The following is a 121896-nucleotide window of genomic DNA, read 5'->3' as shown; positions in this document are numbered from 1 at the left end:
TACATACACGGGTCTAAAATGACCCGTATTCATTTCCTATGTTATTTCAATCATGGCTGAGTGTTTCTTTGCTGAATCTTTAAAATATATGTATTTTATCATTTGTTATTCCAGGTATTCATTAAATATCTTTGTTTTTGATTTCCACAAATCAATATGTTTATGTTTTCTTTCTTACTTTATAAACAAACACAGTTTTTGTATTTCTACATCAATTTTACATACACGGGTCTAAAATGACCCGTATTCATTTCCTATGTTATTTCAGGTGGCTTTGACAGTTACAGATTTTAAAATCAAAAGGCGGGGAAAAAAGGACCCTAAACTCTTAACACATTGAACCATTTCAGCATAATGGCTTATTCAAGACTATACGGTTCTTAATAGAACTTTTAGGCCTATTACATGTAAATAAGCTTTAAAGGGGCATTTGGCAACTATTTCAACTTAATGAAACCGTTTAGAAATCATTTGGATGGTTTAATAATTGTTCTGGTGAAAATGGTGACTTTCCCTGCTCCCCCCAACATTCCTAGGCGGAAAACCAACCTTGCAACATGGGGACTAACGTCCCAGTAAGTTGGAAACAGGAAGTCTTGTGAGAAGCGAGAACGAGCGAGAAACACAAAATGCTTTATGGCAATTCGACATAAACACACACGCCGCCCTCAATGTGTATGATGTATTACCCACCTCGGTATAGCTCCACACGATAAAGTTGGCCGGCTCCGATAATAACAAATGCACATGAGCAGCGGTAGAAAGGGGGAGGAGGGGCCGCAAGTGAGTTTTTTTACAACATTGTTGTGAAATATACGTCCCACAGCTGTATGTGTTTGCTCGTTGAGAAAACATGCGACAACAAAAGTGAAAATCAGCGAAGAAATAGCTAGAGTTGCTGAGTTCCCCTTTAAAAACCCATCTTTTTTTAGTGTAGCTAACATTAGCTAGCTAGAATAGAATATGTCGACAGCTAGCTAGCTAATAGTATTGGATATGTTTCTCTTTCTCACAAGTAATTTCTCACTAGGATTTCATGGTCAAGTAACCATAGCCTAATATTCAAATATTATGTCCAGTTATCTTTTACAAAATATCAAATATTTTCTGTGGTTAAAATAAAATAAGACTTGCATCAAATATACAAAAGCAGCAGTGTTGAGTTGTGAAATGTGTGGCAGGTGAATAGTATTATGTAATAATACCATAATAATAGTATTTATGCAGTAAATATGTTCCTACTTGCAAATATGTGCAAATATCAAAGGTTTCTATATGGGTCATTTTTGACCCATGTATGTAAAATGTATGTAGAAATACAAAAACTCTGTTTGTATATAAAGTAAGAAAGAAAACATAAATATCAATATTTAATGAATATCTGGAATAACAAATGATAAAATGCATATATTTTAAAGATTCAGCAAAGAAACACTCAGCCATGACTGAAATAACATAGGAAATGAATACGGGTCATTTTAGACCCATGTATGTAAAATTGATGTAGAAATACAAAAACTGTGTTTGTTTATAAAGTAAGAAAGGAAACATAAACATAATGATTTGTGGAAATCAAAAACAAGATATTTAATGAATACCTGGAATAACAAATGATAAAATACATATATTTTAAAGATTCAGCAAAGAAAACACTCAGCCATCACTGAAATAACATAGGAAATGAATACGGGTCTTTTTAGACCCATGTTGCGCATTAGAAGGGTTGTGATACAAAAACTATTTTTATTCATAAAGTAAGAAAGTAAAAATAAAAATAAGGATTTGTGATGATCAAAAACAAGTTAATTGAGGAATACCTGGAATACTGAATGATGAAATTAATTTCTTGCAAAGATATAGAAAATTAAAACTCAGTCGGGTCTATTTAGACCCATGTTGTGCATCAAAGGGTTAAGCACACCAATCTTAATACAACTTTAAAATTAGAAAATAAACGCCCAACAGGATTATGTGAGCACTGTGGAATAGAGGCGTATAGGCTACTGCATGTTATTTGTGTCTGTCAAAAGTAGCTATGAACAAGGAATATTGAAGAGAAAACTTAGAAAGGTGGGAGTGGAAGAACTAAAGCTTAAACACTTAGAGCAGAGAGTGTATTTCATTATTTGAAGAAAACAGCTAATTAAGAGAATTTAGATTTAATTAGTTTTTTAATGAAATGAGTAAACTGGTCCACACTTCAACACAATAGATGAAGATAATGCACCCTAACGTTGATGCCACCCGCCATAAAACCGAAGAAGAAGGATCTCCGTTAGAGAGAGAAGGCATACGTTAGTGTCACCTGTCCAGTAGAGGGCGATGTGAAACAGCATTAAGATGTGGCGTGAGTCAGCCCATGGGTGCTTCTCAATATCCCTCCTCGTCTCCTCGCTCCTCCGTCCTCCATCCTATGACCCGGAAACCGATCGAGCTCAGCCATCTTGAAGGACATCTCAATTCTCTAATTGCACCGCGAGGAGGCGAGGATCGAGGAGTGAGGAGGCTTCCAGAGGAGCTATGAGCGAGGATACACAGGTGTACCCTTTGCGGAAGAGTTTTATCGACTAAACATGACGCACGTATCAATTCTCCTCCCCCTTCACATCTGTCACAATCATTTGAATTTATACTTTACTTTTGTAGTTTACATAAACCACACAACTCACATATTTCAACAAGGTATCTTGCTTTATTATTATTTATTATGAATTTCTTAAATAAACAAACTTTAACAACATAAGGGGAGATCCTTTGAGCACTGCTGATGACGCAGTGAAGTGACGCTCGAGTGATCAAGTATTCCAATGTATAAAAAAGCTTTCATTCAATTCCTCCGTCCTAATTTATTTTCCTTGCAGCCTTCCCTCGCGTCCTACAGGGGGTGAAACTGAGACGCGAGGAAAGGAAGCGAGGAAAGGAAACGAGGATGCACAAATAAGAAATGAGAAGCACCCCCCGTGTAACAGCCCTTGTGGAGTATCAAGGAACATGTGGAAGTTGGAACAGGTAGGATGTGAAATGTGTATGTTTGTTTGTTGCTCTTTTTATTTCTTCCCCAGGGGCTTGTACCATGATGGTAGTTGAACAAACTCTGGGTTACAGGATTAGTTACGAGTTGACAAAACCAAACCGATCCAACCAGGCTTTGTTGGTACCATGATGCTAATCAACAACTTTCTCTGTCAACTCAGGCTTTGATCCTGCAGTTTAGGAGTTTAGGTGTGACATCAGAACAGCCAATCACATGCTGATAAAGAGTGAAACTGCTAATTTACACAGCAAGAAGAAAATATCTGTCTATGAAAGAGGACAACTAAGAAAAAGTCTTTCTATATCAGTGCAAGTAATAGTTGTGAAGTTAGGTTATACAGTTGATAAAGGCATAGAGAGAATTGAACAACGTGTCATTTTATAGCTTTATCTATCGATTCTAACATGTATTTATATTACCTTTATATATTTATTTGTTTAAACTGTGCGTAATAATAATTGATACACTAAAATTGTGCATGTGTGATCGAGTAAGGTTATAATAATTACATAAATAATATCAAAGACAAATAACAAAATTATTATTCGAAATAAGCATTACTAAAAGACGATTTTGTCTTTAAATATAATTTGATATGTAGTGACCTTTAATTTGGAGTAGAAACAGGTGGAGTGACTTTTTCGCATCAGACATGTGTCACTTTGCTCACAGCTGATTGGTCAAACTAAGTTCGGTTTGCAACCTCTTACCTGGAACATACCCTGTCCTGGACCAGGTTAGCCGTGGAGCGTAAGTTCCAATGGCGATAAACACTGCTAAAAGCCAAACCTCTTTCATGGTGCCTAAAACCCAGGGTTGGCGCAAACTAAACTTAAACATACCTAGCTAGCCACCTAAACCGGCTTCATGGTATAGGCCCCAGGTCTTCAATTAAGAGACTCACAAACACTGCACTTATACAAGACGTTTTTTGACACTGACATGCACGTTTTTATTTAAGCTGCTGTTTGCTAGAAAATATTATTTTGTTTGTTGCGTTTTTACGTTGTGCAATTTGTTGTTTATAATGACAATAGTGATGATGATGAAGTGTTAAAAGTTCCAGTGTGGGAATTGGATAATAGTGTATCATGGATGCAGCATTTACAGTATATGGACAAGTGCCCTTTGTGTGGCCTTATGTTGCATATCCTACTTTTGATAGGTCTTGTAAAATGTCCCACCCCCACCCCCAGGGGGATTGGTTTTCTACTCATCTATTATTGCTTTTCTTGAAAAATGGTATATAAATGGGACATATAGACTTGTCTTTTTTTATTTGAGATAGGCCTATTGCTGATTGGTTATTCACTTTAAAGGGATAGGCTCACTCAAAAAACAACATTTTTTGTCATCATTTACTCACCCTCAAATTGTTCCAAACCTGTGTGAATTTCTTTATTCTGCTGCAACGAAAGGAAGGCTTTTAGTGATTTTACTTCATGAAAGTTTTTTTTTTTTTTTTACTTTGATATTTGTATTGTGTGGTAACCGATTTATAAAAGCAAGGGGGTACTCGAGGCTAGTGCTGTATCGTGAATAAGTCATTGCTGAAGGGGTTGAGGTTCGCGTCGTGCCCAGGGTTCTAAATGAACTTTTTTTATCACCAGCCAATGTGGCTGGTAACTTTCTAAAGTTACCAGCCATTTAGAATTTCCACTAGCCAAATTTTTTCCGGTGAAAATAAGATAAATTATGAGTGCCACTGAATGCATTTGATCATTTTATTAACATTGCTGGCATGAAAAACACATATAAAGTACAATACAACACAGAAAGTGCAAACATTTCATTTCAAGTTTGGGATCTATCTATCTATCTATCTATCTATTAGGGATGTGCACGAATATTCGAATTTTCGATCTGTAATTAGAAAGACATTAGAAAGACACATTTCCACTTGTGGACAATAAAGGAACTAAACTAAACTAAACATTATTATTCAAAAAATAAAATACTATTCGAATTTTTTTTCGCAGTTATAATTAAATACACTGGGTGGAGCATTTAACAAGTGGATTGTATTTGATCACATAATGTCGTTGTCTGCCTCGCGAAGTTTGGAATTACTTCGATGAAAATTATAGCCTACAAAATGGAATTACTTTTAATCAATTATTAATTAAACTGAGTTATCATAATATCACCACCACAATGAGAAATCACATGAAATCCAAAGAAACAGCAGTCGACTGAGGAAGCAGCTGGCCATCACTGCATTAACGACTGGCAGCTGTACCCCGATATCTTCTGCTAGCAAAATGATTTTGAGACATGCTTCCTTTAAGTTTCGTTAAGGGATAACATACAGGTTTAAGAACAGAAAACGCAAAGTGCTGTTACTTCACTTTGCACACACACACACACACACACACACACACACACACACGCGTCTCTGCAACGTCTGTGTCAGCGCAGAGCGTTTTCTCACTCGAGCATGTGGATATTATTGTTTTTCTCAACATGAAGGTGAAACAATATAAACACGATAATCATTATGCTGACTCGAGTATGCTGACTCGAGTATGCTGACTACGTTCTGTACGATAACTGTGCAGTCTGCTTCTTTTTTTCTTTTTCTTGCGTTTTCCCGTTTGCGCTGCTTGAGCTTAAATGCTTTTGTTGTTTATATTTTTTGTTTACACATATTGTTTAATGTTTTCAACTAAACGAAAACCTTAAGATATATAGTAAGCTTGTTGTGTATATTGCCTAATGTATAAGCTTGTTCAGAAATAATGACAAAAACCTTAAACTTAAAAAAATAGCGTAGGCTATCTCTCGTTAAACAACATTTAAATTTAAACCCAGAAGTCTGTCCCAACCACCGCCGCATTTAGTTTAATCTTAACTTTTTACTTTAGCTACTTTACTAGCTCCCTCCTCTTTCAGTCTATGCTCCCTGCTCTGGCTCCGTTCGTTCTTTATCTTCCTTGTGTTTTCTGGTAGATGGACGCGTACCTTTCATACGTTCGTTTCCATGATAATTTCTCGCGCTGGTTTCACTGCAAACTGCGCGCAGCCAATGGGCGTATGAATCGTCATCACGTAGCATTACGGCACAGTGTTCATGGGAAATGTAGGAAGTACTGCCAGAGGGATAAATGACCGAGAACAGAGCCTGATGCATAACCGGCCAAACTGGCTAGTAAGTTTTTATTAACACCCGCCAAAATGAATTTTAACCCGCATTTGGCGGGTGTTAATTTAGAACCCTGGTCGTGCCTAACACAGCCATTCAGCCGTGATTTATTCATGATACAGCATAGCCTCTCGTACCTTAATGCTTAATATGTAAGCATTTTGTATCAAACTATCCAAAACCCTTATTAACCCAGTGTGTTCTGTTCCTTATATATTTCTTTCAATAGATAAATAGCCCGTCCCTAATATCTGCGTTATCCCTGTTTTCCGCTTGTACTGCCATAGTAACCATGGCGACAGACGTGGCTGGACAACTAGCAGCTAGTGATTAACGTCAAGCGGGGCACGCTCTTGTTGTTTCGTTCAAACATTATGGACAATGGCAAGCAGACTTTGGGCGTCGGGCCGTCGGTGAAAGAGGGAACTCTGATTGGCTGTTCAGCTTGGTGAACGAGTCAGTGCACGAGAATAATGGCAAAACAGCGAGCAAAGAAGTCAAAACGGTACAGATAGAAGGCTTATGTTACGTCATCTTACCTGAGTGTTCCTTTGTGAATATTTCAATATTAACATGAGTGGAGTGGAATAAATAATGTGTTTAGCAGGATTGATATTCAAAACGGTATAAGCACGCACTGCTTTGTTTACGGTATGTGTATCTGCAGCGTCGGTTTCCCTTTTTGAATGACGAATATAGACGAAATTATATATCAGCAGAAATAGACAGTTGCCTCATTTACACGCAGGCGCAGAACGCGCATTCTAGCTAACAGTCGCCAGTAGTTCTCTCGGTGTGTTCAAGTGCAGCTTTTTACCCCGACGCGAGGCGACCAGTGTTGCCAACTTAGCGCCTTTGTCGCTATTTTTAGCGACTTTTCAGACCCCCTTGGCGACATTTTTTCAAAAAAGCGACTAGCGACAATTTTAGCGACTTTTTGGACAAACCTCAGTAACCTCCAAATGTTGCCAGTACTGTCCTGCGAGCGCGAGGTCTTGCTTTCTCCCTGTCGTCACTCTCTCTAGCTGCGTCTCCCCTGTTCAGTGAATGGAGAGGAGTGCACGGCCGCTGACAGACGCCAATGAGCAGTGTTTTTCCACGGACTTATCACTTATCTGCTTTTCTTTTGTTTTATATTTAAAGAATTTAGTTTGACCATTTTAATTTTATTTCTTTTCTTGTGCTTATTACTTGTAAACACTATCACAGAGCTTAGTTCATCCGGTTCCCATTCAGATAATGTTCCACATAGGCCTATAAAAAATGTAATCATTCACTATATTATAGCTACTCGTTCAATTGTCTGACAACAAAAAAATAGGAAACGAGAACAGCTTTATTTGACATTCGGCTATATTATATTGAATAGAACATTAATTTAGAGAGAAAACGCACTAGGCTGACAGAACGCAAGTACGACGCGATGACGTCATTAATATGCTAATTGACGTATGACGTCATCTAGCGACTTTTAGGGAAGGCCTTAGCTACTTTCCTTTGAAAATAGTTGGCAACACTGGAGGCGACAACACAGTCGGCTTTCATCAGCGAGTTCGTCGGCTTGGTGTGTTCCAGGCTTTAGGCCTACGCCCTTTTGCATGTACTTTATTAGACAGGTGAGTAAGTGTACATAAAACAAATCAATGTTATATAGCTCAACATGATGAAATGTTAGAATAATGATCACTATGTTATTCTAATGTTGATCTAGCTTACTGCTAGTCTCATATAGCAAACAAACTAACACAGAATAATACTTTCAACACACTCAAATGCTGTTTAGTATGGTAGTGTAACGTTAGACCAAGTGAAACAGCGCTGCGTTACCTCACAGGTTTGATTAATCAAATAAACTGACCTGCGTGAGTAGCTAATATTCAGCACTTGCGGGTTCGGTATACCGGTAATTAAAATGGCCTTATTCCATATCCGCGGGACTCGCGTGTGGCGCTGATATCTGTTTCTTATTAGCAATCGTGCCCTGCTTCATACCACAGTCATGTTAAAAAACATGAATGTATTCACTCATCCATAAACATTATTAGATCCATCAGCATGACAGTTTTTTATTTTTTATTTTATTTTGTACTTTTTTGTTGTTGTTGAAATTTATTATAAATTACAAAAATAAGTCAGATACTTACACAAAAACAAAATTCAAGTAATTAACACATTCCTTATATCACAAATATATAAGTATAAAAAAAGTAAATTATATATATAAATCTACACACACAAACATATACAATACAATTATTCCATATAAGTAAGGTAAAAGGATACAAATAAAAGTATCAACCACAGAAAGCAGAAAATTCATCTTACACAAACAATACATAGAGGGTAAGTTAATCACAATAATATCAGGGAATACCAAATATACTTTTATAACACTCTGTAAATCTATTACTTTTCTTATTATCTATCAGGGTAAGAGAATTAAGAAGTAATTTAAATTCCACTAAAAATAAAGGGAATGAGGGTTGAGACCCTAAGAATTTCTGTTTATGAATGAAAAATTTCCCCAATAAAATACAAAAATTAACCACATGAGTAAGAAATTGATCCTTACTATTATCATAGTAACATATTACATCCTTGAGAGAAAATGTATAAATTATCATGGGAGGGTGGAATATGAAATGATTTAAATCAGACCAAAACTTCTTTGTAGAATCACAATGAAAAAAAAGATGAGTAAAAGTTTCATCAGCGCGTCCACAAAAGGAACAGGAGCTATCAACATCCATATATTTGGATATTATAGAATTTATAGGATACATTTTATGTAAGATTTTAAAATGAACTTCTTTTACCTTGTTGGAAATGCAAAATTTATGAGGTAAAAGCCATGTTTTTTTCCAGTTTATATCATCCAGCTGTGAATTCCAGTAAAATTTTCCTCTTGGAAGAACTTTGTTTTTACTTTGCAAAATTCGACGAATGTATTTATTGTTACATTTTTTATCAAGTAATTGAATGCCGTTCAAAGACAATGTAGGTTGAGCATATGAGGTATTTACTTTATTAAAAAGAACATGACTCCTAATTAGATGGATCAAACCAGAAGAGATGGCTTTAACGACCGCATTGTATTCCTTAAAAGGAATGGGAAAACTGTGCTTTATCATGAAGTTCTCATATGATAGTATGGAGCCATGTTCATCAACCAACGTCAAGATATTTACAATATTTCTTTGGAACCACTTTGGATAGAAGAGAGAGGAATTTCTAATAGTTATATCAATATTATTCCATAAGAAAGTTCTGTGAGGAGAAAAGTTGTGGACAAAACATAGCTTCCATGCAAGAAGTGACTGCTGATGAAACTTAGATAATGCAACAGGAAGTTTGTTTGGATGATAATTACATATCATGACAAAAGAGAGGCCACCAATTTTTTCAAAAATAAACTTCATAAAATAAACTTTTTAAAACTTCAAGACCTCCTTCCGCTCTGCTATTAGATAGCACAGCATTTTTAAGTTTGTGAGTTTTATTTCTCCAAATAAAATCAAGGAATAACTTATTAATGTCATTGGCCATGGATTCATTAACAAAAAGAGAAAGTGAAGGGTAAACAAAGCGAGACAGACCCTCAGCTTTTGATAAAAGCACTCTATCATATATCGTTAAGTCTCTTTGAAGCTAGAGGTTAAATATATTCTTAGTTTTTTTAATTCTCTCATTAAAGTTCAAATGTTGTCTGGCTGAAAGATTCCTGGATATATAAATACCTAAATATTTCACTACATTCTTTACAGGAACACTTCCCATCGAAGTATCTTCACAATCATGCACAGGCAATAATTCACATTTAGATATATTAAGCTTTAAACCTGAGGCTGCAGAAAACTGTTCGACTAGCTCAATAGCTTTTGGTAGCTGATCTTTATCTTTAAGCAAAAGCGTTGTGTCATCCGCCAGTTGCGAAATTTTAATTTCCCTATCAAATATGGAGATGTCTTTAAAATCAGGATTGCATACAATGTTCCTGGATAACAACTCAACAACTTTATTAATTCTTTATACATGTAGAATAAAAGATTTTGAATAAGGTCCCAGAAATGAATATAAAATTCAACTGAAAGGCCATCTATACCGGGTGCTTTCCCTTTTTTCATAGAAAAAAGTGCTGTTTTAATTTCATTTAACGTAATCTCTGAGTCACAAAGTGTTTTAAAGTCATCCTTAATAGCAGGCACATCCTTCATTGATTTAGAGATGAAATTTTCACATTTGCAATCATCAAATTTGGAAGCGTAAAGGGCACTGTAAAATGAAGAGACAAAGTTGGAAATCTCTGTTGTATCTGAGCAGTGAGTTCCATTAATATCAAGAACATCCAGTGATTTCCTCCTTCCATTTCTTTTTTCCAGAGCAAAAAAGTAACTGGAGTTGGTTTCTCCTTCCTCCAGCCATTTAGCTCTAGACCTTATAAATGCGCCTTTAGCTAAATCCTTATACATTTGATCTATTTTTAGTTGTATCTCCTTTAACTCCATTTCTTCCTCAGAAGATACAGCACTTTTAGTTAAAAGGATGTTAATTCTATTAAATAATTCTGATTCTTTTTGATTCCTAAGGAATTTAAGTTCTTTACTTCTCTTAATAGCAGCACATCTAGCCATATATTTAAAGTATTCCCATTTTTGCTTGAATTTGCAATTTGTATTATCATTAAATATTTCTTCAATTATTTTTTTTATACTATCATTGAAGTTGACGTCCTGGAGAAGAGAGTTATTGAATTTCCAGTAACCTCTTAAGTTTGCAGTTTCCTGTGAATCACCCAATTTCAGAATAATTTGTTTATGATCTGATAAAGGGGCAGAAGAAAGAGACACATTTTTAAGAAGATGATGAGCATTTGTTGAAATTAAAAAAAGATCAATTCTAGATTTACACGACAAACTTCTGTTAGACCAAGTAAAATTCAACATATCAGGATTCAAAAAGCGCCATGCATCAGTCAGAGACAAGTCACAACAGAGTTTTAAAATCAGATTGTTACTTTGTAAAGATTGGCCAATCTTGGGAGGATACCTGTCTTTTGCATCATCAGCACATTCATTAAAGCCACCACCTAAAATTAAGAGGGAGTTTGAATACTTCTGTAAGAGTTCATTTAATTTTGAGACTATGTGGGAGAAATGCCCTTTGTTTCGAGAGCGTGAGTTGTGACCATAAACATTGCACACAATAAGGATTGCATTATCCTGCCTAATAACAATAGTTAACCATCTGCCATCATCAGAAGATACCACCTCTAGAATATCTCCTTTAAATCTATGTAGAAAGATAGAGACACCAGCTGAGTGATTGGTGCCATGACTACAGTAAATTCCATTTCCCCATTGCCCTTTCCAAAACTTAATATCCGATTCACAGGAATGTGTTTCTTGAAGTAGAATCAAATCAGCCTCACTTCTTTTACAAAATAAAAAAATAGCTTTCCTTTTTACAGAGTCCCGTATACCCCTGGTATTCAATGACATCACAGTAAGAGAATTTAACTTAACATCCATCAAATAAATTAGAAAAACAGAAACAGAAAAACAAAAAAACTATAAGACACAAACTAAAACAAACTCTCAACTAGTAACAATAAATGTAAGAAGTGTTTAAGTAACCGTTGAAGAAGGATTGATACAACCATTAACATTATGGTGAACAAATAGCGACTAAATAAATGTATATTAAAGGTGCAGTGTGTAACATTTTTGAGTATTTATTAACAGAAATGCAGTATGACATCCATAACTATGTTCAGTGGTGTATAAAGAACTTACTTAATAAACCGTAATGTTTTTATTACCTTAGAATGAGGCATTTATATCTACATAGGTGCGGGAATCCCCCATAGACAGTAAAAGAAATGGACACAGCGACCCCATAGACTTCAACGGAGAAAAGTGAAGTCAAATAGAAGCACTCACTTCCTGATTGCCAAGCGCACTGCGCAGGCTCAAACTGAGCTTGAAGACGTAGTTGGGACGTGAGCAACCTGATTGACAGTTGTACGGCTTCTAGTAGCGGTGCCAAGAGGAATCTGAATCATTCCCTTCCGAATCTTGCAGAGCCGGAGATCGTGAGTATTAGCTGTCCATGAGCTCGCAGCAGGAGCAACTTTATGACTCTCTATGGGCTTCTCCCTTAACTTTATGCCTCCACGTCCCCCGATTGCGTGTGAGCTTCTACATCTGTCTTTACGGTCATTTCTCCACTGTGCGACAGAGAGTCGCGTGTTATGACGCAATCGTTAGCCTATTTTTACAAAAACTTCTTCTACAGGGCCACAACGTAAGATACAAGGTAATGGAGCATTTTATACATTGTCGTGTTTCTTTAGAAATAAATAATGGACAAATGGAGTCTTTAAACGTCTCATATGTAAAGTTATTCGCTGTCAAAGTGACGCAAAAATGAATGGGAGTCAATGGGATGCTAACAGCAGGTGAAGGCTTGTTAGCCAATGGCGGCGCCCGGGGAGACTTCAGTTTCCGGCTGGTGGATTACCCCCTTGGAATCCCCTTCTATGAAGGTCGCCATATTGTGACGTCATGTTTCTACAGTAGCCGAACGCGAACAAACAACACTACAGAGCGCGTTTCGTCACTACCTTGAGAGAGAAGCCGCAGGAAGCTAGAAGAAGCTAGTCATAAACACCGTGAGTAGTGACTTTTCCCTTGTCAGTGGTGTAAATATGTAGTTGGATTGTTTCATGTAACTTAATTCTTCTCCCTCGCTGTGTTATGGCTTTGCTATGTGGGGATAAATGTGCTGGTTAAGTTCGTGAGACAGCTGATTAGTAGCAGCTAGGCTACTCTTGTCATTGACCGTAAAACAGTTATAGGAATCACCAACCCGTCGATCTTGGAAGCATTTTAAGTCGATCGAGTTTCCAAAATCAGAGTTAAAAGCCTATTGTGTGTAGTAAGTGTGTCTAGGGGATGCGGAGGCGCGCGCGCTGTTACAATCACGTCATTTTTGCCGCACGCACCTTTGGGCTCATGCGGACGCGTCGAGTTTAAACAAGGCTTTACGCTTTAACCAGCTCAGCCACAGTAACAGCTCATATTAGCCAGCTAAACTTTTACTACCCTTCTGGAAAAAATATATAGTTGCATAGTTTCATGTGGTTCTTCTCCCTCGCTGTATTATGGGTTTGCTATGTGGGGAGAATGTGCTGGTTACGTTCGTGAGACAATCAGCTGATTACTATTATTATATTATGTATTAAGACCCTTGATCCTCTCCTGAAACTTTATCCATGATGTGGTTTATAATGGACTGTGGTACAGAAACTTGGTTTACGCTGGCTATTCTCTGCTGTCTCAGACGACGATGTTTGTCCCGTTTTAGCCACCGTAGCTTCTTCGAAAGGGAGGGGTGAGCGGTGGGCTGAGCCCTTAGTGTAAACTCGCAACCGAACCGCTAGATGTCGCTAAAAATCACACACTTGACCTTTAAGGCACCATATATTTGATTTGGTATAATAATAAACAGAATTACAAACTATCCTTAACATAGCCATTTATATAATACTTTTATTAACTTAGTTTAATTATATATATGAACTTAAGGTATTACTTTTAAAGATACTAACTCCTTTAGGAGAACATATTGTATAAGGTTAATTAGAAAATTTCAGAACCAAACATTAGGACCAAATAATCACAAATAACTATATTAGCCAGCCACTAGCCCATATTTGGGTGAGAACCTTTAATTCGTTTCAGGACAAAAACAAAATACTCTTTTACTTTCCTTTTGTTATTTTATATCCCTTTTTTTTATATATACATACCAACGTTAATGTTTCTTGAACCAAAGGAGGACCCATTATTAGTTCTGCCGGTCTGCAGCTCCGGTGACAGTAAGACCGTTAGATTCACTCTGGGATCACAGGGGATGAGAAATCATCATTCAACTTCCTGTCCATCAAATGTCAGTTTAGAAAGTATTAATCAATGTCTGCGTAGTTGATCTTTTTCCCATCAATTAGAGCGAGGGGGCCAAGGAAAGAAGCTTTTTTCCCCTCCTCTCTTGCTTTTTTAACTAGGGGTCAGAGCTTCTCTCTGGCAATTCTGTCCTCCGGAGACAAAGCCTCAGTAAGCCGCAGTTTTTTGTCACGTAGGAACCTGCTCCCTTTGGCGCTCTTCCAGACAGCATCACGGATGCGGCGAAGTGCAAATAGAATGACAGATCTGTGGGGACCATCCTGTTTTTTAGGGCCGACACGATGGGCAATGTCGATCCCCTCCTCCAGGTATTCCTGCCCAGGTGCAACTTTTCCAATCACAGTAATCACCACCCTTCTCACATCCTCGTTGGCCTCCTCTTTCAGCCCGTGCAGCTTTAGCGCCCATCTCCAGCTATAACGCTTACAGTCGGCGACTCCTTCCCTCAGGATTCGGTTTTCTTTTTTCAGATGTTCAATCTCTTGCTTCGTGTTTTTCAGTACTTCTTTATGTTGCTCAACGTCCACCACAAGTTGTTGAACAGTAAATGAAAGTTTCTCAATTTGCTTAGAGGTTTCAGTTGTTGTCAGTTCGATGACCGAAATTTTATGGAAAGAGTTGTCAATTTTTTGCCCTAGTTCACCACAACTTTTGGCTAAATCTTGGATAGCAGCCAAAATGTCCGCATGGCCATTCTCTTCGCCGTCACCATTACCATTACTGTGTTCGCGCTTCTTCTTCTTTGTGACAGGTTTCTTAGAGATATGAGGTGAGGTGGAAAGTATGTCACCTGTGTCAACGTCAAGTTTATTCGATACATTGTCTTTACCCGAGTCTTCCATTGGAACTTCTGTGGTGCTGACGTTAGAGTTGTCTTCCATTGCTTTCACTCTCTGGCGTGTGTTCCCGTATTGACAAAACTTTAGCCTAACGCTTACCGCCAGTTGTGACTTTTCCCTTTTGCCGGTTCTCCTTTTTTAATGAAGGCTATATGAGCATACTTTCACAACACTGCTGCCTCGTAGCACCAAAAATGGTTTCCCTTACTTTCAAGCCATCATTACACCGGTTTCAAGTCAAAGTAATTAGGTTGTGATATCAAAAACCTCCACTTTTCTGACAGAAGAGTTCAAAACAGCCTCCTCAGACAAGCTCATCAGCATGACAGTAAGTCCCATCATTCCGCTTATCACTGCGTCATCAACCTACGCCTTTGTTATTGTAAGAGGTCAGCGCCCCTAGCGGCGACTATATATTGTAGCTTTAACTATATGCTACATTTGCCAAAATAAGCACTGTGCAACACTGCAATGTACCATACTCCACAATGTAGTGTGCTTAACACAACATACAATTTTCTGTGTGATTTAACCAGACAAAATATCAACTGGGATTTTTCTTTACTCATTATTTGATCAGACTGCAAATGTTAAGACATTTTTAAACCAAATTTGATTAGAAATTGAAAAAACATCTATTGGAATTGTAAATGAATTTGTAAATGAATTTAATTCACTAAATTGAGCATGATGGCCATGTGGCAATGTAGCATGCTTACTTTAAAAACCTTATTTTGGGGTGCTTCTCAGTTTTTATTTGTGCATCCTTATTTCCTTTCCTCGCTTCCGTTCCTCACGTCTCTGCTCCACCCCTGTTAGGAGGCGAGGGAAGGATGCAAGGATAGAAAATGAGATGAAGGAATCAAATCAAATCTTTTTCGTATATTTGTATACTTATTTGTATTAGCAGTATAAAGTGCACACTATTCAGTAGCTAGCCATATTCTTAAATTCTGAACATAACCAGTGTATATTAAGTATATTTATTCTGACTTAAATGAGCAGTGTTGGGGTAACACATTACAAGTAATGCGAGTTACGTAATCAGACAACTTATTTTTTCTAGTAACTAGTAAAGTAGCGCATTACTTTTAAATTTACAACAAAATATCTGAGTTACTTTTTCAAACAGTAACTCAAGTTACTTTGTTTCTATTTATAGATTGATACCCCTTCTGTCCTTGAGGGAATTCAGGGGTAAGAGGAAGAGGCGTTGTGTGAAGTAAGAGTGGTGAACTTTCTTCTCCTGCATCCTATTTTTCTGCAATCCAGAATGGGAGTACAACTGAAAGGTTTGTTTGAGCTGCACTCTCAACTGTACAGATGTGAATTTGCATGTCCTTCCACCTGCAGGCTTGTTCATTTTGTTTTTGGTGTGAAAGGGCTTTTACATTTGCCAAAAATAAGACGAGAACAAGTTTCATCCATAAAAAGTAGCTAGTAGCCAATTAGTTACTTTTTAGGGAGTAACTCAATATTGTAACACATTAATTTTAAAAGTAACTTTCCCAAACACTGTATACGAGACTTGCTAGTCATTCATTTATATTTACGCAAATATTTTACTTTATTTGTAGTTTTCATTCATTACAGTCGCTTATAAATAATTATGCAAACATTTCTGGAAGCAGTACAATTTTAAATCTGTCCCAGTCCTGACTGACATGCTGCACAGTCTGTGGAGTCTTTGACCTTTCAAAATGATAACTGATATTTTGTGAGCTAGACAGAGCATGGCACATCTGACCTAAGGCTTTTTGTGGCATTCTCCATAGGGCAGTGAGTGAGTCAAATCAAGTTTATTGTCTTACACTTGACTGTAATGCAAAGACATGAATGAAATACTTTGGTGTCACAATGGAAGATAACTCAGTTGACAGTGACACTAGATTTCAGAGAACATATTATTGTCTGAGGAAGTATATAATGTATGTCTATGTCTAGATGAGACGGGTTTACTTCTCCCCCATCCCCTCCCCACCCCGGTGCTTAATACTTTAAATCGGGCACTGTAGTAACAAGTAATTTTTCCTGTAGCCGATTGGTTGAAAGGGTGTTAAAGCAACACCAAGTAAATTTTCCTCTGCGGTCGCCCTACAGGTTTGGAAGCGGAATTGTGCATTACCGCTGTCGTAAATAATTTAGCCTACCGCAGCCTACTGTCGCACGCACGCTCGTTGTTTATCCAGCACCGGCTTTGGAATGAACGATGTCCACAGACAAGGTAGAGTATAATGCATGATTTCATGAAAGTATGATGTATTGCGACATCAGAAACGAAGAAAAACAAAATAATGACTATTGTATTGCTTGACGTAAAGCAAGTCAGATTTGTAGTTTTCTTATGTCTCATTAGGACTACAGAAACTCGACCCGATCTGGCAATCTTACATAGCGTGGTTATAGCAGATATAGGACCGCAAAGCGGAGGCATAAGTGCCTTTCACCCTGTTACAACTTGATGAACCACAGAAACGATTTTGGAAACATTATTTGAAGGTAAAAAATCTTACTTAGTGTTGCTTTAACAGTCCTGAAGGGCTGAACTTTCAACATGTCAGACACATTTTGTTTTTCTTTTTCACCAGTTTGTCTAGTTTGAAAAGCAAAAAGCATGCAGGGTTGAAAAAAGGAACTGAAAAATGTAAAGAATCTGCTGATGACTCAAGGTAGAACATACTGGAACAACATACAAAATGTGTACAAAGAACAATTTATGAAATCTATTTAATTCAAATTCAGTTGATTTGTACAACCCAAATTGAAGTTAATTCTAAGTTATCTGAATTCTATACACCATTCAGTTATTCAGATAACTTAATTCTAAGTTATCTGAAGTTAATTGCACACTGTTTATGCACACACCAGAATATCCTCATTGTGTCTGCATCACTGGAATGGTTAATTAGCACTTAAAACGTTTTCTTGAAGTGACATACTGTAACTGTGACTTAAAGGTGGATGGTTTGGATTTATTACACAGGCCTATAATTGTGAAGTTCATTTAAAATGCCCAAATCTCAAACTTTCTGACTTGGAGCCTTTATCTGAGACAATCTTCGAAGAACTGATATCTACCTCTGGTACTTTTGGTGTCATCAATTTCTTTTCAATTTAATGCTGTGCATCTTTGTTTTATATAACGTTTTTAGCATTTTAAGTAAGATTGTGGTAATATTGTGATTGTTTTAATAACTAAATTTGAACTCTTATTGGACAGCATTTTATTGCACTTTATCTCCTGTCCAAAGATTTCTAGTGAAATATGGCATTATGTGATGTAAATATGTCAGCTCTGTACCATTTCATAGTACCTTTAACACTATTTCCATAAGGTTTAAATGTCTTGTAGTCACTCTTTCTCACATATTTACTGCCCAACCCCAGTCAGCAGACCCAACATGCTGCTTAGTATGGCTTTAGAAACCAGGACAGTCTGAACTTATGTGTAATGTCTTATGTCATTGTTGCTGAGGCAATAGTGCTCCCATCTGGCATGTTGCTGAGCCTGTTCACCACAAGAGTGACAGTTCATATGTCTTTCCTGCAGAGATTATAGCAAATATGTACCACAAAGAATATCTCACAGTCCTATCAAGGTAAAGAAGGAGAAATGGAATTAAAAAAACACAAGACACTTATTTCAGCACTCACGGCTCTTTGTTAGAATCGTCTATAGATGCTTTACATGTATACAGTGCAAATGCACAAGAGCACAATATACACCATTCAGTTATTCAGGTTTGTTACAGTGAATATAGACATTTTGTGTAAGTATGCTTGACTTCATGGTCCTTTAGACAGGGCTTGTTTGGACTCTGTATGCTGTCGGTCTTTGGAATAGATGATAATTATGACCTTAAGCCATGGGAAGAAGGCCAGGCATTTCAGAGGTCAGAACATCCACAGATTCAGAGAGGTCCGGTGATTCATACTCCACAAGAGCCTCAGGTGTTCTGATGATCATTTGGCTGAAATGTCCTCTCAAAACGGCCTTCACTGGTCTTTGTCTCCTCTCCTCTCTTCTCTCTCTCTCTTTTTAAATACTTGTGTGGTTGCTTGTGTATGGGTGATCCAATGGCATGAACATTTTAGGCCTATATGACTACCTTGACTATTTTGCCCTTTTTTTATGTCTTTTCTTTTTTTTTCTAAAATGATATGAACATCAAATGGAAAACTCTAAGTCCTGAGAGGATTTTGGTGCTGCGATGCTGAACACACTGTGGCATTTTTAGCTCAACATTGACCAGTCATCCATTGACATGGCTTTCATACAAAACTATCATACACACTCTAGTATCTAATCAATACAAAATTAAAATGCAACGGTAACACTTAATGTTGTTTAGACATAACCACACAAATATTGATTCTATCCATATAATTTTCTCAGATTTTTTTTCTCTCAAAATGTCCCAGTCCATTTAAACTTCTCCTTAATTCTGTTTGAATTTATTTTGCATCCCTTTTTAATCTATACATTTTTTTTAAATGCAGAGAATTGAATTGGGCACATAAAAATCACATAAAGACACATTTTTTTTGTTCTTTTTTGTTCAACTGATATAATCATAATAATTTCTCAGTGCGACTCAATAGAGCACCCCTAGTGTCGGGGAGATTTATCTCTATAGGTTAGTAGTACAGTATGCACAAGCTTTGATCGTAGCCTCTCATGGTCTTCTCTTCTTTCTTCTGCAAGTCCATAAGCCCCAACTGAAAAGACTCATCCATCCACTAACCATTCATTGGTCCACTTTGCTCTCCTTGATTCACTTTTCAAAATCATTTTCTTGATTTATTGGCTCTTCCTGGCTGCGTTGGATTTGGTCTTTGTGATGTAGGCTTCGAAGAAGAACTGACAGAAGAGCACAAAGTAGCTGAGGTACATGAGGGACGACCACACAATGTTCTGCACATGGGACGGGCACTCTTGGCCTTGCTGCATCCACGAATACACCAGGTAGTTGACCACGCAGCCCATCACCATTTGGGTGATCTGCGTCAGGGTGATGAACATGGCGAACTTGCGAGAGATTTTGAAGCCGGCGGCCCGAAGAGCGTAGTAAGAATACATGACGGCATGCACCAGATAGTTCATGGTCATGAACCAGCCCCCGCCGGCCACCATGTCCTTGTAGGAGTACCATGAGTAGAGCAACACTGTGATGTGATGATACCAGTGCAGGAAGATCAGCTTTTGCTTGCGTAAAACAATGAATAGTGTGTCTCCTGAAAGTATAAGAGCAAGAGACTGATTGTGAGAGAGAAACGAAAATGCTGGTTACTGTGAAACTATTGGCTGTCTCGGATATGCTATCTTGTTATTTTTGTGTTATTGATAATAGCAAGTAGAGATTAAGATATTCAATTAAACTTGCATGTTCTAGATCTTGTATATCTAATCAGGGCAAAGTGTTCCAATGCATTCACTAGACAAAACAAGTTTTATTTGGCCAATGTAGCAGTTCAAACTGTGAAAACACCACTGTGCAATGGTCAAAATGAAGCATTAAAACATTTTAAGTTGCACATTAGGTCGGTTTTTCTGCTGTTGTAGAGAAACATATTTGAAAACCCACCACCTGCATGCACCGACATAAAGACACTCACAGACATGACCTTACTTGGAAAATCCTATAGGATTTATGTATTTGAAACATTGTAATCGATAGAGTGTTGGTTATATTAAGTCTCTAAGTGCCATCTTAACTTGTTTGGCTTCATACTGTCAGAAGTTCATATTTTGAGACACACAACACACTGGTCTTTTTTCATTACCACCATTGTACTGGTGAATCCAAGGCCGAGATAGACCTAGTCATATTTTCTTGTCTTTAAAACAGTGTCTTCACCAGACATGATGGTTGTCGCGCCACACTTGATAAGCTGTCTACACTGGAAGTGTCAAAAATAAAAAAGGGTTCTATTTGCTTTTGTCGTGTCCCGCCACTCAAGTCTGGTGTAGACACTTTGTTTGGGTAGTTGTGACGTTTGAAATAGATTCGTCGTCTGCTTTACGTTTACCTGGCACTGGCAGTTCTTTCAGAAATTTGTCCATGCTTCGTGCAGAACTATTCATTGATATTTTTACACGTCTCAATTCTGACTCTTCAATCACGCCATCTAGTGGTATGTTATTCCATGAGAACTGCTACAAGTAATGAAAGACTGCTCAAGCGGGTACTGCGAGTCATCTTGTGGTAAAAAAAAAAAGTCAAATTAATATTTTGTGTTTAATTATTTACATATGTAGCAAGTAGCTACATAATAAGCAGCATCGTTTCACAGTGGGGTCCAATTTCAACCAATTAGGTCATTAAAGTTGCTGTGCAGAGAAACTATAAGTAAAGCCACATTGGCTCAACTAATGATGTGACATAAACTATTTTTTCATCCACATTTTTATGCGAATAGTGGGATTACGCTAAGATGCGCATATATAAAGCTTGTACAATTGCGCATATAAAGCTTGTACGCTCATTTGAGGCAGATTTTTTTTTTATTTGATAAGAAAATGTGCATAAACTATGATGGAAACACATTTAGCGAATATATTCCTGGATGCACAACAAAAAACTGATCTGCTTCAACTGGATAACTGGACTAACGTGCAGACCAATCACATTCCAAACCATCTAAAACATTGTTTTATTCAGTCTGAAAAGTCAAAGTCTGTCACCAAAAAAGCGCCAATGGGAGTGGAAAGTTCTGTGCGTGATCTACTAACAACGCGCAAATTAAAGGGGTCATATAATGCCATTTTTGTACAAGCTAATATGATTCTTTAGGGTCTAAATTAAAGTTTGTAATATACTTTAATTAAAAATTCTCATTAGTATTGTAAGAAAACAGTTATTTTACCTGGTCAAAAACAGCTCTGTTTTCAGCACGCCGTTTCAGTGCATATATGCCTTTAAATGATAATGAGCTTTGCTCACCCCGCCTCTCTGTTCTGTGCGTACACGTTTGTAACACAATAACCATAACGCGTTGTTCAGTATAAACGTGGGATTATGAATTATATTGAGAACGTCGTACATAGAAAACATGCCGTAATGTACCCTGAGTGTAAACCTTAGACGCATTCATCGTGAAGCGTTTAAGCGATTTGCAAAGATATAAATATTAATATAAAGGTTAATAAAACGTTCCACTCACTTCAGTTTTCTGGAGATTCAGCAGGAACACGAATAGTTGGTACTGATCCTTTATTCAGGAGCAGCTTCTTAGCAAAACCAGCTTTATACTGACCCTCCTCGTTTATAAAGCAGTCTGCTGAGAAATGATTCGCGCAAACATGAACGCATTGACGTTGCTCGTGGGGAATATTCCCTTCGAAAACAAAACTCAGCCACTGCGTCTTCAGCGGTTCGGATTTAGGAACATTAAAATGACTGCTGTGTTCGTTATTACACCCAAGAACAGAACACCACAATCGCTTAGACGCCATTCTGCTCATAGACAGTGCTCCAGCATATCAACAATGACCGTGCCGGTCCGCGCAGACTATGATTGACAGCTCGCTCACGAGCGAGGGCGGGTCTGTGTTGAGTGTGACGTCACACGGTCGAACGGCTCGATTTGAGGCAGGGGAAAACATATAAGGAGATTAAAACAAAAACACTGGATGGATTTTTATCATTATATGATGGTTGTGTACAGGCACTGCCAACACACATTTCAGTACAATCAACTTGAAAAAGTGCATGTACCATTATATGACCCCTTTAAAGAACAGACAAAGCCGGATCATTTCCATAATGACTAACGCAATCTACCAACAACAGCGCAAATTAGCATCTGGTTTAAGACATGCTTTTTTTGGGTGGTAAATAATGGCGGAAAAAAAATCAGTATATTAACTAGTGCAAACCTAAGTAAATCACCTTGCGTTTAAATACTCTCCTCCCATAAATTTTGCATCTGAAAGGGAAACTATTACAAATGCATATGCAATAAATCACGCCTTTTCAGCGGCAATTTTTCACTGCGTGTCTTTAGTAAATCCTGACAGTAGTTTTCTAACGCCAAAAAAAGAGGGTGTTTGCACCGGCGCAAGCTGTTAGTAAATTCGGGCCTTGGTTTCTAAACATTAGGTATTTGCCTCCAAACACAAGATCACATGACATCTTTTTTTTTTATTGTATTTCATCTACTCGCTCTGAGGCCCAAGCAATTTATTATGTACGAAAAGAGTGTCACAGGCTTCCCTGGTTCCAGCAACTTTTTAGTATTTTATTATTGATAGTTTATGCCAGTTTCCCAGGAAGTGAAGTTTTTTTCCTCTTGAACACATGGTATGGAAACGGTTTATACTTATATCAGAGAAGGCAAGCGCATGTTTTCAGTTGGTCAAAAGTCTATATATGTTGGTGTGTCTCCTGCTGTACATAACTGACTCATCACGGTTGGCCTGGCCCTTATTAGGGATGTTAAGGTCCTCACGTTGTCTTAGTGCTGTCTTTTTGTCTCTACAATGGGCCTGGTAGCCCACTAACCGCCAGGACATGGCAAACACAATAGGCCCAGGCAGGCGGAAAATAGAACCACTATCCCATATTTCTAGACTTGGGGTTATGCTGCAAGGTCCACGCTAACAAATTCTGTTACGCTTTCACAACCAATTATTTTCATGCAGATGAACACTAGGCTTCTCAGTAGTGCTTTGTCACTTGAGCAGGCTACATAGAAGAGGCAGAATGTATTTAACTAGAACCATTGATCTTTATTTCTCTGTTAAATGATTACAGTTGTTTAAATAGAGTTAAGGATTTGGTAATGTGGCTACAAGTGTTGCTGTGGTTATGTATTTGCATTAACTATTTTAGTATCAAATCCAACAGTGTGAGAATGAAGTCTAACTTTACAAAAGAAAAATTATGTAGCCTATTTACTATTGAATGATTTTTTTAGTCTATAGTTTTGCTTCAGATGAAGCCTTTATACAAATGGTCTAAATTCTGTTTACTATTGTCTTTTTAGGGCTACTTTACAGCAGGATTGAATCATTGAATTTTGCATCATTGAATCATTTTTCTGTTTATCCCTGTAAAGCTGCTTTGAAACAGTCTGTATTGTATAAAGCGATTGTATAAATAAAGGTGACTTGACTTTAAATATTTGAAATCGAAACACACATACACACACACACATACACCCCTACCCAAAAGAAACACACCCCTCCCTTCATCCCCCCCCAAAATAATGAACATGCTATGCAACGATAACAGTATGGATGAATCAGCTGTGATTCAACAACAACAGCAGCATATCTTGGTTCTGTGAAACATGGCAAAACCAATGTTACTTATCGAGCAGAAACAAAGCAAACTCGGTGTCTGTTTTCAGGCCTTCTCACACTCTAATATCTCTCCAGCGTTGAAAAGCTTTTTTAATATTAACGCAGGTCCTCTTGCCTTATCGTAACTCTTCTTTGCCTGATCGTAACCCTCTGTGGTAATATCTCAGCCATCTCTCTTTCAACAAATGTCCCGCTTTCTCACACTCTTTCCTTCCCCATCATGAGCGTATATGCCACTATTGCGGTGACCGGTCCGATCCACTTTTTTCCCTCCTATTTACACAGCCAGGACTAAGTGCAACATGATTTTTTCTTCAGCACACACAGACAGAACAGACATCTAGCAAATATTCACAAAATGGTTTGTTCCGTTGTTGATTTCAATTTTCAACTGCTTTTCTCAAAAATCGCTTACTGCACCTTTTAATCTTAACCTATAAAACTGAAATGAGACTTATTCATGTATAATCTCACCTAGTTCAGGTGCCTTGCTGAGGACAAAAGCATAGGCCCAGAACTTGCTGACTGGTCCGTTGTAGAAACTCTGATCGCACACTGACTGCTTTAGGCCTTTGGTCATCAAGATGTTCATCATGTAGCCTCCGGTTCTGATGGCACCAAATATACTGAAGAAGGAGGTGCAACAAACAAAAGAGACATTTAAAATCAAATACAATCGACTTTTTAAATAGTGTATATTACTTTATTTGACTGTTAGGACTCAGGGCATAGCATTACTAATAACAATGCTTTATTCAATGCTTTATGGCTGAGCAGTTACTTGGCACTCAGGTTCCAGTTTTAGGTTTCTTATAAAGCTGCCAATGGCTGGATCATGTGAAAAACCTGGAAGTGCGAGGTAGCCTGTGTCACCCCATTTCTACAGTAAATATAGTGCTGATCTTCACACATAGCAGAGTGTGTGATATGTTATATCATTGTGCCCTTTACTATATAATTTAGATATCAATACAAAATCATATATGCAGGCCTCTTATGTACCATAAATGCAGGTCTTTATGAAGTAACTTGGAACGAGGAAGTGGCTTGTTTTTCTGCCTATAATGAACACCATTAATCTGCTAAAACATGAAACAATTTATGAATACACAGTATTCACTGCAGTGTTGTATTGTAACGTGCAAAGCGACATCATTTAAAAAAAGAAAAAAAAAGAAAGAAAAAAAAGTCCATATCACATAAATGTGAATTGTCTTTCCATGTTGACTGTTTTTTTTAAACTATAATTTGTTAGCAAAATTGAGAAAATGACAAAGGAAGGAGGTCTCAAACTTTGCTTTCATCTTGTACTGCCATTGCATTATGACGTTTGATTTAATGTGCAGTGAAATCTTTGTAGTGTCTGTGGTGTAAAAATATCACTCAACTGTCTGTGATAGTAATGACCTACACATTTCTAATTTACAGCAATATGTTTGAAGTAAGAAAATATGTTTTAGCATTAACAGGTGCTGTAGGCAAATGGATAGATGCATGTAATGTATGTATGTCAAATACACACACTCAAACATTTGCATGTAAGACACATGACCCATTTACCAATAGACATATTTACCTGAAGGCTGCAAGTGTTAAAGACCATAGTACTAAAGGTTTCCTCAACTCAAACTTCTCCCTTTGTTTCATTAAATGCCGCCCACCAAGTATGCAGGCAGCGTAAAGCGCAGAGAAGAGGAAGGACTTCTTCCTGTAAGGAGGGAGATGATAATAAAATTAGTATAGTCCAAGAAAACTCAAGTATCCATCCACAACAACCTTCAGTGTGTATATCTGCTTAATCAACTAGCTTTTCAAAAACTTTTCAAAGTCAGACTATATCAGTATCTTTATTATTTTGCTGATTAATTTTTAGAACACCAGAACCAATTATAAATCCTATATGGCATATGCAAGTGCTCATTTAACAGATGCTTTTTTCCAAACTAAATATTCATATGTATGTACAAAGTTTTTATGGAAACTGTGATACATTTTTTTTCAGGATACTTTGATAAATAGAAAGTAGCATTTATTTTAAATGGTGGTCATTTATAATGACACTTTTGATCAATTTAATGCATCCTTGCTGAATAAAAGTATTAATTTCTTTAAAAAATCACCCCAAACTTTTGAACGGTAGCATATTTTTAATGGCTCATATTTTAACTGAGAAAAACATTTCATTCACAAGCACTGCATTTTCTTTCAATTTGCATTTTGACACGTTGTGTCTGGTAACACACAAGCCTCATATTACATTGTCAAATTTGTAGACTTTGCATATGGTGAAAAGGCAAACTGGTCCTGTGACTTTTCTGACTATATTATAATGCAGTTATGTAGCTGTTAAAAAAAAACAAGAGAACAGCCAGAGGTTTTTTTTTTCTAACTCGCAATTCCAGTCTTAAAACATTTGCATACCGGTCTATATTGTGTACAGGTTTTGATATTATGCTTTTTCTTTTTTTATAAATATCACATTAAATCCTGATGTAATGCATTTGGCTCAGCAACTTTGTCCAAATGCATCAAACATTACATAAATATGTAATTGTTTCTATATTCATCACTTATCTTGCCAAAATGAAATAAACTGTTGTTGGAGCTTTTTATCACAAACAGCTTATTGGGCTTATTTTGACAGCTTGTGTTGCTTTTAGGAGCTCATATTATCTGGCAGTGCTGTACTGCATTATCTGGAATCTGGAGATATCCACAGTGCCGTCTAATTCATTTTTGAGGGCATTTTGATCCCCCTAAAACGGATTTACAATAATTTTGCTTCCATAACGCCCCATCCATGCCTTTTGAATGCCGAGGAAATTGCAATTGAAAGAAATTTCAATTTCACTGTGTTCTGGTGACACGGTTAGGAAACGTCTGTATATAAAGTAACTCCATTAAAAACATAAATAACGATAAGGGTACTAACATCACTATATTAAACTTCCAATACCAACATGAGAGCAATTTCATGGTTCTGTGCTAATTTTGATACCATGCTCACAAATTAAATTGAAACAATGGCATAGTAATAACTCAATTGTTCTATTGCTTGTAATTTCTTTTTGTTAAAGTACTTTGTTTTTAACACTAGTATCAAGTAAATATCAAATGAATCAACTTAAATTGTTGGGTAAATAGTCTGATATCTCATTTGATGCTGTTAAAGCAAAAACTGGCCTTTAATTAAAACGAACTGCGTTTCTTTTCACATCCCTATTGAAACATAAGCTTTAATTAATAATGACAGTATTTATTTTCAGTTAATGGCAGAAGTCCGCCAGATGGGAGCTTTGCCAGTCCAGCATCCAGCTGGCATTATGGGCCAAAACTAGGGCACGTCTTTCCCTGCCAGTATCATCTCCTGTGTGACTCTGTTCTCTTTCCAAGAAGCCAAATAGGTAAACGGGGAACCCTAGAGGTTCTTCTGGGTTTTAATCACCCATTGGATAACGCCTCAGACAATTCTTCTATACATAAATATTCAAATGATACACTGAATTAAGTCAAAATATAATGGAATATATAGTTCTAAGTGTCTTTGTACTGTTGTAATTTCTTCTTATTTTGTTACACATGACCTCTATAGGCTTGGGTGTAGGTTGTGAAAGCACAATGGGCATCATTTTATTTTTCTGTCTAGTGGATGTGAGAAACACTGACCTCACTCTGCTTATAACAGTGAGTCCATTCAATGTATACAGCCCCCTCCAACCTTGACTTGTCATTGCTTTGTTCTTTGTGTACAAAGGGAGACTGCAGCAGTATGCACATATATTATAGGACCGATTTATCAGTTATTAGAAGATTGAACTCTTGTTACTGGCTGCTATTTAGTTAAATGCACTGGTTATTGACACATTTCTTCACAGTGCCAGCTAGCAAGAAGCTTGTACTTGAGAAAACTGCTTCTGCTAATCCATTACAAACTTCTGTTTGCATGTCATTATGCATTCATTACGTTAGACACAGCTAGGGCTGGGTGACATAGCCAAAAAAAAAGATATTCAATATTTAAAAGGTTTTTGTTTTCAGTCAGAGGGACAATCATTTTGACTTTGACCAAACAGCCATTGTAGCCAATTAGATAGCTGTTTATTGCAATAAAATCTAGTTAAAAGCTTCTTGACATAATGAATTTTTTTTAATAAGAAGAAGAATATTTAATAATTTTCATTTATATTTTTTATGTGCATCCATATAACAATAAACTGCAATATTTACCTACACTACCCTTTTAAACATTTGTGGATTAAAAAAAAAAAAGGACGTCTCTTAGGCTGACCAAGGCTCCCTTTTTTTCGATCAAAAATACTATAAAATAATAACTATAACAGTTTTATTTTATTAGAATTTTTTTTGCATATTTTAATTTATTGCTGTGCTATCATTATCAATGTTAAAAACACTTGTGCTGCTTAATACTTTTGTGGGAACCGTCATAGATTTTTTTTCAGGATTCTTTGATAAATAGAACGTTCAGTTCTAATATTTTACAGTTCAGGTCAAAAACATTTTTGGAACATTATAAATGTTCCTTTTAAAAGTACTATCACTTTTGATCAATTTAATGTGTCCTTGCTGAAATAAGTTTTTTTTTTTTTTTTTTATGTAGTGTACATGTATTTTTATTAAGTCATATGGGGACTTCTGAATGATGAACCACTGAATCAGAGTTTTGAACCGATTCACTAAAATTAAACAAACTTATGGGTAACACCCTGTTTTTACTGAAGTTTATGGTATTAAAACATCTGTGAGACAATTCAGACAATTGATGTCTAATGACGTAATATTTAGGGAACTTATTTGTCAAATAAAAGGTGCATCACATCATTGTGATCACAATATAGCTTAATTCTATGTCTAATGATGTAATATTTAGGGAACTTATTTGTCAAATAAAAGGTGCATCACATCATTGTGATCACAATATAGCTTAATTCTATATATCCAGCAAAATAATATTTCCAGTATACAATATATTGTCCAGCCCTAAGATGCAGCAAAGACATGAATAAAGGTTATTTATTTAAAACTGGATGTTCAGATGGGTTACTGAGCTGTGCTGCAGTGAATGACAAAACAACATCACTCCCTTTTTTATTAGCAACATATCAGGAGACCTGTTTTGGGGAGAACTTCAAATATCCTGCTAGAGGAGTGAGCGAGTGAGTTATATGCCATACGGCTGCAGTAAAACCCTGCCTTAGTACTGACCATCCAATGGAGATGCGATAGACTATTCCCATCAGGCCTTGTTACTGTCAAAAAAAAAAAAGAGAAGAAAAAAGCAGAGCTCTAGCAGCTTCCATATAATGCACCGAAAATGATACAGAAAAGGTTGTAGAAGAGGAACCACACATATTTTATATCAGCAGAACAGATTCAGGTCTTGCGTCATCAACGCACAGTAAGTAGGTCTATTTATTGCAAGACCATCAATTCTTTGAAAAACTTCATCTGTGTTTTTGTCTATGCTCTCATTTTTCCCGCTGAGAGCATCAGACCTGCAGTGGACAAAGACTGATGGTGAAGTTACTTGCAAGGGATCACATCTGGCCCAAGCTGTTTGCGCTAGAAGTGCTTCCCAAGTCATTTAGAGCTACTAAATAAACTGAATCTGCAGCCTAATAGCAGTTTTAGACTAATGACGATAGCAGAATCTATTCTGCTAGATGCAGTGATTTTTAACCGAACGCAGCACAACGCTGGGCAAGTGCAGGATGGTATAGAATTCAAGCACAGAATATATTTTCTGTCAGAGCAAAACCTTGACGTCATGAGGACATGCAAAAAAAATGTATTCCATGTTAAGCTGCAAAATATAGATGCATAGTGAAATACTACTTTTTTTTTTTACAGTTTTCTGTCTAACACTCTGGGTGCGATAACATGCTTAAGACTAAACAAACCAACGGCTGATGTTATAAGTTTTGACATGGTGGAAAGGGCTTTAGCCAGAGGTATTTGTTTTTCTCCACTACCCTTTCTAAAACATCAAATGCAATCCCTTCTTCTGGGTTACTTGCGGTGAAAATAGAAACAAGGTGACTGCTCTTTCAGAGGTCAAATTTTGAAATTAATTTTTTTAGTGTGTGTGTGCTCTGAGATGAGCTTTTTTAGACTTTGAAGGTTGCAGGAAAAGCAAATCTACTTTATAAAGATAATCTATCAAGGCCAGTGGCGGTGTTTTTCGGAGACGGCATCTCACAATGTGGTGTAGTAAAGTGGCTGTCTGTATTTATAAGATTGTATTAAGTAGCATTTATTGTAGGGGACATCAGTTTGATGGTGCCAGGAAACTCTCTATTATCTGTCACTATTATGTAAACCTGGCAGTCCGTGTGGAATTCAGTCCACTTTTATTTATCCACAGTGTTTCTGTGCCTCCTGTCTGCTTGTCTTTTGAGAGACTGACTCTTACAATGAGATCTCATTAAAGAAACCTTTGGGCAGTGCAGTATAGTGAGGATAGAGGATAAAAATACTCCCAGATTAGAGATGACCTGTGGCAATCTTCACAACCTAAGGCTAATTCTCTCTGGTCAACCCAGACCAACACTAAACATGGCTCAATGCACACGCTATGGCAGCTCTGTCTTATTGATCTTTGCTGAGAATTGTTTTGCCAATAATAAAAAAAAAATATATATATATAATATATTTATATATTATATAAAATAATTTTTTTTTTTATAATTGTATAAGAACAGATGCCAATTTGGCTGTCTAGTATGACTCAGCACTGTCAAATATTAATGAACTAATTTTACATGTCATGCTTTACATAACACCTACATGGCCTGTAAAACACATGCACACACTTTTACTGCAACATACAATGAATTTATGAGCACTGACGTGGCCGTTGAAATGCAGTAGTTAGTACTTGGAGTAAGTTGGAGTAAGAGAATTTGAAATATACTTCCAATAAATGGGCCTCTTGAAAATATCTAGCATTTTTCCCCCCGTGTTTTTTAAAAGGTTTTCTGTACCCTGTACTGTTGTTCATGAGGTACTCGAAATAATAAAAAAATCTCTCTAATTTTAACAGCCTTTGTTACCTATAAAAAAAACAGGATGCATTGAACATTTGAGGTGATAATTATATCCAAATCTATAATCAAATCATACTTGAAGATCTTTTCTTCACAGAACTTCAGGAAAGTCTGTGCTGAAGCAACTGTGCTTGCCTTGCATAAATAAATAATGCGAAAATTGTTTATCAGAGCTGACATTTCTGTTTCCCTGATCATCAGGAAGATGTACGAATGGATCCTGTGGTGTTGCAGTCATTAATCACAGAACGGAACGTGGGATTATTAAAGAAGAGACGTGCCTAGCAGCTTCTTTTCAAATCCAAACGGGATGGGTTCTGAAAAATGCTTTTCAAGCAAATGTTTACACTCTTTATCTATGCATTTCCCTCGAATGCAAAAGAAGCAATTATACAATGTGAATTACCAAGATGATCTATAGTCTTAAAAATGCTGAGTTACAGTACAGCTAATTAGTATTTAACCCCTTTGTTCATCCCCTCACTCGGCCGAATGACTTTTGTGCAAACAACCAAAGTCTTTGCCAAAGTATATAAGGGTTTTGGGACTAAATGCTATTTAAAGGGATAGTTCACCCAAATTTTTTAATTTTGTCCTCACTTAACCGCAAGTTGTTCCAAACCTGTATAAGTTTCTTTCTTCTGTTGAACACAAGAGTATATATTTGGTAAAGAATGTTGGTAATCAAACAGTTGATGGTAGCCATTGACTTCCATAGTATTTTTTTTCCTACTATGTAAGTCAATGGCTACCGCCAACTGTCTGGTTACCAACATTTTTTTAAATATCTTCCTTTGTGTTTAACAGAAGAAAGAAACTCATACAGGTTTGGAACAACATGAGGGTGAGTAAGTGATGACAAAATCTTTATTTTCAGGTGATCTATCCATTTAACTCAGTTCCTACATCCCTGCATCTGGCCAGATCTGGCTCATTTTGGACATGACATGAGCCTTCATTCACCTGTGTTGCAATGCAAACATCATCTGCCTTCCCTTATAGTGCAGTGAAAGATTCTAGTCCAGTTCTTCTAGTCTAGTCTGACCAGGGGTGCCCCGGTAACATTTTCCTGATAAATTATTGTTTGATGAGGTAGGTAATGTAACTCTGAGAAAGTACATTAATGTAGAAATATAGCATGTGAAATTACATTACAAAGGGATGAATGTCTTTTATATTAGTCTAAAGCCAATGATCTGGTAGTTTAGTACCCTGATAAATTGATAGGAAGCATAAATAAAAATGGCCACGGGATGTTTCACTGTTTCCTAACAGTTCTGGCCACGGGATGAATAAACCTCAAAGTTGGAACAGTAAAAAAAAAACTAGATAGGCCTAATAACGGCAAGGGCCATTATCATTATCTTACTCATAAAGTGACTACAAGTAAGTATTGTGACATGGAAATTGTGACTGTTTTAAGTTACCTAAACACCAGGAAAGAAGCATGATTTTAAAGCCTGTGTTGAATTGATATTAATGACTTGTGCTGCATGATTGAATGGGTTGTCAGATGCCTATCTATGTATGTATAGGAGTATGCATTGTTGGTGTTTATTTTTACAGTGATAGTTTACCCCAAACTTACTCTGTGGAACACAAAAGGGGATGTCAGGTAGAATGACAGTTACCATTCAGCATTACTGCATCTTTTTAGATACAATGAAAGTGAATGGTGACTCAGGTTGTCAATCTGCCTAAAATCATATTTGGTCTTCTATTGAAGACAATAAGCATAGTAAAGAGTTTTAAAAAAGGGTTTAGAATAAATAATTAAATAATTATAATGTTTAAGTGAACTATCCCTTTAAATCTGCATTTCAGCGTTGTACAGTCATAAACACCATTTCCTTCGCATTTAATTTTTAAGTACGGACAGGAAACCGACAGGCTGAAGTGATCAACAAAACAAAATTAAGCACATTACAACTAAAAACGTACTTTAAAGACAGTCGGTGTTGCTCTCCACACAGGAGGGGTACAAGATGACAGATGTGATGCAAGCATCCCCGAGAACTCGGCACAGTGACGCGGAAACATGATTGGTCAGATTTGTGTCAGCAGACATCAACATCCACATCTCATTGGTTGCTATGAATTATTAACCACCAGCACTTATCCGTCTCCAAACGCGCTACAGAATTACAAAAGCGTGACATTGATGCAGCGAGTAATCGTGTCGACGTTACCATGTGTCAGACACTATTAACAAGCAGCACAATTTCTCACGAGAGAAACGTGCCAAATGTGCAATAAACAGCGATGATTTCTGCCATTAACAATAGAATCAAGCTTACGTATGGAGCAGGGAATCTAATAACGCGTCACTTGCATGTCTGTTATTCAAATGATTACCTGTATTATGGCGTTTCCATTTGCTACAGACATTGTGGGCTAGGCTAGGCTTTGAGTTTGTGCTAGTGATGGGAAGTCATACTCGTTTTCGCGAATCGGTTCTTTTGAACAGTTCGTTTAAGAGAACCGGTTCAAAACTAGTATTTACGTCATGGCGTGATTGTCACCTCATGGTCCCTGACATAACATATTATAATGTTAGCCTACAATAAAGTCATATTCATGTATGTTTATTACGTTTCTTAATTATGTTTTAGGCTTATATGGTGCTCATTGTAATTCTTAAGTTTATTAAAACCAATTCATAAAATCAACTCGTCAACACATTTTGTTGTATTTGTAACATTTTAAAGCTTTAAAAAAAGACTATGTCGTTCCGTTAGTCAAATAATTCACTCGAAATCAGTTTTTGGCAATTACAAATCGGACATATTGAAAGGAACCGACTCACGGATTAATGAATCGTTTAGTTGTTAACCTCTCGGATGAATCCCGTCCGATTCGTGAGCATTTTCCAGACCGTTTTTGTCAACCGCTTCATTTGGAAAGATCCGAATCTAAAGAACGATTATTTCACGAATCGGACATCGCTACTTCTAGCAAGCTATTTAATATAGGGGTACGACTGATTTGAAACATACATTCAGTTTTGTTTACGGGAAGAAAAAAAATCGAATAAACGTTTGCGTGCAATCTGAACACGCGAGGCATCCTAGGATGAAAGTTCCAATTGTCACGAAAGGGCATAATCAGAGCACCACCTTGAAAAGGCTTTGCATCTGATTAGAGCAACGATGCTTCAAATATAGCATCGCTCATTACACGAAGAACATTGAGAGGTTGAATAGAACACGATGCTGAAACAATATTGATGAGTCTCGAGGGGAAATATCACACTGACTGTGCAAATACCGTGGTCTGGTTGGCAGCCCACCTGCCAGTGACTTTCAAGAGCCCCCCGTTTTAGAGCATTATGATTAATGCATGGTTGAAATATTTAATATGCTAGTCAGTCAGTGCAAAACAGGTACACGAGCTATCTGATGATACAGCTGGGTTTGTAGGCGTGATTATTATGGTCCAGAATATTTATCATGCAGCAGAGCTAGCTACTGTACCAGTTCTCTTGCATCCATCGAATGGCTTCATCTTCATTGAATTGCCTCTCGAATTCGTATTCTTGCAAAGCCAGCACCGACATGGTCTCTCGTCCTTTAAACGCTTACTGAAGAACGTTAGCCTCTTTGGCGACTAAATGAGTTGAGTTTCACGGATTTCCTAGCTATGTCTCGCAGGCTCAGCTCCAGCCTTGCCCTCGCATCGCTCTTGCCACCCCCAGCACATTGGTTGAGTTGTTCTCGAATGTCAGCCTATTTAACTCTCAGCCCGTGCCGGCATACGCCCTCCTCTCTTCTGAGGAAGAGGAGCGCAAGGTCCTAATGCCGCAGAACTGATGCATCCTCCGGAGCTGTCGTCATCTCAGACTGCGATGACCTTTGGCATATATTCATAAACGAGGCATTTTTCATCATTTTCAGTCGATGTTCAGACTCTAGGCTACACTTCTTATGTGTGAACATAGATCAACTGTCACTATATCAGCTTAACATGTATTTCTCATGTAAACAAAACCAATCCATCATTTACAGGTTCTTAAACCCGGTGACCTGGATTTTCTCTTTAAATATATATTTTTACATTCTTTAGTGATAGACAGGTAGGCCTAACTGTACCACTACTGTACCACTATTAAAAATAAAAATGTAGCTACTTGTATAAAAATAATAATATATATATTATATATATATAAATAAAGAAAATTCTATTTTATGCATGGATCTTCATTGGCCCAAGGGGTTAAAAACCAAATGACGTAGACTTGTATATTCATCTCACTTCACTTCACTTCATCTTCAATTCATCTCATCTCACTAGTTCTTTACAGTTTAAGATACATTTATCCTAGATTATAAGAAATTAAATGTTTAAAAAATATATATACACACTACCAGTCAGAGGTTTGGGCTCACTTAACAAAATATATTTGTCATGATCTTAAGCATTTAGATCAAATAGTTTTTAAGAATTAGTTTTGCTGACACAAATCAATTTGGCCTTCGTAATAAAATCCATTCTTGAATATTTAAGCAGTTTTTCTTGAATAAGTTGGTTGGACCAGATAGTGTTCAGCATGCATGGAAACTCCTAAAAACATATCGGGCACCTGATGAGATTTATACTTTATATATTTTAATAATCTAAAATATAAGAGTTTGATTTGTTTAGCATTTTTGGTCACTTCATCATTTCCATAATTCCATTTGTGGTGTTTGACTTAACTAATTCTAAAATGTTGAAAATGGTAATAATAGGCTAAAGAATAAGGCGTGTACAAATTTTCATTATTTGTTTTCCTAATTTATTAATGCATTCAGAAATATGTAAAGCATAAACCTATGACAATTATACAACACAGGCCTATATCTAAATTTCCCATTGCAAGAATGATTTCAGAAGCGTAGGAACTACTCGGTTGTGCCAGGCAAAGTTTTTATTCAACCCATGCAGGGTTATCAGACTATTATGTAATATGTACACTCCTGTACATTATGCTCACCAAGGCTGTATTTATGTGATGAGAAATACAGTAAAAACTGTAATATTGTGATTTATTTTTACAATTTAAAATAACTGTTTTCCATTTGAATATATTTAAATGTAATTTATTACTGTGACGGCAAAGCAGAATATTCAGCAGTCATTACTCCAGTCTTCAGTGTCACATGATCAGTCTTTTGAATATGCTGGTTTGATACTAATAAGAAAAGTGACTTGAGCACCACAGCTGATGAACAGGCATGCTGCTCAAATATGTTTGTTTATATTTTTGTAAACTTTGGTAAATATAAAGATAAAAAAACAGCATTTATTTGAAAAAGTATTTTTTGTTACATAAGTGTCTTTACTGTCACATTTGGTCAGTTTAATGCGTCCTTGCTGAATTAAGGTATTCATTTCTTTCAAAAAGTTGTACTGACCCCAAACTTTTGAACGGTAATGTATCATTGGTGGCATGAGGAATGCCGCTTTCTGCTGTCATGCCCTGCCTGCTATTAAGTTTGATTTCCAAATCAATAAGTATTGAGTATCATTCCTGATCACAAAACAATATTTGATGTTGACGGATGCTCATTCTTTTATTATTATTATTTTTTTTTTTGCCAAAAAGTCGAATTATTCTTCAGTTATTGGTGCCGGGAAACGGATAAGCAGGTGCAGGAGTACTCTAAAGGTAAAAGATCAGAGCCAACGCCCCTGCATGGAGGAGAAATGATTTCTTTGTCTGTTTTGGCGTGGAAGAAATCCACAGAAATGAACTAAATGGTTTCTTGGATGTATGCCTATGGGCTTGGCCTGTAACATCCACAGGTGTTAAAGTTTCTTTTTTTCATCTTAGAAATATATCCAGATTACGGCCCATGCTGTCTTTTCCTGTAGCTGAAAAATGAATTAATACTGTTTTTTTCAAGAATTGATTACTGCAATGCCTTGTTAGCAGGAGCATCAAAATCTATTTTGAATAAACTTCAGTGGGTACAAAACTCTGCCGCACGTATTCTGACTAGGACAAGACAAAGGGATCATATAACACCTATTTTAGAGACCTTGCATTGGTTACCTGTTAAATTTCGTGTTGATTTTAAAATTCTTATGTTGACGTACAAGGCATTGAATGGACTCGCTCCTCAATATCTCGCCGAGCTTTTAATGCCCTACATTCCGACACGTAATCTTCGCTCCGCCGATGCTGGTCTCTTAGTCGTTCCGGTAACGAATCGAAAAACAATGGGTGATAGGGCGTTCTCTTCAGTTGCCCCAAAGTTATGGAACTCCTTGCCTTCCGAAATAAGATTTGCACCATCTTTGAAAAGGTTTAAATCATCCCTTAAAACTCATTATTTTACGGAAGCATTTGGATAAAGGTGATATTGGTGGTTGTTAGGGGTGTAACGGTACACAAAAATCACGGTTCGGTACGTACCTCGGTTTTAAAGTCACGGTTCGGTACGTTTTCGATACAGCAAAAAGTAAGAAATGCCAGAGAAAATTCCTATTTGTTAAAAAAAAAAAAATTTTTTAAATAAGTTGAGTTTTCCTACATCTTGAAACTTTCAGGTTTATAAATGGGTGTCATCTTTGAAGGATGAACAAATAATGTTTTGGTCATCACATTAAAAATAACATTTAAATATATGAAGAGTTCAGATGCAAAAGCCATTTGAAATTTTCTTTATTTTTATCAAGCTTGTATATTTAAGTTCAGTAATTTCACTTAAATGGCAATGAAGATTACCTATTAATTGTCATTTGAGTGAAATTACTGAACTTAAATATACAAGCTTCATAAAAATGATCATTCTAGAAGAAAATTTCAAATGGCACTTAGAGGCTTTTGCATCTGAACTCTTCATATATTTATTTATATAATATTTGAGTTTTGAAGTGCTGGAAAAAGATGTGTGAAGTACTTGAAAGCATTTCACTATTCCAGCCAAACTGGTTACAGTTATGGTGCATGTTGCTGGTCTGTGGACGTAAAGTATTACTAACTTAGTTCATTCACGGCACAATATTTCTCCTGGTGTCCACGTCAGCGCTGTTTGATCTAATAGAGATCTACGGTTAATAACGGAGAAATGTGAATGCTTCTCACTAGATCTCGCAGCGATGTTATTACTTCAGTGGCGAATTCAAATGTTTTCTTTACTGGATCTTAGCGCTGTGTAGTGACAGTGTCGCTTGATCGAGATCGGCTCGCGCTGCACAGATGTTGCTGGTCCGAACTCCGAACTGATAAACGATCCGTGAAGCACATGAGTAGCGCAGTTTCGTTCCGCTTTCTTTACGCTTGCCATTTGATGTTGCGCAACGTTGTGGTGGTCGCGCGAGCGCGAATTTTGTCGGTAGGAAAAATGGTCCAAGGAATCGTTCGGTTTGTATGCGTACCGAACCGGAAGCCTCGAACCGAAACGGTTCAATACGAATACATGTACCGTTACACCCCTAGTGGTTGTTAATGAGATGTATCTTATGGTTTTGTCTATGTCTTGATATTTATTTTTAATTTGTTTTTAGGTTTGTAATTTTGTGCGAAATACTTGTTTGTATTTTGCGACCATGTCTTTTTTTTATGTGTTTTCTTATTTCCGCTCATGTAAAGCGCTCTGAGAATTAACTTTTAAAAGTGCTATACAAAATAAAGTTATTATTAGGTGTGTCCACTATATACATAGTAAGCTTAAATTACACATTTAAAGGGATAGTTCACCAAAAACGATTTACTCGCCATCAAGTTGTTCCAAACCTGTCTGAATTTATTTCTCCTGCTGAAGATTGTCAGTAACCAAACAGTTGATGGACCCCATTGACCTCCATTGATTTTTTCCCCCATACTATGGAAGTCAATGGGGCCCATCAACTGTTTGGTTACCCACATTCGTCAAAATATCTTCTTTTTTGTTCAGCAGAAGAAAGAAATTCATACAGGTTTTTTTTATATTTTTTTGTGTGAACTATCCATTGGAGCTTATATTAAAATGTTATTAAAAAAGATCATCATAGTTTACTTTAACTTCTTTTTGAAGTGACTGAATAAGCCACTTGCTTGAAAAATAAGAACAAGTGCGAATCTCTGCAGAGAAATGCACAAATAGCCAAACTACTGTGCACACAGGCTCTGTATTTCTCTGATGTCATTACTGCTGTTTTCATAAATGACATATGAATTCAAATGCATGTGTCAATGGCACTTACATGAGCTTATTTCAACTCATGGGGACAGGACTTGTATTGATTCTAGGGACCACAATTGATTCAACTTTAGGAACAGTTCACTTTAGGACTATCATGTGCTCTGTACAGGTGAAGAAGTTCAGCAAGTTCAGCTAACAGACTTGGAGGGAGACTGCAAGTGAATTAAAGTCAGAGGGTGTGGCTAAGAGAATGGATGTGAGTCACTCACAGCGGAGAGAGGAAGTTAGTCAATGACAGATATCAGATGTCCGATTTTTAATTTATCTGTCAAAATGTGTGATTACACTATTTTAAGGTGATGCAGTTACATTGTACTTACTCTAATGCGTTCTGAGTAATAATTAGCTGCATGTAGTTATTATAGAGTTACGGTTAGGGTTTTGGTTAGTTGCTTGTAATTATGCATATTTTACTGTTATTATAGTAAGTACATGTAGTAACATAGCCTAACTCCATCACCTTAAAATAAAGTGTTGCCAAATATGCCACTACTTACTTTTGACATTTATGATTTTGATCTCATGGACAATGAATATATAGGCCAAATGATTGATGTCTAATTATTAAAGCATTACAGAAAGTCCAAATTGATACATCTCAGTGATCTGGTGAAAGTATTATACTTGCATTTGATCTTTTGAAATATCAACAATGTAGTGGTTTCTATTATATAAGTTGAACGCTCATAATATGTTTAATATAAATTTGCCCAGTTCATTTTCCATGCTCTATTCTGCAGCTCATTCTCCATTTCCAATGGAGCCAAATCATATAGCATAATGACTGTGGAACTTTTTTTTTCTATTTTCTTTTTCTTTGAAACTGGTTTCACAGATGCGTCCAATCCTCATTTGTCATCCTCAGATCAAACATGACAGATCATGTTGTTAAAATAAGAACTTGTTTGATATTGAGCCAAAGCTGTTACGGTGTTGTGTGTGTAAATCAAGTTGTCCTTTAAACATGAATGGTTACTTGTCATTTAAAAGAGACATTTACAGTAAAAGCTGATATATGAAATTATAGTGCGATCATTTAAGAGATGCAATGTGCAATCTGGAGATTAATGTAAAGCATTGTAATGAGATGATTTTTTATATTTAAAATATTATTTTGTTATTGTTGCTCAATTAATTTGTACTGCACTTTTTGTCTTCTACCTCCTACTTAATACTGCACCATCTAGTGGTGACACACTGAAACAACCGTTATATGGTGAATTATCAGCTATGTCTGTTTTACATTTTTTAATTAATCATTTTATTCTGAAACGCATTAAAAAAACACACAAAAGAAACCCCGAATAAATAGCTAATGTTAATATTATGGTATAATATAATACTTACCAAGAAAATAAGTACACTGTAAGTAGGTTTAGAGCAGTGTTTCTCAACCTCTCCTGCAGGGACCCCCTGACAGGCCATGTTTTTGTTTTAACTCTGAAATGGCACACCTGATTCAAGTAATTAAAGGCTTAATGAGTAATTAGAGTAGGAATAGTTCAATTAATCAATTAGTCAACTACTCATTAAGCCTTTAATGACTTGAATCAGGTGTGCCATTTCAGGGTTAAAACAGAAACATGGCCTGTCAGGGGGTCCCTGCAGGAGAGGTTGAGAAACACTGGTTTAGAGGTTTAGGACTAGTACATATAGTTATTACCCAGTTATTGTAATTACTACAATAAGTAGGCCTATATAGTATGTGCATGCGAAACAGGACTTTAAAATAAAGTGCTACCAATTATATTTATTATACTATTCAATGCAGATGAATAGTACACTGTAAAAAAGTTGCTACCTTAAATTAAGTAAAAATCAACTTTTTCATTTCACTTTTTCAGATTAAGTTATTTTAACTTAAATCACATTAAACTGACTTTAAAAAATCAGTTGAAAAATTGCTTAACTTATTTTGATGAGTTAAAGCAATGTAAAACATATTTTGTCATAATTTATTGATCATATGATTTGTACTGTTGATACTTAAATTCATGTACAAAATTGTAGCCATATTACCAATGATTACCATTTAATTTGGCAGTGATCATCCTTTGATCTATTGCTCTTAAAACAACTCTTGTTTGCTAATCATCAAGCTGTGACAGCTTTAACAAATTGTGTAGGTACACATTCTGAGGAGCAGGGAGCAGTATAGGATGCAGAAGAGTATTATAATGTTAAAGAGAATTAGCTCTGTTAGAAATGTCCTTGTGTAACAAATAAGTATAGATGTGTGGGACTATAATGGTGGATTACTCTCAATTATGGGTCTCTACTCTTAATGTGATTAGTTGTACTGCCCCCTGTTGGACGTAAAGGTGCACAACACTTTTACAACAGTTTGAAATGGGCTCTATGCACGGCGGTATTTCCGGTGAAGGTCTAAGGATGCTGGAGTACTTCCGCCGATCGTAGAGTCCAATGCTATACCAAGAATTTATATTGGCTTTTATACTCTATTGCTATACTAAAGAAACGTTAGTCAAAAAAACAGACACCCCTCATTTTGTTTATGCTTCTTTGTTTATTATATTAAATAAACATAACTATATATAAAATTACATCTAAACGTATTAAAGTTTCGTTTCAAAGACGAGAGGACAGTAAATTTTGAAGACTCTGCCATAATCCAGTTTTCCTCGGTTTTCCTCCGCTTTAAATCTCCCCAACCGGAAACGCAAGAGCATCCTTGCCTCAAACGCGGAATTTATGCGTGCATATAGCCCATTGTGCTTCAGGCATTTAGGTTTTGGTTAGGTAGGTGTGTTTGGTGGAGTTTTGAATACTGCTGGGCATTCGATGATTTTTTTTTTTAGTCAGTACAATACATTTAATAAACAAATTGCAGCAATTCTTTTCCCATCCGATAAAAAAATATTGACAAATAGTATTTTTAGAAGAGGCAACCATAATCTTTATCATAGGTTTAGTTACACCATTACACTAAAATTCTTTTATAACATCAGAGTGGAATTATTTCTTATCTATGTAGATTTCATAATGGAATCACAGCGTGTCATCTCAAAGAGAAAAACTGCACCTGCTGCAGCAAGACATAGGAAAGGCATTGACAAGCTCTGTACTGGAGCTAATGAAGCAAAAAACACAATGAGGCAAAATTCCTCACTCCTAAACTCTGCCCTGTGTGTGTCTTACACTTCCGCATCTACAAATCCATTAATGTCGATCAGCTCACGCCATCTTTCCACTGAGATTAGCAGGATTTTGGAGCGCAAACTGTGGCACGTAATGAGGAGGATGTTTGAAAAAGAATCGCAGCCGATTGCTTTGACTGGTTTATTAGGCCTGCACCTGCGGGTTCAAACATGTCTCCCCTTATGAAAAATTAAACTAGTCTGCGGATATGCATTAACATACAACTTTGCAGAACATCCTGCATCTGAACTCGCTGCTTTAAGTTCTGCAGAACATGATTTGTCAACATATAGCCTTGTATTTTTTAGCACCTGAGTAGTAACAGTGTCTATATGGTTGCCTTGCTTGAGGCTTAATGCTCTTGTCCTTTTCACATTTGATGTGTTAAGGCTTAAGTGATTGTTGATGTCATATTTGTGAAAGGTGATGAGGTTGAGAGAGCTGGAGTTTCTTGTTATTGCGAACACTGAGCTTCACAATGCTGTCATTCATTCTCTTCTCACCTTTCCCTTAATTCTTTAGGCACTGCAGACTCACAATTCAATACCGGTTGCAACTCTTATACATTACTTGTCAACTTTTGTGTGTGTGCAGCTGCTTTTCAAATGTTTGCATGCATGGCAAATGCAAAACTGACAGCACCATATGAAGAGTGTATATTTTGGGCCTATGTAGAACTCTGGTCTGTTTTAAGGTGCGCTCTTCCTATGACTATGGTTCCTTTTTAATTGTTTATGAGAGAACGGCCAATAGGTATTTGGTTATTAAACAATATATATATATTTTTATTCTTATATTTCCATATCTTTGTGTTCCATTTTTTTTTCTGTTTAAATATTCCTGAGTTATTACTCTCATTCGTATTATTATGCTACATGTTTGTAGGTACTTGTGCATTCTACATCTCAACAACATGCATTACGTCCTCACAATATTATTAGAACAGAATCACTGCTGTTATTTGGGGAACATTTTCTGTATCTCTCCTCATCCAAAATTAAAGCTTCTTGCAGTCTGGACAGCTTATAGGCTTTATTTAAGTGTTGCATTACATCATCAGTCCTCCGTCACTGTCTTCCCGATCCAAAACAATAGAGAAAAGCTGCAGTATACACCCTCTTCACTGAAACTATCTTTGTTAATTCCACACACATCCGTGCATCTGTGATTTCATGGTACTCACTGTGTGGAATTCCTCATTTTAAAGTCAAAACATTTGTGATGTTTCTTTTTAATATAAGTTGAGAAAGCAGGAAGTGTCTGAGTCATGGAAGTTTACTCCATGTCTGATCGTTCTCATGCTCCCACACTAGCACTGCACGCCTGCGGCCAGAGAAGTCATCCCGGCGTCACACTCAGCTCATCAAAGGCAGGGCCGTGTCAGACACACACACACACCCGAATACACAAAAACCAACACTCAAGCATGTCAAGGGATAGGATATATACACGGATACACACAAGCTCTGGCACATCCTAAGAAAGGGACACACATTTTGACCAACGAAACACAAGCACATCAGATGAAAAGGTAGACATGCATGTTAGCAATATGCCAGCAGGTTTTCCAAAGACAAAAAGAACAGATACGCACACAAAGAACTGGAACGTAAGAGAGAAGAGGCACATCTATAAATGCAGGTACAGACACATAGTTGCCTTATGGAAAGCATGCAATCATGACTACTACTTTTTCTTCATAGAATGGATCTTAAAGGGATAGTTCATTTAAAAATGAAAATTCTGTCATTTATTTACCCTCATGTTGTTCCAAACCTTTAGGAGATTATTTATTCTGTGGAAAACAAAAGATTTTCTTTCTACCTCTCTCTTTTCTCCCCATACAGTGTACAATGAAAGGAGTCCTAAAGAACCCCACTGACTTTCAGACAAAAACCCACGGAAGAAAGAATGTCATACAGTTTGGATCAAGAGCAAATGATGACAAAAATGTTTTTTTTTCCCACAAATTTTTGGGTGAACTAGCCCTTTAACTAAAGGCAATGGCACGTGAAGTTTTCCATACACACTTCCACACCCATAATCCTCACATACATTCTCTTTAACAATTCAAGCTCACCCTATCCAATGTTTGCTCACTCTTTAGAAAACCTTCAACTCAGTCAGTGGGTCTGCACATATAGTGACTGGAGGATCTTTTGGGTCAGCACCACCTGGCCTGTGCTCATTTTCCTCAAGTGCATTAGCATTACTTAATAGACAAGAGAGACATGCATTTCAGATATTGAACGAGGCATACTGTAACCCTGCAAATGAGATGCACATCTCATTCGTCTGAAAGTTAATTAATTCTTATGTTGCACTGTACTGACTTATAAAAGTAAATAGAAAGTTCATCATCAAATGACATGACTGTCAGTGGATTTTAGATCTGGTACATAACCTTTATGTTAATTAGCCATGTGAGCACCTGTTTTTGGATGGTGCCAATAATCATCTCAAAATAGCCAAATGTCAGCTGATTGATTGGCCTATGTCCAATATTGTTATTCTACAGAAATACTGACAATTTGTAATGATTGTAAGGCTGATTTGTAATGGGACGTTACCAAAAGTGGTATTGTTAAAAAGTAAATATTTTATTGAATAACTTTGAAATATGAAAATTGTCAAATTCCTTTCAATTTTGAATGTTTCAGGTCAGTCTGTGTTGTTTTTCAATGGAGAACTAGGTATGCGCGAGAATGTGCGAGGTCATCCCACCCCGACCTTGCGCTTAAATCTCTGCCCTCTGATTGGACAATCTGTGATTTTTGCCGAGATGGGGTGGTAACAACAACGCCGTTCAGTTTATCAATATAGGGCCTATAGGCTACTCATGCAGCGACGATGACAACAAACCGAATAAAACGGGCTTTTGAGTAATCTTTGGCCACGAACAAAGTATTTGGAAAATGTGCAACAACACATTTGGCCTATCCTCTTACAACATAATATAGGCTGGCTGCCACTGATTATCATATTTGTAATTTTACTAAAAAGTTTTTACTTAGGCCTATTAGCTACTTAATATTTTAACGCTAGCCTATATCCAATTGTATCATCAATATTAAAATAAGTGTTACTACTATTAGTTAATACTTTCAGTATGATCAATCTATTCACGTAATCCTATATTTTCTCAGCTGTTAATTAAGTTGTTAGTATTCGACTAGTCCAGAATTATTACGCCTTGGATTAGATAGTATAGGCCTATGAGGGATTTAACGAAATTTGTGAAGGCATATAAAATTTGTTTTGGTGTTATTTGGTGCATGTTAGTCATTTAGCCTAGCAAAAGGAAAGAGGCCTGTTTCCCCTTATCACTGCAAAATATGAAATATTCGTTTAAAATACAACTGAATTATCCACTGAAAGTTGCATTTCGACAAATAGCTACGTTTTTTTTGTGTAAATGCTGTAACAAAAAAACGAATAGGAGACCATAGCACCGTGTAAATACCAACATTTCCAGTTATTATGTAAATCAGAAGTGATACCAATGTAGTAGGCTAGTCACACAATAGCCTATCGGGCAGGACAGCAGCCGCTGAGGAAGGCTATATTTAGACTAGTTCTGCTATGTAAATATTTTTAAATACTTTCGAAAAGACAGACACATTAAGGGTTACAGTAATTTTGGAAGTAGAAAAATGGGAATTAATACTAAATCACTTTACATTCAAGCGTAAGCCTAGCCTACTTGTCAGCTGCGTTCAAAGGATTTTAACAAATTAACATAACTGTTGTATGGACTTTTCGGATAGCAAAAAAATGTATTCAAGCCGTAAAAAAAAATTCGTGTCAGGGAATATTTGATTGCACATTTTCACAACATTGTCCCAAAAGAAACTACTTTTTTTCTGTCGGCACATAAAATAATCAAGAACACGGCAAGACAACACTGTGCAGGAAAGCCTGAGAAAACTCGAGTTAGCCTACTTATGAATGCAAACTTTTGGCGCTTCTCTTCGTCATGCAAGGACATGTTTTTAGTTTTCTGCTGATAATGCGCATTGAAATGCCTTACCTTTATGCAGTCTTCTAGAGAATAAAGGGAACAGCTTTCCTGTCTGTTCTTAGGCCGACTGAAGGGTTCCTCTCTGGATCTGCTCTGTATTGCTCCCGTGGGCCCCCCGCTCACAGTGTTTATTGAGATGTGTATTGGGACCCCAGACCGTCATGTTGTTAGGAATGAATAATTTAGGCCTGTTAGCTCTTCACTGAGAGAATCAGGAATGGGTACACCTGAAAATGACTGATTTATGTTCTGTGGATTTTAGACAAACGTTGGTTGTTTTAATGTAGACGCTTTAAATCAGCCTGGGCGTTTAGTTTTCATTCAACAGCAATACTTATTTTGAATAGGCTTACTGTAATAGTAGTATTCAATTTCAAAATTTCCGCCACCCTTGTTCTGTCTGCCTCATTAATCATCATTAGCCTATATGAGAGCATTCATGTTAAACAGCACGCTTGTGTTGTTCCAACCACACTATAGGCTACCCAAAGTAGAATAAATTTTCACTGATCTACGCGCTGTGACATGACTTTCATGGACAGAAACACACTCACACACACGCCTGTCTCTGTAGCATACCTCTCTTTGTTTTGATTGCTCTTCTATCAATGAGATTGACTGCGCTATAGAGGTCTTTTATCCGCTACATGCTTCAGTGCAGCTAATGATGGACAACAGTGCCTAACAATAGTGACAATGTAAATATTTCCCGAGAAACAGAATAAGTAGCCTAGCCTACTCATTAAATTAGACTTTAATAATCTTTACAATAGCAGTAATATTATGAGCACGAGACATTTCCCTTAATCCTCTTTCCACTCTTTATTTATTGTAGCCTATTGTGTTTTTATACAGTAATTTGAGGCAGCGAGCTTTCTTTGTTTACAAACAAACAGTCAATTGACACTCGATGTCGCTATTAGGTTTAATTATGCTCCTGCTGTGAGTCTGATAAAAAAAAAGTTCAGTTTTGTTTGCACAGTATGGCACTTTATATAAAGATCATTCATAATTCATATGAGATACGAGCCTCGTTTTCAATTTACACACGATCTGATGTGCTTAATCCTGGACCGTCATAGGCTATCACTTCATATTTTATTTTATTCTAAAGGAGTTTAGCCGGCAGATGGTTCAGTGATGTGTGGTCCAGTCTGTTCCGATCTTATTGCAATGTTATTTCAAGCGTCGGTGATCACTGGAGGCCCAGCCTCTAGTCAGTCTTGTATATTCGACTCCTAATCTGCTCGGGACATCTCGCCCTCTTCACCGGACTTCTCATGTCACGCTGATGTGTATTAGATCCCCAGATCCCCCCCCCCCCCCCCCTCTCTCTCTATATAAACCTTAGAAATACCACAAAGCAACAATGTGTGCTGCATACAACCAGGCGAATGCAATAATTGTGAAGAAAACGTTTTGAAATGGTTTAGAACAATATATTTACTTCCATTAAATAAAACACAATTTATTTTTGGGATGTTGAAAAACGAAACAAAAATTCCGTACCAAATATTATACACAGAGCAAAAACCAAGTTCATTTCGCAGAAACATTTGCGTATTATTACCCAGGGTTGCTATTCTAGATCTATATTCACACAGATATTTAATAATAAATTTATGATATCACACACGACTGGTGCGTTTAGTATGTACATTCCCTTGATCGCAAGCAAGACATGATTCCTGTACGTTTTCCACATGCTGTGTTAAACTGAATTCTCGAAAATGCTTAAGAGTTACAGCTTTCGCCTCTACAAATTGGAGATGATATTAAGATATAATGTATACAGCCTATATACAACCTTTCAGTCAATTACTGTCCAAAAATTTAAACGTCAAAATAAATGAGTTTTTTTTTTTTTTTTTTACATTCTGGTATCCTAAACTCTTCACTGGCTAGTGTGCACTTGCTAGTGTAGAGAACAAATCTTATTAGAAATGGCGCGTTTGCCTTCCGTTCCCGCTTGACATTCCATCACAGGATTGGACGCGTTTCAGTGGTTTATTCTTCTAGTGCCCTTGAAACAAAAAGTGTAGTCTCTCGTTCCTGGGATTCGGGATTGTAAATTCTACAATCGTCCCTTACACCGGTCTATCCACTGCGTACTGGCAGGCGCTGAGATTGGAGGCCGGGTTCTGCACGCTCGCGTATCCAAAACTCGAGTGCTGCTTGGCTTTCAGTCTCAGACTGGCAAGACTGGAGTTACAAGTGTCCCGGTAAACATAAGGAGGTGTCGGTGGGGCGTAAGGGCACGCCGACGTGGGAACCCCCGAATTTAGAGAAGGGTTGCTGAGGTTATTCAAGTTATTGAGGCTGTTTAAGCTTGATCCGGGTACACCGGTGACAGCAGACGGAACCATACCGGAGGACATGCTCATTGAGGAGATGGAGTTAGGTGGGGAGAACATGGTCTGAGACGACAGCGGATTGACGTTCATGGAATTGAAAAAGGGGAAGCTTTTGGTAGACAGAGAGGCCGACGTGAGCCCTTTTGCAGCCCAGTTGTTGTACGTATAGCTGGGATACATGTCATCGTAGGGCTGCATAAGTCCGTTGAACTGAGGGCCGAAACCGTTTTTACACAGCTCTGCCTGTTGGTTCCTCTCCCTTTTTCTCCATTTTGCCCGTCGATTCTTGAACCACACCTGCAACAAATGTAGTAAATCATTTATATTTATAATTAGCCTACTTAGTTAATTCTTATCTAAAAGTATGAAAGTGACGATTAGCCGATAGGCTACGTTTTCAGAACTGCTGTCACCGTAGGCATTAGAACAACATGAATTAACCACTGCTACACGGTTTGTTTTTGGTAGGTAAATGATATGGGTGGTGGTGGTGTCAAACTCAGTTTGCTTCCCTAATTAAGTCGCTTTTTTATCAGTCACCCGGAATCTTGTCTGATCCCGGGAATCCCAATACACATCCATTCTTATAGCGGTCAATGGGCCGCCCGACGCTACAAATGTGTATTCTCCCTAGGCAGGCGGAGACAAACTAACCTTAAGTAGCCTATCTACTACACGAGAATGACAATCACAAAATGCAAGCTTTACACCTCTTAAAAAGCGACTGTGTGACTCCATTAAGGTCATCGTTAGGGTGTCACTTGTGTTGATTGCAAACAATTCGACTCGCCCATAATTAGCCTCTCACCAAACAGTGACAGGTTTATTTAAATGATTAAATAAAGTCGTATTTAGCATGTAACTAATATTAACGTCACGAAATTTTAGCAACGCGTAGCGCCTGTAATTAAATAGCCTAGCCTATAAAACAGGTCTAGACTTTATGAACCAAACTAGTTTAAATAGGCCTACAGGATATAAACGATTCTAATAAGGTACAGTATAAAGTGTGATAGGCTAATCATTATTTTAAAAATTTATATTATTTTAAGTGGACCTATTATAAGCCTGAACTAAAATTATTTGATTATGCATACTTTTTATTCAGTAGGCTATAGGCTATTTAAAATATTGAATTTGAACCGTGAATTGATTCGAAAAATCAAGTCTTCATTTTTAGGGCTATGTAATAACAAGTTATTTCAATGCCATTTCAATAATCAAACTTACCCTGACTCTGGCCTCTGTTAAATTAGTCCAAACGGCGATCTCCTCTCTAGTGGACATGTCCGGATAGCGATTCCGCTGAAAAGTGGCTTCCAGTTCCTGGAGCTGTTGGCTAGTAAAATGCGTTCGTTGCCGCCTCTGTCTCTTCTTTTTCGATGGGTCATCAGTCGTATCTTCGTTTTTACTCTGTCCCTTCTCTTTCTCTGCAATGCAAAATAATACAGTATTTGTAAATAATTATTTAATTTAAGAGGAACCAGCTTCAGGCTTTTTGACACATTGGAGAAGTCTGCGTGAGGGAGACAAATCTCTAATTCCGTTTTATTGAATTGAAATATTTCACATCATGGTAACATATCAAAATAGGTTCCCTAACAACATAACGGGCAAAATGTAATCAATGATGTTCCGTGACTATTTTCTTATGAATCGCTGATGTTTAACATCCTATTCTGGCAACAGCTACGATAAAAGAGGCTCAAATGAAAATGCTCTTAAATCAAGATTTAGAAAATATTTTAACGACAATGAACGCAATATGTATTTTTCACCATACGAAAAAAGAAATAGCCTATTAGAGTTGGGGAATATCTGCAGTAGCCTATTCTATACGAAATTGCCACAGTGCAAACATTATTGAAAAGCCCACATTTTCCACACACAATTTAAGTAAATAAAGTCCTGTCAAAGGGCATGACTTATGTAGCCTACCTCAATAGCCCTAGGAATCAGCTAACTGCCAGTTCCATGTCTTGATATTTGCATGCCTCACACAATAACCGGCTCTGTTTAAACGGTCAAATTAGTTTTAAAGAGTTTCTTTCCAAAGGCAGGACCTCATGATAACTGACACCAAAACCGAACACGCTCCAGTTAAACATCTCTTCAGAGGACCAGGGCTTACCTACGGACTCTGGACTGGAGGTGTCTGAAACCGTGTGCACCTCCAGCCTATGTTTCGAGTCCACAGACCGCTGAAGCGGTTGCAGACTAGAGGCCATCGCAAGCGGCGCGTGTTTGCTCCCGGTAATGTGGTGATGGTGGTCCAAACTCAACGGATCCTTCATAGAGGTCATGGACAATACAAGCGTTTTACGGATGGTTCGCAAGCAGCTATTACTTCCTCAGCGAAGATCAAAAATAGTACATACAAAATAAATAAATAAAAACATTGAATGTGTCCAGTAGTGAAGTATCGGCAAGCGTTGTCAGTGCTCCTTTCCCAATTAAACCACTCAAAGCGACACTCCACAAACGGCTTTAAATCGCTAAAATAAACCCAGTGCTAAAGAAAGTTAAAGTTTTTTTTTTCTTTCGACTGGGTAAAAAGATAGTTTCAGCAGAGAGCTACAAGAAGAGCCGGAGTGACAGGGACAGGTATGTGATATTATATCCACTTGCATACACTCTCTTGCACATCACAGCGCTCGCTCTTCATTTCAGCTGTCCCTCTATCCGTCCAACCGAGCTGCTCTATGCGTCGTGACGTCACCACAACTCCGCCCACAATCTGACGGAACTTTAGACCCTATACATGAGAGCTTTTATGGCCAACAGACTAAGAAACGGCCCTATTGGAAATGAGAAAATGCAGCCTGTGCAGTTCGAGATGCTTTCCACCCTTCAAAAGCATGTAAATAAAGAGACACTGTATTCAGTGACTTCAGAGAAGGCAAAATGTGTCAAAGAACAAAGTCCCTAAAATTGTTCATTGCACACCTGGCGCTCAAAACGCGATGTTTCAACCTTTTCTCAGCAGAAAACTTTCAGAAATTATCAGAAAACATCGTATCATTCGCGTTTTAACTCAAGTCTGTCGAATTTAAAAATAATCTCATTAGCAAATGACACAACAAAATAAGAAAACGTGAGCCTAGTTATAATGACTCTCTAGAAGATGCACATCATGAAAGTTCCGCTTTTGACATGTTAATTGGACGATTCTTGGCCACAGTGAGTTGACAAAGACCTCGTTAAATTCATTGGTAACAAACAGTAGGCCTATCTCAGTCCTGCTAAATAATGGCTTTAAATGATAAATGATAATTATATGCTTATAAAATAATTAGAAATATCAGATAGGCTAATTTGATTTAGGGACTAAAAGCACTTTGGCGAGATATATTTGTGCGCCTCGGGCCCGTGATTTTCGCGGGAGAGAGGTGCTCACTTTGCCTTGAGTATAACATTTAATCTGATAAGACGCCTATTTGCCTAAGAATTTTAATTGGGCTTTTTTAATGACTTCAAGCTTCTTCACCTTGTTGTCTCAAGTTCCTTCAAAACTTTATTACAACTAATTGCATTATTTTAATAAAAAGAAAACATTTATTTCTTAGCCCTAATTCATGTTAAATTATTCTCCATTTTGTCAAATAACTTTATATTATATATAAATTATATTATCACAGGGGAGAAGCTTTTTTTATGAGAGAAAAAATGGTTGGATTTCTTCTAGAATTCTGATGATATTTTATGTGTCATTCAAATGAAAATATCAAATGGGTAATATAAAACAAATAGAAACTAACAGGAGAAGCAGCCAACCCGATCTCATTAAAGCGTTGATTACAGCTTTAATAAGTATTAAATAAAATAAAAAATAGTAAACGGCAAGTAGTAAACCAATGATATCTACCTTTTTGCTTCCCTGCTTGTCCTGTAAAATCACGCGAAACGTCGAACATCAGCCATAGGGTTAAAACAAAACGGAGAAAAAAGAAAAGGCAGTCAGGTGCTTATGAAAATGACTTGACCAACTCCATGATGACTGATTCAGCTCCCGCTCTTTGTACTGGATATTAAATTATGCCGTAATAAATGAACCTGGACCCGACAAATCTTGTATTTACAGGGCTTTTTGCATGATGATGTGACCTCGTGTTCAACGCATTTGCGCCCAGACACTGCGTATTATTAAAATTCGGTCTGTTGTCTCACATGCTATTCAGTTTTATTTTCTTTATTTCTTGAAGCTGCTACCAATTTGGGGGAAAAAATGTGTAGGCCTATATTCAGGTGATTTTTATCAATTATAAGTAGCCAAATCACTCTTTTATTTCTTAGATCAAATTTTATACAATCTAAAAACACAAACCATTACAAAAATACCATGATTATTCTGGACCTCAAATAGACTAAAATATAATATGAATGATAGATTTTAGTAAACCTAAAAAAAAAACACTTTTGCCTCTGGAATTTCAATGCGCACAATTAAAATTTCTGTGCGTAAACCTGTTTTACGCACAGACATTTTAATTGTGCGCATTGAAATTCCATAGGCAAAAGTTGTAGAGTTCGATTCTTGTTAAACGCACTGATGGCTGGACTGGATTGTTGCTCTGTATTTATTCTGGACCCGCAAAATTCTTCAGAGCGCTCTCACTGCCTGCTGTGGATTATTGGCCATGGCGCACCGCAGAGCCATTAATTACCAATTCAGTCAATATGAGGGAGACGACAAAGCCTTTTCCATAGGATTAAGAGGACATTAGATTCTTCCATTAGTATATTCCTCCTCACGAGGAGGCTTTCATTACACATTTACTTTTCCCCCGAGTCTATCTAACAAGCGCTGCATATATTACTGCACAGGAGACGAGATTGTCGGTAATCAAGTCGCTCGAATGTCTTTTCCCTCTTACTTTGCTGTGTGCATTTTTATGCACTTTCTCCTTGTATCCCTTCTCTGCTGAAACTGCATCGGTTCATATAGCCTATCATACCATACCATAGCTAATGGGAAATGGCAAACTAATGCTATGCGACTAAATAAGTTTTGTGGTTTGTTCTCAGTTTGCTTTAATTAGCTTAATGAAGATGCCAGATGATAGACCCGCTATGCACGCATTAAGTATCAGCATGTAGGCCTACAGGTTTCCCCCCAACAGCTTTAATTTGATTTGTCTAAGTTTCTTTTAGAATTGTCCTTGTGCGGCAAATTATACAGTAGCCTATACTGGAGAAAATGGTGCATTGGATTTTTTTTTTGCGTTTAATCTACCTGCGTCTATCAGACTGAATGACATTTATATTAGGCTACTTATATCAAATTTGTATTTAGAATCTTGTAAGAGATATACGTTTGCATAATTTCATTGAGAACGGACTTGATAACCTATAACTACATTACCAAGCATTTCGAAGAATCAGATCAGTATTTTTATTTTTATTTTTTTATTCAAGATTTTTTAGAAACCATAAATCTCTAAAATGAGACAGAATTTGGCTGTAAAATGATCAATTCCCAGTCAGGAGCTGCTACGGGTTATCTTGTATGATACTGTTCTACCACCAGATGTCCATCTTTGACTATAAACGTCCAATGGCACTGAGTTCCCTATAGTCATAAGTCAAACACTTGTGTTTTACTGGTGTTTTACTCACACTTTACTTTTACAGAGCCGTTTTTATACCTGCGATATTTTAAAGGTCAGACAATGTTGAGTTTTTTTTGTTAAACAAATTAAACGTATTAATGAATCCAGACCTTCTCTGGAGAAAAGGAGGGTGGCTCGTCGTTCAAGATCATCTTACCTAATTGAGCACAGGTTGATGCAAGTTTGCGGCAGTGGGAGTCCATTTGATAGATTACTTTGAGAATCTGTGAAAAAAGAGAAACGTTAATTTATTATTTTATAATATATATATATATATAATATTTATATTATATCAGAATAATCATGTGTTTCGGCCAAATTCTGTTTGAGTGTGTTTAACATGTCCATCACTTAATACAGCTATCTGACCTGACGGGCCACTGATATACTTCAAATCTATTGTAATATATTGGATGGTTCCTGTCTATAATTGGATGTGCACATTCCTCATAATTTGTTTTGAAATCCCTTAGCGCTTGCTCGAGTCCCTCCTAATTAAGACTCGAGTCTCCAAACGCACACATGAAAACAACGCACAAAGAGAGAGAGACAGTGCACCGTGTGTCGGTGAGAGAAAGAGAGCAGTTTGAGCGCACGAAGTTGAGTGATTCCGCGGTAAAATCAGAGGATTAGTCTCTGATTGAGATGTCTGTCGGTTGGATATTACAAAATTCATTATCGTAGCTCTATACTAACCCGATATGAAGTAACACAGATGGGCCTTTATTAGCCCAGGCTTCAGCTGTTTGCTTATGATAATTTCAGTCGGAAATTTGCATGCAATCCTGCTGTTAACCGTTTTCCCTCTCCATTTTTCTCTCTCCGAATGCAACGCTTTATTTTAGCCCTCCCCGTATATCACCTGCATGCCCCGCAGTCGCATCTGTGCCTTTAGTCAAAGGCTTGAGACTCTGGAAATTAAATTTGTGTGCGTTTCTTTGTATAAGTGTGCTGAGTAGGCCTAATATGCAAATATCCTAATATGCAAATATAATGTGATGGTGAAAGTCATCTAGCTAAATTCTATTTTGAGATTATAGCACAAAGTAAGTGTTTATAAATAAGTGTTTAAATTATTTACCATTCTAAGTAGTGCAAATGAGAAATGACCGAGTAAAGTAGTTTCTTTCGTTCTTCTGAGTGGGTAGGCCAACAGGGCACCCGTTCCGTTTTACGTAACTCGGCTACTCTTTTATATTTGTAGGTTTGTTTTGTTCCATAAACCTGCATTTTATACAAACGTCATGTTAAATATGTACTCTGGCAAGGTAAGTTTCAAACTGGAAAAGGTAAGATAGACACACACACACACACACGTGACAGTGAATAAGATTAGGCTATAATTTGGGCTACATCAATGCGTGGCTATTAGTGGCTATTGAAGCGCATCAACAGAGGAAAACTTGTAGATTTTTGTAATGCAATTCTTTTTTTTTATAATTTCAGTTGATTTAAAACAGTTTACACTAACAAGAACAGAGCAAACTACTATAACTCATGTTGATATTTTTATTATTATTGTTGTTATTATTTGTTCCAATGATTAATTGGTGGTAAACTTTATTTTTATTTATCTTTAATTGGTAATATTGTTTTTAGTTAATATTAGGGATAATACCATAATAAACGTAGTCTTACGCTTAAAAAATATCGATAAGATGATTTACTTTAGTGTTGCTTGTGTGTGATTTTTTTTAAGCGAAACTTGATTTACAGCTAATTAAACAAAATGAAAAATACTGTATTAGTTTACGTAAATATTTAACCATAAGACAAAAGCTTCTGATCTTCAAAAATTAACTGGTTTGTATCTGCATAAATGTAAATTTTATTACCGAATATTATGAATAATAATTAAATTTTCATCTTTTAATTTAAATGCTTAATTTAGTTACCCAATTCATCGCAAATGTTAATACAAAAATGATTCATTTTAGTAAGGTTGCTACGAGTTGGCTATTTAAAAAGCAGTTAAAACCCGTAAGCTATATAAAGTTTGTTTTGAAAGCAAATTTCGTTAGCATGATTTATTTCTGCTGATAAAAACCCATAATACATGTATTAATGTAAATTACACGCTTTAAAGTTGTCCTTGTCCCGTTTTCCTCGCAGTGTTAACGATATATTATTATCAACTGCAAAGTCAAGGTGAGACCTGCCAGAGCATCACTTATCATGCCTCTCCATCTAACTACACTAAAGCTGAAGTTCACCCATGGCTTGCAACCCTGAGGTGGAACGAATTCCTTCACTTGCATTGTCTCACATTCAAGATAGGGTGTCATGTGCTCTTACCAGTGGTTGTTGAAAAGCGGCGCTTTGCAGCCGTGCCAGTCTTGATTTTCTTTTTTTTTTACAAAAAGATAAATTCCACACCTCCGAACAAGTTTATCTTTGTCCTTGATGATGTCCGGGTACATAAACTGTTGCTACAAGGTCCAAAAGGAACGTAACCTCTTCTTCCCCAGTGAGAACGATTAGGGATATTTCTGGGTTCTTTCAAAGAACACGAAAACAGACATATGTTACCTTAAACCCAGAGTGTCTTAAGCTACAAACTATTAAGTTGCTTTAGCAACTCATATTTTCTGCAGAGCCTCCACGACCGCAACTTTTTTCCGCACAAAGACGCAGAGAGTGGTGCATTTCCCCCCCTCTCACGAGCTTTGACTGTCAGCGCGTGGGCGTGAGTGAGAGTTTGTGTGTATAAGCGCGTGCGTGTGCATGCGTGCCACAGTGGGTGTGTTTGTATGCACAACCAACGCGTCGAGTGTGTGTAAGGGGTGAACTTTGTGATGCGAAACGGTAGGCTAAATTATACAACAAATCAGCCATTAAAACACTATAGGCTACGTTAACGAACAATATCAACCCGATGAACGCTAAAACTGTCATGGCTAAATATCAATCAAATCAAGATATTGTATTTATTTTAAATGGCTGACAATAAATGGGTAAATACATGTTATGGAGCAGCAGAAATACAAATACAGAATGACATTTTAGAAATCCAAAAAATGTTTAAATGAACACGCCTAGGCTAAAGTTCAAAGGTTTTTTTCTACTACTGTCTTTTTTTATTTAGTTGTGTGTGTGTGTGTGTATATATATATATATATATATATAGGCTATATATATATATATATTGTTTGGCTATTTTTAGCTAGCCAGCTATCCTAAATAATCTTGACAGTCTACTTAGTTTTTTATAAAAGTGAGAAGGCCTATTTGCAGATGAGATGCTATTATCCGCTGTCAATAAATTGAGTATGTTTGATTTGATTTATAATTTTTTTTTTAATATATAACCTAACAATGCTATAATTTAAAATAACCTACTAACTTCTGTTGAAAAGTGTGTGTGGGTTTAAACAGTTTCGGACAGGTTTAACAATGAAGTGAACAGCTGGCTTGAATGCAAACGATCTTTAAAGATCCGCGTGCACCGGACTGGTTTCCATCTGCATCTCACGCGAGCAAAGCAGACCGGACGAAGGTTTCACGCGCATAATCCGTTTTTTACATTGTGGGTCATACACCCATTACGCGAGTAATTAATGCGCTCGGCCATGGGGGAATTCCCAAGCCTGTGTTGGAATACTCTCTCTTTCACAGCGTTAATAGGCCTGGGAGCCTAAAAATGACATGCATGTTTATCTATAATTCTGCACAGTGATGGTTATTATCTGCTGCAATTATCCTGTAGGTGTTACAAATAGGCTATATCAAACAAAAACTCTCAATGACCATCTTTTTGTTTGTTGCAAATAAAATCAAGTAGATTCATCTATAAGCACCCCTCAACCTCCGTAACTACATGCAAAGTGTATTTAAATTGTTGCTTCAAAATCCTAAAATACCATAGGCCTATATTTGATAATTTTCCAATAATTTGTTAAAGATGTTTTTGTAATCGTTTAATACGGCTTAATTACGAAAATTGTTTAGTAACCACTGTCCTCATTTCCGTAAATCAGCCTTAAAAAAAAAGTTTTTTTCCACAAAAATACCTTTTCGATAGAAAAGCCGTTTGCTGTCATTTTAAAGACCACATAAATCTGGTGAACCATAATAATAGCCTATAGTAATAACTTTTTTAATCGTGCTACCTTATACAGCTAAGAAAATTGATTAGAGGGTTCTTATCTAAACCTGAGGTGCATTTAAAGAACCGTTGAAGAACCCTCATATTTTGTGATCAAGTGAATGTCGATCTCATCCGAACAGCGGTTCCGTGGGAGCGATGCGTCCTTACATCGTTCGTTCTTACCTTCATCTGGCAGCAGCTGGAGCCTTCTTCTTTCTCACGCTGAAAAAGCCTTGCAAAGGAATGCCCAAAAGTTCAGAAAAAGGGGTCGCTCGAAGATCTTCATGCCTCGGGGGCAGACCGGCGGCTTCTTTACATTTCTGCCTCGTTATCGATTCGCTGTTGTCATCTTCGGCGTCGTAGAAGGACACTTGGAAGAATATCGCAGAGGGCTCTAATGTGTGGGCTGAAATGACCCGAGCAAAACTCCGTTCAAAGACTTCACAAGCACACACACCTCTCCATGATAAAACTGATGTGGTGCATCATTTTTAATTGATAATATAATATAAGTCGTGGATATAAGTATAATATAATATAAGTCGTGGTCAAAAAAGGTGAACTTTTGAGTGATGTTTGCATGCTTTAATTGTCCAATAGATGGTACATGCACCAGCCAATAGTTAAAATAGCATTCAGAATCATATTAGCCAAAATCAGTATATTAACTTCTGAAACTGGATCAGTAAAGGTGATGCAGTGCATGGAACTATTTCCAGCTTTTGGTTCTGGACTAGTTTGCATGGATAATTTTGTGTCTTCTGAGATGTCACTGTATCTTGTTTATCTTAGTAACAATATAAAATAAATGACAGAATATTTCTCATGCCCCCATAAAACGGTTATTTTACTAAAATGAAATTGTCTTTGTTTTCAACATATTTCTTGGTACAGTGCACAGATTTGACTAATACTGGCAAAAGACAGAAGGTGTGAAAGATCTCTTTCTATCACAGTTTAGACCCCCTGACATGCTGGGTAATTGCTTCAGCATAACAAATTATTTTTTGCTTTTGTTCAGTTTGGATCATTTAAGGGTGAACTAGATTTCACACAAGGAATCAATTAAACATGGCTTAGTATGTCAGGCTGTGGGCACAAGAAATAATTGTATGTTTCATTACGATACTATTCAATACACAAGAAGCTCTGTTTGCTCAACCAGAAAACTGCTGTAATTTGACAGATTATTGATTTAACCCAGATTATAATCGCAGTGCTGCTTCATAGATTATATTCAAACAATTACCGTAAACAGGGGTTGTCACACACTACTGTCTTCACACAGTTTTTATGATATTTCCAGTGTTGCTAGTCAAAGTAGTGCAGACAAAACCACAAACTATTAAACAAATAAGTTTACGTACTGATAATATGTTAGACCAGCAGTATTACCATGCCAGGAGACTTTACATTCTTTATGATGGCTATACTTTTTATCAGCAAGAAAGATAGACCTGGAGGGGAGCAATGGAAAAGTGCCTGATGAGGGAAATAAAGAAAAGGGGAAAGAGAGAGAACATTGTGAGACAACATCTCAAGACATTGTGAATTTCCATTTTTGATTTGTAAGATTATCTGATATGCTCAAGAGCCCTTCATTAGCATGATGGCTGTTTTAACGACAGTTCTTGAATGGCTAAAAAGGATTTCAAAACTAGCGTCCAGAGCGTGAGAATATTCTGGAACGCATAATGCCATTGCATATATATGCACTGTGGTTAACATTTACTGTCATGACCAGGCCTATGAAGGACAAATATGGCATGCAGTAGGAGTCAGTACCTACACACACACACACCACATTGAACCCAACAACGCTGTAGTATATATTTAAAAAACACTCAGCTGTTTGTCTTGGGCCGATATGGTATTAACATCTCATTTACCATAGCAAAAACTTTCACTGATGTAATGTGGTTTTGAATGTTAAATGATTTAATAGCTTCTAGTTTATTGCAATGGATAAGGCAGCGTTACTTCAGGTTAAAACAGTCTTCCCATTTTTTTTATTTTTTTTTTTACAAACGATATATATATGTATTAAATATAATATATTAACTTTTTTTTAGTAGAAAATATGTATGTAAGCACACCGTGTTAATTACCGATGCAGGGGGACCAATAAACAGCTGGAGTGAGCGAGTGAGAGTGGTTAGTTGTGGTGATGCCCCTGGGTTGCCGGAGGGAAAATTGTCCAAGAATGAAATTGAGGTAATGAGACAAACATGATGGACGCCAGCACTCGGTCATCAGCAAAAGAGATCAGATGGTTACTGAACCATTGACAACAACTGCTCAGGTGCACCTCAATCCTCCACTAGAATCAGCTTAGTGTTTAATTAGTCCACTGTGGCTGAGAGAGACAGACAGATAGAGGGAGACATACAGTGAAAAGGAAAGGTCATATTATCAATATTGACAATGCAAGCATCTTTTGTGCTTGCTTTTACCTTGATGCTGAGAATATTATGTTATGTTACGTTCATTCTGGCACCTCCAGAGGTACTTTGATACACAAATCAGCTCAGATTTACTATTTGGTTGTGCGTTAATCCTCGGGTGAGACACTGTGTGAGTGTTTGTGTATGAAGGGTAGAGAGACAGTCTCTTTGTGGGGGGTTGCTTAATCCAGTCCCTATGTGAAACTGTTGACATTTGTGCCTTTTTTTCTTCATTATGTGCCTGTGCCTGTTTTCTGCTGGATTAGCCCCAAATCTCCTATGCAACACATCCAGCATGCCACAACTTTAACTTCATCAATAATGGATGAAGAGATTGTAATCTGAAATCATCAAAGAAAGTGTGAGAGGGGGACAGTTGCTCTCCAACGGTGCAGTTTTTATTTCAAGTCTACCTCTAAATTGACGATAGCGACTACAATCATTTCTTTGGGCTGGGTAGTTTGTGCCGATCGATACTTGCAATATATGGCAGTGGAAGTGGCTGTGGATGGCAGGAGGGAGAGTGGGGTGTGTGTTCATATGTGTGTTCATGTTTGTCAGAGTGTATCTTCCCTGTGTGTGCTATACTGTTTCACATTGATTGTGTTTACTCAAGCTTCTCATTGCTGCCTATTACTGGAGACAGGAAGACACGCCCTGCCCTGATGCGAGGATAAAGGAGATTAACACACACACACACACACACACACGCACAGAGAGAGATGGATCAATCTTTACTTTAATATAATGACACATCCGTGATTTGTGTCATTTTCCTAAAGATTTCTGTTTTGTCAAATGTTCACGACTGTCACAGAAATTAACAGTTCAAGTTTTAATAAATGCCTCAAAAGCTGAATAAAGAGGCTGGTGTGATGTTCATACTGTATGTATCGTTTGTGGTCTGTTTGACTGCATGAGTTGAATAATTTATAGTTTTTTTTTACTTTTTGACTTTAGAAAATACACAGTGATTCTATTTCATATACTGTCATGAGACAAATGTTTTAATACCCTGTGTTGACGTGTATGTGTCATCATGTGATGATCGGAGCACCAACATCCACCATTCTTGAAAAGTGCGGCAAATGCTATTTATAAAAACTCCATTTTACCTCTGTTTCACCTAAAGCACTAAAAGGAAGTAAAAATGAAGACAGAGAGAGAAAAAAAACTTAAAATGTTTGTTCTCCCTATTGAATCTTCAGTTTTGAGGACAATCTTTCTCTAGTTTCCAAAGACCTTGGATAAACTCCTCAAGATGTATTTCAGGTAGTGTGACAGGTGGACACAGGTAGTGTCATAAGTTGAAATAATTTGGGGAATTTAAGAAAATGATAATATTATCTGGAGTGCAGCAAGTAAAATATAGTAATACATTAAAAATATATTTGTATTAAAATATGGTTACTTAGAATGGCATATGCTCTTTCCTACCCTTTAATGAAATAAATAGGAAATAAAAAGGAAATTTGTACACCACTATTCAAATGTTTGGGGTCAGCATGATTTTTTTTCTTCTTTTTATTAGCAAGGATGCATTAAATTGAGCAAAAGTTACAGTAAAGGTATTTATAAAGTTACAAAAGAGTAATATTTAAAATAAATTGAGTTTTTTTTTTACTTTTTACCCATTTATTAATGATCTTGAAAAAATGTATCACATTTTCCACAAAAAATATTAAGTAGCACAATTGTTTTAAACTGATATTTTAATCAAATATAAATGAAGCCTTGGTGAGCATAATAGGCTTCTTTAAAAAACATTACAAAATCTTACCAACCTTAAACATTTGAACGGTATACTGTATGATCTGAAGTTATTTCAGATTATCTCATTTCTAGTGGAAATAGGAGAATGATTTTATGTTGTTTGTGATGATAAAATAGAAAGAAAAAGCCTGCCGATGCTCCCATCTAGTCACACACATACAATAATATACAAATCGCATAAACAGCACACAAAAATATGCACAGTAGCACAGGAATCACATCTACTTTTAATAATAGGAGTATCACTAATTTACCAAACCCAAATTTGACCAAGCCTGTGTTATTTTCGTTGGACAAGGACCCATATGTATAAAGTATCTCAGAGTAAGACACTGTAACTCTAAGATGCTTAGTACAAATAAGCATCGGTCGCTAAGATTAGATGAGGTTGTGATGATTCCACAAGGCTCCTGTAACTCAGCCATCAAAGCCACTTTAGTGTGGATCAAAGCCTTTGTGCTGGTGCATGGGTGCGTGTGTTGTGTGTGCGAGAGAGAGCTAAAGTCCCATTCATTTCAGCAGAGGCCAGGGTTAAGCATCATTCAGACTTTAATCTAGCATGGCCTGCTCCTCTGAGCCTGTTCATTGTTGGTATGATGTTTCACTCACAAGCATCACTGCAATGCGTTTGAAGTATCTGACCCACTTATGTGCTTGTAGTTGAATTGTTTTTGACTTTGCTTAATGGTGGAAGGATGTTTCAATAACATTGGATATATGTATGCATATTTGGATCAGAGCTATTTTCCAGGTGTATTTACCACTATACTAGGTCCAACAGATGAGCAAAACATCAAAATCACTGCAAGTTTACCTTATGATCTTTTCATCTTTATATGCCCTTACATACCTGCATCACAACCAGCTTGAAAACTCTTAAAGTCACTATAAATGTCTGAACCAAAGAAGTTCCCGGAACTTGCGCTGCATCGTATGACGACACTTTGGGGAACACCTTCAGCGTGACAGTGCCTGAAGCACGTGTGCAACTAGTCCAATTCTGATTGGTGCTGACGGTGTAACGCGGAAGCTACCAAGGGAGCCGGCAAAACAACAGTGCATACACACAAGTTTGTGAGTTGCTTGGGCTGACTGTGCACACTGTGAAATTTGAGATGGCTTCGGCCCTTTCTCAGTTCTTAACCGTTAGCTCCAGCGCTCAAACTCCGGATGTGGAAGCCAGCTCTGCTTCCACTCTGAGTGTGAACTTGATGTTCACCGAGGTGTCCAGATCCTGAAAGAGGCCGTTCTCTTCTTGTCTTGAGTCCCATGGTGCATAATTATGCTTCAATCGTGGGGTTCAAAGAGAACGGCTATGGGATGATGCCCAGGGTGGAAGAGACATTAGCAGCTTATCTCTCCCCTAACACTGCGTCATCTCTCAATGCCCCGTCATTGCCCACCAAGCCATGACGTACAACATTTTCGCAGATGGGCAAGGCGTATGTGGTGGCACGTTGGTGGTCGCTGGTTGCATAGAATGGCCATCTTGCAAGCATACCTGGACGAGGGTGAAGGCGTGGGGTCCACTGATTTATCTCTCTGTGCCACCAAGGAGACAGCCCTCTCCTGAAAAGGAGCAAGTCACATCCGCTCCTCCGCGATTCTTCAGGAAATCGACTTGTCAACCCCGCCGCCCACAGCGCTTTGGGGCACATCGGTTTCCAACAAACCCAAACCTCAATGTCCATCCGACAACACTGCAGCCGTGAGGGGTTCGCTCTCCCTAGGGAGGCCTGTAGAAATTAGATTTGGTCAAACCCTGCCGTGAATTCGCTTTAGGGCATCAAGTCTATTACTCCAAACATACCCTGGGTCAGTCTCAAGAGACTAATCCCTCCAGTAAACTACCTGTAAGCCTGGCAAGCGCTACCCAATATATCTCAATGGGTCGTACGTACAGTTCACAAGGGGTACAGACTCCAGTTTGGGTCTCGTCCACCAAAGTTCAATGGGGTTTTACCTACAGTGGTAGGCCCCTACCAGGCATAGGTTATAAAACTGGAGGTTCAATCTCCACTGGAGAAGGAGGCTATATAACTCATTCCTCCCCCAGATAGAAATACTGGGTTCTACAGCCCGCACTTCATAGTTCCAAAGAAGGATGACGGTTTGCCACCTATTATAGATCTTCGTCAGCTGAACTACTCTCTGAGGAGATTCAAGTTCAAGATGCTGACAATTACTCTTATCGTGAGCCAAATAAAGTCTGAGGACTGGTTTGTCACGTCAATCCAAAAGACGCTTACTTTAATATCTCTCTTAATAAGACCCAGTGTAAGGCTCCCTCTGTGCAAACTGGCGCATCAGATCCTCCTGTGGTCCCTGGGAAAACTGCTCACCCTGAGAGCCCTCTACATCCCTGGGCACCTTAATTTGGGAGCAGACTTCCTGATGAGGCAGGGGCTGGGGCCAGGGGAATGGAGACTGCACCCCGAGACTGTGCAGTTGATTTGGAGAAAGTTTGGCCAGGCGGACGTAGACCTGTTTGCGTCTCAAGAGACTTCTCATTATCCCCTCTGGTTCTTTCTCACTCATCCAGCTCCGTTGGGGCTTGATACCATGGTACAGCCGTGGCCGAGGCTTAGTCTTTACGCATTTCCCGCTTTTTGCTCTGTTCCCTGGAGTTCTAGAAAGAGTTGTAGCCCCTTTCTGGCCAGCCAGAGTATGGTTTTTGGACCTTGTAGCCATCTAAGACGGTCTCCTGTGGAAGATTCTGGTAAGGAGGGACCTTCTCACGCAGGCTGGAGGCACAATATATCACCCCTGGCCTGAGATGTGGAAACTGTGGGTCTGGCCCCTGAGGGGGATCAGCTCCTAAATGCAGCTGAGGTTGTAGAGACCATTTTAAATTCTAGAGCTCCCTCCATGAGGAAACTGTATGCCTTAACCCTCTGGGGACCAAGGTGTTTTTGGGGTCCTTGAGATGTTTTGACAAGATGTTTGTTAGCCAAGGCAGTATGTGAATGGGCGTGAACGGCCCAACCCCATTGTGAATAATTAGGTGGTTGAGAAGACAAAGATGACCCGCATATTAATGAGCCTTTCATTCAGGTGTGTCACACAAGAAAGAATGCAAGGACAATACACACACACACACACACACACACACACGCACACACGCACACACACACACACACACACACACACACACACACACACACACACACACACACACACACACACACACACACACACACACACACACACACACACACATAAATACATACATACATACATACATACATACATACATATATATATATATATATATATATATATATATATATATATATATATATATATATATATATATATATAATCAAAATATAAATGAAAGTCAAAAGCACATTTTTAGTCATACCTGGAAACAAATCCTGTTCAAATAGGTTATATGGGCCATTCTACAGAATTGGTTACACAAATATTTCAAAGTTAAGGATTCATTATTTTGATTTAGCTTGCATTGGAACAAACACTATTCTTAGTTGATTAGTTTATTGACAAAACATACTATATATTTAACATATGAGCAGAAACTGCTAACAAAAGCTTATTTGATGTCTATTTTAGAGTTAAAACTTTATAATCTATCCAAAACTAGTCACACACACACACACACACACACACACACACACACACACACACACACACACACACACACACACACACACACACAGAAACATGATTCAAATTTAAACAGTAGGCTATTTTTGCGTTTACAGACACTAACATTATTATATATCGCGATTAGAACAAAGCACAAAAATAAAAACACTTACAGCTCAGCTCGCTCCTCGAAGTGAAAATAAACCAGCACTTGTTCTGAGGTAGGGAAATGTCCCAGGATTATTCCTCACAGCTGCGCAAGACGACAGTACATTAATCTGACTAAATATAGTGTGTTTACCGAGTTTATGTGGGCGTTTACACGTCTCAATGTGTTGCTTCAGATCATTAGCGTTTGAATAGCGCGCGCTCTCCGTGGGCGTGTCACATTAGCGGAATAATGAGATGCGAGAACGATAATGAGAACGGCTGACACCTCTCTCTTTTTATATAGATTACATAAACAGAGAATATTTATTTTAGTTTTAAATTAGATCATTTAAAAGTACAAACTTAAATGATCATAAACATATATTGCTCATGTCTGGGTAAATAGTATTCGCTGAGTTTTATTTAAGTTTAGAGACGTGCTCCAGAAAAAAAGTTCACGGACATGGAGAAGCAGAACGCACACCCTGTTTATTTTCTTTATTTTACAAAAGCACAATATTTTATTTCGATTGTAGGTGGGCACATAAAAAAGTAGACATTTAACAGTTTATTTTTTAATATGTCTTAACTCTGTATGACCAGAAATGATGGAGTAGTTTAAGTCTATTTTTCTGCTATGTGAAAAAAATCTGCCAAAACGCACCGGTGCGTTGGCATCTATTGGACTCAGTTAGTGGCTTCAGTGCTGGAGTTCCTTCAAGACGTTTTTCTGCCAGTCTTTCCCATTCCACACTTAAGGTGTACGTGGAGGCCATAGCTGCTATCCCTGGTGAAACACCCCCTTGTAACTATTTTCCTTCGTGGTACTCTGAGGATGGCTCAGATTAGAGTCCCGGCATGGGATCTAGCCATGTGTCTGAGCAGCTTTACATTAGGACAGGCATTTGTTAGCATGGCTTAGTGGATATTTCGTTCCCCAAAGTGTCATCATACGATGCAGTGCGAGTTTCCTCGAAAGATAACGTCTCAGGTTATGCATGTAACCATGGTTCCATGAGAAGGGAATGAGACGCTGCGTCCCTTTGCTATACTTCCTGCATGCCTAGAAGCTGATGCTGTTGTGTTGCTGGCTACCTTTGCAGCTTCCGCGTTATACCATTTCATGTCATAGGGTTACGCAGTACTAGTCAGAATTGGACTTGTTGCACATGTGCTTCAGGCGCCGTCACGCTGAAAGTGTTCCCCAAAGTGTTGTCATACGATGCAGGGTCTTATTCCCTTCTCAGGGAACCATGGTTACATGCGTAACCTGATAAGTTTTTCTTGGCATACAAGCAGGGCGCTGCTCGCTAAAGACACAAGCTTGTTGGCAGGATATATTTACGTTTAGTAGAATACTCCTGTCTATGTTTAAACATACTCTCAATTATTCATGTCAGTGTATTGCACCGCCACAGAAGGGAAACACCGAATACTCCTCTACTTCTCAACATTGCTTGAGTTTTTGTTTAAATATCTGTTGTGATGGCTACAAACAAAATAGCTAATATTATTGTACTGAATCTCATCTACATAATTATTCACTATATGTGGGTAGTTGACATGAAATACTTTTGGGGAGTTAACAGGGGTGTGACATGCTGTACTTAAACTATTTTAAACAGCATTGTACTCATTTTCATCACAGCAAATTGTTCAAAACTCTTATTTTGACTGCATTGCATATAGGTTTCCCCATTTAATCTTCATCACAGTAGAGAGCAATCATCAAAGATCTAAAAAAAGTTAGTCACACCAGTGTCATTTAATGAACGGCATATGCATTGAAAGTTTATTACTGTAATGCATGGAGGGCGACAGGCATCATAAATTCCATTTTGACTGTCTGTGATTTGTTGAGTGCTACATAGTTCTGAATAAATGCCTAATGGGCCGAGCTTAAGCGTTATCATAATTTACTTTGATGGCAGGTGCTGACCTCGTAAATTTTGCTTAAAATAAAATGTTTCCAAGAGGTCTTGATGGCACCTTGCTCTCCCGCATGGTAAGTAACCCCTGGTATGTACCAAATGCAGCCAAACATCAGGGGGCTTTCCGAAGTTGGAATAAAAACTCTCCCCATGAATTCCTTCGCAAGAGTAAGTTTTCAGTTGTTTTTAACTCCAGAGGTCTTTCTTTAAGCTGGTTTATTTGGAAACAGCAACAGCATGTGTTATATTTAAAGGCCTACTTGTACTAAACCGGTTGCAGGCATTTGTACATGCTTCCTGCAGTTACATCACCATTATCGTTTTAACAGCGAGCCTCGTTTGATTTTATATACACAGGGCTTGACATTCACGTTTTTGCTCACAGGCCACTGTTGGTAGTGGTTTTCCAAAGTTACTAGCCACTCAGCATTTTCACTGGCCACAATTTTGACATCAATATCATGGTGAAAAACTGCCTTATAGATATTTTTAACAATATTTCATAATTTGACAGCGGGTACACTAGGCTGCTTTAAGACCTCACTCACAGATCCATTATACTGTTACATATGAGTTTTCTTTCATTAAAAACATAACTTTTACGTGTTTACGTGAATACTCGCCGAGGCATTTTGTCATTATTTTGTGTGTATTTGACACACATTTTGCTTATTGTTTTAATGGCAATAAGCAGCGGCAAATGACTCAATTTAGTACTGAGAGGCCTCTTTATGAGCGCACACTTTTGGTGAGCACAAAATCTGCGGGAATGAGTACAATTTTGTGCAATTCACGTAATCCCTCGAAATTCAAGCCATGTAACACTATAACTATATTCATCCAGAGCAAATGAGTGAGGGAAAGCTGATTTGTGTGTCAACTCGCTGTCGGAGAGATGAGAAGGCGAGAAAGCGCAGCTGGTATCATGTCTATTCTGCAGGAAACGTTTCCCATAATTACAGTATTGATATGAATCGAAAAATTAATATTTTTGATAACACTATATTTCACATAGTTTATTATGTTAGATACCTTTTTAAAATTGACTACAATTGACAAAAAAAATTATATATAAAATTCATCCCGCCAAAGTGACTAGTAGGACTTACTGTGTATATGATATGATATGATATATAAATGTGGCAGTGGCAGTCAAATTATAGAAATTATATAGTAAAAAAGAAAAGAAAAAAAAAGTTGTATTTGGTCATCCTTGATCTTTCAAAGCAATAACGGGACATTCTATGAATAAAGAGCACTGTTGCTCAGTTCAAAGGCACATCTGCCTCCCCTAAGTGCTTTGGAGAACTTTGCCAAGCATAGCTTCTCTCTTATTGGTGTATAGCAATACAACGCTCAAGGCTACTTTGAGTGTTCAGTCTGCTCCCTGTGTGTGGCAATACCTCAATGTGAGTTGTCACGCCACTTCTTGGCTAACATGAAGAGTTCTGCTTCTGTCCAAGCGCCCTTCAAAGATTAAAGATGTAATTCAAGGTGTGTGGAACTGCACATACCAAACGTGTCTTTTTGTCTTTGGCGGTAAAATTACAAGGACAAAAGCCTGTCTGATTGCATGCACCTATAACATCACACACATGCTTATATATAGTGATTTGCCAAAGGGCATTTAGACTTATCACCTTCTCAAAGGCTCTCGAAAGCTTCACACGTGCAGTTGCATTAGCCAAAATTCAGCTTCATCAAATTAGGCATTAATTCTCTCTGTTTTAGGTCCATCTGTGTAGAAAATGACTTCATTTTGCATGACTGGAAGAGGGTGAGAGGTTTTGGCTCTGACCACAGTCACCCCCAGTGGGACTTTCTCATGTGTCCGTTTTCTTATGTGATGAATAGGTACCCTGACAAAAAAGAAATTTCATTATTGCCATTATTTGTTCTTATTGACTCACATTCCTGTGGCGTGACTCTGTACAGCAGACAAGCCTTTGAAATCACCTTGTGTATCTTGATAGAGTTATCTGGACTCTGACAATGAGGGGTATTTGAGAGGAGGATGCTCTGTGATATTTCTGGCCTCGTCTTGCTGTGCTTATATTGCAGATGAATAGCTCTCGAATGATTTTAAGAGGGGGGAAAGTCTAATTTTCGAACTTTTTTTAAAACATATGTGCCAAGGTCTTAGGAATTAATTTGGTTGTGTTCATTTTGGTTTCATATAGTTTTGAAAAACATTTTTACAATTTTCAAGAAAAGATAAAGTCAATGACACCAAAAATGTGGTGTAACTTTCAGGTAAAAAGTAGTAACTCGTTGTCCTTATCTTTAATAGATGTTAGTGTACACATCTTAACAATAATAATAAAAAAACCACATTTTTAAAAATACGTTATACAAGGCATTTCTTTAACTAATCATCAATTATTAATTTAGAAATATCATTACATTTTCTTTAGTTTCCACCACATGACATTTGATAACCTGAACTAAAATTGCTTTGCCATAAAAAGGTCAATTATCTTATAATTTAGGAAACTTGTTGACCTCAAACGAGTCATGAGGGTCTTCAGGCCTCAGGGGTCCATCTGTGGAATTATGATATGAATGGCATTTATTTTTGAATAAATTGATGGATAAAAAAAAATTCAAAATGCGAACCTCCTGATCTCAAATCGAGTACACACAATTCTACAGTTATACAGAATACACACAATTCTACAGTTATATTTAGCATTACAACATAACCTGACACAAAAGCTTGTGCTTTTTTGCGCTGTGATAAATCGCATTACTCCAAAATAACTTGTGACAACTCTCATGGAAAGAATGTGTGTTTTAGTTTGGTTGGTAATCATAGGTGGAGGGTAAACCAACTCCAGGTTAAGGCTAAGAAGATGTGCTTCCTCTTTGAAAAGACATATATTTCCTTGTAATAGTTTCAATTTATGTGTTGCACAACCTACACATCCCAGCATTAATGCTCAGGATAAATTATTTGTTATTAAAGTGTCTGTTCACACACCACTGTTAATTTTAACATAAAAGCAAGCATACTGTATGGGATTTGGCATGGCAGAAAGTGCGCAAAGAGTTCTCCCTTTATAATTACTAAAGCTGTAAAAGAATTTTTGAAAAAGAATTTGTGAGTTTTTGTTCAGTGCTAACTTAAACACCTTTGATTGGCCATTGTGTTCAAGAAATTGTGATTGGAAAAGTGATTGGCTACATTGCTCAAACCTGCAAAACACGATGTAAATAGAAACTTTTGACACTCTTTAGAGCACAAACACCGATATGCACTGGATCGTTTGCCAAATCTGTTTCGCCACAATGGTATTATTATTATTATGGAGTGGGGTGTGGGGTGGAGTGTGGGCACCTGCCGCCAGAAACATAAATCGGCGCCTATATGGACACACTGATGTTACCTCAAGCCTCATGAACCTGGTTTTATGGCACATGCGTGGAAATCCTTCAGGTTGTGGAAGGCTTGGTTGTGCTGCTGGACACTGGATAACCCCTGACCTCTCTCTCTCAGGGGTTGATTACTGAAGGATGGAGGCCAGTTGTGACACCAGCTGGGCCAGTTTGGAGCCCTGAACCAGCTGCCTCAGCACAACCCCATTCAGAGAAGAGGCCAATCGATCCAATGTTCCCTGTCTCTCATTATAACATATAGACAGCACTGAAGGAGATCACGGTCCTCCAGCCAAGCAAGTGACGTTTTTTGATGGCTAATACTGTGATTGCAAAAAAATGCAATCTGAGATGGAAAATTGTATTGCATCGATCAGACTAATCAAACCTTAATTTGATGATTGTCTGCTTTAATCCCTTGTCATTTTTCTTCTTTCTGGTTTCTCAGTTTGTATTTCTGCTTTGTTTTTCCAAGCCTCACTTTGTTCTTTCCCTTTCGTCTGGGTTCCCCTTCTAACCCAAAGAACATGCCAGGCAGTAATGGCGGGATGGCAACACGGTGATGACTTGGGGGGGCTAGATTGGCACCTGTTGGTCCCACTGCCTTCCTCTATTTCCCTTGCTCTCCCCTGCCTCTCATGCAACGCACTCCTCGTAAAGTGCTTTACAAGGTGCAAAGAGCCTGAACCACAACAATTGAAATCTGAGATGAACGGTCAGCTGCAGTCATCAATCATCTTTCAATCAATCATTGTCACCCCTGCTGTTTTGCACACCCTATTGGCCAGCCTATGGCACCTTGAGAGCTAGAAAATGCTATATGCTGATAACTTTTCTTCAATCGCAAGATCTTTCTTGATTGGAACAAATTCAAATCTCAAGATTTTCAACTAGACACAACTTTAGTTGTGAGTATAAAGAGTAGAAATATGAGTTCTTCCTTTGAAAGAATGTAAAATGACGCATGGTTATTTTCCTGTAAGCTCTTTTCTTGGACTAATAGTTAGACTGAAGAATTTAACATCTCTAGATTGGAAATGCTTGGTGCTTCATCACATCCACAACACCAAAATATGTATCTCAAGGAGGTATTAGCAAACAGTTTGTGACCTCAGTCTTTCAAAAGGGTGGGAATCCCTAATGAAAATGAGTCTGAGCATCTGAGCCGGAGTGATCCAGAGAAATTGGCTGTCCTTCCAACACCTTGGAAACTTTAATCTAAAATCTTATCTAAAATGTCTGAACCTGAATCTAAAAATGTGTTGACTGCTTGTGTGCTTGGTTTAATTTGTGGTGTGGTTGGTGATTGTAAGAAATCTCTGTGCTTGCCGACAAGCAGATACTTTTGAAAAGGACACCGCATGAAATGAACAGTAATCCATAGTGCTGAAAAAACGTCCGCACAGCAAATGGGAATTCCATCAGAAATTTCAGGATCATATATTATTTATTGTGTCTCTGTGATGACTTGAGTATAGGTGATGCGAGGCTGAAATGTTGGAAATGGAAGTATATCACAAGAGATTAGATTCAAATTCTGTCAGGCTCGGTCAAGTAGAAATACAAGGTTTTGAAAATATATATGCGTGTGTGCCTTGTGTAATTAAAAAAACAAAACATTTTACTTGTGTATAAGGATAGAACAAGAACACTCTCCATGTTGAAATTTCTCAGCCACGGCATCAGTTGCATTTAAAGGCTTTACCTCACACATTTAGGGTGACTTTTTGCTATAGATCTTAAATTAAGAGCTCTCCTAAAAAGATTTCTTGAAAATAACATCCCTTCCATATATCTCTTACCCACTTTTGCAGAGATGATGGTGAAGATGAAATCTTATCCAAGCTTTTTTTTTTTTTACTTTTCCAATGTTACATTTTAACTTATGTAACTAAGCATAACCATGCTTTGGGAATTGCCATATTTGGGAGGCCTGAATTAGGAAATATGGTTTCAAACCTGCTGCCTTTAAGGTATTGTTCATGCAAAAGTCTAAAATCGGTAATTATTTACTCTCCCTCATGTCATTCCAAAACTGTATAACTTAGTTCTGCGGAAAACAAAATAAGTTATTTTGAAGAATATTGGTAACCAAAAAGGACTCCACTGACTACCACTGTATGGAAAAAAAAACACAGAGACATTTCACAAAATGTCATGTAAAAAAATAAATAAAGTCATAATTTGTAGCAACTTGGGGGTAAGTAAATTATGAAAGAAAGAAATCTTTTGGGTGAACTATCCCTTTAATATTTAGAAACATATTTTCAGAGAGATCCCCATGAAGGGGGTTCCTTGATATTTAGGTGTCCCTCTCTTTACCCACATGAAGAGACAATGGTGTAGTCTGTTTTTAGAGTTCTAGTTTTGGAAGCATCTATTCCATTTAAATCTCATACTGGTTTGGAAACTAACCCTTGTGGGTTTGGATATTTGCTCGTCTGTGATGCAGTTGTTCCAGGTCCATTTATCCAGCATCTGTAGTGTATGAGTTAATGTCTCATTGTTTTAATTTTGATTTTATTTATTTATGTATTTTTATATGTATAAAAATATATACATTTTATATATATATATATATATACACACTCACCGGCCACTTTATTAGGTACACCTGTCCAACTGCTCGTTAACACTTAATTTCTAAGCAGCCAATCACATGGCGGCAACTCAGTGCAGTTAGGCATGTAGACATGGTCAAGACAATCTCCTGCAGTTCAAACCGAGCATCAGTATGGGGAAGAAAGTTGATTTGAGTGACTTTGAACGTGGCATGATTGTTGGTGCCAGAAGGGCTGGTCTGAGTATTTCAGAAACTGCTAATCTACTGGGATTTTCACGCACAACCATCTCTAGGGTTTACAGAGAATGGTCCGAAAAAGAAAAAACATCCAGTGAGCGGCAGTTCTGTGGGCGGAAATGCCTTGTTGATGCCAGAGGTCAGAGGAGAATGGCCAGACTGGTTCGAGCTGATAGAAGGGCAACAGTGACTGAAATAACCACTCGTTACAACCGAGGTATGCAGCAAAGCATTTGTGAAGCCACAACACGCACAGCCTTGAGGCGGATGGGCTACAACAGCAGAAGACTCCACCGGGTACCACTCATCTCCACTACAAATAGGAAAAAGAGGCTACAATTTGCAAGAGCTCACCAAAATTGAACAGTTGAAGACTGGAAAAATATTGCCTGGTCTGATGAGTCTCGATTTCTGTTGAGACATTCAGATGTTAGAGTCAGAATTTGGCGTAAACAGAATGAGAACATGGAACCATCATGCCTTGTTACCACTGTGCAGGCTGGTGGTGGTGGTGTAATGGTGTGGGGGATGTTTTCCTGGCACACTTTAGGCCCCTTAGCCAATTGGGCATCGTTTAAATGCCACGGCCTACCTGAGCATTGTTTCTGACCATGTCCATCCCTTTATGGCCACCATGTACCCATCCTCTGATGGCTCGTTCCACCATGTCACAAAGCTCTAATCATTTCAAATTGGTTTCTTGAACATGACAATGAGTTCACTGTACTAAAATGGCCTCCACAGTCACCAGATCTCAACCCAATAGAGCATCTTTGGGATGTGGTGGAACGGGAGATTCGCATCATGGATGTGCAGCCGACAAATCTGCGGCAACTGTGTGATGCCATCATGTCAATATGGACCAAACTCCCTGAGGAATGCTTCCAGCACCTTGTTGAATCTATGCCACGAAGAATTGAGGCAGTTCTGAAGGCAAAAGGGGGTCCAACCCGTTACTAGCATGGGGTACCTAATAAAGTGGCCGGTGAGTGTATATATATATATGAGGTATGACCTTGGTATAATGGTTTTGGTGAAGCGTCATAAGGATTCCTTCTGTCTAATTCCACTGTACAGGCCTATGGTATTCATCACTCTCCGCTTTTCTCGGCCATCTCTGCCAGCCAGTCCAACTCACTCCACAGGAATGTGCTGTCCTCCACTCTTTTTCTCTTGATATCTTCTTTTGCTCTGTGGCAAGACAGCACACACTGTTTTTTTTTTAAGTACAGTCATTCATTTTTTTAATTAAATTAAAATGCGAATGGAAATAACCCCTTCTAATGTCATCTTTGTCATTCTCCAGTTATTCTCCACTCTGGGCCGGCTACACTAAAAGGTATGGGACATATTTCAAGGAAACATATTTGATTACCAGACATTTGCTTCTCTGGAACCTATTAAGAAAGTATATTAACTGTGTTCCCACACAGTGTGATTTGTAGTAGGAACTTTAACCCCCAACTAGTTTCAAGGCTTTTGTATGTAGAGCCCTGACAGGAAAGTGATAGCTTGGATTGAGATTGTTCATGTTAATGTTATTGTCTTTGGCATCACCAAACCATTTCCTGCCCCCTTACGGTGATAGCCTTATTCTCTGTAGTGTTGAGATGTGCAGCTTGTTCTGCGTCTTTTGCCAATCAAAAGAATATCTGTTGATCAATCTACTTTAAATTCATCAACTCAGGGCGTATAGCCAAACATATTACAAGGATCTCTGTGCTTTTCTGACTTTTCTGCTGAAAAACTCCAGTCCTGAAATTGCTTTGGGAAGTCAATGATACCTCAGGTCAGGGTGGGGCCTACAGAACCCCAGAGTTACAGCAAGATGCACATGGCTTTGCATCAGAGGGATGTGGGTATTGTGACAGACGGTTGCTTTGTGCATAAACTGGGCTTGTGGGTAGAATAGCTTTAGGCCCATGCAGTCAAGTGTTGACACCTCCAGCTGTCTATGGTGTGAAGGAGAGATCCGACACTACAGAGAAGACACCAGCAGGGCAGGGGGCCAGAAGACACGAGAGGGATACCACACCTCCTCTCTTTATCTGTCCTCCTCGCTCTGCCTCGTTTCTTTCCATCTTCAGACTTTTTCTCATCTCCATTTTCTTTGTTTCTTCCTGCCTCGTTCTGACCCTCTTCTACATGCTTGATGTTGACCTATTATCCGCTGCCTCTGCCAAATCAAACTCTGGAGGTCAGAGAGGCACTGGCAGACTCTCCTCTCCTCCCTCTTCTCCCTCTTTTTAAGCAGCAGTAGCTGATGATCACTCTATCTCTTTTTCCTCCTCCACTCTATTCTTGACTGCTCCTTACTGCTCTTAGCTCGTCTGACAGCTGTAGGGAAGTTATAAAAAGTGTTGATTGTGGGGAAAGGGAAAAGGAGTGATGCTGTGGCTGAACATCTTGGCCAAGGGAATATTTTAGTGTCTGCTCTTTATTATTTTCCATTTCTGAAATCACAACCCCCAGATGCTGCTGCTCAACCTTTACATCATAAGACCTCAGTTTGAATAAGAAGCCCGAATGGCTGTTTGATATTTCTGCTGTTGTTTGTTGAACCAGCATTGCATTAAAAAATAAAAATAAAATCTGATTACTGTTAAGGGTTCATCAATGGTTACAGTAACTATTCTTTTAGTATTTTAAAGAATATCGAATAAAAAAATCTAAGCTCTTTTTCTAGACTGGATTATTGTAATGCTCTCTTGGCAGGCCTTCCAGCATCAGTCAAACCTCTGCAACTGATCCAGATGCTGCAGCAAGAGTGGTCTTTAAAGGTAGCCCTATACGTAAACTCACTACTTTAGATCTATGTGTCCTCCAGAAGCTTGTGTTCTGCAAGTGAACGGCACTTTGTGGTGCCATCATCCCAAAGAGACACAAAACCACTTTCACTGACCTTTACCTGGACTGTTTCCTGCTGGTGGAATGACCGGCGCAACTCAACACAATTTCCAGAAACTGCTAAAGATCCATCTTTTTCGTAAACCATTCACCCAATAATACTAAACCTTTGTTTAAAAAAAAAAAAAAACTTGCTATGTGGACTGTGCTAGACTAACTGGGACTTGTCACTGCACTTGTTGCTTCTATTGTTATCTTAATTGGTAAGTCACTTTGGATAAAATGTAATTGTAAATGTTTGAAATAATAAATTATATTAGAGTATAAAGGTATACAGCAATTGCCTTTTAATGTGGATATTTTTACATGTTCTAAATTATATACCAAGCTTGTATTTTCTATCAATCACTTATCTTGATGTTCAGTGTTTGTTCAATTACTAATACTGTAAATGTGCAGGTATTCTGTACTCATACATTTAGTTAATTTAACAGAAATTGACTGTAAATTTACTATTATCAAGTACTTCATTAGAAATTGGTCAAAGTTGTGAAATTGGATCTGTACAAATAAAAATTAAAACTGTAAATTTACAAACATTTGAATTTATGTACTTATTGGATTTTTATACATAATTTAATTGTTATTTTACACAGAAAAACGTCTCAGGTTACGTATGTAACCCTGGTTCCCTGAGAGGGAATGAGACGCTGCGTCAAGACGCGGTGGGAACGCCCTGCGTGATTGCGTTGTGAAGCACGTGTATAATCAGTCCAATGGAAGAACGAGACGTCATAGGCGGGTGACGTAATTGACCAGGAAACTATAAAAGCACCCCAGAAACCAGACCGCATCAGCTTCTGAAAAGGCCTGAAGATCACAGGCATGCTGGGAGTATGGCAAAGCGACGCAGCGTCTCGTTCCCTCTCAGGGAACCAGGGTTACATATGTAACCTGAGACGTTCCCTTTCAAGAGAACTCGAGCTGCGTCATGACGCGGTGGGAACCTCAATACCCACAACGCCATGCGACAAATGCCTGTACTGTATGAAAATAAAAATAGCGCACTAAGACACAAGCACCCTAGACCCAGGAGTGGAGCCTAGGTCCAAGTCATAAAAATGAACAAATGTATGCGGTGAGGACCAACCTGCCGCACTACAAATGTCGTGCAGCGAAACCCCAGATTTTAAGGCTTTCGAGGCCGCCATACTCCTAGTAGAGTGGGCGCGGACAGCCAAAGGTGAAGGTGAAGATACGGCCGCTTCGTATGCAAGTGTAATAGCCTCGACTACCCACTTGCTCATAATTTGCTTGGAGGCAGGGTAACCTCTCTTAGTTGACCCGAAACAGACAAATAATTTATCTGATTTACGCCACAGGGAAGCTCTGTGGACATAAGCTTCCAAAGCCCCAACAGGGCATAGCAGATTAAGCTTTTCCTGATCAGAAGATTGAAAAGGTGGAGGACAGAAGGCCTGCAGAACTATAGGACCCGAAATATTAGTGGGCACTTTAGGAATATAACCCGGCCTAGGGTGAAGAAAGGCTTTAACCATGCCAGGAGCAAATTCCAGGCACGAAGGAGCAACCGAAAGGGCTTGTAAATCACCTATTCTCTTAATAGAGGAAATAGCAATGAGAAACAAAGTTTTTAAAGTAAGGAAATTTTTCTGAAACCTCTTCAATAGGCTCAAAAGGAGCCAAAGCCAGGCCTTCCAGTACCACGGCCAAATCCCAAGCCGGTGCTCTAGTGTGCTGTGCAGGCCTAAGCCTCAGAGTGCCACGGAGAAACCGAACAATGAGAGGATCTCTCCCCAAAGATGTACCACCCAAAGGAGGGTGGTAAGCAGAAATAGCCGCCACATAAACCTTCAAAGTGGATGGGGATAATCCAGCAGAAAACCGTTCTTGCAAAAAATCAAGTACTGTACTAATCGGGCAGCTAACAGGATTACAATTGCGTTCTACACACCAAGTAGAGAACAGTTTCCATTTCAAAGCATACAGTCTTCTCGTGGAGGGAGCTCTAGATTGGAGTAGGGTCTCAACGACCTCAGTCGAGAGACCTGACTCTATGAGCTCGGCCCCCTCAAGGGCCAAGCCCACAGTCTCCATAACTCCGGGTGAGGGTGATAAATTGTGCCCCCTGCTTGGGACAGCAGGTCCCTCCTGATCGGAGTCTCCCATGGAGAGCCGTCTAGAAGAGACACTAGGTCCGAGAACCAGACTCGGGCCGGCCTGTACGGGGCTACTAACAATAGATGGGCCCCTTCCCGGCGAACCCTCTCCAGAACTCCCGGAATCAGAGATATGCGTACAGGTGCAGCCTCGGCTACACCTGACCCATCGCATCCAGTCCGAGAGGAGCTGGGTGCGTGAGAGAAAACCACATTCGACAATGAGTTGAATCTGATGATGCGAAAATGTCTACTTGAGCATGACCAAATTTCTCCCACAGGAGCTCCACCACATCGGGGTGAAGTCTCCACTCCCCGGGCCTCGGCCCCTGCCTTGACAGGATATCTGCTCCCTGATTCAGATGCCCTGGAATATAGACTGCCCTGAGAGACAGCAATTTCCCCTGGGCCCATAGGAGGATCTGATGAGCCAGTTTGCAGAGGTGACGTGACCTCAGACCCCCCTGATGGTTGATGTACGAGACCACCGACGTGTTGTCCGTGCGGACAAGCACATGGTGGCCTCTCAGGTCTGACAGGAAGGGCGTGAGAGCTCGAAACACCGCCATCATTTCTAGACGATTTATGTGCCAGGAAAGATGATGGTCCTGCCAAAGACCTCTCGCCGAGCGACCACTCATGATCGCCCCCCAACCTGTGAGGGAAGCATCCGTCGATAGCGAAACGCGTCGACAAGAAGCCCCGAACACTGGGCCCTGGGCGAGGAACCAAGGTTTGCTCCACATGACTAAGGCACGAAGGCAACGCCGCGTGACCTTGATCAAGCGAAACGGATTTCCCCTTGGGGAAAACCCCTTGGTCATGAGCCACCACTGCAGGGGTCTCATGTACAGAAGGCCAAAAGTGATAACGTTGGACGCAGCTGCCATGAGACCCAACAGTCTTTGAAACTGTTTCACAGTGAGTGACCGGCCTAGTTTCACCCCTTTCACGGCTGAGAGAATCTATGAAATACGAGCTGGAGACAACTGTGCCCGCATCGTAGTCGAATCCCACACCACACCCAGAAAAGTCGTTCTCTGAAAAGGGAGGAGGATCGTTTGGAGACGCCGACACCTCGGTGCCCTGAAACGGATAACCGGCAGGGAACAACCGAACTGACGGTGGTGCGACTCCCTTCAGAGAGTCGCCCCCCAGAGGGCGCAGAGGAGAAGCGATTCCTCAAAACCGTTTCCCCCCGGAGGGGACCACCCTCAGAAGCCTGACAGCCTTGGCGTCAGGACTTCTTCTTAGGCGAAGCTTTCTTAGAGACAATGACAGTCCTCAGATCTGGCCTGCCTCTAACAGGCTTCGACTGCGACCCGCCGCCGAATACGCTTTACCCACCAGCGCTGAAGTTGATTTTAATGGCTTGGTGGGTAACGCCGGGGCTTTAAGAGATGACGCTGACTCAGGGGAGAGATAGCTCGCAAGCGTCTCTTCAGCCTGAGGCATTGTCATATAACCCGCGTCTTTAATCCCCATAACATTGCTGTAATTATGTGTTTGGGGATTAAAGACATGAAAAGACACCGGTTTATTCCATGACCTCTACACCTCAGTGTGGAGATCGGGAAAAAATGTGAGTCCCCGACTCTCCGACGGAGGCTGAACTCTGGATGGCAAAAATCTTTCATCTAACAAACTCTTTTTATTTTTGCTAACATCCTATTCTTCTGTTTCTGGCCACTCAATATTTAATTTAGAAACAGCACGAGTTAAAACCTTCATTAGCTTCTCATCTACAAGTGTTTTATGATATGGCGTGCAATGCATTCATGTTCACTTGCATCAATACTAACGACATCCAATTCCTCAGAACTGGATAGCCGCAGTATTGGTGCCTCATCCCGGGGAGAAGAAACCGCAGCGCGTGCTTCTCCCTGCAATAAGGCACTAGATCCAACAGGTAAGGGCAGAGAAAGGGCAGAGCCCATCTCAAACCCCGCTGTTAGATCCATTTGCGACCCCCAAGACGAGCGTCGACGCTGTGCCTCGGCAGCAGCGGGACCTGCGCCTCGGGGAGCGCGCACCGAACCGTCCTCCTCAAAGAACGCCCGGCGGGAGCGGAGCGTCTTCACAGACAGCTTCTCGCAATGCTCACAGTCAGCTCCCTCGAGAACTGACTGGGCATGCTCCACTCCCAAACAAGCAACACAAAGCTGATGTGTGTCCCCACCCGTGATGAAACGAGGGCAGGGAACAACACAATGCTTGTACTCTTTTTTCGCCATAATATATATTGTGCAAGACAGACAACAATAAATAAGACAGGGACAGTATACAGAGAGCGCTTGCTGAAGGCACAGAAGCTGATGCGGTCTGGTTTCTGGGGTGCTTTTATAGTTTCTGGTCAATGACGTCACCCGCCTATGACGTCTCGTTCTTCCATTGGACTGATTATACACGTGCTTCACGACGCAATCACGCAGGGCGTTCCCACCGCGTCTTGATGCAGCTCGAGTGTTAAAGGGAACTATATATTAAAAGATTACATAATAAAACTATATATTACATCTTTTATGTTTTTTTTTTTCTACAGCAGTTTGACTGTAAAAATACAGAAAATTTTTATGGTAAATATCCGTTTTCAAAAAACAACATTTTTCCATAAAATAATTTAAGTTTTTTTTACTGTAATTTGACGGTAAGTGGTTGGCAACTTTGCTGCCAGACTTTTACCGTTATTTTACGATTTTTTTTTACAGTGTAGCCTTAAATATTTAGGAAAAATAAATGCAATTTTCAGTAATAAATCCATTATAAAACTCTGCATTTACTCAGGCTTTTTAATGACTTTTCACAGTCTTTTTTAGAGGTGGCATAAATGCAATCTAATATTTGACCTTAACTATAGGCTATATTAAACAACAATAATAAACAAATAAAATACTTAAAATAATACTTCTAAAATATTTAACCTTTATTATACGTTTAACTAGTAAATTCTTATACTGATGTCTTAACTATATATAGCTATACACTGTAAAAAAAAGTTGTTGCCTTAAATTAAGTACAATCAACTTGGATGTTTAAGTCATATCAACTTAAATTACATTAAACTGACTTAAAAATGAGGTGAATCTTGTATAACTTATACAAGTAGAAAATTGCTTAACTTATTTTGATGAATTAAAGCAATGGAAAACATATGTTGTCATAACTAATTGATCATATCATTTTTTACAGTGTAGTTATTTTTGATTGATTAAACAACCGACTAATTAAAGTATTTTGTTCGGGAATTGGACTGATAGGGTATATTTTTTGATTAATTAAAATAACTAATTCATAAGAATGATTCGTTTGAGAATTGGGCTATACTAGCTGCGATCAATGCACTTTGTTTTTCACTAAAACAAAGCAGATTGATTCATTTGTTCTTTAATCAGACCGCACTGGTCGCACTGTCTGTTTCGCGATGTAGATTCAATAGCGGCTCCATTGAATATTAAGCTGCTGTCTTTCGTCCGCATTGATGTAAGAATGTATGTATTCTATTGTTTGGCTCAGTAAATCATAGGCCTTACAAGTCTTATCAATATGAAATTCTGCTCGTCATGAAATGTATGTTAACAAGACTATATCATCAGTTATATTTTACATCTCGTGCAGCCTTGTTCCTCGCTAAGCGTTGCCAAAGTAAATTGGTAAAAATTGAGCATGTAAAACATAAAGAGAGCAGAAAATTTCACCCATAAATTTGCTGTTGAAAGATGCCAGTTTTCTACAAATTGTTTCTCAGTCTGTTGGTGGACAAAGAAGTTGCCAGGCATGGCTCAATCAGAAATGCTCATACGCAATTAATTTGTAGAGCGCCTGCAAAAGTGCAGTGGGATGCAGTTTGCCGGCTGAGGGAGAGAGTGCTGTGGCATTTTTAAACTTGAGATGTCTGTAATCTTAGCCCACAGCCTGTGCTCTGCAGACCAGAAGCCTTCGTCATTTGAAATAAGCCTCCGTGTCTCGCCAGGAAACATTTTCGTTTTCTCATGAAGAGGTGCTTGTACATGGTTATAGTTGTTCTTGTCTATGAATGTTTTTAAATTACACTCGATTAAGAAGTTAAATGGTGTCATCAGTGTCAAATGCAGTGGGCACATGCACTGTCTTTTGACTGTAAGCACTGCAGTGAGATTTATAAATATGATCTTTGGCAACTGCAGATGATCTTTGATTGAATGAGAGATAGAATTTTCTGTAATAATTAATGTGTGTATTGTATTGAAAACAAGTTGTTTTGAAGTGCTCAGATTTCAACGTTTTACTCTCTCTATTTCTGTGTCTTGTTCTTCCATAGACTGTAAGGGTGAAAGTTATTCACAAGGGCTTTCATTGACTGCTGAATGAGTCACTTTCACTTTTATAGCAGTAAAATGTAGCATTGCTCCCATAGTAGTCTCCAGTGCAGTTTTAGAAGTTTGGTATGTTTAAGGACTGCCCTCAGATGTCATTTTGGGGAAAGTGCTGATGTTGCAGCAAACGATTGCAGCCGAAATTCTTGAAAAAGAAAATACAACAAAAATAGGCAGTGGCGGTTCACGGCCAGATTTCTGCGGTCAATCAACATCCCGACGTGTCAGAGTTGTAGAAACCGTTCCAAGAATCCTGCTGTTCTCCTTCTCAATATTGCCTCTCTCCTCTGGTCTTAGCTGTTCTTTTGTAGATCCCTCGTTCTTTCCTTTCTCTGGGACTTGGATCTATTTTGGGCAGAATCAGGTCAGGCTGAGGGGAAAACCCCTATGTGTGCAGTTTGCATTACATAAGCTTTCCCTTTGTCCTCATCAGCGTCAAACATAGTGACACTGACCCTTGTGCATTAACACTTTGCTTTCTGGGAACTACAGCTTGCTGTGCAAATGCTGTTTCTGGTCCAACACCTCCCTTACTAAACCCTCAGATCTACGTAGAGTCACCACACACTCTTTGTATTCCATAACGCAAATGACAATTTGGCTTGACGGTCGTAATGGTGTTGCTTTGTGGTTGCACGGTTTGACCCGAGTAAGTTTTATGAGAGTTGGAGAGGAAGATTCTGTTTGAGGAAAGTGGAGTGTAGAACAAGAGCAGAGGGCTAACAGCCAGAATAAGAGAGTGTTTATGAGAACTAGTAATTCTGCCTCTCAATAAAAGGTTGTTAGTAATCCAGTGGCTAAACAAGTACAGTTCCCTATTCATCATCAACTATCAACACTATCAATGATGAATCAATACAATTATGTAAATATCTGCTGGTCCCAATGGCAGATATCAGCTTAATGTTGCTCATATAATTTCTTTTTCTCAGATTGTTTCTTCATTCTTTGTTAGCAAAAAGACATTATCCTAGTGAATGTGGGTTTTATATTAACTACACCCTTTTGACATATCTCCAAAATGAAACCCAAAACAGATGTGTTGTATACAATCTCAAATCATCTAATATTTAATGTTTATAAGTTATTAACCTAAAACACACACCTACTGAATAGTAATTCTAGCAAGTTCTGGGGAAAAAATCACTACAGAAAGCTATATTGTGTGTTTATGTACATGTAGTAAGAGGTGGAGTTTAATTGTGTGGGTTGCCAGGTCTCCAATATTCCTCCAGTCTCAGCAGGGTTTGTGTTCTTTGGAGTCGTGCCTGCCCAGATGTTTCTTTTTGAGCCACTGTAAGTGATACTTCTTAACGCCGTGTAGTTTTTCAGAGCCAGACTCAACACCCACACAACACCTTGTTTCTATAAGCAGAATCAATATGGATTTGAAGTAATATTCCATCTTTTATGATTCATTGAATGCCCCACTCCATCAACTACTGTCACAAATTATAGCAAGCAGTGAAATATTTTGTGTGGGGAAGCTTAAGTTTATAGTCAAAACATAAATAATAGCATTAGACAGAGTAAGTATTTATTTGTTTATTTTGTTTGGTTTAACATATATGCAGTGCAGTTCAGCTGCCATGTCTGAATTTGTGTGAAATGAACTCTGAACTCAAACTCTGAACCCCTGAATGAACCCTGACTCATGCTGAACAGCTGAAATCTGAAGATATTATCTTATCTATTATATTAAATTTCAAAATCATAGAGCTGCAGGTCCCGTGGGATTTTATTTTGATTTATTGTTATTATTATTTAATGTAAACTTTTTTTTTGGTGGGATTATGCCATACTGGAGTTTTTTTTTATTTCTATAAATATTAATATTATTATTATTAATAGGACCTGTTTATTTGCTGAAAAGGCATAGAGGGGGAAAAGGGAAAGGAATGTAGGAAGAAAAACAATAGAGATGAGAAGTGGAAACAAAGGGTCAGGTATCCCGCTGTGTCCCAATGATAATGTGGGAGCTTGCAAGAATGACCATTTGAGGACCTGTGGAATAGTTTGTATAAGCAGCTAAAAATAAGTGGCATGGATAGCATTGAAACAATGCAGCACAAGTGGCTCCTATTTGCTTGTTGTCTGGACGAGGTTTCATTCTTCCATCAATACTTGTCATGACACTTGGAGAGAGGTAGTCCCTCCGCCATTAAAAACATGCCAATGCCATGACAGGCTGAAGTTATGACTCTCTTAATGGGTCAATCTCTCTGTCGTAATAAATAAGGGAGCTTTTCGTTTGAATATTTGCCAAAGTTTCTTTGCGATTAATTTATGTGCGTCTTAGGTTTCTGCCTCGATTCCAGCTCACATACGCACACTTAAAGTTGCATTTAAAAAAAAGAGAAAAACATCAAAGACAATCAAGAACGGGAAAATCAAATCGATAGTACACACACACACACACACACAAAATTTGACTCTGGATCTTGATTGTGCTTAAACACTTTTGCCAACACTTATCTGTTCATTTAGTGAAGGGGAGCCCTAGAGGCATTCTTGGCAGATGGTGGAGATCATGGTCGTTCCAGTGTGATTGAGTCAACCCCTACATTGCACGGCTTTGGTCTTTTAATAGTCCTCCGTTTTAATCCTGCCATTGTTCCAACAGCAGACAGTCACATCACCAAACATACAGAGAGTTCAGTGCGGTCCAAGCTCGCCTGTCATGTGTTCCCATTCCCTCCATCCACCAGTGATACAGGGATGACTCCCCTCACTTCAGGGGTCTGCTGACGACCAGTTTAGGGTGTCAGTGTCACAGTGTCCCATAAAAACTGATCAATGTCAAAGATAGGACGAGTGAGCCGAATATTAATGTGCTTTGTAATACTTCAAGATTTGTTCGTTTGTGTGTGTATAGATAGGTAGGTAGGGATATACAAGTGTTTGTCTGTATGTATGTATGTATGTATGTATGTATTGTATGTATATACTGTATGCATGTATATACTATATATATTAGATTGCAGACTTGTATTAGTCATGCAATGCTTCTTTTCTTTGTCAATTTCCAGTTTAAACACTGTAATTTTAAAGTACTGCTGCAAAGTATTTTATGTAAGCTATCAGTTTGCCAGATGGATCAATTTAATCGCATGGTATTCCCAAAAGACCAATTTGACTTTAAAACAATTGCTGATAACTATGAACAGTTGCACACAAATATAACACATTTTCAGAGAGCTTTTGTTGTCGACTTGTTTTTGTGCTAAATGAAGCTTGATATGAGCACTTGATTCAGTAAATAAGTGGACATCAAAGCAGGAAGCTTGACCCTTTATGAGGGGAGTTCCACTCATCCTCGTGTGTTGGGCCTGGTCAAGATGTAGCAGATGAAGTTTCCATATAGCGTCTCTGTTGCAGGTGGGTTTTAAAGACCTCACGCCACAGCCATACTATGGCATCCCGCCTCAGCAACAACAGGTGGGTGAGACGGGCTCTCTTTTCTTTTTTATGAGGTCTCTACTCTCTGTCTGGGAGGCAACACGAGACGTCAAACGTGCCCTTTGCACTAGCAATAAATAGAGGTGGAGCGAGCGAGGCAAGAGGCACCCGCATACCGTTGGCTTTTGGGTCTATTTCGTTTTTTTTTTTTACCACGGACTGATGAAATATTATCTACACTACAAATAGCCTCTGCCCCACTTTAAATGAAGTATTTGATGTGCTCAATATAGAATTACGTAACTTTGTTTCCTGAGATTCCATGACATGTTCAGGAAACGTGGACTTGGGCTGATTCAGAACTCTGTCAAAATTATTAACAGGCAAATTTCAGGATTTTCAAAGGTTCATTTTAAAACCAAGCAAGGCTTTTATTGTTAAATTTGTAACTTGAAAGTCATGGCTCATTCATTCCATCCCGTCTAAACATACTATACGATCAGTTCTCAGATGCAATCTGCTCTAAAGCTAGGCCTAAACTGAACTACATAAGCCATATTTTTTAGGTCTGTTTTGGAGCTTCGAGCTGCCTCTGTGAGACAGCGCTGGACTGCAAAGACAGGGATGAGTTATAGCGAGAGAGAAAAAAGGCAGACAGCCTCCACATCTCCGCCATCCATTTCATGGCGAAAAATAATAAAGTCACCAGTGCAGAGATACAGCTCTGTCAGATGTTTGCCAGCATTTTGTGTGGAATGTGAAGCATCCTTTTACTTTTTCACAGTAATGAACAGTTTCATCAGGCAGCAGAAAGCAATGTAATGGCCGTTATGGAAGCCAACAACTGGCTTGAATTATTCTGAAATCTCCCTTATTAACACGTTGGATGTCAGATGAGAAGCAGGGGCCAAGAAGAGAGAAAGTTAAAGGAGGTGCTGTGGAAAGTGAGGGGACGTTTAGCTGCTAAATGACGGATACTTTACGCCCCGGCCACAAGACGTCTCAGCACAGTCAGCCCATGGAAGGTGGGCAACGGCTGAGTGAGCTTCCAAAGCTCAGGTAATCCCCTCCAAACTGGACGGAAAATCAAACCCTGCCCCAGAGAATTTCCACTCGGGAAGATGGCAAAAAAATAACCCGACCTGAAGATGTCTCATGCTAGCAGCGATATACATAAAAACTGGAAAAAAACACAACATGAAAAAAAAACAAAAAAAAACATGCATTTTGATGAACTATAGTCTTTACAGTTTACAGGAAGCTAAAGCCTACTGCTTACATTTTTTTTAAGCCAAATTAAAGGTAAAATGAATGTTTGTAAAATAAACAACAGAGGAGTCAAAATATCTTGGACTACAATGAAAATCTGACTTTATTTAGGATAATTTCGAGATCCAGAACTTTTCACTCATAATTTGTATTTTATATAATTTGTTTTAAACATTGATAATAAGATGAAATGTTACCTGAGCACCAAATCAGCAAATTCTTTTGATTTGTAATAATATTTGACAATATTACCGTTTTTACTTTTTGATCAAATAATTGCAGCCTTGGTGAGCATAAGAGACTTCTTTCAAAAACATATATATTTTTTAAAGTTTCCAAATTTTTGACAGGCACTGAATGACATGTAAATTATAGATATCATTTTATTTAAATTTAATTGATATATTTAAATTATAAATAACTAAATTTCATGTTAAATAAGTTAATACAAACCTAGTAAAATTAAAACATTAATGGTCACAGTCTTTTGGACCCAACTGTATCAGTTTCCACAAATGCTCTCTTAATGACTGAATTACAATGTGAGATAATTCATATCAGTATCAACTCCCATCGAAGCACATTCTGTCATCGGTGACGAGCAGGACATCTGTCTTTCGCAGTGAAAGTCAATCCATCCCTTCATAACATTTCAAAAAGTTTCCATATAGTTAAAATTTCCCTTCACTTTGACTGACACACAACATGTTAGAGGTGCATCGCTTCGCATCCACTTTTGCCAATTACATTATCACACAAAAGTGCTAATCATTTTTTCTGCTTGAAGGCCAACTTTTAATTAGACTGAAGCAGGGCTCGTTCTCAGGAGGCACATTTTACCCTCTCTGCTATTCAGAGCCTTGGCTCACAGACTCTCAGCCTTTTTGAGCCTGATTGGAGCTTAGCGCCTGTTTTCCCCCTGTCGGAGAGAGCGGAGGGTGGGATACGGATGAGTAAACATCCCTCCTTTTTATTTAGGGGTTCAAATCCCCTTCGCAGGATAAGTGGATGTGCTTTAGCTATTTTAAGGTAGTGTGTAAGTGTGTGCAGTGGAGAAACTAAAGAGCACAGTGCTTGTTACAGTCTTGTTCTGGTGCCTAAAAATAAAAGACCTTTTCTCCTCCTCACTGGCCTATTAATTTCCGTCATATCTCAGCTGTAAATTTGAATACTTGGACAAGTACGTGTTAGTATTTATTCCCCTAAGGATGTGTAGGCACATATATATATATATATATATATATATATATATATATATATATATATATATACACTACCGTTCAAAAGTTTGGGGTCGGTACGATTTTAAATACTTTTAAAAGAATTCTCTTCTGCTAACCATGGCTGCGCTTATTTGATTAAAAATACAACAAAAATCAGTTATAGTATTAAATATTATTCCAGTGTAAATCAGCTGTTTTCTGTGTGAATATATAGTAAAGTGTAATTTATTCCTGTGATCAAAGCTGAATTTTCAGCATCACCAGTGTCAGTGTCTTCAGTGTCAAATGATCCTTCACAAATCAGTATAATATGAGGATTTGATGCTCAAGAAACATTTATTATTATTATCAATGTTGAAACAGTTGTTGGTCTGTCAGTTGTACAGTTTTGTGTTTGTTTTTTTAGGATTCTTTGATGAATAGGAAGTTCAAAAGAACAGCATTTGTTTGAAATAGAATCTTTTGTAACATTATAAATGTCTTTACTGTCCTTGATAAATAAAAGTATTGATTTCTTTCCTCCAAAAAATACAAATAAAATTCTCACTGACCCCAAACTTTTGAACGGTAGTGTTTATATATATATATATATATATATATATATATATCTGAGTGTGCGTAGTGGTTTGTGGTTGTTTGTCTGCGAGAGTTTATGTCCACATGCGAGGGAGCGCTCGTGTGTGTGAAGTCGGGGTCTCGGGGCCAGTGAGAGACAGCTGTAAGGGTTGTGGATTGCGAAGGTTATGATCACAGTGCTCTCATAAGGACTTTATTTCAGCTCTGTCCAACCCCCCTCAGCCCACAGACAGGTGGGCCTTGGGTTTAGTTTCAGAACTTTTCCTCCTCCCCCTTTCCTTTTTTGTTTCTTTTCTTTTCATAAAACCGCCTGGTAGTGATCGACGGGGGCGGCTGAATCTGCGGAGACCCTGTTGTGATGGGTAATAGGTGGGCTGGTGTGTCAATCATTCGACATTTCCTCTTGGGTAGATCAACAGACTCTGCCTGTCACCATCACTGTCCCATTGTAACACTGTACGGGACTCGGATGATTTAAATAGCACACCGCGTGTACACATGCCAGCGTTTGTTTGTGTGTGGGGAAGCATGTTTTCGCTCGGGACTCTGCATTTCATTTGCAGACTGTTTGTGTGTGTGTGTGTGTGGAGGGTAAGTCCTGGGTTTAGTGTCATTGATCTTCTCCCAGATCTCCCCTTGAGTGAAATTAAGGCAGGCAGACTTTTTAGGAAGGGTATGTGTGTTCAATAAGACAGACGCCTTATTTTCCAGTGCTTCTCTACTGTGGATGTCTGTGAACGTGTGTTATATTATATGTACAGTTATTTTTTTGTATTATTCTTTTTGCCTTTATTTGCCTACATTTTATATATAAATTATGTTTAATTTTTTTAATCTGTTTTATTATTATATTCTATTTAGGGGAGCACTCATGAATATTTACTAGAAATTTGGGATGCATTTTAGCTTTTACTCTTTCGTTCTCTAATGGAAATAAGATGTCTTTAATATGCAAGAGCAGAGCACAGCAGTCCTTAATGAAAAGCTTGTCAACCATCAGGTCACAGGATGTTGTTAAATGTCAGCCGTGGTAAATGTGACTTCAAGAGGATCCTAATTTAATTTTAAAACCCTCTATACGCTGAAGTGCCTCCATTGTTAAAAAAGAAAATTATTTATCAGTGTTAAACAACTTAGTGAGAAGTGTCACACCTTGTTCTTAATATTTCAGAATTGAATTTAAGTTTGGAGAATGTCCCTGCTTGTTCATACTAACACTCAAAATGAAAGTAGAGTCCTGGTGGTCTTGCCAATGACACTGCTTGTCATCTCTCAAGTAATTAGTCTCTGAGGTGTGTTGAAAGCGGAGGTGTGTTTAAACTAAACGGCCTTGCAGCAAAAATAATCAACTAGGAGGTCATTAAATATGGTTAAATAAGTCTTGAAACCAAAATAGGTCTAGTTAGTTCTTGTTTCTAATTCTTCTTATTGATCATGTTAAAAACTCGCTCATGTGCTTGCGCATATTTCTCTTACAAAGTTTGTGTGTATGCATGCAAATTTCCCTCTGAGCATCATTCATGTGCATCCCACTTTGAGGTGTAGAAGATTTGAGATGTACAATCTCAATGATTAAAGCCTTGTGATTTATTTTCCATCATTTGACAACAGGCAGGGTTCAAACACTAATCTATTCTCTCATTCTCCTTATTGTGCTGGCACAGCGCTCGGTTTGACATTTCAGCGCTGAATGCTTAAATGTGTTTCTCATTGGAGCGGGACTCTGAGCCACACAGTGTTTCACGCATGCTTCCCTTTGAAATTGGGAGCACGTCTGCGCAAAAAAACACAAACAAATGTTCGCCACCAAGCACGTTCAAGTTGTTGCCGACAAACCGCCGATGCACATGACGTGAATAAATAGCTCGCGAGCGACATGTTTTTGGAATTAAAATATTAAAATGCATTTCAGAAAAGATTTACTCATAAACATGGATCTTTTTTCAGCATTAGTCTCTGAGAAGTGACATTTAGTGCACTGTTTTGTGTGAGGCAGCTCAGAAATGTGTTAGCAGTAAAACGTTGCTTTCGGAAGAACACATGGCAGTAGCATAAAAAAAGTTACAACCTAGGAAAAGCTAACAGGCTCGCTAACCAGTTTTTGGCAAAGCATATGATAGGGTTTGGTTTCTCAGCTTTCCTTCTTGAGGCCTTTAAAACTTTTTCTCTCTTGGTTTTACTAGCTCTCTGTTTCCCTCTGCTATGTAAAATGTTTCATTAGTACCTCTTGCATTCAAAGAGAGTGCAGATTTAGAGCAGTTGTTGCTGTAGTTGTGAAGCAATGTTGCTAATCCCTTTCACAAACACACATTAGAGATCACCACACACTTTGAATCTGATATTCATGGTAATTTCAGTTCTTTTTTTTGGTCAAAACTAAAAAGTCAACCCTGTCTGGTTTTATTTGAATCTCTGCCCGAGTCCAGAATCAAAGTATTAAAAACAAAACATTAGTCATAAGTAGTATACATAAGGAGTTTTTTAAGGAGTCAAGGGAATGAGAGGGTAATCCTGTTGCTTTCCTGGGAGAAATCATGATTCTTTTAAGCCGCATCTGATGGTAGCACAACATGCTAATTTGTCTCAGACTTAATTCAAGCAGAATAGTAAAGACAAGCTAGCAGCAGACGAGGAAAGTTGATAGACAACTTAGTCTGCATTGACTGCTTTGTTGCACCCTTTTCCTGCCTATTATATAGCCTACTGCTAACTTGGACACTTAACCCCACTAACACTTTTTCACGACCCCCTAGGCCGTAGACCCAAAGCACTCGTGTCAAGTCAGATTATGTTAACATTTTGTCAGCTCTATAGCCTAAACAGAGGTTATGAATACTATACCACTTGTTCCATGCAAAGATTCCCAACTTGGAACTTGATAAGATGGATATGGGCAGCAGAAAGGTAATGCCCATGTAATGTTAAGCAATGGGATTTGAGTTTATAAAAGTTTCTAAAGCATATTATGCTAAAAGAATTAACCTTTTAAAAAGAGAGACATGTCTTCTACAAGTTTGATTGTAATAATTAAATAACTGAAATAATTAATGAACAGGTTAAATATTTGAAAATATTACTGTTTTTACTCAAATGCAGCCTTGGAGACCACAACCCCCCCCCCCCCACACACACACATTAAAACAACAGTCTTACAGACCCCCACATTTTGCATTTAAATGTATTGATTTTTCAGATCATTATGTATGTATTGATGATATTAGATATATATCTGATTTTTCCAAAGTGAAATTAATAGTAAAAAAAATTTTTTATAAGAAAAAGCATTCTTAAATGTTGATAAAAGAACATTAATTCTATACAACTTACAGAGATTGTTCACTACAATATCACTTCAAAGATAATGCAGCGAACACACTATTTATTGTCAATGTTGAGCATGTGATACTTATCTGTCTAGCCAACTCTGATGTTTCTACTGAATGTATGGGTAATGGTTGTACCATGTTTCAGATTAGCTATAACCTTCAGAAGTGAATCTGTGCGTGGGATGGAACGAATTAAATGGTATTGGTAGGATGGTTTTACAAAGACAGCTCGACATGGACTGCCACTGGAAAGATGGCTTTGTAAAAACATTACTGGACAAGTTTATAAGACAGTTTGGAAGCTCAAAGAAAGGTTGTTGCATATAAGTTGTTTGGATTGTCCGTACAGACACCATGCAAGACAAAGTAACATCAAGAGACAGACAAATGAACAACAGGGTGTGTGTGGCTGTTTGTGAGTGAATGCACCCCAGAGAAGAATCCCCCCAAACCTCTATTAATCACCCACCCTGTTCAGCAATCCACTCCACCTAACTAGAGAAAGATGTGTGGCCCTTAACCTGCTAGTGTTAGCTTTGAGCTTGCTTTGTTTGGGCCTTTGGCCTGGACAATCAAACTACAAGATGAAATTAGAAGCAAATGGGAGGCAAATTTGACAACGTCGATTTTTATTTACACGCTCATTTGCAACCCATGGCATCAAAGCTCTCCACTCAGGCCGATGAAAACAAAATAATGTGTTACTTCTTTTTTCTGGAGATTGAAGAGGCTTCTCAGAAGGAGGATGGTAATGGAGGACAGGCTGTGGAGTAAATTGAATTAGTCAGGGTGAGATGACTTGTAGTAAGAAATGAAATGTCATCCTCGCAGAGGCTGGAAATGTAAAACATGTGAATGTTAAACAGTGCGGTTCTAGCGTCACCCCTCTTTTTTCACCATCTTCAAAACGCTGACTCCACTCACACGTTCAAGTGTGCCTTGCATAAATCTCAGCCTGCGGAGGGAGATGAACACACACACACACACACACACACACACACACACACACACACACACACACACACTCACATTTTGAATCTTTTTCTCAAATGACCGCGCGTCCACATATGAACACACTGGGGATGTGTAACGGTTTATATTTCTCACAGTTCTCGCTGGTCTGTGATCACAATTTCAGTTGGTACGTCGCTATTAGGGGTGCACCGTTTTATGAAATTTAAAGCAGATACTGATATCAAGCATTTTTTACACTGTGATCCAGAGGATACAAAAACAATTGCTGATATCATTTTACAAATAGCCCCTTTTAGCACACTTTTACAAGCATGAAGCCATATGCTTCTGTAAAATGCACCACACTGAAATTACAGACAGCAATTTACATTTTGTGAAATGTCAGTGTTTGCTGAAACTACCGTTCAAACGTTTGGGGTCAGTATGATTTTTGTTTGTCTGTTCTTTTAAAGAAATTAATACTTTTATTCATTGTAGTCATCACTCTGGTTCCAGTTTCATTTTTGACTCTTGTCTATACGTGATTCAGTGATGCAGAAAATTACCATAATTACTCTTGCTAATCGAACCCTCGCAATTCATACACATTTAATATTTATACTCTGAGTCATCATTAGGCATGCATACTGAATTGTTAGTGGGGAACGGCTGGGCCCCACCCATACACTCGGCAGTGTAAAAATGCATTCAATAATGTCCCTGCACATCACACTCACACACACCCTCGCTCATTGCCGTGCTCTTAATACGTACATTAAACCGCTGAATGAACAGTGTATGTGCTATGGTGACAAAAAAAGTCATCAATCATTAATGGCTCATTTGGGAAGGACTATCAGCTTTTCAAACAACCACTAACTGAAGAATGATTCCTTGTGTTGCAGGAAGCCAAATCACAATCAGGAATTGTGATTTGCATTGTCATCATTCTCGCCACTGCACATGTAGGCCTTTAGGGTTATTAATAATATCCTTCAGTTACAATGCCTCAAGAGACAAAGCTATAAAAATCAACATTGGAATTGAATTGATTTTTTTTTTTTTTGCAGCATCATATCCGAGTAAACTGATTCAGGAACTTCATTGCTCAACTTGTTTTTCTTGGTACCTTGTTTTACGTAACTCTTCCTTCTGACTCACTTAGAATTGTCACGTTACCATGGGCCTCGAACAACACATCATCACATAGGCTTTCTCTGTGAAATAAATACAAGCCTAACTGCTATCACCCTCTCTCTCTAATGGAGGCAGTAAAAGTCAAAATTATTAGCTCTGGGATCCAAGCACAAAGACTGGGTGAATAATCCCTCAGTAAATGTGAAACTGCGACTCAAATCTTTGTTATGCTTTGGGCGGGGTGCTGGGCAGAAGGGGAGCCAGCTCAAGTTTCTCTGAGGCGTGAGGAAGGCCGGATTCAATCAAATGCTGGAAACGCTCTGCCCAGACCACAATCTGTAACACACAACACATTATTTTATGCTTATTACTTTCATTTGATCATGTCGGTCAGCTAAACGGGATGTTTGCATAAACTTTAGCTTCAAAACATAAGCACATCCTCGTTCAAAACAAGGATTCTCATTGAGGCTGCCAAGAGCGTGAGGGTACAGCCTGAGCCACATACTAATCTGACTGCCCACAGGATTGTCCAGTCCAAATCACTGGTCTGCAAAACTACATCCTCTGTCAGCAACCAATGCCCTGTGATTTGTGTTTCCACATCGTTATCAATCCATTTCATTTACCTCAAAATTTTGTCAATTAATTTCAGTAGCAAAATGTCTGTTAGCTTATTTGTTCCAGTTAACAGGAACTGACATCCACAATCCATGGTACCATCTGTCTGTCTGTCTGTCTGCCTGTCATTGAGTGATCGCTCTCTCAACATAGATTACTCATTGGTTTGATAGTACTATTTGGCATTATTTTATGTATTTGCAAATTTTATTTATGTGTATTTATTTATTTCATGTATTGTAAAAATGTATTTTTAATTTATATTTTTTAAATGTTTTTATTTTATTTATTTTTAAATGTATTTTATTTATTTAGTTTTTGAATTTGTAAATAGTATTTATTTATTTTAAGTTAAACAAGATTAAAAAAATCTTTTGGGGGCGGAACTTGACTGGATTGTGAACAGTGGGCGTTACACATGCCAGAAAGGAGCCAGACTGAATGTGAGTTTGCTAAAACAATGACTAAATAGCTATTGGACTATTGGCTAACATTGTCCAATATCCTATACAGCCAAAGTGATGTCAGCAGAAAATAAAAGTTGTTTCAGAGGGAGAGCATGTTACATTTTAATGAAATATTATACAATATATAAATAAATGAAATATTATAAAGGCAGACATTTTTTGTTTTTCTTTGGAAGAACATGCATTGATAAATCGTTCACAATAAGACCAGGAACATGCATTAAGAAAACAGATTGGCTCAATTTCGATTTCATGTTGGCTTTAATGAAATATTGTCTTCCGGAACTTTTTATATCCACTTTCTCCTCAGTTTCCCTCCGTTTCTTATGTTCATGCACATTGACACAGTGTGTTACACATGCATGCAGGTGATGATATGCCTGAAAGTAGAAGATCCATCATTGTCCCTGGCTGGTGTTCTACTGCTCACACACACACATGCGCACCCCTCTGGCTCGTGTCTAGCCGAACATCCATTCTCAGCTCAGAGGGAGAGCACATAGAGACTGACATGATCATCTGTCCCCCACAGCAGGGAGATTTAGACAGTGTGCACACATTTACAGAATAAACTCCCATACACCATACATGTTTATAATTGCTTACATGCGCCAAAAAAAAAAAAACTTGTCAATTGTAATGAAAAATCAATACCACCCTGTAAACCTCATCCATAGAAGCAAAACATCTGATCTGGAGATGTTTGATTCGTTCCAAAGCCATTGGTGTGCAGTCGAAGGCAGCCATGATTTTTCCATTGCATGAGCAAAAAAAAAAAAAAACCTTCCCACCCAACGGGAGCAGGAGGGCTTTTTCATTTAGCCAATGGAGGGGAAGACTGTGGCTTTCAAAGCAAACCATTTTGATAGTTAACATGAAGCCACTTTAAAGCACAGCTGCACCACTGACGTGAATAATGCTATTTAATTTGTCTAATCTTAGCCCAAATGTCGGGTGGTTGCAAGGGGGTGCATGTGTGTGTGTGTGTGTGTTTGTTACCATGTCTTCCATTCATCTGTTCGGCATTTGCGTTTTGTAGCCAAAATTGTGCTGTAGTCACATCTGCAACAAAATAGCAAATCCCTCTTATACCGATAATATACATGTGTATTATATTGAATGCTTATCAAAAGTTTGTGTTTATTTGTGTTTGAATGTATGTGTGTGCGATCAGATTTTGTGGCACAGTGCAGTATTATGTTTCTGAAAGCACAAAGAGCCGTGTTTTATGCCTCTCTGCTCTTTCATTTATGCCAGATCAGTTGTTCACATGCTGTGTACGCTGACGGTAGAGGAGGGGGATCAGGAAAGAGAGACTTGTGGAGTTAAAAGGCCAAGTTTTGGCACACGCAGAGTCAAACTGATGGAGGAGATGATTTTTGGTTTCTTTTTCAAGGCCACTGTAATTTACTCCAGCTCTATAAATCTCTTTGAATAGTAAAAGAGAGAAATGCTTACATGTATTTCGGAAACTATTCGCCAATGCCAGAGACTATAAAATTTGGTTTCTTTATACATGCTGCATTGATAGACACTTTGAAGGTTTCATTACTAATGCTTTTAGAACATTAACACAGCCTTTAACTGGTTTTGCAGCAATGACATGTTTGGGTAAATGAGTGACGCAGGTTTTTTTTCTGCTTTTCATTTGCTTAGTCCATGGATTTGTTTTCTTTTTATTTGGCTGATGTATTTTTGATGCATTTCTCATGCATTTACAACATTTTTATAGGTTTTCTCTTTCCTTCTTTTACAAATTGTGGAAGTCTGTCCAATTTCTTTTCTTTTTCTTTCACCCCCTTTCAGTTTCACTGGCCACAGCCAGTTTGGTAGCACTACGTTTACAGCACATTTTATATTGCTTACCAACAAGTTGAAAAATCATAAAACGATATGGGGGGTGTTTTTAGATGCTCACTGGAAAGAGGGAATGTTTAGGGTGTTTTTGGAGATGATTCCTCATGCTGAGAGGTCAGTGAAGTTTTGACTGCTCTGCTCTGGATTTCATTAGCACAGGAAATGTCCCATGTAGACATGCTGGGCGTTTATGCCTGCAGAATGAACTCACATTCACTCTGTTAATTGCTTGAGGAGACTGTTTGAAAATGTTTGAGGAAAGTGAAGAAATAGCTGTTGTCAGAGCAGCAGGTCAGTGACGATTGAACTATATACACACCAACAGGTGTGTGAGAAAGATAAACGACTAAAAAAAGTAGTCATCTGTCTGTTTGTAACAAATTATTAGTGAACAAACATTAATTTGTGTGAAAGTTTAGCAGGTGTAGTAAAGAAATATTTCAGGGGGAAAATAATTTTGTTTCTCTATTTAATCATCCTCATGTAGTTCCTGTGACTTTCTTTGGTCTAACACAAAAGGATATATTTTAAAGACTTTTGTTTTTTACAATAACAACGAATGGGGGACTGATTCTTCAAAACAAACACAAAAAAGTGGTCCATATGACTTGTGACTTCTGAAGCCATGTGATTGGTCTGAGTGAGAAAGAGAATTTTGTTTTTAAGTCTGATATATTCATTGACGCTGTTGATCATGTTCACAAAACTGGTCTAAATTAATCGTTCAGTTGAATCATTTTTTCTTCAGTTCAACTCACTGTCTTAAGTTTTTTTCTTTACTCAAACCGTATGACTTTAGAAGGCTTGGAATATGAATATGATATTTGTTTAAGCCTGAATGCTTCAGTCCTCGTTTATTGTAATTGCATGGGAAAGAGTGACAAGTATAGTGCTCAGCATTTCTTCTTTTATGTGCACTGTAAACCCTAATAAATTGGCAAAAAAAAAAAATTTTTTGAGGTAATCAGTTACAAACCCTTAGCTTGAAAATTGAGTAAGTTCATTTACACATTTAACTTAAAATTATCATGTAATCTCAATTTAAACACTTTTAGTAGTGAAAATTGAGCTAGCTATAACTAGCTTGGCAACATGCTTTGACAACATAAGCATATCACAGCAATTGCTGAATCAGTATGGCAATATAGAACATTTAACATACCAGGCTGTTCTAACAAGCTCATGCTCCACTTGTCACCTAATGGTGACCCCCCCAAAACCCCACATAACAGAAACTCTTCTAAATTAGCATAGCAAAGCATTAAACACTACTAAATATCCCACTTAACATTAATCTTGCACACACACCACACACAAAAAACAAAAACATTCTATAACACTTTTAGCATTTACTCTCCCATTTGAGTGCAGTGCCTATTTGCATACTGGAAAATAGAAATCCCAGCCCAGTTTCAGGTAAATTTAAGTTTGTCTTAAACAAACAACGAAACAATTCAGATTACTTAAAATGTGTCAGTTCCGTGAACTCAAAAGAAAAAGAAAGTTCTAAATAAAAGTTAATTTGATTGAACCAAGTTGTTTAATTTGAGTTTGCCCTTCTCAAAAAATTAAAATTATTTTAACACTGTTCAGATCGGCGCTTGCGCTGCAAAAGGCCTTGATGATGATGATGAGGGATTACAGTGTTACACAGAAGAAATAAAATCATATAGTCACAGTTGTTGTATAGTTATAGTTACAGCTATTCATGACATTGCAATCCATTGTTTCAAGCTAAATATAAGTAAACCAATTACTAAACCAAAACGATAAAAAAAAATTGGTGAAAATGGTGAACAGACAAGATACAAGTTTTTAATATCACATTTGCTTTTAAGCTGAGTTTAAAATGACTCCTTGTTTCATTTTGCATTGTCACACTGGGATTCGCACTTCCGCACATTGTGCACTCAAAACATACTCGAATGCTCAGTCACCCAGTGCATGCTGTTCTTTGCCCCATGATCGGCTCTGCTCTGCTTCAGTGGCAAGAACTGATCTTTTATACTAATTTTGGATTAATGGATTAATTCGTCCCTCAATGCAGACACTCACAGCCACATTTAAAATAACAAATGGGCCTGCAGAACCCCTCCAACACACACTTTTCTCTCTCTCTTTCTCTTTCGTGCTTTCAAAACCTTTAGATGAATAGGGGGTCTGCAACAGTGCATAACAGTGAATGTGTTCAGGTCCTGCCACAGCCAGCCCAACTTTAATCCCACTTAATGCTCAGAGTCAACTTTACGCTCCCAATCACAGTCTAACTTTAATCTCTGCTCAAGCTGGACAAAACCCCCTCCAACCACCCCTAAACCACTCCAGAGAGAGAGAGTGAAGAAGACAAAGGAAAAACGGGGAGGCTGTTTATGCGGAGTAAGATGTATTTTCACTGTTTTTGGATAGATCTAAAGATGCTAACTGTAAAATCACACTGGACTCAAATCCCGAATCTCCTCTCAAAAACGAAACCTGGAGCAAATTCATAGCTGTTTTTAATGCTAATTCAGTGTGATTTTGATTACTTTTCATATCTTCTTAGTATTAACAGATTGTCAGTCCACCTCCATCTCCACCAAACGTATGCCAGGCCTCCTTTAGTTTTGTAAAAACATTAATAGAAGATCATGTTGAAATCTGTGGCTTTTTGAAGTATAGGTATGGAAGTAGATTCACTTCAGGCCTGGTTTCACAGACAGGGTTTAGATTAAGCTAGGATAAGGCCTTAGTTTAATTAGCTCATCTACAGTAAGTAGCTTTTATAAACGTGCCTTGAAAAAAAACAAAACATTACTGGTGTGCATCTTGAGACAAAACAATGACACTGACATATTTTAAAACCGCTCAAACATGCATTTTAGTACAGGACTAGGCTTAAGCCTATATACATTTTATATATTCATATATCACATTAAAAGGTGACATTAAAAGTGCACTTTTTATGTGACCTGTTTATAAAAGTAGAGCAGTTATTTTATTAGATCCCTCATGTCATTTTTCCCCCCCCAGAAAACAAAAGATGATATTTTGAAGAATATCAAGGGCCAATCAACACTGAGAAAGAATACCCAAAACAAACAAACACTGATACATTGTCCAAAATATCTTCCTTTGTGTTCAACAGAAAAAAATCACATGATGGTGAGTAAATGATTTTTTGGGGTGAATTATCCGTTTAAGAACAGACTGTTGAAAAGTTTGGTTAGTTGTACAAGCACAACCATGTAATTACTTTTCAAAAGATAAGTAAAATCAAGATAACTGCAGAACCAACTCCTACATAAAGGCCTTCTGTATTTTCTGTTCATTTGTAAGTACTCAGCTCTCTGCAATGTCAACAAAGTCGAATTTTCAGTCTGACTTTCCCCCCCAGAGTCTTTATTATAACGGTACAAAAGTGTGATTTGTTGCAGATTGTATTACTTGTTTTCTGGAGCGATCTACCTGAGGAGAGGTTTTCTCTGACCTGGCTCCCACTGACGCTCTGTGCTTTTAAATGTAGCTGAGTTTTTCTTCTGCCTGTCCCTTAAGTCTCAGCATTTGGGCCCTCTTCACAGTCTCCCTCCATATCCTTTATGAGCTGTGAAGTGACCACAAGCGTAAGCCCCCCGTGCTTAATATGCTGCTTCTCTCTCTTTTTTGGCTCACCTATTTTTTTCAGTTTCCTTTCACAAGCCTCTGGGAAAAATGTATGACTGAAAGAGAGAAGAAAAAAAAAATCTTTGACAACTTTAAAAGGGAAAATCCCTTAATGCATCTCCAACCTTATCTCAAACACCTCAGTATCTGTCTCCAGCGCCAGGCCTTTGAAAGGATATTTCAGAGCTGGAAAGAGCCAGGAGGAGACTGGGTCTAAGGCAGGCTTGGGAATGAGTTATAGGCCCTTTAGAGTCTGGGAATCTCAGAGTTCTGACCAGGGCTTTGACCTGCTGCCTGAACCACACGTACAGCAACTGAACAACTAGTACATGACCTACACGCTAATAGTACGAGGAACAAAAGAGAGAATTTACAGACACTTTATTTTGACCACACTTTTTGGGGAATATTTATGGATGTTCCACTGTAGTTAAAATGTAAGTGTCAATTTATATACTATCATGCAAAAGTTTTGGGTCAGTAATTTTTTTTTTTTTTTTTTTTTTTTTTTTTTACACAAATTAATACTTTTATTCAAGAAGGATGCATTAAATAGATAAAAAGTGATAGTAAATACATTTATAATGTTATACAAAAGATTTCTTTTCAGCTTTCTATTCACCAAAGAATACGGAAAAAGATGCATCACAGTTTCCACAAAAATTTTAAGCAGCACAACTCTTTTCAACATTGATAATAATAAAAATGATGGTTTCTGAAGGATCATGGGACACTGAAGACTGGAGTAATGATGCTTAAAATTCAGCTTTGTCATCACAGGAATAAATGACATTTGAAAGTATATTAAAATAGAATATCATTATTTTAAATTGTAATAATATTTCACGTTGTTGCTGTTTTTACTATATATTTTTTTATGCAATAAATGCAGCCTTGGTGAGCACTTCTTTTAAAAAACTTGATTCTTGTGAAGACCATATTTCTCAGTAACACTTTTTTTTTGATGGCCCCCTTTAGGTTGACTATAAGTAGCATTGCACATGTCAGCTACCTCTAACTAACCTAATTCTCATCTTCTGCCCTCTGGTCCACTCTCACATATTACTGTTCCTATATTGGGCATTTATTTTTTCCCCCAGTCACACACTAATCAATCACTCGTTCGCTCATTGCAACTAATTAATTCACACACTCGCTATTCCACACTCATTTACTTGCTCATTCGTTCACGATCACCCCCGCGGTCCCTCTCTCACCCTGTCTGTTACGGCGACTTTAACAGGCTCGGTCCAGTGCAGGCCGATAAATCTCCAGCTGAGGATAAAGTTCAAGTAGATAAAATCAAACAGATGTCGGTAGGGAGGTTCACTCTCTGTGACCCATAAAAGTGCTCTCATCAAAGCCTGGAATCATTTGTTTTGAATTATGACTCTGTTTTCGAAGGAGGAGGGGAGGGCACGGAGAGCTGTTTGCAGTGTAATAGGAACTGTTTATCTGAAAACAGTGTGGGGATGCCAGCGCACAGCCCAACCCTGGGAAACTTATAGTGACAGACGCCTGATTGACAGCTGTCTGGGTTTTTTGTTTTAGATGTGTCTTGGTTGGTTGTGAAAGTTACAGGATGTTTCATGCGTAAATGCATCAATATTACGTCTATGGTTTTAGATGATCAGAAATGTTAAGACTGTGTAATTGATTAAAAAAATTCCTTTTAGTTTTTAGAGAATAATAGTAATAGTAATAATGCCCCCCCCCCCCCAAAAAAAAAAAAAATTCATGCAGTTGACTTATGTAAGTTGGGTGACAAAAATGATATGTTTAAGTCCCCCAGACAATATTTACTATCTGTAACTGTTTTGGATCAGGATAGGTGATAAGATCTTAGGCAAACCCAAATAACAAGCTTATGAATTTGAGCAAATGTTTGCTTTCTCTGGCTCATCGGACGCACGTGATATTTTCTTTCCCGTCGCTGTTTTATTCTCGACCCCTCAGAGATAGTGCCATACGAGGGTTGTATTTTCAGTGGGAGTTCAAGTCGGGGTTAAATAGTTGCTTTATCAGAGTGATCTGGCCCCCAGTGCTGGTTAAGTGAGGGCCACGACTACAGAACGCTTACCTACTGAGAGTCTGCCCTTCAGCCCTCAGTGATGTATGTTTTTACAGAGAGAAGAAATACAGTCCATTTGGCTTCATGCTTGAGACAACGGATTTCCAACTGTCGTCATAATTCAGGCACTGAGTGTGTTGTCTTTCTCCTGCCTGATAATAAACTCGCCTTTAATGTGTCTGTGACATCGGAAGCCGCGGGTCAGCGCGTGAGAGAAAAGAGAAAGAAACGAATAGCTGGATTTAGAGTAAGCATGCAACTGTGTGTTTTGTTGTTTCTTCTCTGACTCTGTTTTCTTTGTGTGAATACCAAGACTTTTATTTCATCTGCGTGTGATCATCATATATAGTCGGTCATTATTACTCTATATTTCTGATCTCACGATTTTCAGCTTAACATTTGCTTGTAGTGGATGTCTCGGAGGCGAGTGAAGAGTTCTGTTTCTCTCTTCTCTTTTTTTTTTTCATTTTTATTAGCCTCCTGCTCTTGACCTTGTTAGTCAGTCACGGAAGCGTGTAAATCTATCTGACTATGCAACTGCATGTTGAAAAGTTACAGCTTCTTTGGGAATTTCACCTTGACTTCTTTATACATTGTTGTGAAGGAAACCGTCTCTGGACAGCCAGAGCTCAGCTGCCCTCATATCTGTTCTGACCCTCTTATAGGAGAGTTGAAAGAGATGACCAGATAGGGAGAAAGTAATACATCATCATTTGTATGCTTCTCTTAAATTTTGTCAATATTTCATGTATAATTGGTGAAAATATGCAGACTTAAAACCTGGTACAATGTATGTTTCTAGTTTCATGCAATCCATCTGAAATTCATCTGAAGATGCAATACAAATAGCTGGAATGTATTGGTTATTCAAAGGGACGAGACCTTGTCCAAATGTATTCTTTCAGTAGAAAACAGCTATAAAAAAATGATATGATCAATAAGTTATGACAATGTTTTTACATTGCCTTAACTCATCAAAATAAGTTTTATACAAGATTTAAGTAAGTTTAATGTAATTTAAGTTAAAATGACTTAAAAATCCAAGTTGATTGTACCTTTTTTTTTTACAGTGAGCACAGGACATAAGACTGCCTTTCAAAAAATCTTTAAGGTAGTTTTTAATGGTTTATGGAAAAGTCCAAACTCAAATGGGGAAAGTCTGAAAGATCTACAATTGTAAATGTATACTTTGTTTGTGTTTCCGTTAGTATAAGTGCATGTCTGTCACTACCAATTTAGGTACTTCATAGTCACTATCTCCAGGGGGCAGCAACAATGACAGCTGTAGTGTTGAGCAGAGAGTCAGTGTAGGACCCCAGATGATGCATATAAATGCGATTTACAGAAGTCTTGTTGCTACATCACAGATGTTTTTATTGACAAGAAAGTATTGCTTGTTTATGAATGCAAAACTCTGAAAGTTTAAAAGGTGCATTAGAAACTAACACTGTAATTAAACACCGTCTGTGCTCACTTGACCCAGCGAGGGGTGTTTTCTTAAGTAGCTTACTTGGTTTGAAGCACACAAAAGCCCAACAAAGGGTGGAATCGGAGAAGATGTAATCAAGAATCATAACGTCAGTCCTGAGATTTGGGTTTTATGTCAGCAGCTCCAATTGTTTTTTTTTTTGGAGTAAAAAGTCGGCAAGAGTCCCGTTTTAAGCATTTAACCTGTTAAACAAATATTTACCAAACTCTAGGTTAAGATTTCCAAGCTATATAAATAATAACTTTTTACATATTTGCATTCTTATTTTAAATGCTATAATATGTATATTTTTAAATGGACAACTAATAATAATTAAAAATAAAACTATAAAAAGGCTTGACCACACCTGGAAAGTCCAAGGATGAGTATGTTGTTAGAATCAGGAATTTTAGAGTGACATTTCACTGTTACTGGTGACAGAGGAGGGACGACCTTCACATGGTTTAGATCATTAAGCCTCCCCTTTCTTCCGCCCCAGTGATATTGAGACTAGACTGGTGATTCATGCCACTTGAAGGGGCTAATTTACTTAGAGTGTTTCGCCGGCTGTCCCCAGAATGGACGCACCGCATTTTTATTGACATATATGTGCTAGGAGAAAACAGAGAAACAACACAGAAGCACGCAGTGTATCTCAGTGAGTGACAGGAAGTCATTTCACACTGGTAAACACACACATTCAAACACAAATTCTCAAACACTGCGAAATTGCTTTATTTGTATCAAAGTGACATCACAATCACATATATTATATTATATTATGCATTTAATATTGTTATATTATTTCAATTCCAAATTATTTTTATGCATATAAACTAATATAGAATCTTATTGATATCTTTTTTTTGCATGAGTTTTAAACTTTACTTATTCTAACATATGGGCCTATATGAAACATAAAGTGTGCTTGCAAATTTGTATGAATTTTCATTGACGTATGTGTGTGAATATGTGTACCCGACTTGCCTGTCTAATTGTAAATCTGACGTCTGTTATGATAGGAGAATGCTCTGATCTCTGACCTGTATGACCTCAGTCTATTGCCCCCAACCTCTGTGCGTCTGCCTCTGCCTTGCTGCTATAAAACAGCCACCCAATTTGGTTTCCATTAGAGAGTTTGCTATAGTTCTGCTGACACTATCGACCCAAAGACTTAATGTCCTATTGAATTGAATGGAATGGTGGTTAAGACTGAGTCTCGACGCTATCTGAAAATGAAAGAAGTGCACTGTGAACAGCTATCATCCACAGTCAACTTGCAGTTCTTTTCATTTTTATATATATAATGATTGCATTATTTTGCATTTGCATTTGCGTTTCATTTTTGTTTTCTTTACATTTGACATTTTTCACCTGGGTTCTCATGACTTTAAAGTAACCTACTAATTCTTCTTAAAGTTTAATGAACAGATGAAGAAACTACATTATTCTGTTGCAATTAGCACATTTTCTAACATATGCAATACAGACAAAAAAAAAAAAAATAATGAATTTTACAAAACTCATATTTGTAATTGGGAGTACAATATTTTTCCACGCATCACTTTACATTTAATTAAATTTTTAATGTGAATGCAACTGCATAATTATTATATGTTATCAGTTATTCCACAGTTCCACAGTGGAAGTGCCTATTTCAATCTTTTATTAATAGACCCAAAATGTTCACAGCTCTCCATCACTATTTTATCGTAGAAGCATAAAGTAGCAGTTATTCCACTCCATTATAATGGTTTACCTTGCATGCTAACACACATTAAATAAAATATCTTTTTTAGTGAAATTGTGTCATTGACAAGGGAAAATTCTGCTTCCTTGCCCTTTCTGTCTAGTAGTTTAATTAGACCTGACAGAGTCAGATTGAAATCTAATACTATCATTTTCTTAATTCAAATGATGAAAGACTTCATGTCGACATTATAGGTGTTAGACATTCACGTATAAAAGATGTGCTGTACGAATATTCAGTCCTTGAACTGTGGCCTGCTAAGTATGATCATATCCAGGGCCAAAACATTTTTTCTGGACGTGGGTGCACAAGAAAAAGGGTTAGTTTCAGCTCCAGAAATTTGTTTCAAATGGATTACATTGAAAAATGAGCTGAAATTGTTCATTCTTGTATATTTACAATAAATTATTAAATACAATACAGTCTAAAAACACTGTAATGTTGGCAGTCAAAATGAAATTGATAAAATTATGATATTAAATAAAATAATGATTAATTATTCAGAGCATAATAGTCAATTTTAACATTCTTAATATATGAATTTATGTTGTTTTTATGAAGAATTTACACAGTATTTTGCGAACCAGTGAGAATGCAGAGTACTTACAGGTGACCCTGTATAAAATGCTTGTACCTGAATCAATATTCTAAATTATTTGGAGCCTTGAGGGACAACAAAAGTTCCTTGTCAGATTTCATATCCTCTGAAATATAATTCATAGACATGGGAAGATGAAAGGTCATCAAAAAAAAAAAAAAAAAACCCACCTCCCCCTACCCCTCTTTTCCCAGCCCCTGTGTTGCACATTCATCCTTCTTATTACTACAATGGAGCTTCACCTTCTCTTTTTAATCATGGCTGCAGATATTAAACTGCACCGTCGGCTGAGGCTTGTATGGCATAGGGATTTAGGGGGGGATTTGCATCTTCCTGTTCTTCCAGTTCAAATATCTATGTCTTCACCGATCAAATTATCATAACCAGAGCAGAACTCTCCTCGAAAAAAATACCAGCAAAATAGAAAGGTGGAGGAGAGCAAAAATACATGGAGTAAAAACAGAGGATTTCTGGAGCAGAACTTGAAGTACGAAGCAACACTGTTTCTTTTGAATAGTCCAGTTTCAGTCCAAGATGAAACTGTAAGATGTTTATTACCTAGTTCTGGAGAAAGAGGCACAATTAGATTTAAAATTTGTTTTGGTCTGACACAAAACCAAGTTTAAGGTATTATAATTTTGGTCAGCCAAACATATAAAATAACACATTTAAATCCATACTGTAAAAATTATTTTCATGATTTATTATCACAACTTTTTTTTTTTTTTTTTGTCAAATCAACTTCGATAATTAATGTGGTTCAGATAGCATAATATTTTGAGTTTCTGTTGATTAAACCAATCTCCATTGTATTAACAAAAAATATATATATTTCAACGAACTCAAAATTTTAAGGCAACCAGGTGACTTACTTTAAAAAAACAACAACTATATATTTGTTTTACAGTAATGTAAGGGTAACCTACTTTTAACAGCAATAAAAAAACAACAACTAAATTTTCACTTGAATTTGACACCACAACATTAAAAATATGTGAAATGTTTAGAACTGGTTGCAATACAACAAAATGAAAATACACAATTGTTGTTGATTGAGCTATTTAAAATTCTCAACAAAAAAAAAAACGTATCCTCTTATGTTTATTTTCACATCTTGTTCCAAAAGTATCAATTGAACACACACTAGTCGATGAACTTCAAAGGTGCAGGATATAAGTTGGTTACTCCTCTGAACTTCTAGTGTTGGCTTATAATTCCCTTTTATCATATAGGGCCACGTCGAGCTGCATTGCGTGACTCGGCTGAGCGTGTGAGGCCTCGGAGTGCAGGGACGATGAGCTGATATTTTTTTCTTAATTATTATTATTTGTTTAATTTTGAGGCTGTAAGCTGAGCCTTGGGGTCGGCACGGCAGCACAGAGTTTGAATTGTTCAACATCTCACGCACTTATAGCCTAGCAATGTGTTGGAAATGCACACACCTATAGGGGCACTGCTATATCCAGCCTTAAAAACCCAACCTGGAGAGTGTGGGAAAGCAGGCTTTTTTTTTCTCTCCGGCTCTCCCTCTCTCCGTTTCTTTCTCTCCCGGGCTGCGAGAGCAGGTCAAATCCTCAGCTAGGTGCCCGAGGCTGTTTTTCCCGTCTCTCCCTTTTGCAGCGCACCTCTATACCAATTGAGCCAAATCCCAGTAAAGCTTGAAAAAAAAAAAAGAGCTACCCCTCTGCTTCCACTTTGGAGTTTGTTTAACCCTCTGGGGCCGAAATAATTAAGATCAATATATATATGAAAGTTCAACCTCTTGCTTTTTTGAAGTTGCCATGCTGTATGAGGTAATTAAACAGAGCGGCAGATCTAGCGTGTGTTTTCCACCGAAGCCGGAAAAGCACAGATGCGGGCCGCCACTGTAGAGCTGCTTCACTGAGAACAGAGACCTCTGGGACACGTCACATGTCATGAGAGATAAGCTGAGACACACAGTCAAATTATAAGGAATGACAACAGGATTTGTATTTGGACTTATTTGTATTTGAAAGTAATTTGAGAAAGAATATGGGATTTGTGTGAAACAAAATGAATACAAATCAGACTACATATATTGTTTGTGTTATTTTAATGAGAGATCTTCTTTTATTGTGTTTAATAAATCAACGGATCACAACAAAGAAATGTAAGAGAAGAAATGTTTTTTTTTTTTAAACCCATTGTGATTTTTTTCCTTATTTTGCTGTCATTTGGATGTAGATTTTCTCTAGAAATTGCATTTGAACATCAGCACCTGACTGAGAGAGAGCGTCCTTTGTGAAAGAGATCCTGGATTATCTGTTCTACAACTAAGGGATTTTGCTAACATTCCTTTGCAAATACAGAGGAATAATTCTTATATTTTCTCTATGCTCGTAAACCTTCGCTTCACAGAGCAGCAGTTTAATTCTCACGGCTCATTTAAAAAACAGCAGTGCATTGTCATGTACTGCACTCCTGAGGGGGCGGGAGAAACAATCATACATAAGACACTTACTAACAAGATATTAGATTATTAGGTTATTCGAAATTCCAGGTAAAATATTTTACTTGATTTGTTTCTTCATCTTCTTCTTTTTTTTAAATCATATTGTTGGTTTAATCCTAAGCATTAAAGAATTGACATATTGTAATTTTTTTCAGTATAGTTTTTCAGTATACTTTATGAAGAGGCATTTATTTGCAGAGCAATGTAAAGATTTACAGCTTATTGCGTTGCAGTTCCCCTCCTAAATTTGGCAGTTCTTACTTTATAATTATTTCAGCATGTCTCATAAAGCAACCCTTCCCAAAAAAAATCCATCCGCTGTAAATTCATTTATTTCTTATTGCTCGGGCAAATTGCAATTATTGCAAAGCAGGAATTAATGAATATTTGCAATAGATAATACAGCAATAAAAGTAACTTACAGTAAGTATCAGAACATATACTTAAAATATAAGTATCTTTACAAAGCCCACAAAAATGATGCAAGATTTTTCAAGAAGTGTCCTACATTATAGGCTCTAGTTCTCAAATCTATATTTGTGTGTTTTGCTTTTTTATTTGTGTTATGTTACTCGACTTTAAGAACAAAAACAATTAAATTAATGAACAGCTGTTTTTAGTAACAAACTACTCCAATAAAATAAACATTAGATTCATTAACTAATAAAGGTTTAATATTGCAAGGGGGATAGCAAACAATGAATGTTACAATGTGTAATACTTCATTTAAAAAAATAACTGTTCCACAACAGTCATTTTCCTGAGTTACATCATAATTGTGATTATTGGAGTCAAATAAAAACTATACAACATATCCTTTTTTTATTGTTTGTTTGTTTTTAAGCCCAATATACCAACTTTTATTGTGTACAGTTGAAACGGTACAAGTAACACATGATCTTGCCAACGTTTACACATCTGCATGTGTGTGGCTTGTGAAGTCTTGGAAATCCCAGGCCCAGCTTTAATGCCTCACTGTGGATTTGAGGATGCCAGGCCCAGAGCTTTACAATGTGGCATGCATGGAGACTTCAGTGAGTCACTGCTGTCACTGATGGGAGTACAGTGGCCTTCTGTCAGGCGCTTTTGGCATTCCAGCGTGCTTGAAGCTCAACCTGGAACAATAGGCAAATTATGAGCGTGATATGGGCATCTCTCACTCTAAGTTTGTTACATTTGTAAGGTTGTGACCTTCACCGAGAGATTAAGTGCATCTATATGATGCGCCATATTTATCAGACGATAACAATAGGTGGACAACTCTTTATTAAAGCATTTACAAGCCTCTGTATGGTATAGTCTCAGTAATCCGGAGGATGTGTGTGAACACTCAAAGGAACATTCTCACATAAGCCACGTCTTTACACGTATTCAGAGAATATTAATAGCGAGATACATAAGCACATCCGATAAATACTTAAGACTAGTGCCTTTTTGTGCTTCACAAACACAGGCCTATAATAATGCTAGATTTGCCATTATGTATTCTCTGTGAGTGAGTTTGTGTTTATTTATATGCATATTTACTCCCATATATATTTGTAGCATGCCACAAGTGCACATGACTTCTGTGTCCCTAAATCCCTTATACAACTTACCCTTTAGATTCTTTAAATCAAGATTTGTGCAGTTTTACTCAAAAGTAAATATGTATTGCTTTAAAACAGTTTTTGTAGATGGGATGTTGTTTTGCTTCATTGAATTCATTTCCACAAGATGATGTAGATGACACTTTTCAGGCATGGTGACGCTTAAAATACCTCATAAATATAAATCATAAAAGGTGCAGTCCATTCCCAATGACAGTAGGAGCCAAATATAAAGCATTCAGATTTGTAAACAAGCATGCCCCCAATAAACACTCACGGTTCTAATGGTGAGTGTGCATTGTCGGTACTCTGTTCTTAGAAGTCGACTACTTGAATAATTGCTCTAGCTGTCTCGCAGTGGATCAGGCTGGGTAGTGTTGCTTTTTTGCATGGATATTTGGCTGCTGGTGTGACGATGGGGAGGTGGACTTAGACTATGGGAGCAGGGTTATTGGGAGGCCAGCCAGATTCATTGTTATAAAGCAGAGACAGATATTAAGGCCAACTTCTGGAGAGTGATGGCAGAAAACACAATGAGCATTTTAAATAATTTTATATTTGTTTATAATGTCTGTCTGCACTTTTATTTAATTAGTCAGAATTATTGAGTTTTATTATTATTATTAATAATAATAATAACAATAATAATATGTTCTCTCTCTCTCTATATATATATATATATGTGTATATATATATATATATATATATATATATACACAGTATATTGCATAGTAAAAGAAAACCTGTAGCTGTAATTTGCCTTTTTTGCCAAATAATTTTATCAGATACATACCTTAACCAAGTTTAGTGTTGTGTTCTTCCCTCATATTATTATTATTATTATTATTATTATTTTTTAATATAAAATATTTTCCTCATATTTTGATTGGTTTAAATAAACTGTTAGGGTCATTAATATATCCCTTCCGGACATCACTTTTGTGTGTGTGTGTGTTTGTTTTTTGGATTTAGATTTTTTTTTTAAGATTTCCTTCATAACGAATACAGATTGTTCAAATAAATTCTGGCTAAAAGTAGAAAATTCTTACCCGATATAGCACAAACACACATTTTGAATATGCATAGATGTTACTGCAGTGTTTACCTTTCTGCTTGCCTTTCTCTTTCTATTAAAGTCTACCTCTACCACAAACGGCCACCAATTCTGAGTGGGAAAAAACAGGCTTAAGGTACTTGTGGTGTTTGGGGTCCCATGCTAAATGCCCTCCTAGCTAAGCCCACTGCCCAGTCTGGGTGTCCTTATGGTAAAATGAAAGAAATGAAAGGTAAGTAAAAGTAAATGGATTTTCCCTATTGAATGTTATTGCTTGAGGATTGGTGCAGATGGTTATTGATCTGGTGCAAGCATTGCCATTACCGCGGGGATGACAATCAACGGCCAGACCCATTGCCAGTAAACAAGGCTGTTTCTCCTGCCACTGGGAGAAATGAGTGGAGCGATAGAGAAGAAAAGCAAAGGGTTTGTCGTCCCTACCGCTCTGCACCATATCGATCTAACCTGCTCTGTTTACTCTTAAGCAGCAATAACAATATGTGCCTGGAGAAAGTGTTCACAGTAACGTTTACTTGGACGTGCACACATTGATGCTTACCACAGTGTTCACACATGTAGTATTTTATAAGGAAGTTTAAGGTGCTGATTTAGCCCCATTATGAATTAGTTACATAATTGCAAATAAATGCATTATTAAGATCAATTTACATAAGTGGTAAATATCACACTTGCGTGACAATGTTATTGAAGGTTTTTGATATCTACTGAGAATTCGGAAGTAATATATCTTGACCTTGATATATATTATTTTTACTATGGTCTATCTGGATACTTGATTCTGATTGGCTGGAAGGTGTGCATTAAAACCCTTTAATACACAGGTAGTTCCAAGTCAGTCTCTTCACAGGTGCAGTTAATTTACGCATGCACACACTCTCTCTTTCTCGCCCTTGCTCTCTTGATAGGCTAATTTATTCAGTCAAATAAATGTAACCTTACTCCACTAATTTATCTGTCTGATTTGAAGAGAACAGAATGCTTTAAGACCACTGGACTTCTGCTAAGATATTTTACAGGTGACAACCAGAATATCTCTCTTCTTACTTTCACATCAAAACCCACAGGGTCCAGGTTCATTGCTAGTGCTGGACATTTATGGTGCAACCCATGGCTCTTCTGAAGTATTTTCACATAATTTGTCTATTATGTCGACTCTTCAGCCTGTGTAAAACAAAGATAAATTTATAAAAAAATGTATTGTTTGTTCTACACAGTGACCTGTCAAATAAGTGTATATAGATATACAATTGTGTATATTATTCAATTTGCTTAAAATGCAACATGAAGCACTGACTAAAACGAAAAAAGAGAGTTCACAGCTGTTTTTTTAAATTAGATTTTAATGTCCTTTTACTTTAAAGCTTGTAATAGGTTTGCACCTAAATATATAATAGACTGTTTGAAACTTTATCACTCTTATCGTCATCTGACATCCTGGAATGTTGGCTTCATACCACAAACGTTACCAACAAAAAGACAGGTGATGCTGTAATCTGTTTTTATATACATAAGCTCTGAAACACAATACCAAAATATTAAGGAATTAGAGAAGCAGACTCACTGAGAAACTGCTGTAAACCTTTTTGAAGGATTACATTTTAAACTCTTGCTATTTATGTTAGCATTTTTATTACAGCATTTTTGCAATGCACATGGACATAGCTGTACGGTATTTTTTATTAGTATTGAAATTGATTTATTTTTGATAGTTTTGGTTTCATTATTGAAATTGTAGTCCAGATTCATTATAGGTTTCAGCAGATGGTCAGAATTATTACATTTATATATTACATTGTGCAAACCAGATTTTCACTTAAAATAACCTTCAGATCAGTCTGAATCACTTTTAGGTAAAGTTGCCATATCAGTTCAATTTACATCTAAGTTGCACCTCAACATTAAATGCTCAATTGCTAATAATCATATTTTCAACAAGCTTATAGTTAATGCATTGAAAATCCTGAGTGATCTTATTCTAGTGGACTATAAAATGTGTTGGTGCTTTTCGCCCCAGATATGCATTCTTTGAAGGACTCTTATGGCTGGATGCACATGTTTTCTACTTTCACAGAACCTTCTCCCAAAGTGTAATCCTTTTTAAATTGCCCATGGCCACCAAATATAGCGGCAAAAGTGTGTCACATTTCTATATTTCTTTCAGATCTTGGGGGCTTATGGAGATAAAAAGGGAGACACCATAGACTGTAGGTGAGGGACTGACGACATGTAATGGAGTCCAAGCTCACACTGCCAAAATATGTGGAGGCATGCATGGATTCCTCTAGATTAGCAATATGGGCTTGTTTCCGTGGTATTAGCCAAGTATCTTAGCAACAGGATCACAGCAACCTCACACTCATGATGTGCAGCCGCATGTAATAACCTGAACATAATCTTTTTTCTCCTGCTTCCTTTTTACCCCCCACCCTCGCTTTCTTTTAATTCCGCCGTTGATATTACCGATACATGTGTTCGGTTTGAGATCTTTGTTTAATAAGATGAATTGATGCAGTCGTGATTTGCTCTGTGTCATGAGTGGACAGGGCCGAATGCCTCGGGAGCTTAGAGCAGCTCCATGTCTTTTGTCTTAGATTGACAGGAGTCGTGCTTACCCTGATTAAGCCCGGCTGCTTAGCGTGTATCTTTGAACTGAGTGAATCAAAAAAATGCAGGCGGAATCCCTAATATCGGCGTGCCGTTCGGAGTCAAATAGAATGCAAATTACCTCTACAACGGAAATGTCATTTTAAACATGCCACACAGCGGCTGTGCCTTCTGGAAGAAGTCATTTAGAGTAATTTGGATGATTCCGAGTTCTACTAATCCTCCTTCATTTTCTTTTCCACCTCTGAGGTTACAGGAAGAGTAGAAAGAGGAAGATGGCACAGCGCTGAAGTTATCCAATGCTAACGCTAATCATCTTGTGGCTGAGAAATCGGCATGTGTGCGCAAACATACGACTCTGTTAATGACTTAAACAAAGCTGAGCACGCTACATTGCAAAACATAATCAAAACAAAATCATATCAGATGAATATATTTAGTTGTTTTCATTAATCATTTTTGTTAATATCAGGATGGATATAAATGAGTTTCCATCTTTATCACAACATTGCACAAAACATGAAATAAATAATATATTATTTTTATATTAATATCATTTTTACTATTACATGTATATGGTACTGTGCAAAAGTCTTAGGCATGTTAGTGTTTTCACCACAAAAACATGGTTTTAAGCCAGTTATTTATATATGTTGCTGTAGTGTGTCAGGAGGAAATATCAGTTTACATTTCCAAACATTCCTTTTGTCATTAATTGTAATAATTCGGTGAGATATTGTTGCCACAGTTCTTCTAGATTTAGTCTGTCTCTGTTTTCATGTAATCACTGATGGACTCGATGATGGTGATATCAGATCTTTGTGTGGATCATACCGGCTGTTGTCAGACTCCTTGTGCATACAAAAATCTCACTGGATCATTACAATAATGGCAAAAAAAAAAAAAAAAATGTAAACTGATATTTTCTACTGACACACTACAGCAAAAGATATAAATAACTGGATGTATATATCATAAAATATAATATAATATAATGTGATATGATATAATAATATATATATATATATATATATATATATATATATATATATATATATATATATATATATATATATATGTGTATATGTGCTTTTATTTTTACTATTATTTCTTTTATTTTTTTACATTTTATATTCGTACAGTCAAATTACTTCACATAAACAATGGGAAAGATGGGACACAAATGTCCTGTTATCTTGTCTGCAATGCTATTAGCTACTCTTGGTCAGTTTTGTTGTTTTATACCAGTAAATATAAAAGGCTGTTTATATTGACACTTAAATATAATTTATATAGAGCATAACTGATGATTACAGTTTGTTGAAGGCATATAATAATATAATAAGAGGCCTATAACACTATTTTATTCATTCAACTAGCAAACTGACCTCTGAGGTGATAAGATATTATTGTAAAATCTGATAAAAAAAATTAGACTCTTTCAGAACAAAATAATTCAGGTCAGCTGTTTCTTGTTCAATCCCCCCCACCCCGTCCCACCCCCTAACCCCCCCCCCCCCCCCCCCCCCCGCCTTCTCTCTCTCTCTCACTCTCTCTCTCTCTCTCTCTCTCTCTCTCTCTCTCTCTCTCTCTCTCTCTCTCTCTCTCTCTCTCTCTCTCTCTCTCATCACTCTCTGCAACGTCCATCTCTTTTAGCTGTTTAAAGGGCCAGCAGACTGACCCAAAGGGGCCATTATGGTGTGGTTGGACCTCCTGATTTACACCCCTTCATACAACCCAGGGGTAATATACTCCTCAGCGCAACACACAAACGCATGTACACACTCTCGCTCTGCACTCAGGGACACTTTCTCTGCAGCCCCCTTAATTCTTTCGATTTTTCTTATGCATGACCCATTCCCTCTCGCTCAGGACTGATTGAGGAGTTTGGTTTGTGCGGCTGCTACACACACACACACACTCCACTCATCTGGCCTGAACTGTCTGTCTCCCGGGAAGCCTCCTCGCTTTTCCATGGGTTGTCCTCTGTCTGGTGCCTTAATTTATTATGATCAGACAATACAATTTTATGACTTGTGCTTGACTTCACCATATTCCACTAAATTTATACAGAGTTCACATGGGAGGTTTGTCAGCGTCTCTGTGCAGTGTTCTTCATTTCAGTTCTAGTGTTTGCCTAATTTTATAAACTGCAACGTGAAATTTGTGATAGGCTTGATTTGTTTCATAACACGGAATACCTAAAAAGATTTATTTTAATAGTTTTTTTTATCTAATTAAATTTGAAAAATGCCACAGTAACTTATCGTAAAAGCAATAATTACAACATGAATGATAAGTCAACAGAGGCAGATAAGATAGAACTGCTTCTAAATGGAAATCTTAAAAATAGCTGCTCTGAGCATGCAGGAATGGATCATCAATATTAATTGATGTTCAAAACAAATACCACATGTTCTGCTGTAACTCAAACCCAGCAGTGTTGATCAGAGTGATTCAGCAGACGTAAATTCTCTGAGCTCTGTGTCATGTAATTTAATCCCCTTAAGTCTTATTTTTGCACTTTTAGACAGCGTTTCATAATCACAGCAGTCAGACCCACATGCATCTCTTTCTGAGAAATGTCAGCGGTACAACTTTTCAGATCACATGCATGGATTTGGTCAATATGCAGTCCAAGAGTTTGTAACCACATTGAAAATCTGTGTTCAAAATGTAATTTAAACCTGTAAATAAGCTTAAGGAGTTTAGTTTTTTTTAATATTGGTACAAAGAAATAAAATGACTTTAGATGAAGAAGTCAGTTCGAAGAAGGACAGTTTGAAAATGAAATTTACTCATGTCAGTTTACTCCAAACAACCAAACAGCTTGTTTAGCATTGACTTCCATTGTATAGGCATAACAAACAAACAATGGAACAACATGAGGGTGAGTAAATTACACAAGTACATTTTTTGGGGATTAACTATATTTAAGCTTCTGCACTATTTCTAGGTTACCAATCTAAAATAAAATTTGTGATATTAATCATGTGAACTCCTAAAGGTTAAAAGGTCAGATGTTCATGAATCAATTCAACTTCTAAGACATTCTGAAATGTGAAGTTTTGTCTCATTGCATTTATCATATTATCAATATTTCAACATGGACCCCTCCCCCCAACACACCCACCCACACACACACACCATTTTTTGGTTTTCTTCTAAAGTGCCTGTCTCCATTCATTGCTGATGATCATTTTCATTTGGACCAGCATAACATCAGAGACCAAAACCTGTTGACCATAAGTTCTGTGAAGCTCATCGCTCTAGTAAGCCTTGCATTTCAGGGACATGAGCGCATCTAAGTCATTTGGGGGAGACTGACTTCCGCATGCAACACCATGCCAAAGTAAACACACATAAAAAAGAGACCTAATTCATCCTCTCTGGCCTTTACTGGCACGGGCCTCAACGTGTTCACGAGGTCCACAGCTGTTGCCATGACAATAGACTCCATGTTTGAGTACACAGCTATGTTTTATTTGGAATGTCCTAAATTGTGAAGTGGGCAGAAATGTAAAAAGTTTCTTTTTTGTCAACAAATTTCTGGTATTTTACATGTTATCAACGAACCAACTGAAGTGAATTGTTGGCGAATTCCTCTAGTGTTATGAGATTTTATAATATGTATGAAATGGTGATAGATAGATGTCTGCACCTCTACTAGTGAAGCTTTTCCCACTGGTACAAATGTGAGAACACTTGAGTAAAATCCCCCTGGCACAACCCTGGTGTTGATTATAGGTCTGGTTTTCACAGTGTGGTGGTGGTACCGCTACTCAAAAGATGAAACCACACATTATAAATGACCACAGTTTCAGCTCTGTTTCATTACTCAGTTTTCCCCTCTTTTCCTTCTACGTGTGCATAGAAAATAATCAAATACACACATTTCTGGAGAATTTTCTGCCATGCTTAAAAGCACTGCGGAACCGGCAATAACAGGGTTACATAAACTACCCATCATTCTGCATTCTGAATGATATGTGCCATCTGGTTGAGCAGAAACCAAATATAGTTAGATGGTCTTGGAAACATATTTTTAGCAGTTTAAGGGAACCCAGCATCCATTTGCCATAACAGTTAAAGGGATTGTTCACCCAAAAATGTAAATTCTGTCATCATTTACTCACCCTGAAGTTGTTCTAAACCGGTATGAATTTCTTTTTTCTGCTATACACAAAAGAAGATATTTTAAAGAATATGGGCAACCAAACTGGCCCAAGGCCCCATTGACTCCCATAGTATGGAAAACAAATACTATGGAAGTCAATGGGGCCAATCAACTGTTTGGTTACCGACATTCTTCAAAATAGTTAATCATGACAGAATTTTCATTTTTGGGTGAAAAAAGCCCTATCCCTTTGATATTACAATATGGCTAAAGGGGTAGATTTTAAACTTCTGTTGTATTTCGCTGAGGTTCTAATTCGTTTAAAAAGGCAAAACCTTTTTACTAAAATATGTATTTTCTATATATGGTCTATATATATATATATAGCTCTATATATAAAAGTTTGTATTGTGTATTGACTAATGTTAGAGTGCATGCATGTAAAATGGAATTATTCACATTGTATAACAGTTTCATTTTCTGCTAGATTCATCACATACAGCCATTGCAAATATACATCATGAGTATTATGAATGAAACATCTGCCATCATGTACTTCTAGTTTAATTGTGTCCAGCTCAATTTAAAAAAAAAAGTTCTACATTTAATTGCCATGGGAAATGATGTCTGAGGAAAAGTGTCAAAGGTTTAGGCTAAACATTTTCTGAACAAATGAGCATAACCCCAAAACTGTTGCAATTATCCTTTCTTTCCGTCATTACATTCAATATTCATGTTTAATCATTATGAAACTGTTATTCAACATGGGCTCAGTTGTTTAGAAAGAACTTTTGTGTTAAGAAGAAAAAAAAGGCTGTGAGAGTCCTGTGCGAGAAGTCTGTGAGTGAGAGATATGTAGAATGGTAAAAAAAACTGGGGTTAGAAAAAAACTGGGGTTAAACTTGAATCCTGCCATAAGAACAAAACAAAGTGCTCATTTTCACCTATACAGGGATTCTGCATGCAGGGGTTAACAGCTTGTGATTACCTATATCATTGCAAAAGCATGTATTTTGTAAGAGTTTCTGAAGGAGTTTAACTTGCAGCAAAACAAAATGTGATAATGTGTTTTAAAAGAGTGTGTACTCCTGTGTGCATATAAAAGGAACTTCATAAAGTCAGACATAAAAAGAAGAATCTCTTTTTGATTCCTATTAAATGACACCATAGCGAATGTCTGTGTCGAACAGCCCTTGAACGCTAGGGTTTTATTGATAGGAGAGAGAGCGCATGCCTCGATTTATGAGAGGAACTCACATAAACTATTTGTGTGAAAGTTCCCATTTTATCAGGATGCAATGGTACCATGGGGAGCCATTGGCTTTGAGTTGACGGGGATGGGGTCTGAATTCTGGTGCGGCACTTCAGTAACAAGGGGAGGACAGCTGTGATTCTAGATTAAAGATTTTTCATTCCCATTCTGAAGCTGTTCCCAGTGGCACAGAGCGGCGCCTCTGCAGGCTCATTGTCCATC

The 121896-nt window shown here is 37.8% G+C and overlaps 2 protein-coding genes and 1 long non-coding RNA gene across 4 annotated transcripts; all 3 read right to left on the bottom strand.

The window, feature by feature from the left end:
• Positions 1 to 19116: 19116 nt before the first annotated feature.
• elovl6 (ELOVL fatty acid elongase 6) lies at positions 19117 to 35112 on the bottom strand. Its single transcript, XM_056261846.1, has 4 exons — positions 34824 to 35112; positions 25863 to 25994; positions 24761 to 24912; positions 19117 to 20214 (listed from the first exon to the last, which is right to left on the bottom strand). Exons 1-4 carry the CDS (start codon positions 34904 to 34906, stop codon positions 19781 to 19783), a joined length of 801 nt encoding a protein of 266 aa, XP_056117821.1. The 5' UTR covers positions 34907 to 35112; the 3' UTR covers positions 19117 to 19780.
• Positions 35113 to 48123: 13011 nt separating this feature from the next.
• Positions 48124 to 55128, bottom strand: pitx2 (paired-like homeodomain 2). 2 transcript variants are annotated; one of them, XM_056261845.1, is made up of 4 exons: positions 55020 to 55128; positions 54819 to 54875; positions 50283 to 50482; positions 48124 to 49349 (listed from the first exon to the last, which is right to left on the bottom strand). In XM_056261845.1, the coding sequence occupies exons 2-4, from the start codon at positions 54862 to 54864 to the stop codon at positions 48786 to 48788; spliced, it is 810 nt and encodes a 269-aa protein (XP_056117820.1). In that variant the 5' UTR covers positions 54865 to 54875; positions 55020 to 55128; the 3' UTR covers positions 48124 to 48785. The 2 variants fall into 2 exon arrangements, with proteins under 2 accessions (XP_056117820.1, XP_056117819.1); XM_056261844.1 differs by lacking the exons at positions 54819 to 54875; positions 55020 to 55128 and adding an exon at positions 51184 to 51828.
• A 1892-nt stretch (positions 55129 to 57020) lies between these two features.
• LOC130095195 (uncharacterized) lies at positions 57021 to 59180 on the bottom strand. The gene is made up of 2 exons (XR_008808057.1): positions 58932 to 59180; positions 57021 to 57157 (listed from the first exon to the last, which is right to left on the bottom strand). It is a non-coding gene; the product is annotated as an uncharacterized LOC130095195 (long non-coding RNA).
• Positions 59181 to 121896: the final 62716 nt, after the last annotated feature.

This window comes from Rhinichthys klamathensis, unplaced genomic scaffold (assembly GCF_029890125.1).
Source record: "Rhinichthys klamathensis goyatoka isolate OS25496 unplaced genomic scaffold, OSU_Roscu_1.1 h1tg000186l_1, whole genome shotgun sequence".
NCBI classification, from domain to species: domain Eukaryota; kingdom Metazoa; phylum Chordata; class Actinopteri; order Cypriniformes; family Leuciscidae; genus Rhinichthys; species Rhinichthys klamathensis.
This window is presented reverse-complemented; position numbering and strand designations above follow the sequence as displayed.

Bases quoted from the DNA above. Each gene is read 5' to 3' on its own strand.
- elovl6 (XM_056261846.1), bottom strand. From the start codon at position 34,906: ATGTCGGTGCTGGCTTTGCAAGAATACGAATTCGAGAGGCAATTCAAT. The intron at 25,995-34,823 runs GTACAGTAGCTA...CCCTCCTTACAG, and splicing joins CGATGGATGCAAGAGAACTG to GAAGAAGTCCTTCCTCTTCT. The intron at 24,913-25,862 runs GTAAATATGTCT...CTCCTTCTTCAG, and splicing joins TTAACACTTGCAGCCTTCAG to TATATTTGGTGCCATCAGAA.
- pitx2 (XM_056261844.1), bottom strand. From the start codon at position 51,355: ATGACCTCTATGAAGGATCCGTTGAGTTTGGACCACCATCACCACATT. The intron at 50,483-51,183 runs GTAAGCCCTGGT...TTTGCATTGCAG, and splicing joins CTCCAGTCCAGAGTCCGTAG to AGAAAGAGAAGGGACAGAGT. The intron at 49,350-50,282 runs GTAAGTTTGATT...CATTTGTTGCAG, and splicing joins TAACAGAGGCCAGAGTCAGG to GTGTGGTTCAAGAATCGACG.